Source organism: Vigna angularis, chromosome 9 (assembly GCF_016808095.1).
Source record: "Vigna angularis cultivar LongXiaoDou No.4 chromosome 9, ASM1680809v1, whole genome shotgun sequence".
Lineage (NCBI taxonomy): Eukaryota > Viridiplantae > Streptophyta > Magnoliopsida > Fabales > Fabaceae > Vigna > Vigna angularis.
The window spans coordinates 9,180,132-9,292,907 of NC_068978.1; the positions used below are offsets into that span (position 1 = coordinate 9,180,132).

General features: G+C 32.5%; 5 protein-coding genes across 9 annotated transcripts in view; all 5 read right to left on the reverse strand.

Moving 5' to 3' along the window:
• Window positions 1-11,252: 11,252 nt before the first annotated feature.
• On the reverse strand, window positions 11,253-12,257 carry LOC108346462 (uncharacterized). Its single transcript, XM_017585540.1, has one exon. The coding sequence runs from the start codon at window positions 12,255-12,257 to the stop codon at window positions 11,253-11,255; it is 1,005 nt and encodes a 334-aa protein (XP_017441029.1).
• A 22,653-nt stretch (window positions 12,258-34,910) lies between these two features.
• On the reverse strand, window positions 34,911-42,857 carry LOC108346463 ((+)-neomenthol dehydrogenase-like). Its single transcript, XM_017585541.2, has 6 exons — window positions 42,772-42,857; window positions 42,615-42,678; window positions 42,259-42,505; window positions 35,733-35,807; window positions 35,201-35,377; window positions 34,911-35,017 (listed from the first exon to the last, which is right to left on the reverse strand). The coding sequence occupies exons 2-6, from the start codon at window positions 42,632-42,634 to the stop codon at window positions 34,922-34,924; spliced, it is 615 nt and encodes a 204-aa protein (XP_017441030.1). The 5' UTR covers window positions 42,635-42,678; window positions 42,772-42,857; the 3' UTR covers window positions 34,911-34,921.
• A 16,052-nt stretch (window positions 42,858-58,909) lies between these two features.
• Window positions 58,910-67,255, reverse strand: LOC108347684 (NAD-dependent malic enzyme 59 kDa isoform, mitochondrial). The gene is made up of 19 exons (XM_017587080.2): window positions 66,878-67,255; window positions 66,240-66,336; window positions 65,935-66,053; window positions 65,651-65,818; window positions 63,967-64,095; window positions 63,528-63,588; window positions 62,690-62,793; window positions 62,494-62,577; window positions 62,287-62,393; window positions 62,056-62,158; window positions 61,641-61,748; window positions 61,397-61,462; window positions 61,178-61,250; window positions 60,998-61,084; window positions 60,852-60,906; window positions 60,687-60,758; window positions 60,098-60,160; window positions 59,589-59,703; window positions 58,910-59,360 (listed from the first exon to the last, which is right to left on the reverse strand). Exons 1-19 carry the CDS (start codon window positions 67,007-67,009, stop codon window positions 59,289-59,291), a joined length of 1,815 nt encoding a protein of 604 aa, XP_017442569.1. The 5' UTR covers window positions 67,010-67,255; the 3' UTR covers window positions 58,910-59,288.
• Window positions 67,256-76,510: 9,255 nt separating this feature from the next.
• LOC108347525 (DEAD-box ATP-dependent RNA helicase 13) lies at window positions 76,511-94,156 on the reverse strand. 5 transcript variants are annotated; one of them, XR_008245182.1, is made up of 18 exons: window positions 93,789-94,156; window positions 92,510-92,939; window positions 92,001-92,270; window positions 91,639-91,817; window positions 91,373-91,555; window positions 90,511-90,687; window positions 89,626-90,017; window positions 89,065-89,245; window positions 81,331-81,453; window positions 81,142-81,258; window positions 80,873-80,977; window positions 80,383-80,523; window positions 80,223-80,288; window positions 79,471-79,629; window positions 77,592-77,673; window positions 77,416-77,497; window positions 77,164-77,262; window positions 76,511-76,527 (listed from the first exon to the last, which is right to left on the reverse strand). XR_008245182.1 is itself a non-coding variant. In XM_017586818.2 (17 exons), the coding sequence occupies exons 2-16, from the start codon at window positions 92,685-92,687 to the stop codon at window positions 77,442-77,444; spliced, it is 2,409 nt and encodes an 802-aa protein (XP_017442307.1). In that variant the 5' UTR covers window positions 92,688-92,939; window positions 93,789-94,156; the 3' UTR covers window positions 76,960-77,262; window positions 77,416-77,441. The 5 variants fall into 5 exon arrangements, 4 of the variants coding, with proteins under 4 accessions (XP_017442307.1, XP_017442305.1, XP_017442308.1 ...); XM_017586818.2 differs by lacking the exon at window positions 76,511-76,527 and having other exon boundaries at window positions 76,960-77,262; XM_017586816.2 differs by lacking the exon at window positions 76,511-76,527 and having other exon boundaries at window positions 76,960-77,275.
• Window positions 94,157-108,551: 14,395 nt separating this feature from the next.
• Window positions 108,552-112,776, reverse strand: part of LOC108347526 (DEAD-box ATP-dependent RNA helicase 10) — a 12,201-nt gene continuing 7,976 nt past the window's right edge. Inside the window, exons 8-15 of the mRNA XM_017586821.2 lie at window positions 112,506-112,625; window positions 112,130-112,171; window positions 111,471-111,545; window positions 110,378-110,524; window positions 110,061-110,198; window positions 109,728-109,839; window positions 109,551-109,639; window positions 108,552-109,175 (exon numbers count right to left, since the gene is read on the reverse strand). Of these exons, the coding sequence (XP_017442310.1) occupies window positions 109,056-109,175; window positions 109,551-109,639; window positions 109,728-109,839; window positions 110,061-110,198; window positions 110,378-110,524; window positions 111,471-111,545; window positions 112,130-112,171; window positions 112,506-112,625 (843 nt within the window). The 3' untranslated portion in view covers window positions 108,552-109,055. The remainder of the gene's footprint in view (window positions 109,176-109,550; window positions 109,640-109,727; window positions 109,840-110,060; window positions 110,199-110,377; window positions 110,525-111,470; window positions 111,546-112,129; window positions 112,172-112,505; window positions 112,626-112,776) is intronic.

Genomic DNA, 112,776 nt, shown 5'->3' on the forward strand with positions numbered 1-112,776 from the left:
ATTGAATGACTGTGAAACTGGATTGTAATGTATGTAAACTGTTTTGAGATGTATTGAAATTCTATAATGTCTATGTTGATGCGTTTGGGCTAAGAGACATGTTGAAACAGTGAATGGATGGAAAAATTGGTATTATGTAAGGGTTTTGGGTCACTTGAGAGGAAGTGAGGTAGTGATTTTGGGAAGTAGGGGTTCTAGGCACAATTGGGCTGTGGGGACATCTTAGGCAAGTCATTTGTGACCTGTTAGGATCATAAAACTAGACTAGAACATGTTAGAAGTGGTAAAAATCGAAATTGGGTCCTTAAGTTGTGGAAATTGATGTTCAAAAGACAAAACTTGATCTTAATCACTTTAGAATGGTAGTAGGAATGTTCAGAACCATTTAGATGAGTTTAGTCAAGTATGAAACAAGAATTAAGGGTGTTAGAAGTTAGTAAAAATGGTTAGGAATAGTTGGGTTAGGTGTTGTTCATAATTCTGCAGAAATTCTGCATAATTATGCAGTTTCGCAACTGGTAACCGTTCGGTCTTAACGTTTGGTCGTAATAGCGTCCAGTCTAAGCGTTCGGTCTGAGGTGGAGTTCGACCTTAATGCTCTGTCTTGTTGAGCGTTCGGTCTTAGCGTCTGTCTTAGCGTTCAGTCCGAGGTGGAGTTCGGCCTTAGTGCTCTGTCTTGTTGAACGTTCGATCTTAGCGTCTGTCTTAGCATTCGGTCCGAGGTGGAGTTCGGCCTTAGTGCTCTGTCTTGTTGAGCGTTCGGTCTTAGTGGATGGTCTCAGGTAGCGTTCGGTCTTAGTGGATGGTCTCTTAAGTAGCGTTTGGTCTCAAGTAGCGTTCGTTCTCTTAAAGATAGTTTGGTCTCTTAAGTAGCGTACGGTCTTAGTGGGTGGTCTTGGTAGCGTTCGGTCTTAGTGGATGGTCTCTTAAGTAGCGTTCGGTCTCAGGTAGCATTTGGTCTCTCTTAGTGAGCGGTCCTAAATAGTGTTCGGTCACTCCTCAGTCTTACCATTTATGGGTCGTTCGATCCTATCCTTTTGGAAGTGAGATACCGTTCGGTCTCCACCATTCACAGGGTGTTCGATCTTGCCCATTATGGGTTGCTGTTTTCTGTTCGGCCTATATTCCTATTTATTCTAGTATGCTATGTTACTAAATTGTTCTAGTTGCTTTAAGGGTTTATGTATGCATGAACATGTTGGTGTTAAAGTGGAAAGTATTAGTATTGGACGTAATTCCATGATCCTCAACATGGTGGTGCCCTTTCAATGTGTTTAGAATGATTTGCGTGGTAGCTCAGTCTTGGGGGTTTTCCTGATGCTCCAATGGTCATTCATTCTCAAGTAAAGAGGATTGAACCATGTGGTGAGGAGTAGCAGGAGGTCCTAGTCTTGGGTGCTTCCTGTATGGCCCAAGGTGAGTGATAACGGATTAACCTCGTGACTGTGGTAGGGTGAAACCCATTGGCAATGGCTTTGCAAAGCAGTAGAAGCAACCACGAGTGCATAACTCGCCATAGCTCGGCAATAATTCTAAGTCCAGACGAGTCAAGTTTAAGTGCAACAAGTCATGTTTGTATAGTATAGTATATTCGCCCTTACTTGCATGTTGCCTATGACTGTTATAACATGATTTTTATATTTAGCTCACCCTTGCTTGTGTGTTTGTGTTTGCTTGGGTATGCTTTCTTTTGCAATGATCATCCACTTGGATGTGAGCAGAGATGGATGAGGTGCCTCTAGAGCAGGCTTTGGAGGAAGGCGATGTTGCGGCTTAGTCTCCTTAGGACTCTCTTAGTATTTCTTGTATTTTGAATTACTATTTAGTTGTTAAGGATTTTCCCGGTGATCCCTATCCTTTTGAAACACTCTACTTGCGTTTAAGTTTTAAATTATGTCTCATTCTGGGATGACGGTAAGCTTAACTACTTTGTTTACAGTCTACTCTAATTGTTCTCTTTTATTTAAATGTGTACTTACTATGTTATATGCTTCTATATAATCTGGGTTGTTACATTTATTATTTATTTTATTAAAGATTTCATTATCGATCAAAATATTAAATTATAATTTAGTTAATAGTTCAGAAATTTAATCTAAACAAAAATATTAATTTTTATAAAATTATATACAGAAAAGTCCTATAACTTCATAAATTAAAAAGTTCTGACAAATAAAAAAGACATTGGGCGAACTCTAGAAGGTGAGCTCTAATGGTTTGGGTGTTGGGTGTTGTAGTGAGACCGTTGTGCACCATCTTGATTAGTAGCATCAGAGGTCGCACTCGGCGCTTGGGACTACCAATGAAAGTTGTTTGGGATTTTTGTAGTAGATTGTTTGTCCAAAGGCAATAAATTTTCTAACAAATACATTGACTAGTTTGTAGTACAATGTTATATTCACAGAGATTTAGTAGAATACAGAATGTTTAAATGGATTTGATTTAGATAAAATAGTGTTTGGTTTATGTGATGATAAGCTTGTAAAACACATTTGTTGTAATAAGAAATTGAATAAAGACATGTTGAAACATATTTCATTAAAAAGGTTGGTTTCAATATGATGGATATATGTTGAGGTTAGATTTCACCACTTTGTTCATCTCTTATATCATTCCAGATATTATTTATAAAGTTGCAATTGTTCATATCTTAGAAGTACTCTTAAAAGTAGCTTTAGGTCCATTCCTGACACCTAAAACCTAAGATCATGAAACTTCATTATAATATCTCAATGAATGCTTGAATGAATCATTTGTATTCATATCAATACTTTATAACCAATTAAAACCTTAGATCCATTCTATGTAAAAGTAGGAGGAGACTAAAATCATCTCTCAAAAGTATCTAAAAAATATCTTCCAAAAGTCTTAGATTTATTAGATTTTTTATTATTACTAGGTTCATTGTTATTTTATATTAAGATTTAGGTTTAATGTCTCGGTAGGTCCCTATTTTGGTCCGGAATCTCAAATAGGTCCATTTTCTTATCGGCGTCTCAATTGGGTTCTTGTTTTTGTAAAATTGAAGCAATCAGAGGTTTGCCGTTAAATTGGACAAACGGTTGTTTAAGTTTGGGTTACGTGACATGGTCAGTGTATACATTAATCACACGTGGCATTATCTAAGAGTTTTTATATCTTTGCATGCATTTGGCTACAATATGAGCTCCAGATTTAACTGATAACATAGTCCATGTAATTTAATTTGGACAATGAATGGAAAGTGACAATGTCTTCCAAATATCCATGCTACACTTGCAGCATGAGCCACATCTAGCTGATGAAACAACAGTAGATGAGAAAGACCAGAGGCTTTGAGTGTTTCCAATGCTTGAAGACCCCTCTCTTCATTCCTTGCAGTGAGTATACCACCTTTATTCCTTCTGAAGCTAACTGCCTAACTATCTCTAATCCAATCCCTTTATTTGCTCCTGTCACAACTGCATACCTGATCAACTCAACCACATCCCAAAGGTCAAAGGGACTCAGAAAATGTAAATTTTGAGTACAGCAATATAATTGGTATTTCAAACTTGTGAGAAACAAAGCAAGAATACCTCTCTGTAGCTTCCCCCATATTCAGTTTCAACTCTGAACTGTGGTATGCAGCTTATTACAAACCTGTTATGGTTACCAAGTTGTTATTTATGCATATCTTTGAGCTCTGAATATGAATTCCACAAATTATGGTTTCCTATTCATTACTAAGAATACCAATGTTCAAGCAGGCATGTCTGTAACTTCAATCTTCTACAGTGCTTGTCGATTTTGTCTTGCTTCTTTCCGTGCCAAATGAAAAGGACAAAAAAGTTGAAAATAGATTTCATAGAAAAAGAATAAAATATTTACTATTTGCAAGAAAATATATTCTCTCGAGAACATCGTGAATCTTTATACAAACAATATATAAATTAAAAGAAATATTTAATAATTATAATGTTTTTAAAGTAAAAAATAATTACTGATAAAGTTGTAGTGCATGGGTTTGGAAAAAGTCACTATCCAACTTTAAATATATTTGATCGTAAATTTCTTTTAGTTTTTATGTCAACTTCAATCCGGTTTAATCTATTTTTTAGCGAATTGGATTAGATCAGAGAAATTGAACTAAGGTTTTGGAATTTTTATTTTTTTGAAAATTATAATTTTCAAGTATAAAGTTTAATTAAAAACTAACAGTTTTTTTATCAAATTATATCACATGTAAAATCTCATTTGAATAGTGTTCAACAACTAAAGAAATCACATAATTTGTTATGACAATTATCCTTATACAACTATAATAACAATATTATGTTTAAAAGATCTGCATTATTAAGAGTTACATTACACTCAAACTAAAAGCATAGTAGAGTTTTACCAAAATCACTATACATTGAAATTAAATATCTTACACTACGCTTCAGTACCATTAGCAACCAACACCTGATCAACACACATCTCCCTCTCCCTCTACTTATACCATTAAAGTGATCATCACAAATAAGAAGAAACAAACAAACAAACACACAGAAAAGAAAAAGTAAACTAATGTGCCAGAAGAGCTTTCATAACATTTATGTAGATTATACCACACATAAACATTCATATCAATGAATTCTAACACATGCACTCATAAATACTAATAGACTTGACCATCCGGATATATGTATTGATGTCATACTCTAGTGAGTTCTGCACTTGGTGAAATAACTTGCTCACCTAAGCTACCACACAAGGTTAATCTGTCTATAACATATGACCAAGAATCCAAACCATATACTTGGACCTTCAACTACTTCTCACAACATAACCCCCTTCTCTAGAGGTGGAATGATTATTGAAGTTTCAGGATAACCTCCAAAACGAAATCCCTAAATCAATACATTACACTACTGAACGCTACCATAGAATCTCTTTACGAGATCCATGGAATTACGTCAAACACATATATCATGCAGATAACCAATATCATACTCATCAGAATCACCATATCATGAATGCTCAATATATATCCAACATACTCACATTCGGATTACAATTCATCAAACATCCCCAGTCTAATAATACAGATGCATAAGATACCAAATAAGGTAATTCAAACAAAGAATAAAAAAAACATAGAAACATACAAAGGCTTGAAAACAAGGCGCGCTTAGTGCCTATTTCTGGCACTCAACATCGAGCTCAAGCAAATGTGCTCGCACAATGAGCCTATCCTCTCGCCCAACAAATTTAAAGAAAAGAGGTCCAAACTTGTAACAAAGAAGTAGCGCTCAACGCCACTCAATATCGTTTAGTGCCCAGCAAACGCAGTGTCTACTATTTTCGCAACACTCAGCGACCTATTATGCCCCTCATCGCCACACAAAGAAACGATCAACTCTGATTCTTGATCTATGTACTCTAGCCTTATTTAATTGGACAAATTGGTATCCTTATCCTTGTGATTGTTTGCAAAACATGTTTAAACATTGGATTTGATATCAATTTGCTCAATTGGTCAATGACTCGGTCCATTAGATCAAACAACTTAGCATACTTAAATATCATATTTCAACAAAACCATAAGCTAACCAAGTCTTAAATGACACAAACTTAAACTCTTAACCCCAAACTTACTTTGGAAATAACTCCCATATGATTTCACTATCAAACTCTCGTTACTAAACCTATTTTTAACCAATTACCCTAACCTTTTACCCAATATCCAATAGAAAAACCATCATTTATGCCTTAATATCATTAAGTCAGACCATTAAAACAAGTTAACTATGATAAGAAACTTCATCAGAATTTTCTCATACCAAATAATATTTGAGAAAAGATTAGGAAAAAGGAGTTGAAACTCTGCTTACTCAAACAGAAAAATAGATAGGTCTAAATTGAAGAGATCACTGCAATGATCAATCTTATTGCCTAGATTGTTCAATGAGAAGAATAGAGGACGAAAACTCTTAAGAAAAAGCCAAATAACTCTAAAAAATTTATTTATAGAGAGATGATATATTTTAAAGTTGTAATAGTCATTAATAAAAAAACTATTTATATTAAAACTTTTTAATATTTACTAATTTTAAATCACTACCATTTATAAAATATCATTTTGTAAGTCTTTATATCACTGTTTTAAATAAGTTAATAAATCAAATTATAATAAGTTTATCTAAATTAATTTAAAATATAATAAAAATACCACTAAGTATAAAATATATTTGTGTCTATTAAAACATAAATTTCGCCACATTCATTTTTATAAAATTAATTTATAAGATAATTATAATTTGATATTATATTTATATTTAACCATTTGTACAATGAATTCAATAGATCTGATTAAGATAAACACAATAACATATAAAATAAAGGTTTAATACATTATTTGATTCATAGTTTTAGGTATTTTGTTCAAAGTCATCCTACATTTTTTAAAAATTTAGTAAGACCTCATATTTGTTAAAAATTATTCAAAATGGACATTTTGGCTTATGGCATTAAAAATATAACGGTACAATTGTCTTTGTAACCAAAACTGAATGATGTGTACAGTTCTTGTAATACGTGACACATATGATATATTTAAATGTGTAAATTTTAAAAAATATATATATAATGACGTGGACAAGGTTTAACCGAAAGAAATTAAAAAACATAATTTTTGTTATAGTTATCATAATTCACCTAGAAAATATTTGAAGTAGTGAGCAAAATCGTCTACAAATAAAAAAAAAATAGTGAGAAACTGCGACAATGTGTGTAGGGTGGCACGAGGAGAGGTTTGATAAAGAAAATTATTGATATAATTGCTATCGTTTAAAGAGAAAATTAGGTGAATCTTTTGATAGAAATATGTCTTTTGAAAAACTGATTTTGGATTTAGGAGTCTAATTGGGCATAGGAAATAGTGTAAATTAGATCTCGATGTATTTTTAATTTTGTTAAAAAAACTATTACTTTTAATTAGTTATATAAAATTTAAAATTTAAAATTTGCAACATAATAATGAAATGGTTAACATTATTACTTTTAAAAGAAAAGAAAAAATATGTATATAAACTTATTATTTTCTTTGATTTAAAAGGGATTATGTTTGATTTAATTCAAAATTTTATTATTTGTCAAGTGACTCTTTAAATAATTTGTACTTTTTATTTGATTTTTCTCTAGTGTTACCCTTCAAAATATATTTATAAACACTGATTTTAATATTTTAAAATATATTAAAAAAATCAATATATTAACATCATTATATTTTAAATAGAAAAAAGAAACTAAAATATGATTTCTCATTGTTCATATTCTCACTATAGTTATGGTCATTGTCTGTATTATGTTATAATGGCAGTTGCAGCCATGTTGTAGTTACCTTTCACCGTGGATGGAGGTGTGACCACTCTCATCAAAATGAACTTGTCCTTCTCAAGTTTTCAAACAAAAGCGGCCTTGTCGCTAAGTTTGACAATGATGATTATTAAAATAAGCCCAAACTAAAGAAAAGCTGAGGCCCAATATTCTTTGGCCCAGAAACGTAAAATATCACTTTTCCTAGAAGCTTCTTTCGTCAGAAGGCAGATGAGTCTGAGAATGGATATGCACGAGAGAAAAGAAAGAACGAAAACTCTCTGAGGAGATTCACAAGCGGAGGTGACAGCGAAGCTCGTTCCAATGGCTGTCAGACAGAAACGCAAGAGAAGATTAAAGAGGAAGAGAAGAAAAGCTTGTACTTGGAGATAAGTAAAAGAACGTTTCTTGTATTCTGTAATATATGAATGTGTTGATTATTCAAATGCTTTTCTTCTTCATATTAGAACAAAGTGCTGGAATCCCTGTTTATATAGGGTTCCAGTGAATCAGAAAAATGGGTTAGTTACAACCCATAACAGAAACATAAAAACGTAAAACTAAAAACCCTAAAACATTAAATGTTGCTCTTAGGAGCAATAACTACGAAACAGAAACATTAATAGCCTCCCGTCAAGCTGGATGGTGAATATTCACTAATCCAAGCTTGGGGATGATGGATTTGAAGTGAGTGCGGTGAGGAAATTTGGTGAAAACATCGGCAAGTTGTTCCTCAGATCTAATGGGAAGAAGTCGTAGAAATTTGGCTTGAACTTTTTCACGTACCACGTGACAATCCAACTCGATATGCTTGGTCCGCTCGTGAAAGCTTTGATTGTGAGCAATATGCCTTGTAGAGTTGTTGTCACAATAGAGAACGGCAGTAACAGTGGGTTGAATTTGGAGATCTTCAAGAAGGTAGTGAAGCCATTGCATTTCACAAACAGTGGCAGCTAGGGCACGATACTCTGCTTTAGTAGAGGACCTTGAAACAGTGCTTTGTTTCTTTGACCTCCATGAAACTAGAGAGGTTCCTAAGAAAACACAATAACCAGTAGTGGATCTCCTCGTGTTAGGACAAGTAGCCCAGTCCGAGTCACTAAATCCTTTGATCTGTATGTTAGAATCAGCAGCAAAGAAAAGTCCTTCAGAAGGGCTGGACTTGACATATCTAATGATATGTTGTAAGGCTTGATAATGATAGTTAGTAGGCTCCTGCATAAACTGGCTTAAAAGATTAGCAGTGAAACATAAATCAGGTCTAGTATTAGTGAGATAAAAAAGCTTCCCTATCAGTCTGCGATAAACACTGGGTCATCCATATAATTCTCTGTTTTGTATAAGGAATTGGTGCTACTAAGAAAAGGTGTAGCGCATGGTTTGCTTCCAAGCATTCCTGTTTCTTTAAGGATATCAAGGGCATACTTTCTTTGACAAAGATGTATCCCTTTCTTAGATCTAGCAACCTCAAAACCCAGAAAATATTTGAGTTCCCCAAGGTCTTTTATCTGAAATTGGTGATGTAAGAGAGCCTTTATGTCAGTGATTTCATTCATGGAATTTCCTGTTAAAACAATATCATCAACATACACAAGTAAAGCTGTGAAATCAGTGGGGGTTTTCTTTATAAACAAGGAGTGATCAGATTTGGATTGAGTAGAATTTGCAGAAATAAGAAAAGTGGAGAGTTTGTCAAACCATTGTTTGCTGGCCTGTTTCAGTCCATACAGAGATTTAGTGAGTTTATAGACTTGTCCTTGTGTGTTAGTATTTAAACCAGGTGGAGGATCCATGTAGACATCTTCATTTAAGTCCCCATGTAAGAAAGCATTATCTACATCGAGTTGATGTAGAAACCAATTCTTTGAGGCAGTAAGAGCAAGTAATAGTCTAACAGAAGTGAGTTTAGCAACCGGAGAGAAAGTATCCAAAAAGTCTATCCCTTCCTGTTGGGTATAGACCTTGGCAATAAGACGAGCTTTATACCTTTCCACACTCCCATCAGCTTTGTGTTTTATTTTGTAGACCCACCTACATCCAATGGATTTCTTTCCAGGAGGAAGTTGAGTCAAAAACCAAGTACCATTGTCTTGTAACGCCTTAATTTCCTTTTGCATAGCATCAACCCATTCAGGGTTGTTTCTAGCCTCATTATAGGAATTAGGCTCTTTGCTAGTAGTTATGGCAAGAGTGTATCTCAGATGTCTATCAGATAAGGACTTATAAGATAAAACATCAGTGATAGGATAAGGAGTTTTCATACTATTTTTGATGCACAAAGAAGTAGATGAGGATTGATCAGCTTGGTGTATGTAGTCTTTTAGATATTTAGGGGTTCTCTTAACTCTGTTGGACTTCCTTTGATTGTTTCTCTGTTCTTCAGTGAGATTGGTGTTCTCAGCACTGATATCAGTGTTATCAGCAGGTCTTTGGTCTCCCCTTCTATCCTCAACCAAAGCCTCTTCATAGCTGCAGGGTAAATTATCAAGAAAAGATGTGTTGCCTTCACTGTTACTGGAGTCATTCCTATTTCCTTGCTCATTCTTGTAAGGAAAGATGTCTTCATAAAAAATGACATTTCTGCTAATAGAGATTTCCCTGGTGTTGATGTCAAGAACAATGTAACCTTTTACACCACTTTTATATCCTAAAAATATACATTTTCTAGCTCTAGAGTCTAATTTATTTCTGTTACTTTCTAAAGTAGAAGCAAAACACAAACACCCAAAAACTTTTAAGTCGAGATAAGTGGGAGGATCATTATACAGTACATCATAAGGGGTTTTATTATTAATAATAGGGGAAGACAGTCTATTAATCAGGTATATAGCATAAGACCAGTAAGCATAAGGAATACTAGATTGAAAAATAAGACTACGGGTGACATTCAATATGTGTTGATGTTTGCGCTCCACAATAGAATTTTGTTATGGAGTTTCAACACGGCTAGTTTCATGTTCAATTCCATGAGAATTGTACATGTTGGAACAATTGAACTCAGGACCGTTGTCAGTCCTAATGGTTTTAATAATTTTATTGAACTGAGTTTTAATTTTCATGACAAAGGATTGTAAAAGCTCTCTAGTTTGACCCTTATTGTGCATATGAAAAGCCCAGGTATGTCTACTGCAATCATCAACAATAGTAAGGAAGTATCTATGCCCATGTATAGACGGAATAGAGATAGGACCCCATATGTCACAATGTATAATATCAAAACAATTTTCTGACAAAGAATTAGTTTTAGGAAAAGGTAATATGTGTTGCTTTGCATAATGGCAGATGTCACAAACACTATCAGAAACAGTTTGAATATAAGGGAAAGTCTTGCACATTCTTTCAACAATTTTATGTCCAGCATGGCCCAGCCTATAATGCCATAGATTTATATTTACATGCTCATAAGAAAAGACAAAATTAGGTGCCAGATCTCTTCCAACAGCCTGTAGGTAGTAAAGCCCTCTATACACCTTAGCACATCCAATCAGCTTCAATGTAGAGCTGTCCTGGATCTAACACATCTTAGAGGAAAAGGTTAGTGTGTAGTCTACATCTCTAGTTAAACATTGAACAGATATAAGGTTGAAACTAAAATCAGGTATGTATAAAACATTGAAAATTGTGAAATCTTTTGAAAATTATACAGTTCCTGCATAGTGGGCTGTAACAGTGGAGTTATTAGGCAACTTAATAGATATGGGTTTGATTTTACTGAATGTCATGAACAAATTTTTGTCATGGGTCACATGATCTGTGGCCCCTGTGTCTATAATCCATGAGAACATACCTTGTCTGTCTTCTGCAGTGTTTTTGTTCATTTGACTAATAGTATGAGAAGGGTTGTCACTCTTTTCGAGCATCTGCAGTATTTTCTGCATTTGTTCTGGGGTGAAGGAGCTTTGAGCAATGTTAGTATTATTTTGCTGGTTGGTCTATGATCTTTCAGCAGAAGTAGTGCAGGCACTTACAGACCCCAATTCACTCTGTCCCATACTGTTTTGGTTGTTGCTGTCACTTTTCTTGTACCACGGTGGATATTCATGTTTAGAGTAGCCTTCATCTACTGTGTGATTCATTTTATGGCAGTGGGAACATTGCTTCCCATAGTTAGGATTTCTTCCTTTCCCTCTTCCTTGTCCACGAGGTGTGAATTCACGTCCATGACTCTTCCAACCTTGATCATTCTTCCAATGATTCTGTTTTTCAGTGGTATTTGCCAGAATTTTGATTTCATTTTGGTTGGTGAGTCCAGAGCCATGTTTCTCCTGTCTTTCCTGTTGTATTATGAGAGAAAAGGCACGGTTAATGTTGGGTAAAGGTTCCATTAGCAAAATTTGTGTTCTCATAGTATTGTAGTACTCATTCAGGCCCTTTAGGAAGCATATAACATGTTCCATTTCCCTGTACTTATAAGAGACTTTAGAAAGATCACAACTGCAAGGAATCTTGCAGCTACACCGTGGGATGGATCTAAGAAACTCCAATTCCTCCCATAGAATCTTCAAGTCAGTAAAATACTGACTCACGCTCCTTTCTCCTTGCTTAATAGAATGAATTTCTTGGAGCAAGTCAGAGAATTTAAAATAGTCTCCTTTGGAAAATCTTTCCTTTAATTCTTCCCATAATTCTTGAGCATCTTCCACATATATAACACTTTCTGCAATCTGGGGTGAAAGAGTCTTGATAATCCAAGATAGCACCATCATGTTACTTCTTTCCCAAGAATAAAAAATGGGATCTTCTCTTTGAGGTTTCTTGATCCCTCCATCTATGAACTTTAGCTTGTTCTTGGAGAGAAGAGCTCTTCTCATATTTCTACTCCAAGAAGTGTAATTGGATTCATCAAGAATCTGAGAAATAAGAGAAATGTCTGGGTTTTCTCCTAGGTGGAGATAAAATGGGCTTGAAGGATTGTTGGACTGATCCATGCTTTCCATGATGGCAAGAACAGAAGCACTAACAAAGTAATAAAAGATAGATGCAGCGGAAACAGAGGCAGAACAGGCACAGGACCTGCTCTGGTACCATATTAAAATAAACCCAAACTAAAGAAAAGTTGAGGCCCAATATTCTCTGGCCCAGAAACGTAAAACATCACTTTTCCTAGAAGCTTCTTTCGTTAGAAGGCAAATGAGTCTGAGAATGGATATGCACGAGAGAAAAGAAAGAACGAAAGCTCTCTGAGGAGATTCACAAGCGGATGTGACAGTGAAGCTCGTTCCAATGGCTGTTAGATGGAAACACAAGAGAAGATTAAAGAGGAAGAGAAGAAAAGCTTGTACTTGGAGGTAAGTAAAAGAACGTTTCTTGTATTCTGTAATATATGAATATGTTGATTATTCTTCAAATGCTTTTCTTCTTCATATTAGAACAAAGTGTTGGAATCCCTGTTTATATAGGGTTCCGGTGAATCAGAAAAATGGGTTAGTTACAACCCATAACAGAAACATAAAAACGTAAAACTAAAAACCCTAAAACATTAAATGTTGCTCTTAGGAGAAATAACTACGAAACATAAACATTAATAATGATAATAAAGTGTTGTTAAAAGCTTTAGAAAACCCTGGACGGTTCACACGTTTGGAAGGTTTTGAGTATACTATAAAATAATATTTTTATTTTAAAATTTATTTTTTAAATTCTTTCATATAAAATTATTTATTATACCTTCATAATTAATTTTATTTAATTTTTATATTGTTTTCCAATTTTAATTTATATTTATTATTTATTTTATTAGTGACTTTATTTTCATTAACTATCAAAAGATTAAATAATAATTTAGTTAATAATTATGTAATTTAATCGAAACAAAAAGACCAATTTATAGTAAAACTATATACAGAAAAGCTCTCTGTAACTTCATAAATTGAAAAGTTCTGAAAAATAAAACAAGACATTGGGCGCACTCTAAGAGTAAGCTCCAGTGGTCTTGGTGTTGGGTGTTGCAGTGAGACCATTGTGCACCATCTTGATTAGTAGCATCAGGGGTCTTTGGCACTGGGTGCTTGGGACTACCAATGGAAATTATTTGGGATTTTTGTAGTCAGTCGTATCTAGAATTGACTGTTGATCTCCAAAGGCATTCAACTTTCTAGCAAATACATTGAATAGTTTGTAGTACAAGAAATGTCGTATGATCAGATAGATTTGGTAGAACGCATAATGTTTAAATGATTTGATTTGGATAAAATAGTGTTTGGGTTATATGACATTGTAAAACAAATTTGTTATAATAAATCATTGAATAAAGACATGTTGAAACATATTTGATTAAAAAGGTTGGTTTTACTATGATGGAGATGTGTTGAAGTTAGATTTCACTACTTTGTCTATATCTTGTACTAATCTAGTTATTATTTTTGCAATTGTTTATGTCTTGAGAGTACTCTTAAAGGTAACTTTAAGTCTATGTCTAAGATCATCAAACTTTAGTATAAATCTCAATGAATGCTTGAATGAATCATTTGTATTCATATCAAGACTTTATAACCAGTTAAAACCTTAGATCCATTATGAGCATCTAAAAGTAGGAGGAGACTAAAAACATCTTCCAAAAGCCTTAGATTTATTAGATTTTTTATTATTATTAGGTTCATTATTATTTTATATTAAGATTTATTATAATTTTAGTTAAACATTAAATGAACCTTAGTTCCCATTTGTGATTTACTACAATTGATTAAACTTTTAAATGTTTGTATTAAATCTTGAATTCGGTTGAGACCATTTTGTGTTCTTTTTCGAATTGTCGCCATGAGTAATCACTTTCATTTTGTGTACTTCGGAGACCAATGTCAATTTTTTTTCAAATTTATGATGTTAGACTTCTTTATATACATGTTAGTAAATGAAAAGACATTTTTTCCAAATGGGTAGGGCCTCTGATAAGTGTGAAAATTACTTATTTTTCACACATACTAGATTCCCTTATTTGTCTTTATATCATGTGTTTTGTGTTGAATTCCATGAAAAGATGTAAGATTTGTATATAGTCTTCATAGATATATTTAAGGTTTAATGTTTTGGTAGGTCCTTTTTTTCAGCCAGAATCTCAAATAGGTCCCCTTCTTATTAGTTTTCTCAATTGGGTCCTTATTTTTGAAAAATTGAAACAAATAGAGGCTTGTCGTTAAATTGGACAAACCCCATTTAAGTGGTGTGTACGTGGCATGCTAATTGTCTTTTTTTTAAATGATGTGGCATAGTTTATGTTGTAATAACATAATCTGATGTGAAATTTTATAACTTTTGAATTAAAAAAGTTGAATTAAAAAATTGGGGGAACTTACCCCTTTCTTTGAAAAAAATTGGGGGAACTTACCGCTTTCTTCTTCAAATTAGGGTTCCTTCGTAGGGTTGATGTTTGAAGAGATTTGGGACGAAGATGTTGGGTTCTCTGACTCATGGCTCTCTCGCGGTAGATGGAGGTTCGAAGGATTCGCTCACGGAGGATATTGAACGACGTTGTTCGGATGGGTTGCTGTTGTTTTTTGTTTTGTGATTTTGATTTCTCTTTATAGGTTGGATCGCTATCTCTATCGCGGCGGCCACGGAGGTTGCAGATTGAACTGGGACGCAATTTAGGTTTCGCGAAGGTGCCAGTGTTGATGCATCAATGGAGGACAAGCGAAACTTAGGTTTTCCATGGTTGCTGACTTTGGGTGGCTCGTGATTTGGATTCATGGTGGGAGCAATGGTGATGAACGAAGAAGATGATGATTGTGGAACTAGGTTTCGCAATTAAGAGTCTCTCGTGTCTTTTTGGTTTGCGCATGGTAGTCATGGCTGGTGGTTCTGGTGGCGCGTGTAAGTTGAGACGCGGTGGTGGTGTCCTCACGGCGGCTCATGGTTGAGGCACGACGACCATCAACTTTCTCTTTCACCATTGATGGACGTTTAGTGAACCCTAAACTCTCGAACAAAATCCCTAATTTTCAGAAATAATGTAGTTATGGTTGTGAGAGTGATGAAGATGGGGGTTGAACATGTTAATGGTGGCTGGTGCAAAAAAGAATTGAGGGAGGAGGATGGTGACTGGTGAAAACCCTAATTTTAAAAAACAATTAAGTTCAATTAACTTTTCTTAATTTTTTTTAATTTAAAAAAAAACAAAAATCAACGCTAGACTCAACTAAAATTATCTAAAAATTTGTCACGTCATTTAAAAAATTAACATCAGCATCCACGTCAACATAATTCTAACACCCGTTAGTCCAACTTAACGGCAAAGCTCTATTTTTTCATTTTTTCAAAATTAAGGATCCAATGGAGAAAACAAATAAGTAGGGGTCCTATTTGACCTAAAATAAGGACTTACGGAATCATTAAACCTATATTTAATTATCTCTTTTTGGTTTATTTTGTAGGAAAATGGAAGATTGGAGAAGAATAGAGAGTTGTTACCATAAGTCGCTAACCCAGCCAGTAAGCAGCGCTAACCCAGCTAGTAGAGCAACTCTAGCCCAGCAACGGAGCACCTTTAGCCCACCGAGACATTTCCTGTGGCATAGCAAGTAGAGCACCTCTAGCCCAGTGAGAGGTATCTGTGGCTCAACGAGAATGCACTTTTTGGATAGAATTTTAAAGTGGCGAGAGTGGAAGAAAAAGGGAGTTTTGGGTGTGGGAACACAGCTAAAGCGCAAGGATGTGGTGTGGAGGCACAACTTCACTTCTAGAGCTCAAGGAGACTTCTTGGGGCATGTGAGAACATCCTCTTTTCCCTCTGTGGGTCTTCTTCTTCCATCGTCCATTTTTGTAAGCTTTAAGACTCTCCATGCAAATGGAGAGCCAAACCATCTTGTTTGGGGTAGATGTAGCTATTGAACTCTCTTGTGCCTTATAAATTCTTTGAGTATTATATATATGCATCTTCATATAAATGCTAATTTCTTGCTTCTACTCTTAATGCTTGCGGGAATGGAGACGTTCTTAGCTCGATTTGCGGTTTCGTTAGGTTTTGGAAAAAATCTAGTGAATCCTAGGCTTGAAATAAAAGACCTAGTGGAGACTTGTGTATAGAGATTGAACATGACTTATTAGTTGTCTAAAACCCTAGGTCCTAATGCAGGTTCGCTTGTTGAGTGATCAATAGATTGACGCTTAGTAAGAAAACCTAGACTCTCTCACCTAAGGAATTAGGGTTTGAGTGCTTTAGAAGGTTGACATTAGTATTTGATGGAGATGAGATTTTTCGATGTGTGCAAGAGAGTGAAGCCGGTGAAATCTACCCCTAACATTGCTATTCCATACCATTTCTACCCTTTTTCCACTCCTAACTGTCTCCAATTACTAAAGTCCACCCTTCTTTGTAAATCTTTATTTACTTGCATATAGATGTAAATTCATGAATTATTCGTTAGTCTAGATGAGTTACTAATTGTATAATTAACTAGTATTACACGAGTCTTTTGTAAAAACGATACTTGGTCTTATCGTGGTTATATTACTTGAATGATTCAATGCACTTACCGAAACAGTTAACAATTTTTCGGTGTCGTTGCTAGGGATTTGTTTGTTGTTTAAGCAAATTGTGCTTTTTTTACCGGCTTAAGCCATTTCATTTATTCATTTATTCTTTACTCTTATTTTGCATAGTTACATAGTGTATATACTTTCTGTTATTTTCTCACCTTGTCTTTTCTAGTGTTTCTTATTTTGCATGAGAAGAAGTGAACAAGCTGATAATATACTTTTTGTTCCTGAAATTGAAAGAATAGCTCGGAGGAACAATAGTAGAAGAAGTTGGAAAAACAGGGAAATTAGAGAAGCAACCTCTACTCCTAATCAATCTTTCATCCCTTCATCTGATCAAGAAGGAGGAAATATGGTTGAGAACACTCATGGTGGAGGTGAAGGACAAGCTAGACGCACTTTGACGGATTATGCTACGGTCACAATGCCTCTCCATTTCAATAACATTGCTAGGCCAAGGGTGAATGCCACTAACATGGAGATGAAGCCTACGCTCATTCACTTAGCGCAAAACAAACAGTTCACTGGCTTATCTCATGAAGATCCATATACTCACTTGGCTACATTCATTGAGATATGTAATATTGTGAAGATCCATCAAGTTCCTTCTGTTCTTATTGGGAGGTAATTTCAAAATGTGGTTGAATTCATTTCCCGAAAACAGCCTAACAGTGTGAGAAGATGTGGTTGCCAAGATTCTCAACAAATACTTCCCTTAATCAAAGGTCAACAAGAAGAAGTAGGAAATTTCTTCTTTTCAGCAAGTAGGTGATGAAACTTTGGGTCAAGAATGGGATAGATTCAAGTGTTTGTTGTGGAAAACTCCCACTCATGGGTTTAATGAGCCTACAGTGCTCAATCTATTTTTAGGAGGGCTTAAATCTCACACCAAGTTAATGTTAGATGTCTCAACTAGAGAAAATATCACATGGAAGACACCTAGTGAAGCAAATGAGTTTATCGAAAACATGACCTTAAATGATAATGAAGTGCACAATGAAAGAGCTCAGCCTCAACAAAACGGTGTGCTTCAACTTCAATCTCAAGATGCCTTACAAGCACAAAACAAGATAATGACTCAACAACTTGAAGCCCTCATGAAAAAGCTCTCTCAACTTCCACAAGAGCTTTAAAATGTCTCTCAAGCTCAACATCAACCAGCACAAGGTTGTGAGTTGCATGGTGGAGATCATGCAAATGGGCAATGTGCCATTCAAAGCCAGTCTCAAGAAGAGATCAACTATATGGGGGAATCAAGGTTGCCAATGCAATTACAATCAAGGTTGGAGACCTCACCCAAGCATAGGACGAGTTGGTCAATCAAACAAGCCATCACCTCAAAACTATCAACAACACACCTCTTTGTCACATAGAACTTCAAAGCTTGACGAAACTCTACAACAATTCATGCAAGTGTCTATCTTAAACCACAAGAGTATTTAAACTTCCATTCGTAACTTAGAGATTCAAGTGGGCCAACTAGCTAAAAAGTTGGAGGAAAAAATCTGAGAAACAATTTGTTGCTAACACTAAAGTAAATACCAAGGAGGAACGTAAAGCTATTAGTAAGGAGTAGAAGGGTCTTAGAAGAGAGAAAAGAGAAGACTTAAAAAGCAGTGAAGAGAGTGAGGAAGAAAGTATAGAAGAGAGACAAGAAAAAGAGTGATGAAGAGAGTAAAGATGCGAGAGAAAAGGAGAATGTCGAAGGAGGAGATGCAAAGATGAAAGAGGAAGATAAAAGAAAAGGAATGAGTGTGGAAAAGTCTCTTCCTTACATAAAAGTCTACTCAAGGAAGGATAAGGAGAAATAATTTGGGCGATTCATGGATATATTAAAAAAGTTGGAGATTAATATACCTTCTTCTGAGGCCTTTCAACAAATTCTCTCATATGCTAGATTCATTAAGGAGTTACTTACAAAAAAAGAGAAAGTACATTGAAGAAAAAACTATTGAAGTTCTAGAGGAGGATGACAACAAGCCTATTGTCAACACCCAATTTCGTCCGGATTGACTAAATAATTTTGTTTTATTGTATTCTCCTCATAAAAAGAAAAATATAAAAAATATATATATAAAAAAATAAAAAAATAAAAAAAGACAAAATGAAAAATACTATTTATTTTACTTTTTGCACCCCCAAGTTTTCTTTTAAACACTTAATCCAATGGCCCAAAATAATCTCACTTTTTTTACTTCCTCACCACCCATTTTTTTTTATCACACCCCATTCTCCACATCACCATCCACCTCACCCTCCACATCATCTACCTTTTTCATTTACTTTTTCCACATCATTTCCATATTAATTTTATATATCAACTTTTTTAATTATTCCACTTACATTTTTTAATTATATCTTCTCCATCAACATTTTTTATTATCCATTTTTCTCCACCTTATTTTTCCACTCACTTTTTATATTATTTCTTTCACTTATTTTCCACATTAACTTTTACTATTCACTATATTTTATTTCACCTAATTTCTCCACCAACTTTTTATATTATTTCTTCCACTTAATTTCCACACCTAATTTCTCCACCAACTTTTTATATTATTTCTTTCACTTATTTTCCACATTAACTTTTACTATTCACTATATTTTATTTTACCTACTTTCTCCACCAATTTTTTATATTATTTCTTTCACTTAATTTCCATACCTAATTTCTCCACCACCTTTTTATATTATTTCTTTCACTTAATTTCCACACCTAATTTCTCCACCAACTTTTTATATTATTTTTTTCACTTATTTTCCACATTAACTTTTACTATTCACTATATTTTATTTCACCTAATTTTTCCACAAACTTTTTATATTATTTCTTTCACTTATTTTCCACATTAACTTTTTCTATTCATCTTTTTTTTATTATATTTTATTTCATCTAAATTTTCCACCAACTTATTATATTATTTTTATTCATCAACTTTCTTCATCCTTAACTCTATAAATACCTACATTCTCTTCACTTCACACACACAAAATAATTACATAATATCCATCTCTTCTCTCTCAAAATCTCTTCATTCCATCCCAAAACTCTACTTCATTTTTCTCTCACATTTTACTATTTCCTAATCTCTCTATACATAGTAAATCCCATACCACATTTCTACTATAAAGCCATCTTCTTCATCTTCCATCTATCTTTCTCACAACTTACTACAAGTAAGGTTTTATTTCATCACACAAATCTTCAACAAGGTACACATTTTCTCTTCAACAAGGTACACATTTTGTTTATGTTTTTCACATTTTTGTGTCATATATATTTCAACTCATCTATCCTTCTTAATAAAAAATATGAAACTTTAAAAAACATGTAATAATATAAATATCGGTATGAATACTGGTGCGATCGTACGCATCAGCCTAGTATTCATTACCCAAAATATAAAATAAACAAAAAAAGTCGTATGAGTACTCGTGCGATCGTACGCATCAGCCTAGTGCTCATTACGCAAAAAAAAATAAGGAAAAAGCCATGTGAGTGCTCGTGCGATCGTACGCATCAGCCTAGTGCTCATTACGCAAAAAAATCTAAATATTACATCAAAAAATACCAAAAAATATAAAATCTTCAAAAACCAAAAAATCAACAACAAACAATCTTTCTAGCCAGAACTACGTGATCCTTGATTCTCCATCAAAAGTGGAGATACGTAGGAGCAAGGCCAGTCCTTGTCAGGTTCACTTTCCCAAAAATCCAAATTTATCCAAAATCATTCTCAAACAAATCTCTCAAACTATTTTCAAACAAAATTTTCAAGCAGTTTCGAATGAACTACGGAACCCTGATTTCTCATTCTGAATGGGAATACGTAGGAGCAAGGTCAATCCTTGTCAGGCTCAAAAAACTAAAAAATATTGTTTGTTTCTTTCGAGTTTTATTTTAAGGGAAAGTTAAACATTTTGAAAACCACATCATATTCGCATATTTAATTAAAGGTACTGCCTTAAGGCAGGCGTTGTAGGGTGCTAATACCTTCCCTACACGTAATCGACTCCCGAACCAAGAATCTAGTTCTAATAGACCATGCTTTATCATTTTATGGTTTTTCCGTAGTTTTCCAGAATAAACTATGGTGGCGACTCCAAAATCTCTTTTTTCAAATTTTTATTTATATTTTTCGGATCGTCGTCCCGTCGCGATTTTTTCCGGTTGCGACAGATGGCGACTCCGCTGGGGATTATGAGAGTCAGGCCATTTAATTAGATAAGCGAATTCGATGTGGTTTTTCTTTGTGTTTTTATTCCCTTTTTCCTTATCTATGTTTGATATTTGGAATAATTGCATGTGAGTTTCTTTTACTGTTTCTTTATGTTTGAAATAATTGTTCCTTATATATATTTGATATGTCTACTTATTTGTGTTTATTTTTGTAATTGTTTTGCATTATAATCTCCCTCTACACACATTATGCATATCATGAGTGGGGCCCTATACCCGGGTCTGAGCGCAACTTAGAAATAGAGGAGTTGTGTAGCGGTGTCACTCTGGGATGTACTTCCTGTCTGGCTATCGTGAGAACTCCAGCTAGAGTCTGTTCTCTTCATTTGTGTCTCCACATCTAGTTGATTACTCTGACTGTTGTGGAGAAACAGTGAAAAGAGCCATAGCTCTAGTGGCCTTGATTTAAGCATTAGGGAGCTATCCTTGTGAGTGCATGTATGTGGTCTTAGAACTTTAAGTACCATCCTTCGATTAAGACACGAAAGGGAGATCGTTTTTGTCATTTCTTTTTCATCTTTTCTTTGTATACATCAAATAAATGTACCATAATAAAAAATGTAAAAAATAAAAAATTAAAGCAATAAAAATGTACATGTTCTGATTCATATGTATTTGTTTCGCATTTATCTTGTTATCGAGTTCATGGAATAATTCGCAAGAAAATAAAATAAAAATTTTCAAATAAAAATGCTTTTGAAGCAAAACAAAGGTTTTTTTGGTCCAATCGTTCAATTCAATTTTATCATTGATTTGAAATGTTCATCCGGCTTTCATGATATGAAAATGTTCAAGATCATCGTTTGACCACTGATCCATCGCCCATTTTCGTTCGTAAGAGATGAATCATCGTATAAGGGGCTTTATTCGTAAATGATCGCAAACAATTCTCACCAAAGTAAATAAAAAATAAAAATAGGGGCAATATTTTGTAAATTTTTCTAGTAATTTAAGATGTTTAGAAATAAAACAATCACGATTTATGTTTATGTGCGAACTTGTTTTGTAAAAATGTATCGTTTTTTGGTATTGATTTTATTAAAAAAAAATGAAAAAAGATGTTCCAGTTTTGTTAAAATAATTTGTGAAAATTAGTCAAGGCTGAATTTTGTTTTTCATTAAACCATCTGGAAAATAAATGATGATAATTTGAAATGATTGAAAATATATTCCTTTGTTACTGGAAATTATATCATCTTTTGTAATCCAGTTTAAAAATAAAAAAATGGGGCATATTAAAAAAAATAATAGAAAATATTTCAAATTACTTTGAACAAGGAGATTATTATGATTTTTGCATCTAATTTATAAAAAGAAAAATTTGCAAAGAAAATGTTTTCGAAAAATATTTAGAAAATGAAGCATATTTAGATGAAATTTTGTCAACAAATTTTTAAGTAATTCAATCCATTTTTAGTTATTTCATAAATTCAATAAAGTTCGCACACATTATAGATTGGTTGTTTGTTCTCTAAAGTTTTTAACTCAGGGGAAAATGTTTAAATGTGTAATAAGTTGCCCTGATGAAAAATAAAAAATGTGTTAATAGATTTGCTTGCGGGCCATTTTTGGATTGTTTTCTCAATGATCATCACTTTTCAAGAGTCCATCAAATTTATAGTTTGTTCACCGTGTCAGGGGCATTTTTCTCAGTTTGTACCCCATATTCCTTTGTCATCGTATTTATCATACTGGTTCCCTTTCTTCATGTTTTAGGTGCAGAAACGTTTTTCTATCTTAAACCTTGTTTATCCTGTTGAAGCCCAAATCGTAATCCACTGTCAGTCTTAATCTCCCTGTCTTAACCTAAAAATGTTCAGCCCATCATATGTGCCTAAGCCTAAACATTGTCCAAATCGTTTTTGTTATCGTGTCCGTGTTCTAATCCAGCCATGTCAAGCCTGATTTTTGTTTTTAAACCTCTGTCTGTCTAAGCTTATTTTGGCTCTCATTAACATGTGTTATTCATGGTCATTAAGTGTCAATGTGATTTTCCATTTACACCCATTCCGGTCATGTCAAACGTCTGTTTTGTATCTTAAAGTCGTCAACATTTTGATAATAGGGGCATTGTTCGTGTCTTTGCCTTAATATGGATTCATATTGATTAAGTCTCTCGGCGCGTAAGCTTTTCCAGATTAGGGGCAAATTCGTGTTCATGTCTGTTTATCAAAAAAAAATGTTGAAGCATTTTTAAAATCTTGAACAATTTTATACATGATTATTCATATGTTTTTTCAAATTCAATGATAAATTAATTGTTTTTCTTTCAGACCAATTAAAAACAGAGGAAAATTTTGAGAAGAGTTCCATGAACCCAGATTGCATAATATGTGTAAATTAATTTGTGTATATTTTTGAACATGTACGTAAAACAAAAAAAAAATACATTTAAATTTGCATTACTACAAATAAAGGCCTTCAGGTGGCCGAAACATAAAAACCAAATTACAAAAAAAAATAATAATAAAGAAAGAAAATTACAAAAAATAATGTTTGCAGATCTATGGAGTTCTTGTCTTCTGCCGGTATTCTCGAGTTTTGTAAGATGAAAGTCTGCACAAAACTTATTAGATCTCAAACAACAAAAATATAACAAAAGAAAATACATAATAATAAAGGAAACATTAAACGTACATATTACGGAATTCGTCCAAGTTCGACCACTGATTGTAAAAAACAGACAGAAAATAGAAAAAAACAAAAGCAAATAAAGGATGTTCGGGGTTCGATCAATGCTGATCGTTAATATTACAAACATAAAATAAAGAATAAAAAATTTCAACGAAAAAATTCTCGAGCTGGTTGTGGTGGTCTAAGGGAGAGCTTCGTCGAAGGAGCTCTGGTTCGGAATGTGAGAAGCATGGGTGGAGCGATTTGTCGTTCGTCTCTGTCGTCGTCGATGATGATCGGAACGGGGAACAGGTCCAGCAGCCTCGGCGCTCTCATAATTACCAAGTCGTATTCTTTCGTAAAAGAAAAAAAAACTTTGTGTCAATAATAGAGACGGAAGAGTAAAATTCAAAAAAATAGAGGTGATCAGGTTTCTTACCATACATGTATAGCGACAGTTGTGAAAAGAGAGTGTCAGTGGGGTCTATCTCCGCTTGCCAACGCCTGACCCGATTGCCATGGTTGTTGAACCAGCAGTGCACGTTATATTCGCTGGCATCTCCGAAAGCCCTTAGTCGAGATGTAATCTCGACGACTTGGGCTCTGCTGGGATGTGTGACCCCGTAATTATAGATGTTGGTCATCATCTTGATCTGATCGTCAGTAGGACGCCACCGCGGACTGGTGTACCTCTCTATTTCCATCTCACTCATACTTCCTCTTGAAGTATTCTAAAGCGTAAAAATAAAAAAAAATATAAAGTAAAAAGAACAAAAACATAACAAAAAGCATAACACAAAAGTATTAGATTCTTAGTTCAGTGTTTTTGTTTCCTTTTAGGTTATTTTGTCCGGTCAGTCTTTGTTATTTCAATGTCTAGTCTCATATCTGTTTTACGGTCCTCGCAAAGGTTCCTAAACGGATCTATGTCCATATTGTCCATGTCCAGTTCATACAAATAATTTTCTCTTTTTAAGTTTTCTGTTTTATGGGGTACGTGGCGTTGTTCTACCCGATTGTCTCTGCCATACCTTCAATCGAAGGGAGATTAACGTCTGGTTTCCAGCCTATATACCCCTTAGTTTAAGACAGTGTGTTATTGTTTTTAAAGTTAAGAAAGAAAAATAGAAGGTGAAGAGGAAAGCGAATAAAAGCAAAAAATAAAGAAGCGAGCAGGAAATAAGGAAAAGAAAGCGAAAAGTAAAAAAAAGTAAAGTGCATGAACGTAAAGAGCGAGAAGAATAAAAGACAAAGTAATGAAAAGTGCGAGTAAAGAGGTGAAGATGTAAAATTAGAGCATAACGAAAAGAGAAAGCAGAAAAGAAAAACAGAAAGGGAAGAGGGGATAGAAAGCAGGGAAATCGAAAAGGGAACAAGAAAGAACAGCAAGAACAGAAAGCGTAAAAAAAAACAACAGAGAAAGGGAAGAGGGAAAGAAAGGCAGAGAAAGCGAAAAGGGGAAAGAAGAACAGAAAGCTGAAAGGGGAGGAAGAAAGGAAAAAGCATGAAGGAAAGAAAGAAGGAAAAAGGACTTACCCGGAAGAAGAAGGGCTTGCTTACAGAAGCTCGCCGGAAGACTCAGACGCCTTCGAAGGCACGGAGGTACAGAGCCTCTTCGTAGATTCCAGACGCTCAAGGAAGAGAGAGAAGAGAGAAAGGGAGAGCAAGAGAGAGAGTGGTCAGACTGAAATGTCGGCCTACGCGAAGGAGCGCTCGATTTGTAGCCAAATTTTCCACTGTAGCCACAGTTTCGGTCGTTGCCACCGTCTGGTGTGGGTCCCGGTCTTTCTGATTTCAAAAAAAAAAAAAATTGAAAATCTGAAAACGGGTAGGGTTTTGTTGGGTCAATCCGGCCCAATACAAGATTTCTTAGATGATCCGATTTCACCAAAAAAATAATAAAACAAAATATAAAAAATGTGATAAATAGAAAATTTTCAAAAATAATAAATGGAGTGATGTAAAATTTGAAGTGTTCAAAATTGTTTTTCATGTGCATGATAAAGGACATTTTTCAGGTTCATTGGGCCTCATTGTCAGGTTAACCTTCTTTGAACCCAATTCTTCTGAAGTATAAATTTGAGTGAAGAATTATTTTGGCATATTTGTAATTTCACATCACACCATTTTGTTTGATTTTATTCCTTCTTCTTCTACATTCTGAATAAATCTAAAAAAAAATATTGAAAAAAAGGAACAGTGCTCGAGCCCATTAGGCGCAATGGCCTTCGTGGTTTTCTCTCGAGTCTACTTCTTTTGAAAATATGTCAAAAATATTTTGTTTTCACATTTTTGCTGTTAAATGATGTATCATTCTGAGATTTGTCAAAAAAAAAATTCAAGTTAGATTTCAATTTTTTTAGTGTGATAGTAGGAATAGTTATTGTCGAGCCCATCTGGGCCCATTTTCAGTGTAATGTTTTCCTTAGTTTTGTTTTCTCAAAAAAAAAATAATAATAATAATAAAATAAAAATATTTCCCTCATCATGTTTCATAATGTCAAACTTCTCTTTAAAACAAAATAATAAAAATATTTTCAATTCCTTGTATCGCACTCACATTTGGGTCCGTCCGGCCCGTTAAGTTGAGACTGCCTTGCATTTGGTTCATTTTTTTTTCTTCAGGTCCAAGCTTGACCTAGTTTAATCCAAAAATCTCAAAAAAGTATCAAAGTGCAAATTTTCAACAATGTCTTTAGAGTACAATCTTCCAAGTTGTCATGGTGATTTTCTTTGAATTTGTAGTTAAAAACAAATCTGAGAATGAAAGATGAACAGTTTTTGAGCCCATTAGGCCCCGTTGTCATATGTGGTTTCTCTTGAACCAGTGCATCTGAATTTCTGAAAAAATAAAAAAATGTTTACGAAGATTTTGTGTTTTCAATTCATAATTTCCCTTTCCATTTGTGTGAACAAGTATTTGTGCAAAAAAATAAAAATTGAGGAATTCACACCCTTGTCATGGTTGTAAAAAGAATAGTGTTGGGCCCATTGAGTCTAGTGGTGTTGCAAAATTTTCTTTAGTTCAATCTTGTGAAATCCTCTCATAACAAAAAAATGAAAAAAATGAATTTCTTTTAGCTTGTTCCATAAACTATGAAAAATGAAAAAATGTTTTCTTTGTCATCTTCTTGTGTCAAGTTCAACGGCTCAGGTCATCTGATACATTGGGTCAATGTGCCTGGTAAGTCCAACTATGTTACTTCTCCTCAGGTCTGATCCGATCTGGATTTTCCCGTGTCGCAAAGTAAAAAAAAAAGATCGGTTCAGAGCCCATTGAGTCCAATTGTCCTTCTCTGTAAAAAAAAAATACAAAAAGATTTCTTTCCGTAAATTGCATAATTTTCCTTCAGTAATATATTTGTCAAATAAAAAAAACAGCATAAGTGTGGAAGATACAAATTGTTAACAATGTGTTTTAGTACAGTCTTCCAAATTATCAGCATGATTTTCTTGGAATTTGTTGTCAAAAGAAATTAAGAATTAAAAAAAAAAGCCCAGTTTCCACATTGGCCAAAAATCTCAATTTCTACAATAGCTCATAAAGCCCATTTCCCATACTGGCTTGCAAAGCCCAACTTCCATGCTGACCCGCAGGGCCCAGATTCCACATTGGCTAAGAAATCCCAATTTCCCCAATGGCTCACAAAGCCTATTTTCCATATCGGCCTGCGAAGTCCAGTTTCCAGGTTGGTCTGCAAAGCCCAATTTTCAAAAAAAAAAACAAAAAAAAAAACAACAAAAAAAAACAACAAAAAAAAAATCTGTTTTTCAACTAGTATCATCATTTTCATTTCATATTACTTTTCTTCATGTATAAAAAAAAATACGCAAAAGTTGAGTCAATTATTTTCGATGCAAATCATCCATTTTATGAGATTTCAAAAAAAAATGTAATGGATGTCATAATCTCATGTAGTCAAATGATCAAATCACATATTCTTAAGAGGTATCTGTGTATGCATTGCTTGAAAACATCATCCTTCGACCTCCACCAAACCAGAGATTGACCCAATCATGTTGTTGAGCCCAAATAATAAACACAAAGTTTTACACTGGGGCAGTTTTTCCTTTACCTCCACTAGCGTTCATTTGGGAGATTCCTGAATCCGTTAAGACAAAACAAAAAAAAAAAGTGAAATGACTCTTGTTTAGATCATTTAGCTTTGCCTCCTAATTAATCTTGTGAAAATAAAGCAATCAAAATTTGAAATGATGTATGGCCATCTTTCTTCATCCAAAAAAAAAAAATATATCCTTTGATACCAAATTTGAGCCAATAAGAAATTTCTTTTCAAATTTTACCCAAACAAGGGTTACCATCACAGTAGAAGTCAACTCAAATTGCAAAGGAACATACTTAGTGATCAAATAAAGAGAATTCATCAAAAGTGAAGCAAGAATAGAAAGAATCACAAAGTGATGACAATCAAAGAATGAAGTTTGCAAATTAGCAAGGAAAGTCAAAACAGATTTGACGAATAACTGATACAAGGTGCAGATGGTAACTTTTGTTTCAAATAACCCACAAAAATTTATTTGAGCCTTTATATCATTTCTTTCAACACCCTTTAGCCCAAGCCACATTATAAGCCCAATAAAAGTCCACACGGATTGAATAATGGTTGTTTAAATTTTCATAAAGCTTAATTTTCAGACAAGACAAAATGACTAACAATGCAGTCAAAAAAAATGATGAAAAAATAAATGTCCTCGGATGAAGGGAACTCCCTATTGATCAAAATTATATGAAGCCAATCCTTTCCATATCCATCACAAATTTCTGAACAAATTCATATCCCATTCAAACTCTTCCCCCGAGTCCCAAACTTGGGGCAACTTTGTAAGTTTTTCATAACCTTTTCGCCTGTTCTTCAAAACCAGGGCAACTATGTGAGCTTCATATGTTTCGGCCCGGCCCATTCAAAATATTGGGCAACTTTGTTAATCTCAAATTTTTTCAGCTGAATATTCAAAGCTCATACAAAGACTGGGGCATCCCTTGTTGGGCCTCGCATGATCTTGGTTCGCCCCAAATTTCATAAATCCATTACCACCAAAATTGGGGCAATTTGCAAAGCTCACATGATATTCTCACTCCCTGATTCATGACTTATTCCCTCACAATTCACAGATACATTTGTCCATACCAATACTTTTACCATGCTCCAAACTGGAGCAGCTTTTGGGCATCTACTACCTCACATTGGACTTTGTAGCCGTTTTAAGGAGTAAGAGGCCCAAGTAGCCAATTCGGTACTCTCCAAATCCTTCCACACATTTGTCCCAACCCTTGATATCAGGCATGCATACACTGATGTTTCAAAAGAAAATGTTGAACGCACAAGTTTGAACATTTGACTTTTAGAATTTAACATCCATCGTAAAAATAAAATGAAGGTCTAAATCTTCATAAATTTGATGATTTCAAAGAAAACAAATTGACTCAGAAAAAAAAGTGTGTCATAGTTTCATAATCTTCCAGTAAAACAAAAAAATCACAACTCAACATCATGTACATATTTTCATCAACTTTGATTTTGTCTCCATGTATATTCATCAAATCTCCTTCCTTCAAAAAGACAAAAAAAAAATCATCATCAACATACAACAAAGTTTTCTCCTCAAATTTCAAAATTTACATCAACCATATTTCTCTTACATATCGAGATTTCAAATCCTTGTACAAAAATGCAACACTTTGTTTATTGATTTCAAAACTTTCAAAAAAAAAAAATCATCAGAGTCAATATCATGTACATATTTTCATCAACTTTGAATTTGTTTTCGTGAATATTCATCAAATCTTCTTCCTTCAAAAAAGACAAAAAAAATCAACATGCATCAAAGCTTTCTCCTGTAATTTCTAAATTTACATCAATCATGTTTCTCATTTCAAAAAAAAAAAATGTATGGACACTCATTTCTATCTCTAGAAATAAAAAAATAAAAAAAAATCAAAAAATCAAAAAAAAATCAAAATAAAAAAAAATTTCAACATCTCAAAATTTCAACAAAATCCAAATTTCAAATTCAAAACAATCAAAAAAATTTTACTTTCTGTCATCATTCACTTATCCATAGGGTTACGACACCCTCCACGAGGTTATGACACCTCATTCACTTCCATAGGGTTATGACACCCTCCACGAGGTTATGACACCTCATTCACTTCCATAGGGTTACGACACCCTCCACGAGGTTATGACACCTCATTCACTTCCATAGGTTTACGACACCCTCCACGAGGTTATGACACCTCATTCACATCCACAGGGTTACGACACCCTCCACGAGGTTATGACACCTCATTCACTTCTACAGGGTTACGATCACCCTCCACGAGGTTATGACACCTCATTCACTTCCATAGGGTTATGACACCCTCCACGAGGTTATGACACCTCATTCACTTCCATAGGGTTACGACACCCTCCACGAGGTTATGACACCTCATTCACTTCCATAGGGTTACGACACCCTCCACGAGGTTATGACACCTCATTCACTCATCCATAGGGTTACGACACCCTCCGCGAGGTTACGACACCTCATTCACTTCCACAGGGTTACGACACCCTCCACGAGGTTATGACACCTCATTCACTTCTACAGGGTTACGATCACCCTCCGCGAGGTTATGACACCTCATTCACTTCCATAGGGTTACGACACCCTCCACGAGGTTATGACACCTCATTCACTTCCATAGGGTTACGACACCCTCCACGAGGTTACAACACCTCATTCACTTCCACAGGGTTACGACACCCTCCACGAGGTTATGACACCTCATTCACTTCCATAGGGTTACGACACCCTCCACGAGGTTATGACACCTTATTCACTTCCATAGGGTTACGACACCCTCCACGAGGTTATGACACCTCATTCACTTCCACAGGGTTACGACACCCTCCACAATGTCTACACACCCCAATTCTGTTAGCCTTGTTCATATTTGTTTTAAATTCTCCTCTTGTTCATTGTCCACTTTAAAATCCAGACGAAATTAGTGTTTCTTTCTTTACTTAGCTTTTACTCCAATAATACGAAAATTCAAAATTTTCATATTATTTAGTAAAATCTAAGTAAAGAGGGGCAGTTGTCAACACCCAATTTCGTCCGGATTGACTAAATAATTTTGTTTTATTGTATTCTCCTCATAAAAAGAAAAATATAAAAAATATATATATAAAAAAATAAAAAAATAAAAAAAGACAAAATGAAAAATACTATTTATTTTACTTTTTGCACCCCCAAGTTTTCTTTTAAACACTTAATCCAATGGCCCAAAATAATCTCACTTTTTTTACTTCCTCACCACCCATCTTTTCTTATCACACCCAATTCTCCACATCACCATCCACCTCACCCTCCACATCATCTACCTTTTTCATTTACTTTTTCCACATCATTTCCATATTAATTTTATATATCAACTTTTTTAATTATTCCACTTACATTTTTTAATTATATCTTCTCCATCAACATTTTTTATTATCCATTTTTCTCCACCTTATTTTTCCACCCACTTTTTATATTATTTCTTTCACTTATTTTCCACATTAACTTTTACTATTCACTATATTTTATTTCACCTAATTTCTCCACCAACTTTTTATATTATTTCTTCCACTTAATTTCCACACCTAATTTCTCCACCAACTTTTTATATTATTTCTTTCACTTATTTTCCACATTAACTTTTACTATTCACTATATTTTATTTTACCTACTTTCTCCACCAATTTTTTATATTATTTCTTTCACTTAATTTCCATACCTAATTTCTCCACCACCTTTTTATATTATTTCTTTCACTTAATTTCCACACCTAATTTCTCCACCAACTTTTTATATTATTTTTTTCACTTATTTTCCACATTAACTTTTACTATTCACTATATTTTATTTCACCTAATTTTTCCACAAACTTTTTATATTATTTCTTTCACTTATTTTCCACATTAACTTTTTCTATTCATCTTTTTTTTATTATATTTTATTTCATCTAAATTTTCCACCAACTTATTATATTATTTTTATTCATCAACTTTCTTCATCCTTAACTCTATAAATACCTACATTCTCTTCACTTCACACACACAAAATAATTACATAATATCCATCTCTTCTCTCTCAAAATCTCTTCATTCCATCCCAAAACTCTACTTCATTTTTCTCTCACATTTTACTATTTCCTAATCTCTCTATACATAGTAAATCCCATACCACATTTCTACTATAAAGCCATCTTCTTCATCTTCCATCTATCTTTCTCACAACTTACTACAAGTAAGGTTTTATTTCATCACACAAATCTTCAACAAGGTACACATTTTCTCTTCATTCTATTTATATATGCATTTTGATCATTTTTTTTAGTTTACAAATTTATCTTGTTTTCTATCACAATTTTTCTTTATGCTTTTCACATTTTTGTGTCATATATATTTCAACTCATTTATCCTTCTTAATAAAAAATATGAAACTTTAAAAAACATGTAATAATATAAATATCGGTATGAATACTCGTGCGATCGTACGCATCAGCCTAGTATTCATTACCCAAAATATAAAATAAACAAAAAAAGCCGTATGAGTACTCGTGCGATCGTACGCATCAGCCTAGTGCTCATTACGCAAAAAAAAATAAGGAAAAAGCCATGTGAGTGCTCGTGCGATCGTACGCATCAGCCTAGTGCTCATTACGCAAAAAAATCTAAATATTACATCAAAAAATACCAAAAAATATAAAATCTTCAAAAACCAAAAAATCAACAACAAACAATCTTTCTAGCCAGAACTACGTGATCCTTGATTCTCCATCAAAAGTGGAGATACGTAGGAGCAAGGCCAGTCCTTGTCAGGTTCACTTTCCCAAAAATCCAAATTTATCCAAAATCATTCTCAAACAAATCTCTCAAACTATTTTCAAACAAAATTTTCAAGCAGTTTCGAATGAACTACGGAACCCTGATTTCTCATTCTGAATGGGAATACCTAGGAGCAAGGTCAATCCTTGTCGGGCTCAAAAAACTAAAAAATATTGTTTGTTTCTTTCGAGTTTTATTTTAAGGGAAAGTTAAACATTTTGAAAACCACATCATATTCGCATATTTAATTAAAGGTAATGCCTTAAGGCAGGCGTTGTAGGGTGCTAATACCTTCCCTACACGTAACCGACTCCCGAACCAAGAATCTGGTTCTAATAGACCATGCTTTATCATTTTATGGTTTTTCCGTAGTTTTCCAAAATAAACTATGGTGGCGACTCCAAAATCTCTTTTTTCAAATTTTTATTTATATTTTTCGGATCGTCGTCCCGTCGCGATTTTTTCCGGTTGCGACACCTATGATTATTACTAATTCATTATCTCAATTAAAGAGAAGAAATTGGTTGAAGTGTTGAAGACTAATAAAGGAGCTATAGGTTGGTCAATATTTGATCTGAAGGGGATAAGTCCTTCTTATTGCATGCATATAATATTCATGGAGGAGAATTTCAAGTCAGTGGCCCAACCTCAAAGAAGACTTAACCCTGTGATGAAAGAGGAGGTTAGAAAAGTGATTCTAAAGCTTCTAGAAGCAGGAATTATCTATCCAATATCTGATAGTGCTAGGGTAGTCCAGTGCAAGTGGTTCCTAAGAAGGGTGGCGTGATTTTCGAGTGCAATGAAAGGGGTGAACTTATATCGACAAGAACAACCACTAGATGGAGGATATGCATAGATTATAGGAAGCTAAACAAGGCAAAAAGAAGATATCACTTTCCCCTTCCTTTTATGAATCAAATGTTGGAGAGGCTAGTTGACCAAGCTTTATATTGCTTCCTAGATGGTTATTTAGGGTATGTTTAATACCTATTTTGGTCCCTCGGTTTGTTAGGTTTGTTCAAAGTGATCCTACCTTTTTTTACATGTTCATAGACATCCCATATTTTGTAAAAACGGTTCAAGTTGATCCTTTTTACTTATGGCGTTAAAAACACTAATGGTGTAATTTTCCCCTAGCTAAAACTGAATGACCTATGCAGTTATTGATTATGTGGCACGTTGAGGTCAATTGACTTGGCAATTTTCTATCAGTGACATTTTTGTAAATATCATATCAAAATTAACGCCAAATTTGGTCGTATCTAACGTATACTTCAATTTGGACTTCGGCCCACCCTAGCATTGACGTCAAGTAACATTGATTTTTCTCCCCTCCAATGTCGAATGCCTTTGCAATGTCAGTCACTCTCCCCATCCAACATCAAACATGTTTTAACAAATAAAAGAAATAGTGCAAGACTCATTTGGCCCTTTATTGTTCTTTTGCGCGAGCTTCCATGGTGATCCAGTGACTGTGACGAGTCTATAAGGTGAGTTTGACTTCCTTTCATTCATATTGAATCTATTTGAGTGCCCTAATTTGGCTTCCTTTCATTCACTTAAGAAAAAAAAGACAACATTTAACGTCTTTTACAACATTATAACAAACATTAAATGTTGCTCATTTCTTATTTGAAGTGGCTTTAACTTGACGTTGATGTCATATGATGTTTGACGTTAAGTGACATCGACCTTGAATGTAATCAACATTAAGATTAGGAATCGATATCAATTTATCGTCATCTATTATAATATCAAACTTTTCCTAATGTCATAAGTCGAAAATATCATACATTAAAAATTATTTTGTGTTAAAAAGAATAGTGTCAAATAAATATAAAAAAAATTAAATATCAAAATATCATTATTCATAAATAAAAGAAATTATTTATTTTATATAGGTATCAAGTAAATTATTCATTTCCTTCTTGTTATATCCATGTATAAGATTATTTTAGCTTACGATAATTTATTTAAAATGTTACAATTTTAAATTGAACACGAAAATAAAACAAAAGATAATAAAAGTAATAAAAACAATTAAGAGTATTAATTTCAGTTTGTGGTAGAAAAAATTCATATGTGGATGTAACCTTATTGATTAGATGATAAATCTTTACGCAACTCCCTACTTTTTCTTAAAAGAAATTAATAAGCTTATTATGAATTATGATGTTCAAATCTACCCTAAGCTCATGTGAATGGTTCAAACACTGCACTGTATGAATTTGGAAAAGATAAACAAATATGGATGTATATTATTTTTTATAATTAATATTACTATTTAGATATTTTATGTGAACTAGTATTTTTCACAAAATTTGATGTATATTTATAGTGAAATGATATCTTGCTTTTATATCTAAAAATAAATCTACTTTTATTCCTGAAATATTCAAAAAATATTCTTCACTATTTCATCCACTTTCTCTTCTGTCAGCTTTTCACCATCACTCAACACTCCTCTTACCCATGATTCTTTAGGGAAACTCTGAATTTTACATCATTAAGCAACAACACCTTAAGAAAATTAAAAGTAACAAGATGCAATAATAAACTATCTGTTATAGGAAAGTTTTCAATAAACTCAAGGTTAGATTGCATAACATATGATTTGCTATTCATTAAATATTCAGAAGAGATGAAGTTATTGGCAGAAGAAGTTGTTGCCTACCTCTAACTGCCCCTGAGTGGATGATACATTCACAATTCTTGGCGAGTCAAATAATTGCAGGAGGGGCATAAGGGATTCTACAGTTATTTTAGCGCCATAGTAATTTATTTGCAAGCATTCTTCTGCTAACTCATATGTTTGAGTCACTGCGCTTGTTCCTTCCTCATCTGATATCACCTAAAAATAGTGGTAGCTCAATGACTGTTTGCAAATTCTACAATTACACAAACCTATTTTAAGTCTCTTGTGCATTCAAGAAATCTATTGACTTGTACTAACAATTTGTAGGATAAAAATCATTAACAATGCAAAAGAAGAGCCAAGTCCAAAAATCCTTGACTTTGTGTTGGACTTAACAACAAATGCAAGTTCTTGAGATGGGATGGGATCTACTTTTACCATTTCAATAGTTAACATGGGATGGGATCTAGAATTTCAAATGCTCTAGAAAAGTTGCAAACTTTAGGTCCTTTTACACACTACAACTTTCCATGTCTGTTAATTAGATTTCAGAACACGCTAATATTCTTACCCCACGATTCGCGATGATTGTAGTGAATAAGTCTCTGTCTTTAATTACAATTCCACTGATTCCCGCATTGTTAACCTGCACCGAACAAAAAACTACTATATGTAAAGAATTGATTCTCTTCAAGTCATTAACAAAATTTATCCTAATCAAATGATGACTAGATGTAAAAGGAATCTGTCAAATTGATTCAATGAAATCTCTTTTTAACCTCTGGTGCCTTAACTATCTTGAAAGTATGATTAAAAGTTGTAGATTACGGTCTTGGATGATTTATCCTCAGTAAATAACGCAAGTCCCTAAGATATAACAAGAATTTCTAAAAAATTTCTTAGAATCTCTAGTAAGGAATTCTAAAAAATAGTAAAAAAGAAAGCCATAATATTTTATAAAAAGAAAAGAAAGAAGAGAGAAAACAAAAAGGATAAAGAATGAGAGAAAGAAATGAGTGGGTGAGTTTGTGTCTTTGGAACAAACAAAGTCACACGTTATTTATAGAGTGCGAAACAAACGAAGATTGGCCCAAGGTTCAAATCCAACAAGAAAAAATCCCGAGCCTTACGATTTCCATGAAATGTTCTTACTATGAGGAAATCTTGAGCCTGGTAGGAGTGGTTTTGACCATGAAAAGATTGCAACAGAAAAATTGCAATGTGAATCCATTTCTTTCGAAAGAAGGATGCAACAGAAAAATTGCACGTGAATCCATTTCTTTAAAAAGAGATATTTCAATATAACCAAGGCACAAGTTGCTCTACAATCCCCCACATATTGCAAAAGATGAGAAAGAATATTGAAAGAAAGAAAAGAAGAATTTTCCTAGGTTTTATAAGATGTAATACATCAGAGCTAGTATAACAAGCTATATGAACCAGTTCTAGATCGAGAAACTTAGCACACAATATAGTTGTTATAGCAAGCTATATGAACCAAAAACACTTGACGTGTGTTGGTGGTTTATCAATCACAATATACCCCCACAATCCTTACTGTTACCGTTGTGTTGCGCTTACTAGATCATGCGCGTGTCCGATATTCATGAATGCTCTAGAGATCATGCCAAGATCTCATGCAAGCAGCCTCACTTGACACTCATATACGTGATTTCATCAAGTGTATGCTGCAAATCATACACCACCCGTAAGGGATATGAGAATCATTAAAATTTTGTTTAAACTAAAATTCTTTCACTATATAGAATAATTACAAAGTTAACCTCTTAATAATGCAGTCTCTAGCACTTTCAGACACACCATAGGAATGGACATATTTGATATAAAATCAAATTAGTGGTATCAGAACTAATAAGTGACTTGTTTTTATCCATATGATTGTTATTCATGGGATCTCCAATCACAAAGGTTAGGTTACCATCACTTGTTTGTTTTCTAGTGGCTTAAGTCTCATTCCCCTCGATGTTTCTAAGATCATATTTCTTCCCAAGGGTTTAGTCAAAGGATCTGTTAGATTTCGTTCTGACTTATCACATAGTCAATGGAAATAGTTCCACTCTTTAGAAGCTGCTTCACCAAATTGTGTCGCAATTGTATATGTCTTTCTTTCCATTGTAATTCTTGTTTTTAGCTATAGCTATTGTCGATTGACAATCACAGTGTATTGACACTGATGGGGATGGTTTCATTCCTAATAGAATGTTTGTTAAGAAGTTTTTCAACCACTCAGCCTCAATACCAATCATCTCAAGAGCGACAAACTTAGATTCCATTGTTGATCTTGCAATAATTTTTTTTCTGGTTGATCTCATGTAATCGCACCACCCCCAAGTGTGAATAAATAACCACTAGTGGATTTTGTCTCATATAAATCAGAGATCCAGTTAGCAACATCGTATCCTTTTAGTACAGCGCAAAATCCACTATATTAAATGGCCTAATCCATTGAACCTATTAAGTATATCATAAGCCTAAAAAGTGCATCTCAATGTTCTTGATTTGGACATTGTGTGTACCTACTCAATCTGCCTACTGCATAAGCAATATCAGGTCTAGAAAAGCTCATCAAGTGTAGTAAGCTCCCAATCATCTAGGCATATTGAGGTTGAGATATAGATTTTCCTTTATTTTTCATTAATTTAGAGTTAACATCATAAGGGGTACTCAAAGGTTTGAAGTCATAATACCCAATCTTCTTAACACCTAAAAAGGGTACTCGTAGATTCTAACACCTAAAATTACATTGGCTTCACCCATGTCTTTCATTTCAAAGTTCAATCCTAGAAATAGTTTAGTTATAGCAATAATCTCATTGCATGTACCAAAAATTAACTTGTCATCCATATACAAACATATAATGACACAATCACTATTTTCATATTTAGAGTACACACATTTATTAGCATCATTAGGTGAAAAACCATCACATAGCAATACATTATCAAGTTTTTCATGCCATTGTTTTTGTGCTTGTTTTAACCCATACAAAGATTTTAAAAGTTTACATACTTTATTCTCTTGACCAGGTACAACACAACATTCAAGTTAAGTCACAAATTTCCTCCTTCAAATCACCATTTAAAAAAGTAGTTTTAACATCCATTTGGTATATCACTAACTTATGGATAACTGCTAAGGCTAACAACACTCGAACAGAGGAAATCCTAGTCATAAGAGCAAAGGTGTCAAAGTAATCTATGTTGAGTTTTTAAGTAAAACCTTTTTCTGCTAATCATGCCTTATACTTCTCTATAGATCCATCAGGGTGATATTTTTTTCTTGAAGATCCACTTACAACCAATGAGTTTTTCTCCTTTAGGCAAATCTACTAAGGTCCAAGGATTATTTTTCTAAATTGATTCAATTTCAATCTTATTGGCTTTATCCAACTGTTTTTGCACAGGACCACTAATAGCTTCTACAAAGCTACTTGGATCATTATTAACTAGATAGGTATAGAAATTGTTGTCAAAGGATATTTCCTTCCACATAATGCATCACTATTATTATTATCTACAGGTTGAAACGTCTCACTAACCTTTACAGGAAAAATATGTTCAAAAAACTCAACATTTTTCGTCTCCATTATAGAAGTACTTTCAAGTATATCACTTTTAAGAATTAGAAACCTATAGGCAACAATATGCTTAGCATAGACTAAGAACATGCAATCAAAGGTTTTAGAGATTATTTTCCTTTTTTTGGGATCAAGTAACATCACCTTAGCTAGGCATACCTACACTCTTAGATATTTAAGGTTAGGTTGATAACCTTTCAATAGCTCATAAGGAGTTTTACCAGTTTTCTTATGAGGTATTCTATTTTGTAAAAAACATGCAGTAAGCAAGGCTTCTCCCCAAAGGTTATCAAGTGCATCAAAACTAATAAGCATAGTATTCATCATCTTCTTAACAGTTTTATTTTTTCTCTCAGCTACTCCATTAGACTCGGGTGAATATGGTGGGGTTACTTCATGGATGATACCTTCTTTAGCACAAAAAACATTAAACAATACATATTCACCTCCTCTATCTTATCTAATCTTCTTAATTTTCTTGTTTAATTGTTTCACATCAAAGACTTCATCTTTATGTTTGATTAAATACACTTTAGTGTATATGGAATAATCATTTATAAAAGTTATAAAATAATTTTTACTTCCTCTAGACATGGTTTGTTTTAAATCAGCTAGGTCAATATGAATTAGCCCTAACAATTCAGTTTGACAATTTACAAAATAACATGTTTTCTTGGTTATTTTAGATTCTACACATATATCACATTTACTATTTTGTTTATCATGCATATTAACTAATCCTAGACGTTGTAATTTCATAACATAAGAAGAACTCACATGTCCTAATCTAGCATGTCATATATCATATAGTCAACTATATAAGTAGAAGAAGAAGATTCATTAATATTCTCATAAATGTTAAGTAAAAAGAGACCTTGATAACAACATCCCTTCCACACAAAAACATTATTTTTTGTTATTACAATCTTGTCAAACTCGAATGCACTTTAACCCCCACTTTTCCCAATAGTGCTATAGAGATTAAATTAATTTTGATTGATGGCACATGTAGCACATCACTCAAGGCCAAAGTCTTTCAAGGTGTGAGCTTGAGAAGAACTTTCTCTTTTCCCAAAATAGGAGTGATCTTGGAATCACCGAGGTAGACGTGTACTTCTCCATCCCCTACACTAATGTAATAGTTAAAGGCACTTCTGTTTGCAGATATACCTGGTAGCACTAGAGTTTACCACTCATTTGCTCACATTGGTCATCAGATTTACTTGAGAAACGATCGCAACAATAATGTCATCTCCTTCGGCTATATTTTCCCTAGGAGGATTATCATTTCTTGCTCTGCACCTGCACTGTGGTGCATGATGGCCCGACTTCCTACATATAAAGCAATTTCCTTTCTTCTTAAAGGTGGGGTTAGATTTGTTGGGATGAGATTTTTGAAAATTAATTTGTAATAAGGTTTATGTTCGTACCTTTTTGGAGCAGGTACGTCTTCTACCACGTTTGCTTTTGCAGATAAAGCATTGGCCCTTGCTGCAGCACACTCTTTCTTATCGGTATCGTCAATAATTATGTGAGTGATGAGCTCTGAAAGTGACATCTGCTTGTGTCTGTGTTTCAGTTGTTTCTTGTAATCAGTCCAGGAAGGCGATAATTTCTTGATCAGAAACTCTGAAAAAAATTCATCCGATAGAAGAACGTTCTCCGCTTTGATGTCTTTGAGCAACTTGTGGTACTCATTGATTTACGAATTTATGTCTCTGTCTTCGACCATTTCCCAGCAATATTAATTCCCAATAATGAACCTTTGTCTGACGACATCTTCAGCAGTGTATTTGAGAATCAACGAATTCCAAATGTATTGATCACCTCCTTATAAGAATAGTGCACATCGAACAAATCATTAGATAGTGCACTAAGTAAACTATATTAGCATACCTTGTTTGCATGAACCCAATCTTTAACTTGTTTTTAATTTGGAGGGAGACTAGAGTCAGGTTTTGGAGATGAAAGAGCAAAGGCGACTCCGTACATGTCTAACAAGGTTGACACACGTTTTTGTCAGTATCAGAAATTCTGACCAGAGAAGACTTCGATTTTTGATACATCTGGGAAAGGTTTCATGAAGATCGTCTAAGTTCCGAAAACAATATTCTGATTCTCCAGGATTGAGTTGTTGATGTCATTCATAAGTCCTTAAGATTGTTGTAGAAATGCTGACAAAATCACGAATAAAAATTTCAAATTTCTTGAGGCTTTTAAATCATTGTCCTTAAGGACTTATCTGCAGTGTATTGAACAAGCCCTCTACGATACAATAGGAACTTCTTAGAAATTTCTAAGGATCTCAGAACTAGCAAGGAACTTTAAAAAGAGTAGAAAACAAACCTAGAATATTTTTAGGAAAGAAAAGAAAGAAGAGAGAAAACAAAAAGGATAAAAGAATGAAAGAAAGAAAAGAGTGTGTAAGTTTTTGTCCTTGGAATGAACAAGCCACTCTATTTATAGAGTGAGAGACAAACGAAGATTGACCCAAGGTCCAAAACCAATGGAAAAAAATCTCAAGCCTTGCAGTTTCCATGAAACGTTCTCATTGTGAGGAAATCCCGAGCCTTGTGGGAGTGGTTTTGACCACGAGAAAATTACAACAGAAAAATTACAACGTGAATCCATTTCTTTCGGAAGAAGGATGCAATAGAAAAATTGCATGTGAATCCATTTCTTTCTGAAGAGATTTTGCAATATAACCAAGGCACGAATTACACTATAAAAGTAATGGTTAATGCACACACCAACAATATTGAACAATTTCTATCCAAATCCAATAAATTTGTTTAACAAAGAGTAAAAACAGAAGACTTTGGTTGGAGATGAGATCATCATGAAAATTTAGTAAGAGAAATAATAAGAAATATGCAAAATTCTTAATGAAATAAACTTTAAAAGTCTAACTACACATGAAATTTGTATCCATTTATATATAACAAATTTGTTTTATCTTTAATCAATATAATCTCCAACATACTTCTAAATATTGGTGGAAGTATAATAACAAAAAAAATAGACATGACAAAACAAATCTTGTTAGAATATAGTTTCAGACTTATAATAAAATAACTTTTGTCTTATAATATTAAGTTTTCATTCACTTGTCTTATAATCTTTCATCAACGTAAGATCTCCAACATACTTCTAAATATTGGTGGATGTATAATAACAAGAAAAAAAGAGACACGACAAAACAAAAGTTAGAATATAGTTTCAGACTTATAATAAAATAATTTTTATCTTATAATATTAAGTTTTCATTCACTTGTATTTGTAAATTTAACTTTCTCTCTAGTTTAACTCTAACAAAAGAAATACGCTTTCATACTCACATAACTAACATTCTAAAAATGGATAAATGACAGCAGTAGTAGAATGAGCACACCAAACAAACAAACTTTCACTTTTAACTGAAGCCTAAGCACCGAAGATTTCTGAGACAAACTTTAACATAGAACAAACAAAAGAGAGAAGCATCAAAGTCTGATTTTACCAGAATATCAAGTTTACCAAATTTGGATTTGATAAAATCTGCAAAAGCAGCTACACTTGCAGCATGAGCCACATCTAGCTGATGAAACAACACAAGATGAGAAAGACCAGAGGCTTTGAGTGTTTCCAATGCTTGGATACCCCTCTCTTCATTCCTTGCAGTGAGTACCACCTTTATTCCTTCTGAAGCTAACTGCCTAACTATCTCTAATCCAATTCCTTTATTTGCTCCTGTCACGACTGCATACCTGTTAAATTCAACCACATCCCAAAGGGCAAAAGGACTCAGAAAATGTAAACTTTGAGTGCTGCAATATAATTGGTATTTGAAACTTGTGAGAGAAAAAGCAAGAATACCACTCTGTAGCTTCCCCCATCTTCAGTTTCAACTCTGCACTGTGATATGCAGCTTATTACAAACCTGTTATGGTTACCAAGTTGTTATTTATGCATATCTTTGAGCTCTGAATATGAATTCCACAAATTATGGTTTCCTATTCATTACTAAGAATACCAATGCTCAAGCCGGCATGTCTGTAACTACAATCTTTTACAGTGCTTGTCGATTATGTCTTGCTTCTTTCCATGCCAAATGAAGGACCGAAAAGTTGAAAATAGATTTCGTAGAAAAAGCACCGCCGTGACTCTTTATACAAAAAATATATAAATTAAAAGAAATATTTAATAATTATAATGTTTTTAAAGTAAACAAATAATTACTGATAAAGTTATAGTGCATAGGTTTGGAAAAAGTCACTATCCAACTTAAAATATATTTGAAGAGTCAAGTTAAATTTCTTTGTTTTTTTTAATGTTAACTTCAATCCAATTTAATCTATTTTTGAGCGAATTGGACTTAGATCAGACAAATTGAACTAAGGTTTTGGAATTCCTTTTTTTTTTTTTGAAAATTACAATTTTCAAGTATTAATTTAATTAAAAAATAACATTGTTTTTTTTTCAAATTTTGTGACTTGTAACTTCCCATTTTAATAGCATTCAACAACTAAAAGAATTTTATGATAGTTATCCTTATACAACTATAATGTATACAAGATATGTACTACTAAGAGTTACATTGCATTGAAACTAAAAGTGTAATAGAGTTTTACAAAAATCACTATACACTGAAACTAAATATCCTACTATGCGCTTCAGCACCATCACTAACTAGCACTTGATCAACATAGACATCTTCCTCTGCTCAGATAATTAAGGTGATCATCGCAAATAAGAAGAAACAAACAAACATACAAACAAAGAAGAAATGGTAAGCTAATGTGCCAAAAGAGGTTTCATAACATTTATATAGATTTTAACACACATAAACATCCATATCGATGAATTCTAACACATGCACTCATAAATACTAGACTTGACCATTTGAATACATGTATTGATGTCATACTCTAGCGAGTTCTGCAGTTGATGGTGAAACAACTTGTTCACCCAAGCTATCACATAAGGTTAATCCATCTACCACCTATGGCCAAGAAATCAAACCATAGACTTGAACCTCTAACTACTCCTCACAACGAAATTCCTACATCAATACATTACACTACTAAACACCATCATAGAAACTCTCCATGAGATCCATGGAATTATGCCAAGCACATATATCATGCACATAACCAATATCATAATCACCATATCATGTATGAAATATATACCCAACATACTCACATTCGGATTATAGTCCATCAAACATCACTAGCCTAATAATACACATGCATAGGATACCAAATGACGTAATTTAAACAAAGAATCAGAAAGAAACATACAAAGACTTGAAAACAGGACGCAATTAGCGCCCATTTCTAGCATTCAGCATCAAGCTCAAGCAAACATGCTCGTGCAGCGAGTCTATCCTCTCGCCCAAAAAATTTAGAGAAAAGAGGTTCGGTCCTCCAGTAGAGAAATCATGCTCAGCGCCACTCAATACAACTCAACACCCAACAAAAAGAGAGTCCATTGTTTTCGCAGCGCTCAGCGACCTAGTGTGGCCCTCAACGCGACACCAAAAACCAATAACTCTGATTCTTGATCTATGTGAAGTCCAGCCTTATCCAATTGACCAAATTGGTATCCTTAACCTTGTGATTGTTTGGAAAACATGTTTAAACCTTGGATTGGATATCAATTTGCTCAATTGGTCAATGACTTGGTCCATTAGATCAAACCAATGACTTACCACAATCCAACTACAACTTAGCAAACTTAAATATCATATTTCAACAAAACTAGAAGCTAACCAAGTCTTACATGACACCAACTTGAACTCTTAACCACAAACTAACTCTAGGAACAACTCCCATAGGATTTCACTGTCAAACCCCCACTATTAAACCCATTTTTAACCAATTACCCTAACCTTTTACCCATTTAAATATCCAACAACAAAACCACCATTTATGCCTTAATCACATCACGTCAGACCATCAAAACAAGTGAAATTCAACAATAAACTTCATTAAAATTTTCTCGTAAATAATAAGATTCCAAATATAAAAACTCAAATAATTATACAATAACATAGCAGCATTTCAGCAACAATTCTAGTTAACTAAAAAACATTCCTAACTCTCATAGTTCATCCAAAACCAGTACATTTAGCAAGCAATCATAATAGTATTTCATCACACCAAACTATCAATTTCACATCATTTCAAATATATAACACAAATTATGAACATCATAATGTGGTAGTTAGTTTCCCTCACCTGACAGAAATGCTCTTGCGAACAATAGAAACACAATCATGATACATTGTTAGAACCACTTATCAGCAAAGACTCAAACTAATGACTCAAAAGACACACTCAAGTTGAGTCAGCCCAAATGCAACATATATGAGAAAAGACTAAAAAAAGGGTTAAAACTCAGCTTATTCATGCTGGGTCTATCTAGGAGAAGATTCACCGGGGAGACACAAACACCAATAACATATGAGTCCAACCATATAAGGGATTGACACCACTCTCTACCCAAAACCTTAAGGCAATGAGTAATGGGTCTTTCATCTTTATATAGTGCTCTACTTTCTCATTTCTATCCATGGAACTTAGACTCACACTTGGATTCCCAATAATCTTTCCCTCAAGGTTGAGTCTCTTCCACAAAGGTACACTTCTCCTCCAGTGGAAGCATTCTTAACCAACCACAACCACGAGTAGCCATTTCCAACCATCGTTAATCTCCTCCAGTGGAAGCATTCTTAACCAACCACAACCACGAGTAGCCATTTCCAACCGTCGTTAATCTTAACGCGACTTGCTTACCTGAATACACTTTGCTAGGAAGACTTTCGGTATAGGAACCATCATACTTGTCTGAGTCGGTCACCAAGACAAACCATTGGCTCTGATACCACAATTGGGTCTATCAAGGAGGAGGTTCACTAGGGAGACACAAACACCAATAACATATGAGTCCAACCATATAAGAGATTGACACCACTCTCTACCCAAAACTTTAAGGCAATGGGTTAATGGATCTTTCATCTTTATATAGTGTTCTACTTTCTCATTTCTATCCAATGTGGGACTTAAACTCACACTTGGATTCCCAATAATTCAAACGGAGAAACTGATAAGTCTAAATTAAAAAACTCGCCACAAGGACCAATCTTACGATCTCGGTTCTTCAATAAAATAATAAAGGACGAAAACTCAAAAATGATATTTTTTAAAACTATGAAATTCGTTAATAACAAAACTATTTATATTAAAACATTTTAATATTCATTAATTTTAAATTACTATCACTTATAAAATATCATTTTCTAAGTCTTTACATCACTATTTTAAGTAAATTAATAAATCAAATTATAATAAATTTATCCAAATTAATTTAATATATAATAAAAATAACACAAGTATAAAATATTATTTTGTTAAAAAAAACTATTACTTTTAATTAGTTACATTAACTTTAAATATTATTTTAGTTTTATATTTGCAACATAATAATGAAATGGTAAATATTATTACTTTTAAAAGAAAAGAAAAAAAAATATGTGTAGAACTTATTATTTTATTTTATTTGAAAGTGGTTCTGTTTGATTTAAATCAAAATTTTATTATGTCTGACATAAAAAATGTTAAAATTAAAATTAATCGCAAATATAATTAAAAATAAATAAAAAATAAGTGAAGTTTATATTTTTTAAAATAAATAAAAGAATCCCACTTTATTTATAAATTAAATTTTTTATTATAATATTTATTTTTCATATTAATAATAAGGATTGAGTTAATTTCACATCTTATAAACTTTTACATTCATTTGATATTTAGTATTTTATCTTTGGCTTAATACCATTATTGGTCCCAATTTTGGTTGGATATGTTCGAAATAGTCCTAATTTTTTTTTTCTGTTCAATGTAGTGCTAGAGATCGTAATTGTGTTCAATTTAGTCCTTTTTGCAAACATCATTTAAATCGTTTACGGTCAAATGTTCAGCACTGCAATTAGAGCGTGAAATGATCATGTATTGGCTAACGTGGAATCCTTAAGGGTGGTGAGGTGGATTTATGATATCGAGAACACACTGAAAGCTTTGAAAACACAATTTCAGAAACAAGAACAAAGCTCCTAAAAGAAATTCCCAAATCAGAAATCCCAATTTCAAGATCGAAAAACCTAAATTCCCAATTCTCAATTTCAGAAACCATAACTATTTTGCCACCACCTGCAGGGGAAGAACAGAGAAAACCCAATTCAAAAAGGCGATGTCGCTGCTGCCCTCGCCATCTTCATGCACTCAGAATCGCGAGCTCTTCACACAGAAACTGAAACCCCAATATCAGAATCGAAAACAAGAACAAAAAACCCCAAAACCAAAAAAAAACGAAAAAGGAGAAGAGGAAGGGAGCCTACATCCTTGCGCCACAAACGAAAACGGAGAGAAGGAGAGTTTTCTGAAATTGTCGAACTAAAATAGGGGGAAGAGGAAGAAGAAAAATGTCTCCTTGCGCGACGAAGGAGCCCTACCCAGATCACACCTTCACAGTGTTGTTGCCTCCTTCGAACAAACAGGGTCACAAGCTCTTCACTAAGGGCCTAAAGCCACTCTACGAGTTACAAGCCCAGATTCTCGCTACTACAAAGCCACGAACAACAAAAGCTCTCTCCCCCATCTGAGTTTTGATTTGAGAAGAGTAATTCCAATATTTCGGGTTCGTCAAATTAGTCTGAGCTCATGATTCATAACTTAACAAAAGGAAAATAACTAGGATTTAGGAAACTAAATTTTAGGGCTTAATCCTAATATATTAATTAGGATTAGAATTTAATAAATAATTAAAAATTTAAAAAAATGTTATTTACTAAAGGAAACCTTATGCCATGTGACATAAATCTACCTCATTATGCCTGAAACAGTCCACATCAGCTAAAAGCATGACATCTCATACACTAATTGTAGTGTTGGAACATCAGCTAAAAGCATGACATCTCATACACTTTGTAGTGTTGGAGATTTTGTCATTAACGATTTAAACGACGTTTGCAAAAAGGACTAAATTGTGAAAACAAATTACGATCTTTAGGATTACATTAAACAGAAAAAAAAATTGGGATCATTTCAAACATAGCCAACCAAAATTGGGACCAATAATGGTATTAAGCCTTTATCTTTTAATTATTTTCTTATAAATATAAAAATTTATTTTTTAATAATTATTTTACTCCAAAATTATATTGTCAAGTGACTCTTTAAATAATTTGTACTTTTTGTTAGATTTTTCTGAATGGTTACACTTCAAAATATATTTATAATCACTGATTTTAATATTTTAAAATATATTAAAAAATTCAATATAGTAACATCATTATATTTTAAATAGACAAAAAAACTAAAATAATATCATTTCTGATCGTTCATATTCTCACTATGTTATATTAACGGTTGCAGCCATGTAGTGACCTTACAGTGGATGGAGGTGTCAGCACTCTAATCAAGTTGAACTTCTCATCATAGTTTTTTAGTAAAAGCGGCCTTGTTGCTAAGTTTGAGAATGACGATGATAAAATGTTGTTAAAACACATTTGGAAGGTTTTAAGTAAACTTAAAAATAATATTTTTATTATTAAATTTATTTTTGAAATTCTTTCCTATAAAATTATTTATTAAACTGTTGTAATTAATTTTTATATTTTTTTTAGTTTTAATTTATATTTATTATTTATTTTATTAGAAATTATATTTATGTTAAATCCTACTTTAGTTAATTGTTTTGTAATTTAATTTAAATAAAAATTTTAATTATTTGTGAAAATAAGTAAAAAAAAACTTTCAAAATTCATAAATTAAAGAATTTTAAAAATTAAACGAAACAATAAAAATACATTTATAATCGTAATACAAATTTAACAAATTGAATAAAAATAACATTACAAAATTTAACAAAAATGAAATAAAAATATTGGTATATAGAAGTATTATGATATTAATCAAATCTCTTAAATTCATTTAAAAAAATGTAACTTTAGAATAAAAAGAAATAGAAAAAGACAAAGAGTAAAATTAATAGAAGAAAAGACACAGAAATAAAAAGAAAAATCAAAATCAAAATTGAATGAAATCTAAAAAATAACTTTAGAATAGAAAGAAACAAAAAAGACAGAGTAAAATTAATAGACAAACATCACATAAAAATAAAAGAAAAAATAAAAATAAAAATTAATTATAAAAATATAAAAAAATATATTTTTAGTTTTTTCTTAAATAAAATTATAATTTATAGAAAAAAATTTAACTCTTAAAATATCATTTTTAATATTAATAAAGATTAACCGATACTCTAAATAATTTAACTAAAATTTATTAATTAATTTAATAGGCATATATTAATATTAAAACAAATTAAAAAAAGTTCTTAAACATAATTTTATAATTAATAAAGATATATTAGTAAAAAAATTGAAACTTTTTTAACATAATTTTATAATTAATTTAACAAAAATATTAATATTATAAAAAATATTTTAATTTTTTTAAATATTTAAAACGAGTGTTTTACTTGGCTTAAAGGCTTTAAACATGGACACTTGAAACACTAAAAGTCATCATTGAAATATATTATAAGAAAAGTATGGGGTGTATGTAGTAATTATGAGAGTGCAGGTAATAATTATAAAATTATAATTTAAAAATACATTCTGAATAAAATTTGAAAATCTATAAAAAAATGCAGTTTAAATAGAAATACATTTCAATTATGCAGTTGTAGAACGGAAAATAGATTTTGAATTATAAATCCTGTGGTCCAAAATAAATTTTTATATTCTTATGACACGGAGATGAACGACTCGGATCGGGTCTGGATAGTGTCTATTCACAACCTGCGTAGATATCGGTTTCAAAAAAATTCGTAGATATTTTAAAACATGCGGGTACCCGTATAACACAATTATATGATCATCACCGATATTTCATTCACAAACACACAAACACAAACATGTATGAGGTAAGCTACCAATAAAACAATCAAAACAACAAGATACATACATACTGATTATATCAATTATAATCAAATACACAACAAGATACATATCTTTTGATTATACCAAACATAATCAAACACACAACAAGATACATACCTTCTTATTATATCAATCATAATCAAACACCACATACATAGTAGTAATAACAATAGGATTTCTAATCCTTTAACATGAACAATTCAATCATGAATTACTCAATCCCCGATCCTTGAACTTCGATCATCGATCCTTGATCTCTAACCCTTGATATCATCACTAATATCTCACACATAGACTCTTGGTCTATCTATTCATTATCACTCTTGCTAACTACTTACTATAACCATTATAGTAACACAATTATCAACATAACATAACCTGAACCATCTCAAGTACCATGATCATCATCATAGATACACCACCATCATGACTATTCCAGTCATGAAGAACACCATGAGCATCACCGTACCATAACATCATAGTCGAAAGAGTCCATCTCACTCTTGTACCCTACCTCACCGACTATAGCCGCTCCTACAATCCACCTATAGCCTCCTCTACAGGACATTTATAGCCTCCCCTACAAATCATCTCCTTCCAATGCACACAAGACAATAGGAAGCACTTATCCGCAGATAGAATCAGGATTTACGAGGTACAATAAGTAGACTTATCATCCACTCTCATGCTCATCAATCACATACTCAGGTACATCCCAACACTAACTCATGCTTCACTTTCAACCACAAGTCAAACTGACCCTAAACATAACCATTAATCTCAATCGCTAATTATCATCATGTTTCACAACTCCTCAGGCTTTATTCACGTCCACTATTCATCAAATTCGCCATTTTTCACCAAAATGCACTGTGATAATCGATTATCACTTAAGATAATCGATTATCTCAGTGAAACTTACCCAGAAACATCATGCAGGAAGGGATAATCGATTATCATCCAGATAATCGATTATTCCCAAAATTTCACTCAAAACCACCGCGCAGATAATCGATTATAACTAATGATAATCGATTATTGTCGAATCGAAACACATCAAGGACATGATTCAAGCATTCAAACATGCATACATCAACCCTAGATCACATGGAAACATAATTAACACATCATATATGCATTCAAGCATCACATACCCATGTAAACATACTCAAACACATATAATACATCACTTGAATCATCCAGATCCAATCATTGACATGTTATACCCCCATAATAGGGTGCAAAAGAGTTTTCGATAAAAACACCAAATAGGATTTTCAATCAGCCAAACTAAGCATAATTCTCACAAATGAGAACCAAGAATATGAAAATTCTCCAAAATAGAGATGTTGATGTGAGACTATTTTCTCCCAAACTAGACTTCTGATTGACGATCCGAATGATCAGAATGAAGAACCATACATCTGGAATCGAATGTCCAAAAATCAGCTTGATCCAATGATAAACAAATTTACAACGACGAAAACACTAGTGCAGGTTTTAGAAATTCTCCAAAACAGAGCTGCTAATGAGAGGTTGTTTTCTCCCAAACTAGACCTCCGATTGACAATCCTAACATTCAGAATGAAAAACCATAAGTCTGGAACCCACTTTCCAGAAATCAGCCCGATCCAACAATGAACGACTTCACAATGACGAAAACACCAATGTAGGTTTTATGTTATGCGGGAATGACTTTTTCTCTTCCTTTCTCTCTCACTTAGTTTTTCCCTCTCTTCAAATGACTCTAATGTGCCCTACTAATTTGACCCATCTCCACTAAAACAAAGTGAGACATAATGGTCCATATTATTTGGCATATTCTCCACATAGAAAGGAAACCAAATAACCTAACACTTACAACATATATTTGCATGGAAACCCCTAAGCATCATAACTTTGTTCTCCCTAAGCATTAAAGTCTTTGTTGGGATAACCCAACAAAACATACATAATACATTCAAAGAGAAAACTCATCACAAATATTACATAAACTTTATGCTCATTCATACACAAACTCTTACCTAACAATAACCACAAATAATCATAATCATATACACATGTATAAAAATAAGGATTACCAATCAGGATAATCAAGAACACATATAACATACAACCATAAACAAACAAAGGTAAGATTTTCCATACCTTGGCCAATCATAAGGTTTTATCTACAATCCTACAACACCATCAATCTTCCTTTACACTAAGAGTTTCTCGTTTCTCTCTCTCTCTTCTTCTCCCAAAACCCAATGTCCTCTCTTCCTCTGTTTTCTCTCTTTGATTTAGAGTTTCTAGGGTTTCTAAACACCAAACCACCCCTTAATTAATTTCTACACCAATTAAATAAAGGTAAAAGACCCTTTTGCCCCTAGGAAAAAATATAAAAATAAAGAAACAACATAACAATTACGTTCTAACAAAATATACACTCAAGAACATTAATTTCCAAACAAAAACCCAAAGTCTCAAAAGTAATTTATTTTTAAATCCTTTATTTTCCTGGATCTTATATTTGTTCCCACCATTTAGGATGATCATCGCAAACAAGAAGGTGACAAACAAATAGATAAACACAAAAGCAAGGGTAAGCTAGTGATAAAAAGAATTCAACATGGTATATTAAGATATCATTATATATCACATTTCAGACAAAGTTAATCAAACATCCTAGTCATGCCATAAACATAGACTTGATCATCCGAATATGGTATAAATGTCAAGCCATGGCGAGTTTTGCACTTATGTGGTGGAGCAGCTGACCCACTCAAAGATATCACACAACGTTAGTCCATTAAAATGTCCTTTAACAAAAAGAGAAAGGCCTCCAGAACCTAAAACACCTCTAATCTAACCTTGGTTACCCTTTACACATATTTAACTGATTCCTATGACCTCCTAGGCATTATGAATGATCCAAAAACATGTTTCTAACTCAAAGTAGTTACCCCAAACCAACTTGACAACTCTAGACTATTTAATCTCACATACTCTTTTTAATCTATAAATTAACAACCTAGGGGTCTAAACCAGTCATAAATGATCCAACTACAACCCCAAAACCTTTACTTCAGCCCAGACCTACTACATTGAAACTTCACTAGTCAAAACGCCCTTAACTGAACAAACATTATACAATTACACACTTTAATTGCAGCAATTCAATTCTACTTTATATTTCTCCTGTTTCAAAGTCCAAACAAGTTATAAGTGACTCTAGGACAGACCTGAAAACCCATTCAACATTTACTTCAAACTCTCACCCATCCAAACGCCTTTTTAGACCAAAACAACCCATGACTCAACTTACTTCTTATTTCTCCCATCATACCAAATGTATAGCATAAACATTCACACCAACAACCATTCACAAAACTAAATCCAATCCAAAACAGAATCATATCAGGCATTCAAGCATAATACCACCAATTAAACTCATCAAACACAATGAACAATTGAACAAATATCTCAATAACAATTAAACCATCCTATTATACAAATACCCACAAATCATACTTGGAAATTAAAATTTAAGAATGAACACTAGCTTCCCTTACCTTTTAGAAGACTAACCGCTTTAGAGAACCTTATTCAGCTCACACAGCTCAAGGAGTTCTATTTGTACCTACAAACAACAAAAACACGATCAAGGTATATCATTAGTACCAATGATCAACAGAGTCTTAAAAAAGACTCGAACATTACATGAAAAATCAGTGGGGCCCACATGTAACAAAACAAAGAAAAGGTCAGAGAAAAGTGGTCAAACTTAATTAACTCATATAGAGAAACTAGTCGATCTGAAATGAAGAGTTCGCCACCAAAATCACTCTTACGGTCTCAATTCTTCAATTAGATGAGCAGAGAAGAAGAACTCCTAGAAAGAAGTCAAAGAACTCTAGAAAAGTGGTTTCTAGAGACATAGTATATTTTAAAATAATAAAATTCGTTTATAACAAATCCATTTATATTAAAATCTTTTATTATTAAATTAATTGAGTCTCACTATTTTTAATCCACTACCACTTTTAAAATACCATTTTCAAGGTCTTCACATTCTCCCGAACAAGAAAAAGAAATTTCCTCGAAAATTCTCTCATCAGGTAGAAAGAAAAGCTTGATCTCTTTACTTTCTCTATCACAACCACTTAACTTGACTAAGATACTACTCACCAACAACCTTACTAATACAAAAACCTTGTCTTTATGCTAAAATGTTCTAATGTTTAATAGTGTAGATTGATCTAGCCACTACTCTCAAAACAACTTCTCAACCTCTAAACCTTAGCTTTTAAGGATCCTTCTTTCTGATAATCAACCAAATTTGTATCTGTTAAACTGAAATCACTACCCATTTGTCTTCCATTACGTCTTGTAAATTCCTTCTAAAACTTTAACTAGCCTTGACTTCATATTGAAACCTAACTAATATCACCTCACATTCTCTTGCTTCCTCTATGAAACACCATACAATTGACTTGATCACTCACGACTTCTAATTTACTACCAATTGTTAACACATTTGATCACCCTTAAACACAACCATTCTGATGACTTCACATTTCTTTATTGATCTCCACCCTCGAGTAACATAGTTTCCAACTATGTTATTCCATTATCAAAGTAAACACTTCCTCACTTCAAGATTAACACTATAGCTTGAAACCATAGCTTACTTCATCTCCTTCTTCTACTGACCCACTTTCTTGATTCAGCATTTATTAATACCCTCTCACTTCAAAGTTGACACTGCAGCTTGAAATCATATGCTCACTCCATCTTCTTTGTCTATTGTTCAAAAATTCCTCGTCTTAAGCTTTAAATGATCACTAACCACACTTAACTTCTTCATAGAAACAACATCAGTTGGTTTAAATGATCTTAAAATAATATTATTTAAAAATAATATATATTTATTAATAACAAAAATTGTTTGTATTATAATATAAAAAAATTTCTTCCATAGAAATTTTTTTCTTAATCAACTTAAATTATGATAGACATTTCTAAAAATTACTTTACAAATTAGTTAATTTATAAAATAAATAAATAATTACTTCTTTTAATTTGTATCCTTAATATATTTTATCCATAATTAAAAATTTTTATTAATGTATTTTTAATATATTTATTATTAAAAATAACTTATATTTAAAGTATTAATTATTTTTCTATGTTATTTCTTTCATTCTTAATTTTATCTTTTCATAATTTTTAATTACTTGGTCATTTAATAAGTTATTAATGATTAACTTATACTCAAAGTATTAATTCTCTTTTCATACTATTTTTTAATTATTAATTTTATCCTTTATGATTTTTAATTACTTTGTCATATAATAAAATTAAATTTACAAAAAATATATTTTAGTTTTATGTCTTAAAATAGTATTATTTAAAAAATTAATATAAATTTATTAATAATTGTCATACAAAAAACATTTCAGTAATAGTTTTATCTTAAAAAAGTTATCAATAAAAGAATATTTATTATTATTATATTAAATTATTATATAAATATTTTTATTGATGAATATTCTTTATAATTTTATTATATAAAAACTAAATTCATATTATTTAGTAAAATAAAATAGCATGAGTTATGAATACATATAATTTCGTAAAATGTTTATATAATAGTTAAGTATGTGTTTAGTCCTAAAGCTGAACGCAAAATTCAAATTAGTTTCTGCTTAAATTTTGATACATTTTGTTCTCCTAGTTCTTTCAATTCAAAGGTGTTAAGTTTTTTTTATATGTGAAGTTTTTTTCATATGTGAAATTATCTTTATAAGAGACATTTGAGCTAGAATGCGTGAAACGGTATAAACAATTCAAACACCAACTTGAAAAACCACTTACATGTAAAAAAAAAATAATAAAATTGAGTTAGAATGACTATATTTATTCGTTTTAAAAGTTTGAGAATCAAAATAAATCAAATTTTAATACAAGAATAAATTATAATTATTAAAGACTAAAAAAATATTTAATTCTTTAAATAATTATATTTGATTCTTTAAATAATTATATTTGCCACAAAATAAATTAAAAGATTGTATTAATAGATCATTTCAAAGGTTTAGTTAAAAAATCACACTTCTTAATATATAAACTTTGTTTTATATTCACTGAATTTGTTTTTTACTCCAACTTCAAATTGTTAAAGCTTGTGACTTTAATAATTAATAAAACCAAAATAAAAAGTAAAAGTTAATAAATTAATTATATTTAAATATATTATTAATATATTTATATTATTATTAGATAAGTCTAAATATATATATATATATATATATATATATTCTAATTATTATATTATAGACAAGTTTAACGATTAACATAATATAAAAAACATTAAATAAAAATAACTTATATTTAAGGTATTAAACTTTTTTTTATACTATTTTTTTCATTTTTAATTCTATCATTTTGTGATTTTTAATTGCTAGATCATTTAATAAATAAAATTTAGAAAAAATATATTTTACTTTTATTTCTTAAAAGAAAAAATTTAAATAATATATTTATTAATAATACAAATTGTTTATACTATAATGTAAAATAGATTATAATGTAATAATTTTGCCTTAAACAAATTACATTTATCTTTTTTATTTTAATTTATAATATAAATATTCTTATTTACTTTTCATATTTTTAGTATGTACATAGAAATTGGCATAAATTTTTAAATAATTATATGTGTAACAAAATAGATTAAAATATTGTACTTAATAGTTATTTTAAAGGTTTAAATTAGATATTTGTAAAAACAAAATCATATTTCTTAATATTATAATTTTTTTATATTCTCTGAATTCACTTTTTACAATTTTTAACTTAAAAATGTAGAGTTTAAGACTTTAGTATGATCAAAAGAAAAAGTAAAAAGAAATAAACTAATTGTTTTAAAATATACAACTAATGTATTTATATGGTCATTACTTGAGTCTACAAATATATATTACACATACATTGATCAGACGAGTCTAGCTATACACACTAGACAAATATAGCAAAAAACATTATATGAGTTTAATAATATACTCATTAGACGAGTTTGTACATATATTGATTAGACAAGTATAACAAAAACTATTAGATAAGTCTAACAATACACAATAAAGTAGTTTGTCCATACATTAATTAAATGAGTATAACAAAAAACATTAGATGGGGTATTTCATACATTGATTAAACGACTCTAAGCGCACACTAATTATTAGGCGAGTATAAACAAATATTAAACGAGTTTGTCGATGCACTAATTAGACAAGTTTAACCGTATACATTAGATGAATTTATCCACACAATTACTAAACAAGTATAGCAAAAAATATTAGATGAGTTATTCCACACATTGATTAGACGGGTCTAGGAATATTCGTTAGACGAATATATTCAGACACTAATTAAACAAGTTTAACAACAAACATTAAACAAGTTTGTCCACACATTGATAAGAAAAGTCTGGCAATATACATTGCATAAATATGTTTCTCCATACCTAAATTATATGAGTCTATTAATACACATTAGACAAGTTTTTCCATTCACTAGTTAAACAAGTCTTAAAATATAATTAAATGAGTTTGCAGATATATTGGTTGGACGACTATGTCCACACACTAATTAAATTATTCTAGCAACAAACACTATACGAGTATATCTATACACTGATTAGACAAGTCTAACAGTATACATTAGAAAAAGTTTCTTTATACACAAATTAGATGAGTTTATTAATACACATTAGACGAGTTTGTCCACTCACTAATTAGACGAGTCTTGCAATACACATTACACGAGTTTGAATACACACTTATTAGGCGAGTATAACAATACATATTATACGAGTGTACTCATATACTGATTAAATAAGTTTAACAATACATATTAGGTAAGTATATCGATGTATTGACTAGACGAGTCTAGCAATACACATCATATGAGTATTTCCATATACTAATTAGAAAAATATAACAAATAAATTACACGAGATTGTTCATACAATAATTATATGAGTATAACAAAAAATATTAGACAAATCATTTCATACACTGATTAGACGATTATAACAAAAATTATTAAATAAGTCTGGAAATACATTGATTAGATGAGCAAAGCAAAAAACATTAGACAAGATTGTCAATATATTGATTAAAGGAGTCTAACAATACACATTAGACGAGTCATTCATATATTTATTAGACAATTTTAGCAATATACATTAGACAAGCCTTTTGACACATAAATTAGACTATTCTATTAATAAACACTGAAAAAGTTTGTTCATTTACTGCTTAGATGAATCTTGCAATACACATTAGATGAGTTTATTCATATATTGATTATATGAGTATAGAAAAAAAAACATTACACAAGTCTAGCAATACACATTAGACGAGTTTGTCCATATACTGATTAAATGCATATTACAAAAAATATCATGAGTCATTCCATACATTGATTAGATGAATCTAAGAATACACATTAGACGAATATGTTCATACACTGATCAGATGAGTCTTATAACACACATTAGACAAGTTTGTTCATACATTAATTACACCAGTCTAACCATATACGTTGAACGAGTCTATTCATACATATACTAGATGAATTTATTAATACATATTAGACGACTATATCCATTCTATAATTAAAAGAGTCTTACAATATACATACACAAGTTTGTCTATATATTAATTAGACGAGTCTAACAAAACACATTAAAAGAATATGTCCATATACTGATTAGATGAGTTTAAAGATACATATTACATAAATGTGTCTATATATTAATTAGACAAGTCTAACAATACATATTAAACGAATTTATACACTAGATGAGTTTAACAATTCACATTACATCATTATATTAATGCACTAATTTATATTTTTCACGAGTCAACTCTACATATTTTTGTATATCCTTTATACTTTTAAAGAATTTACTTTATTTTTACACATGTTTTATCCTTTACTTTTTTACAAAGTATATTATTTATATTTTTATAAACATATTAGCTTTTTAAACCTATAAATTATTTTTAAAATTAATTATATTCAAAACTTAATTATAAACTTAAAAATATTTATTATTATTTTCTCAATCTCTAATTCTCTTTTAGTAAAAACACAATCAAACATCGAGACATAGAGAGACGAACTAAAACAATTATTGTACAAAAGATGTTACATTAGTGTCAAGAAAGAAACCATCCACCGAAGCAGTCATCAAAATTACACACACTAATATAACTATTAAAAATGTCTCCAACATAAAATCTATAACACATACTGAACTTTGTAAAGTTAAATTTCAATACTTGTACAACAATTCATGGCAGAAACTAATGAAGACATATTTCCTCTTTTCGCTACTTGTCATCCAATACTCAAGGGCTGCTAGTAATAAGCATGAACTAAGAACATAGCATAACATTAAAAAGCCACAGATAGAAAAGGCTTGGCTGCAGCACTCTGAGACATGAATTGCAAAAGTCCTCCAAAAAATTACACATACTGATGGGAAATCATTTCTCGTGAACAAGAGGAGAATACACAGGATACCACATATTACTTCGGACGTACTCCACGGTCTCATCCTGCAACAATAATCACCAGTTAGAAATGCCGCCAATGCTTGTTAAAAAATTTCATTGTTCAGATCTCGATACATGCTAGGCTGGTAGGATGTAAAACTTATAGGTATAATCCATTAGGATTTGTTTCCAAACAGTTGTTTTTCTTCAAAACAGCTGAAATTGAAGGAAGAAAAAAAGAACTTTTCCAGACATGCTCTTGTATATCGTAAAGGATGAAACTTTTCATACTTTTGACATATGGGAAAGTTCTCTGGGCCCCACATCACCATGTCCTTCTGCCAGTTCTTCTTCAACTGCTGCTCGAAGGACAGCAGCCCCAACCTCGGCTGTAACATCTCGTATGCTGCATCAAGCAAGTTGCATTAATAGTGAAGGTCATCATATCAGTTCATGAGACTTTTTTTAGCTTCAAAACAAACAACCAAATCAACCAGATCATTTATTCTTATAACAAAAAAATGTATATCTTTTAAACATTGTTACTGTTAGAAGCTTTTATATTTAGGAAATGAGTGGGAAAACCTTTGACGAGAGAAATGTGTATCAACACTTATATATATTGCTAGATATTGGTGCCAAACTCGGCATCTGAATCCTAGATAATAGTATTCACCAGATCACAGTTTTAAGTTATAAAAAATTTACAATTTAATTTGTTTTGGTCATTACAAAAGGCAATAGGAAAAACAAAGCCAGAAGAAAATGAAATGCAAAAGATAGAAAATAAGGAATAACACCTGTCAACAGATGGGTATAAAACTCCGTTTGAGATATCTTCCTCAGCCATGTATGAAGCAAGGCTGTAAGGATATCAGTATGTCAGTAATTTATTTAAAACAAGCATCAACTGACATCTCTACAGAGCTGGGAAAATTAAAAAAGATGCAATTTTATCAGATGGAAATAGTGATATATAATTTTCGTCATATTCTCATCATACAAGTCACAAAAGATATATAAGTCACAATCCAAGAATTCATGAAGACAATGTGGGACTTTCCAAAAGAAACGCACTAAAGAAAAATAGTACTTCAAAACCAATGGTAAATACATGTGATTACCAAGTAGTAAACATGTTTATTTTTTTCTGGACAAGAACATAAAGAATGAATATCAAAAAAATGAAATGTAGAAAACAGGAAATATGTTGAGCAACACATAAGACAAGGACAAACAGTTCAATGATTATAGCAACCTAGTGAATTCTATTATGCTATGACTACAAATGTCAGAACACATGTTATTTTTGCCAAATTTCCACGGGTGCTAGCACCAATAGCTTTTGGTTAACAAAAAAAGAAACAATTCTCCAAATTAAAATCATACCATTCAGCAGCTGCCTGCAACATTCCATCTGTTATAAGGTGAGAACCTGACAAAAGAGTTCCCAAACCAATTCTGAAAGAAAATGGTTAAACTAGAAGTTACACCAGTAATTCAACTGACAGGTATAATGCACGAAAATATACAAGCCAAGTAGATCTACCCTACCCTGGGAATAGGTACATGTTGTTTGCTTGATTTACATGGCCCACTTTTCCGTTACCTGCACAAGATTTAAATCAATAAATTATGCAACACTCGAGGAATATCGGAACTATACAAGTTACTTCTAAATCAAAGAAAGTGATAATTACCAAGATCTACATTTTCGAAAGGGCTTCCACTGGCAAACACTATATTTTCCCCAGCATGCTTGAATGCATCAATAGCAGTGCACTCAGCTGTCCACATAATACATAGAAAAAATAGTCAATGAAAACACATAAACATTATTAAGGAATTATGAGTGCTTAATGAGCCTTGTACAAACAAACCATTCATGGTAGGGTTAGACATGGCAAAGATAGCAGGTTTTGTTGAAACAGATTCTCTCATTGCCTTAAGCACCTGAGTCGAATCTCAACCATTAATATTAAGAAATTCAATAGCAGAAAAGCTCATACAGTACTGAAGATGTCCACTATATATATTTATTTAATATTCCTTATTGAGGGATGTGATATGATAGAAGTTAGATTGTAGAAGGTAATTACCTCATCATTGAAAATGCCACCAACACCAGATAAACCAAGGAGAACATGTGGCTTAATCTTCTTGACCTAAATATCAATAGGTTTAAGAATTAAAGGATGTACAAGAAAGTATGCATAATCTTTAAAATTAGCATTAATAAAGTGAAGAGGTTTAATCCTTCTATATCAAAATAACTCTTTTCAGTGTTGTAAAGTAGATCCTTGAGCCAAACAAATTTTCCTACATGAATCCTGTAACATTTACCACTTCAATTATGCTAGAACCCTCAGTAAGCCCCTCTAACTCTCTTGGATTTTTAGCAAATGGAGCTGCAGCTGGATCTAGATTGTTCCTGTCAGTTGTGACTAGACCCTGCATACAAAAAATGGCAATGTTATCAGACTAAACCTAAGTTTTTATGAAATAAACTAAACCTCCTCCTCCTACATACTAATATGAAATAGTAGCATAACAATTATATATGCACACTACTAGTAATTCTTTTCTTATGCCATCAACATTGATTGCAAAGACAAATCAAGACAAAGAATATGATAAAAAAAAATATGCTTAGATTGAATGAGTTCATTCAGAGTCACATCTGAAAGGGAATGGATAAGTCAAAACAATTATGTGACTTGCAGGACTAACAATGCTAGTAAAGTTCATGAAAGCATACGTCTTTATCGATCAAATAGAATAGGCTTTTGGCAGCTAAATCACTGCACCCAGATATCTTTGCAACTGCCTTGATGGCCATTTTTAGAACCCCAAGCCCAGCACTGCAATCCAGGCAAAAAAAGATGTTGATGCAGAAAGTAGCTATAATGAAGGAGTGTAATAGACAACAATCAACAAAAGAAAATGGAAAATATGATGTTCGTCATAATCAATTTTGCTAGTGAATTACCTCCCAGCTCCAACCACAACTATCTTTTGGTTCACAAAGTCAGTCAATGGTCGACCTTGGGCTCTTACAGTTCCCAATAATCCAGCAAGTGCAACTCCAGCAGTCCCCTATAGGACATGAAGTAAATATGAACTTTCAGTAGATTCTTAAACAGTGCACTGTTAGGTTACACGTTCAACATTTTGTACATTAACATTACTTTCTCACCTGTATATCATCATTAAACATGCAAAACCTTTTCTGATATCTTTCCAGGGTTTCAAAAGCCCACTTCATTTGGAAGTCCTCAAACTGACATAATTAAAACAAAAATCTAATTACAAAATTGATAAAAGAATGTGCTAGAATAAATACAGACAAACACATATCAGTGGGGAAAGGAGAAAAAATTTAACAGACCTACCTGCACAATAGCCTTGGGCCATCGAGCGTGAACCGCTTCCATGAATTCATCTACAATTGATAGATACTCTTCACCTTCCAACCTTGGTTGACGTAGTCCTAAATCTGCCATGTAAAAATGTTAAAAAAAGTCAATTCCTTCTGATATCAACAATATGATATATTTGAATACTGATAAGAAAAAAAAGATAAATTAGAATGCTAGCTGTTGGCCCAAACCTTCCATTGTGAGAAAAAAATTACAATTCAATGATAAAATATTCAAGAACACATCCCAAAGCTCAAAACATAAAAAGTTGTATCTAATTGATTGGTTCCTTTCCAGTGTTGAAGTTAGAGACAACTTAATGGCAGAAATGGCTATGTCCTATGGCAATTTATTCTTTTATAATTGTTTCAATTTTTGGATAAGCTTTTGCATAATCAGAGTTTTAGTGGAGCCAAAACTCTGAATTTTCATAGCTAGCCTGGGTGAGATGAGCACATATGTGCAAGGTGAAGAGCAAGGTAGCTTAATTCTGAAGATTCTAAAGCTTCCAAAGTTTCTATTCTAGTTATTGTCGATGGAAGGTGATGATTGATGAGTCTGAATCTTTCACACTTGTTTGGCAATTTTAAAGCCTTGATGCCTATGATATGAAACTGTATTCCACGTAGTGTATTAATCCTGATTTTGGATATGGAAGCTTAAAAAGTCATGGTTCTAAATGAAAAAAATAAATATTTGGTCCTCCCATTATGATATTTCTGGCTCCATCTTTGTCCCCAAATAAATTAATGACAAAAGTAAAAGCTATAAATAAGTAGTCAAAAGATTGAAAAGAACAGAGTTTACTCACAAAGGCGGTCTTCAAGTAGCTTTTGATTGTTGGTGCCAACGTCCAACATAACTGGAAGTATCTGCAGTTGGAAAAACATGAGTTAACAATAGAGAATTTATCAATTGTTATTAATGATCCTACATTAAAAGAATCAAAAGACATATCATTCTACATTAATGATTCTAATGAAGTCAGAACATCATGAACACATTGTCATGTAATTTATAGATGTCACATGTAACTACAAACGATAAAATTGCCCGCACTAACGAAATTGTATCTATCCTAGCATAATTATCCTGTTCACTGCTTAAGTGTTAAGAAAGATCTTAGCCCAAGCCTAGGCCACCAGCATAAGATCCATGAGTGACGATCAGATGTATATCAGCTAACAATGAAACAAAAACAGCAAGAAATTGGAATGAAAGTAGTTTGAGAGAGAAAAGAAGAAGCATACTCTTTGTGGGTTGATACCAGCGGCAGCAACATACACATCAAGTTTACCTATGGGAATTCCGATTCCCTGAACTCCAAGGTCGCCTAAGCCAAGAATTCGACTTCCATCTGTTAAGACAATCATGTCTACCTGCAACAGGAGCAAGAAAATGATAACCAAACATAATGAATGAACAATTGCAAGCCAATTTTGTCACTTAATGAACCAAAACACATCACACCAAAGTCGTGGCAAGAGTTTTATTTGGCTAACAAATAGATAAGTTGGCTGATATCTTATATATTTGTTTAGGCTTTAGGAAAATGTTTGGAAAAACTAAACTTTGAACTGGCTGATAAGCAAAAAATAATATTAAAAAAAAAACATTAATTACTTGGCCATAACCTGAAATTTGATAACCATGAGTTTTCAAATAATTATCATTTTTCAAATTTTAGTTCATTTCAAATAATTTAACATCTTAAAAGTTAATATAATGTATTTTTAATGTTATTCTCATTTTTAAATATTTTCATTTAAGAAAATGAGATAATTAAATGGATTTATATTATAACTGTGATGATCTTATATTATAAAAATTATATTCCATCATGATTAGTGAGAATGTTAAGGATTTTTGCACATTTGCACATAAGAAGGATAGAATAGAATTTTAATAAGATAACGAACATAAAAATTAAAAGAAAAATAAAATAAATTAGGAAATTTAAGCTTAAATGCTACATAAAGTAGTGTTTAAAAAATGGTTCTGACTAATGCAATAAGCTCCTTTAGCAAACAACTCCACCTTATCCAAATAAGCTTATAATAAGGTCAAATAGATGGTAAGTTATTTGTCTTGCCAAACACACGGTAATTGGTAACCACAATTAGAGATATAAGACCAAAACTTTTGAAAATTCAATACAAACTTAAAAATCAATATCAATTTTAATTATTAAAGAGTCTCCCTTTCAATAAAAGAAAAAAAAAAGCCAAATACTACAACCTCCCCTAACTTTTTCCAGATGTTTCACAAACATATCCTCAAGTTAGAACCTTCAAGTAAAGAGTATTAATTACACAATGAGTTTCTTCTGTGGAAGTCCCCTCTTGTTCTTTGAGATCTATGGTCTTTGGCCACATCAATTAAGTGTCAATTTGTTCTCATTTTTCTATTACTACACCAGCTTTCCATAAGAGGAAATATTTGTGAAAATTTTAAAAGAAAGTATGAGAACCTTTATGTTATAGAAAAAACAAAAATCATCAATGACAAACTAAACAAAAATACCTTTTGATAAATTAATCTGGATCCATACAAACTGTAAAAAGAAAACCATATTTCATTTTTGGATAAATTAATCTGATCAATACAAACTGAAACAAGAAACATATGTTGCACTATATAATTACCGTTCCTTTCCCATGATTCCAAATTTTAACTTAAAACATAACTGATAGTTTTCTTATGCTGAACTACAATAGAATAGAATATCAATTCCGAGCCAACTGAATATCTGTTTATCACTCAAGGAATGGAGATTGACTAACTCAGCGTTAAGAGTAAGACAATTCAAGGAGATCTTTCATTTTCAAAATGTCACAATGTGATTAATTAGAAGGGAAGAATATAAGGTAAATGGCTATTTCCAATAATGGACAAAAGGAAAATGGTACTGAACTTCAAAAATTAATGCAATACCTCGTGAGCTGGCCAGTTATAAATCATAGACATCATCTCCCCTTTATCTTTGGCACTAAAGTACATCCCCCGTGGACGTCTAAATAACCCCGAATAATTTTGACACACTAATCCAACTGTTGGAGTATATATTATTGGAGCAAACTCTTTAATATTATCAATAAGAACCTGAAAAAAAAATGTAATATAGCAACGCATGAATCACATAACAGAAATTTGATCATATTCTTTCATAAAAAAAAAGCTCAAAAACACAAAAAAGCAAACATCATGGTCTAACTCACTCTGTAGTACAAAGTCTCGTTCCTGTCGTGCAGTCTATTTAATATCCTCCATTTTGCCAAGGAAACAACTTTATCTGATTGCCCCTGAGTATTATTCTCCAAAGATCGGAATGAATTCACTGGAAAACAAATATAACAATCCAATATTACCAAACAATAAAATAAAACAAGGCAAAAAGCGTGAGAACCCAAACACACTACTCTAGCGAACTAAGTTTTCAGAAGTTAGGCAAAGTGACTAGTTCTACAACTAAAACACCCCCATACCAATGGATAGATATAAGAAAAGTAGTTGTCAAACTTACTAAAGCGATCATATTGCTGCTCAAAGGATATAACACGTGGAGGAAGGAGGCCCCGAAGCCCCAATCTATCCCTTTCAGTCAAAGGAAACCCAGTATCCTGCATTCCCAGCATTAAAAAGGAGCAAAAACAAAAAAGGTTCACAGATTCAGGATCCAGAAGAAGACCGTGAAAGAAGGTTTCATGACCAAGTTGAAATCATCCAAAAGATTTTGTAAACAAAGAAAAAGACCCGTGAGAAGCCCCATTTTTGTCAAGCGTTCAACTCAACCAAACTCCAGTGACATACCATGGAGAATATCAATGACACCAAACAGAATTAGCTTCCATCATTCTTCCCTCCTATTATTATTTTTTTCTCTTTTGCTTGGAAGAAAAACCAAAAAAAAAAATCATATAACCATGACAAGCACATAAATCAACACTCTAACTTTTCGAATAATAGCAGCAAAAACAAAAAATTCCGGCTTTCAAGCACCAGTTTACAAACTGCGAGAACCTTCTGAAACTAAAAAAATTTACAAAAAAAAAACGAAAGCTAAACACTTTCTGCTAAATTAAAGTGAATTAGAAACTCTCAAGATTGAGACACAGGTAGAAAAAGCGAAGCTAAAGTGTTGTGATGCGAATTATGAGAAACCTTGTTGAACCAAGGATCGTGGAGTATGTCAGCACCGCGTTTGTGGACAATGCACGGACCGGGAATCGCGGCGGAGAACCGCCGCGATCGGGCGATGTTGGAAGCGGCGGCGAATCGGGCGAGTTTCCACATCCTCCTTTGTTTTTGTCTGTATGTGGAAAATTCACCACTGTGAGCGTGTCTTCAAAGTGGAGCTTAAATTTGTCGAGAAAAATCAAACACGTCTATAACTATGCTATGCTATTGACATTTTGTAAGGTAGAACCACATTTTCCCGAGAAAATTAAACTGTGAGAAAGCGGTAATTAGTGTTGAAATGAAGAGTCCCAAGCATTTATAGTGGAACCAGGTGCTGTCTGCTGACTTCAGTAGATGAATTCAGCTTCCGCTTCAATCAGCTCAATTTTTCCTTTTTCATGTTAAAATAACTCGCTTTATATTAGAAATAAAATCAATATTTAATTAAGTTTTAATTAATCTCAACTTGATCGTATATTAAGATCTATTCTTATAAATATTTAAATACAGATCTAATAGTATAAATGAGATGAAAGATAAATATTTTATCATTTACATATAAAATTTAAATGTATAAAAAATTAATTATTTAAATTTCAGAAAAAATTATTATTTCTGTAAAAAAAAACTATTTTTCTTTCTTCTCTTTGTCATTATTTCTCTGGTTGATTATGGGAAGCTTTACACGTATGGATTTAGGATCTTGCATGAGGGTATTTTAGACTAAATATCTCTCAATAGGATTATAAGGGATCATATATTATTTATTAGAGTTTTTTTTTTTACAAGTTTAGTGTGTAAGTAGTAAAATTGAAAGCATTGATCAAACAAGTATTATGATTTTGATATAACTTGTGATGTATCGTAAACATAAATTACTTTTAAGGAGTAAATATTATGGTGATATTATTATGTTGAGTATTTAATTTGAAATTTGAGAAAAAGATATTATTATGTGTATCGTATGAACCCGTTTCAAGTTTTTATAGAAAATTTTCACATTAACTGAATATATTATCAATAACATTCAATTTTTTAAATTAAATAAAAATAAGATGAGTACATATATAGTCGTTTTATCATCGTCTCGTGCCCATCCCATACACCTTTTATTATATTACTTTTATTTAAAATTATTAAAAACACATTTAATTTATTTAAGTAATGTAGGAATCTTGTATTAACTTTTTCATTTTCTAATTTATTTTAAGACACACAATTGGTCATCTATATTCTTTTTCTTACAATCATTTAATATTTATCTAATTGTTATTTTATATTTTTATTTGGTATTTATATAATGAATTTTTTTAGATTAAGAAAAACTAAATATATCATTATTACATTAAACATTTAATAATATTATATTTACTCTATCGTGTTTTTTATTTTAATAAAAAAATCTTTAATTAATATTTAAAATAATAAATAAATATGCAGCAAGGCCTTCTTACAAAAAATTTATATGAATTAAATATGAGATAAAAGTGACCTATTCCTGTGGGTTGATATTTTATGCGCACTTGAAGTCAAATTGAGAATGAGAGTATGAGCATGGGGCACACACGCTTCTCACGTACCAACCAACCTCCGTATAATATTTAATTATTTATGAGGCACGATGCTTTCATTTTTTTTTTTTATTCTCAAATTGTGTTAGTTCTAATGATATTGATTCTGAAAATTTCAGTTGATATTATTAGAAACGTCATGTCATTGATCGAGACTAAAATTTTTAAAAATATATTTCTAGAATTTAAAATAAAAAACATTATACGTTTCTTTATATTAAGATTAAAATATTTCTAGAAATTAAAAAAAAAACTATAGAATATTTATAAAGGTTAAAAAATAAATATTTACAAAGTTATAAAAACAAAATAATATATAATATCTATATGTTACTCAAAAAGTAATTTATAACTATTAAATATTTTAAACATCTTATTTAATCCACTATGTTACCATGTCCCCCTCTTGCTTTCTTCAATTTGCAATGACACTATTTAACATATTCATATAAATTCATTTTCTTAAAGTTTTTATTTATTAAATGTAATATTAATCTTTTATGAAAATTTAGATTTATATTTCATTATTGTTGTATTTTTAAGTAGTCCTTCTATGAAAGATCCGTCATTTATTTATTATATTTTGTGATGTTATGGTAAAAAACAAAGTGGTGACCCACTTTTAAACCTTCAAATATTTGCTTTTTGTCCACTTGGAAGAGATATTCGATTTGTTAATTTCCAAAGGATGAAGTTAAGAATATGCCATTTCCACCTTACATGGCCCCCAACAATATGAACTTGTTGGAATAGATGTCACCCATAAAATTATGCAACAAAATAACATATTTAAGTGACAGAATAATAAACAATTTTTTAGTTACATAATTAAGAGAATTGAAATCAAAGAATTTGATTCCATATATGAGAGCAGTGGGTGGAAATCAATTCATCCGTTGGAACAAAATCCACAACTTTCATTCTCTTGGAAGGGCATCGATTCCTCTTATTACACCGCGTAATCTTTTCTTTCTAACATAATACAAATAATATTCATATAAAAACTTCATATAATACTACTTTTCTGTTAATTTTATTTAATTATAGTTTATTACATCACATTGTAATAATATATAAAGAATTTGTATCACAAGGGTAAAAACAGAGGTACAGAGAGAATGATAACAGGTTCATATGTATATTTTTATCGAAGTCGAATTAATCCGACTCATTTAAACTCGGTTCATGCGAGTTGAACTTGTAGTAGGTCGGGCTTACCAATTCACTTACCTAATTTTATTTTATTAAAATTTAATTTTAATTTTATAAAAAAATATTTATTATTTTATTTTTGTTTGAAAAAATTATTTAAGTTTCTTATTTTAAAAATTAATTAAACAGTCATTAGAAGTTAAATTTGGAAATGAAATTTGTTTAGATTTGAATTATAGAAAGTTTATAATTTTTTTATTTAAAAAAATTGTAATTAAGTGAGTCAGTGAGCCAATCTGTTTACTCACTGTGATAGATCGCTAATAAATGAATTGGATTGGACTGATTCACTAAATGACCAACCCATGGTGGGTCAAACCAGATACCCATTTTGATCGTTCTAAATAATATTCATATAAAAACTTCATATAATAATACTACTTTTCTTGTTAATTTTATTTAATTATTATTTATATGATAGTCAAAAAATGTTTTTACAACAGACATATGAATGATGACAAAAACAGAGGTACTGAAAGAATGATAAGAGGTTCATACAATAATATTGCATGATCTACAAGTCAAGTTTTTATTAACATAAAAATTAATAGCACCTATTTCTTGAAAAGTTGTGAAAACCTTTAATAGGTTTTGTCCTTAAATTATGATGTTATTTTGATTTTTTTTTATTTTAAAGTTTGATTATGTTAAGTCTTTATTTTATTATTAAGAAATAAATAGTTATTTTCGCACAACGTCTTAATTGGTAACGTAATTTATTGTTTTTCACGTCAAAAAAACAGCTAATATCGTTGGATGGGAAGAACTCATACATTTTTTTAAGTATTAAAACATAATAGAATCAAAGTTTAATATAAAGAAAAACTAAAACTGTGTTATAGTTTGAATTAAAAAACTAGTCCTTTTATTTTTTTTTTAAGACATAACATTAAAGCAATCTCAAATATAGAGCACATGGTTTTGAAATTAACTCTGAAATTGTTGTGTAATAAATAAGATATTCCCAGTGGCGGAAGGCATTTTGTGAATAAGGAAAAACGCAGCATTGTCATAAATGGAGTTAGTGACCCTCCTTCTCCTTTCTTACCAACAATAACCTTCTACCCTCATGTTGGAATTACTTCTATTTCAGATCATAAAGTACAACCTAAATTTGTTAACAGCAAACTTTAACAATTTCTTTTCTCCCCTGAACCTGGTTTCGAGCCAGCTCAATTTTAAAACAATGGTGGATCTAAGTGTAAGGACATGTAATTATATATAAATATAGAGGTATATATATTAAATAAGAAAGAAAAGAAATTAAATTAAGGGGAGGCTTTTTCCTTTATTTTATTAATGTATAAATCATATCAATTTTATCAAACTCTGCACATTTTCTTCAAAGCCACATTCTCTCTCTAAAACTTCATCCCTAACTTTCTCTGCTTTTCCTCTACCAAATCTTGAAATTGAACCGGTGTATTGTCATTTAGGTGGTGATTCTGCATTCCCGGAGTCGAGAGCTTCGACTTGAGCCGATCGGTTTCGCGTTCTATAGCTGGGTACTATAGCTGCGGGTCTTTGAGTTGAGCAAAGAAGTTTCAAGGTAAGGGGAGCTAGATACTTTTCTATGGGTTGTATGAACAATACATGTGCTGAAATATGTAATATTCTGTTGTTTGATGAACAAGTTTGTGTTTAGAGTGACCTGGTTTTGTATGGATCTGTATGAGTGAATGTGGAACTCAAAATTTGGGGAAAATGGCTAGAAATGGTACTCTGGAGTTTGGTTGCAATTCTGCATAACTCTGCAGAACGCGATAGATAGCATTCGGCCATGCCTTGATTTGGTACCATACGGTTAGGTGTTGATTTGGTACCGTTCGGTTAGGTGTTGATTTGGTATCGTTCGGTTAGGTGTTGATTTGGTACCGTTTGGTCAGGTGTTGATCTGGTACCGTTCCGTTAGGTGTTGATATGGTACCGTTCGGTCAGGGTTGATTTGGTACCGTTCGGTTAGGTGTTGATTCGATACTGTTTGGTCAGGTGTTGATTTGGTACCGTTCGATCAGGTGTTGATCTGGTACCGTTCGGTCAGGGTTGATTTGGAACCGTTCGGTTAGGTGTTGATCTGGTACCGTTCAGTTAGGTGTTGAGTTGGTACCGTTCGGTCAGGGTTGATTTGGCACCGTTCGGTTAGGTGTTGATCTGGTACCGTTCGGTCAGGGTTGATTTGCTATCGTTCGGTTAGGTGTTGATTTGGTACCGTTTGGTTAGGTGTTGAGTTGGTACCGTTCGATCATGGTTGATTTGGTACCGTTCGGTTAGGTGTTGATCTGGTACCGTTCGGTTAGGTGTTGATTTGGTACCGTTCGGTCAGGGTTGATTTGGTACCGTTCGGTTAGGTGTTGATCTCGTACCGTTCGGTTAGGTGTTGAGTTGGTACCGTTTGGTCAAGGTTGATTTGGTACCGTTCAGATAGGTGTTGATCTGGTACCATTCGGTTAGGTGTTGATTTGGTACCGTTCGATCAAGGTTGATTTGGTACCGTTCAGTTAGGTGTTGATTTGGTACCGTTCGGTTAGGTGTTGATCTGGTACCGTTCGGTTAGGTGTTGATTTGGTACCGTTCGGTCAGGTGTTGATTTGGTATCGTTCGGTCAGGTGTTGATCTGGTACCGTTCGGTTAGGTGTTGATCTGGTATCGTTCGGTTTTGATCTGGTACCGTTCAGTTAGGTGTTGATCTGGTACCATTCGGTTAGGTATTGAGTTGGTACCATTCGGTCAGGGTTGATTTGGTATCGTTCGGTTAGGTGTTGATCTCGTACCGTTCGGTTAGGTGTTGATTTGGTACCGTTCGGTCAGGTGTTGATTTGGTACCGTTCTGTCAGGTGTTGATTTGGTACCGTTCGGTCAGGTGTTGATCTGGTACCGTTCGGTCAGGTGTTGATCTGGTACCGTTCGGTCAGGTGTTGATCTGGTATCGTTCGGTCAGGTGTTGATCTGGTACCGTTCGGTCAGGTGTTGATCTGGTACCGTTCGGTCAGGTGTTGATCTGGTACCGTTCGGTCAGGTGTTGATCTGGTACCGTTCGGTCAGGTGTTGATCTGGTACCGTTCGATCAGGTGTTGATCTGGTACCGTTCGGTCAGGTGTTGATCTGGTACCGTTCGGTCAGGTGTTGATCTTGTACCGTTCAGTCAGGTGTTGATTTTGTACCGTTCGGTCATGTGTTGATTTGGTAGCGTTCGGTCTTGATGGTGCTCGGTCTTGATACTGCTCGGTCTTAGTGGTACGTGGTCTAAATAGCGTTCGGCCAAAGCTCTCAATGCTTGGCCAAAGTTCATAGTGTTCGGTTCGAGCCTCTTTTGCTCTTGTTTTGGGTTGAATTAAGTGTGTGGGATGATTGCAACGCATAGTATGATGTGATAATGTGATTAGATTACAAGTATGTGAGTATGTGAAACATGTTTGGTGGTTAAAAATATGTATTTGTACGAGTATGGTTGATGGACGTATTTCCATGGATTTTAAAGGGAGGTCACATGGTGGTGCCCTATAGTGTTGGACGTAATTCCATGATCTTTCAGGAGAAAATTCATGGTGGTGCCCTAGTAATGTTTAGAATGAATTGCATGGTAGCTCAGTCTTGGGGTTTTCCTGACGCTCCAATGGTCTTTCATTCTCAAGTAGAGAGGATTGATTCATGTGGTGAGGAGTAGCAGGAGGTCCTAGTCTTGGGTGCTTCAAGTATGACCTAAGGTGAGTGATAACGGACTAACCTCGTGTGTGTGGTAGGGTGAAACCCATTGGCAATGACTTTGCAAAGCAGTAGAGGCCACCACGAGTGCATAACCCACCATAGCTCGGCAATCATTCTAGTCCGGACGAGTCAAGTTTAAGTGCAACAAGTCATGTGTGTGTAGTGTACTATATTTGTCTTTATTTGCATGTTGCTTGTGACTGTTATAACATGATTTTATATCTAGCTCACCCTTGCTTGCTTGTGTTTGTGCATGTTGTATGTGTTTCCTTTTGCGATGATCATCCACTTGGGTGGGAGCAGATGGAGAGGAGGATACTTTGGAAACAGCTCTTGATGGGGACGGCAATGTTGCAGCTTAGATTTGCTAGCTTTTATTTCCATGAACTCATATTATTTTGAAGAACTTTAGTGCATTTAAAGTTTTAAATTCTGTAATTTTCAGGGAGAAACTCTAATACTGTAGTTTTCAATTCCACACTATTTTAAGGATGACTGAAATCCTAATTACTCTTGACTGTTTTCCTATATTATGCATGATGACATCTTTATTATATGTATGTCTTTTCTATATATTTTGGAACATCACACTAAATATAATTAAATCTTATAAAATTAATTTTTAAAACAAGATTTCTATTTACTTATATATTATCTAAGTAACACAGATGTATTGATACAAACATTGGACACCACTCAGACAGAAACACTTCTATATATATAATCTTCAAATAGGGTATCAGAACATAAATATATATTTCATCATTATGAATTATTTAAGTTAAGAGTTAAATATATTTGTAGTTTCTAAACTTTAATGCGAAAATGAAAATTGTCATGAAATTTTGACATATTTTGGTTTTTTCAAATTTTAAAAATAAATGGTAGAGACTTTTTAACTTAATTACACCAAATTATTTTTATGTGTGAAAAATATTTTCAAATAACATTGAAATGAGAATCTTTAAATGGTATAAACAGTGGAATAAACAACTAAAATGTTACTATAAAATACCACGTAAAAAAAAGTAAAAAGAAAATAGCATAATTGAGTTAAAAAGGAAATATACATTCATTTTTAAAGTTTGAGAAATAAAATATATCAAAGTTTTAAATAATGGAAAATTTCAATTTTGTTTCAAATTTAAAGACTTAAAAACATATTTAAATATTAATTTAACAATCAATATTTATATACTTAAATGCATCTATAAATAATATTAATCAAATATAATAATCTAAACATATAATAAAAATAACCTAAACTATTTATCTAATATAAAAAAATAAATAGAAATCATATAAGATTTATTTTTATTTATATAATCATAATAAAAATTTATGTATAAGTTTATGAATTTTTAAAAAATCATTATATTTGTCATTATTAATATTGTGTTGGAACCATTTTAAAACTATGTCAATGAAAAAATAAATGTGTTTTAAACTTGACACTTCACATATAAGTGTGGTATGAATGTTTGATACATGTCAAACACTGTAATACTATGAGATATGTCCGAATTTCATAATCTTATATAGTTGATACGATATGTCCAACACAACCTCTCATTTTAAGGCATAATAAGTCACTTATATATAGTATATAATTTTAATTAAATTTGTCTAACGCAGTCAAACAAGAACAGTTCCGATTATAAATGTTTCAAAAGACGTATATGGTAGAAGTAAACATCCAACTAACACTGGCAATTGGGTTCGTAGGGCTTCACAACAGCTTAGTAATGGCGTTGTAATAAATTTTGATAGATAAACTTTTCAATAAGGGAAAGAAAAAGAAACTTTCTTAAAACGGTATATCTTAAAATCAGTTATTTCTTTTTAAAAAAAAAATTTATTGTGATAAGTATAAATTAACTTTACTTTTAATTTTAAAAAAAAATCCCTTGATGATTTCATATCAAAATCAACAAAAGTGAGAAGCTAAAATGAATTGGACCACTGAACTAATTATCTAAATGAAATGTGTTACAAAATTAATGTATACACTATCTTAAATATTAAATTCATAATTGAATATATATTTTGTAAGATCCAAAACTAATGAAGGATTTCTAAGTATCTTTTGTTCGGGTGTGTAAAAGAAAAAATACCCTTAACATTCATCTCATTCTGTGTTTTGTTATTGGTCCTACCTTGTTTTCTTCCACGCATTTTGATGGAAGTTCTGCTCTTTGTAATAACTTTGCAATTGTGCAATTTAAAAATGACTTTTAAATGTCACAATCTAGAAGTTCTTTTAATTAAAAAAATGATTTATAAACTACGCATTTTGAAAGACATTGTTAAATTATATATTCTGGGAGTTTGTTTATATAAAAATGATTCTCGTATTATATAATTTAGTTTATTTATAAAAGTGAATTCTAAATTATGTAATTTATAAATATATTTTTTTTATAAAATAGAAGGTCAAACCCATTTTCATAAAGAAATCTCCCTTTTGCTCTCGTGGTGCTGGTCATATTGAAAGTGGATTGAAGGTGTACAAAATATAATAATAGTTAAAATCATTATGCTATTAGTCATATATGTTTAATATGAAATGTTTATAAAGAAAGGATTTCCGTATCCTCTATTCAATCAAAATGCTGAAATTCGTCCACTGATCCCACCTCATCATCATTTATTTATTTTGTCCTTACTTTTACCCTAAATCATCATAGGGCAACTCAATTCGTTTTAAAAAGAAGGGTTTATTAAATACAAATTTTTTTAATGCAAACAAGTAACACCCTTTTTGTCTAAAAGAATAGTATAGGTTAATCTTCACAGGACAACTTCCAAAATATAATTACGATTTAGATCATGTTGCATATTTTGTAAAACTTGCATAATAAATAAGAGCACATAACATGAAGCAGCAATTGGTGCCCTGGAGGATTCAATGGAAGAAGCACTTGAGAATCTTCTTTGGGCTCATGATGAAAAACTAGGGGAATGATTTGAGGGTTGGTAAAGCTATAATTTCACCTTTGTAGGGGTTTTTAATGCCTACAATTTCCGATCAGAACTGCCAATGTAGTCTCTTCAAGGCTCTAAAGATGCCATTACCTTATAATGATAGAGTACATTTTCAGGATGAAAGTGTTCCACATGTTCCCTCTTTCAACCTACTTGAACCTAAAATAGATCATCAGGCTATAACTAAAAGGCTACTGGAGAGATTACTTATTTCAAGAACGAGACTTCGTGAGGGAAAAGGCATAAAATTTTGTCCATGTTTTAAGAAAAAAAGGTAAGCATAACCTTTCTTGAAAAATATCTGTAAAATTATACCAGAATAAACATTTTTTTCAAGCCTAAAATGCAGAATTTTTAAATTAATTTATATTTTATTTTTCTTTAAAAAGTAATATTTATTATTTAAATCTATGTCATGTTTTAGAGTCTATGATATGACACATTATTTTACAACTGATCTAATATGGAATGAACACTATCATATTTGTAAGCTGCCTACAAATTTGACCTGTGCAATATCTTTCTTTTTCAGTAATCCAGTAATCTAAAAAACTAAAGCAACTTTAACAAATAAAAGAAGCTTTCACTTGTGTATGCTGGTTTACATGAAACCTAAAATAAGTTGAATTAAAAAAACTGTTATTTCCAAATTATTGTCTTGACGTTTCAGCTGTCTTACACGTACATGCATCTTAATTTTAGTGTGAACATGAAATATTTGTCTATTTGATTGGCAAGGAAAGAGAAGCTAAATATGCAACTTGCTAGTCTTTCTCCCTGGCCAAAATTACTTACCTAGATTTGTTGTTCAAAATATTCAGCATTTGCTTAATGAAGAGTAAACACTTTAGGCCAAATTCCGAGCTATGTTAACCCTCCGAAGGTCCCAAGACTCTGTGCCAGCAATCTAGTCAGAGACGAAAATGGGTTTCCATTGAATAATATAAACTCAATCACATCACAGGATCACATTCACTACGCGATACAGGATATTGTACTAAATATATTCAACAACTTATGAAAATTTTGGTTAGTGCAAAATTTTACCTAATGGCTCTGTTATGTATACAATTCTATTCATCCCCGTATTTTAGCTTTTTCTTCTGCTTTCTACGCTGATCACGCAAACCTGGAACAACATGCCAGAATTTTTAGTTTTTTCCCTACCGTGAAGCATTAATAACTACTTTGGTAAGGAAAAGACATTCAAGATTAAAACTCACGTTTTTTCTCCTCTTTTCGCTTTCTTTTTAAATTCTCTATATTTCTCTGTTTTCCGGCCAACTCCTTAATATCCATTCGCACCTGCGAGGAAAAAGGGTGATGAGTAAAATTTCAATCAAGTCACAAGATAGTTGGATTTGAAGATCTGTTTTAGGCTTAGTAATTAACTCTAGTCCATGTTTTGTCAGTTACAAGTTGGTGTGATGCCTTTAAATTTTAATGAAGTTACTGTTTATGCTAAGAATCAGATGTGTGATTTTGTTTTAGGCAAGCTAATTACCAAGGAAAAGGTCGGAAGTTTGACCCAATGCCAAAAAAATAAAACTGGAAGCCAATTAAATTGAATTAAGTAGGGATTACTCTTCGCCTATTTTGCACATGGCAACCAAATCGCAATGTCATGACACACAACACGGATGCAAAATTTGTTTACTGACCAAGTACTATCTAGTGTCAGCATCCAAATGCGTGCCAGGGCAGTTACCTTCAAATTCACTATTGTGAAAGAGCAGGAAATAAATAAAAAATAAAAAGAGAGAAATAATTAGTCTCCCTATTGTTTTTGCAGCCTCCAATACTGGAATACACATTTTAGAAACTCTAGTTTTGCAGTACCTTGAGCGTGAAGAAGGAAGTAGAAGAATCGCTCATCATCACTCATATTCACAAGGTTTCTTGTATTCATATTTAGTTTAAGCTCTCTTTACGAGGGGCATGAAGTTATTTGGTTACTGATGATGTTTTAACCTTGATTGAATTATTCTATATACATTTTCCCTTGTTTTGGCTATCAATTGTTATGCTTCATGTTAAGCTAGGAATAGTGAGATATGAGTATGCTTGCATTTGGTGCCAGGAATGAAGTTAATCTAGGGATAGATAGCTGTGTGGTAAGGTATTTTATTAATTTCAATTGGATTTATAAACTTGTGTTGTTAATTTGACAAAGGGAATTAGGCTTGTTAACATACTTTTGGACTTCACAGGTAGTTTCACCAAAGGAAGCGGTTCATAGCATAGTCAAGCGTAATTCAAATAGTAATTTATCTATTATGAAGTCTTGGATCATAATCAACTAATCAAGTGAAATAGGACCCTATTGTTTTTATCCTTATTAACGCCTTCTTATTGTTTGCTTAAATTCCTAAATGAAAATTTCCAAAAAGATGTAATCTTTTAAAATTGCATTTTTATGATTTGAGCTTCCTTCATACCAAACATAAAAGTCTGTAGATAGTTGTTCAACTTAAGAAGCGGTACTTAAACATAATACTTAAGGAAAATACTTACTACTAATAATTTTACTATACACAACTTTATACAGTTACCAATTTCCACATATTAACAAGGGGCAAAAGGATAAACAAAACGAACAAAAACATTAGCTCAATCTTAAAGTAAGCTGAACATTATATTACTACAATACATAAATTCCAGACATTTCTGACCCAAGAAGCTAGAGTCCACTCTTTCAAATCATTAAACTATTTTAATGATTTGGGTACGAAGCAAATGTTTGAAGGTTTGGAAGGGAGGGTGGGAAAGGTTGTGGGTTCAACTCCTACTAACAAAATCTTACAACTAGCATTTGCTGTAAAAAAAAAATAGTCAAATCAAATTGTGTGTGCATCTACCATGCTTCCTAGAATTAACCACTTCAGTAAATAGCATTTCTTATATCCAAGAGTATGAAAAAAAGCCAAATGTAGACAAGGGAGAAGGGATAAAAAATACAATTTTCACAATAAAGACAAGAATCTTGAAATTTAGACATCAGGCAAGCAAATCTTATTTGATGTCAGAATTTCATCATCCACAACACAACTCAATGCAGAAAACAATTGTTAGAGTATGAAAATTGTTAAAATATTAGTCTACCTCTTCACCACCACTTCGAAGAGCTTGAAGTGCATCCATGCAATCTTGACCAATCACAACCAATTTTCCCTTTTTGCCTAGACTAGAACCCTGGTGATCACTTAATTTTTGCCTTGCTAACTGTTGCAATTGCTCCTGCATGAGGGGTGTGACACCAGACTGGGAAGAGAGTATTACATTAGAGTCTTATCCTAAATCCTTCAAGGTAAAAGTTGAAAGGAAAAGAAACTATGGAAAAACATGTTCAAAATAATATCTAAACAATTTTGAAATATTAAGGCATACATGACAATTATCAGTGAACACGCCAACCTTAGGCATTATCCGATTTTAAAGTGCCCACAATCCTTTTTCATTCTAAAATAATATTAAACCTATACAGGTTGAATACAGAGAGATAAGGTAACAAGTGGACTGGTATTTAGAATATAATTATAATTTTTTAAGACACTGGAACGTATATGGGCCACATCCTAGTAGCATGGTAGAAGTTTTTATTTAAGTCCTTGGATAAATAGCATCTTCCAACCAATTTGCAACTTCAGCCATATTACCAGAAGCAGCCCAATCCAACTTTTAGGATAAGTTGAACTAAAACATATGATCAAATGCATTATAAAATTTTAAAATCAATATCCTCATGCTCACTACCTCCTGCCTTCCCGTTGCACCAGCCGGGCAATCACTATTACTCCTAAAGTAACATAAAAAAGCAAGTGCATAGTGAAATAAAAACAAAATAAGAATAATACCCCTGCTAAATACCGATGTGAAAATGATTTTGATTGTAATGGGCGAGAAATCAGCATTTTGAGCTCCTGAAATTTGTGAGATTTATAAAGCATTAAATAATTTGGAACACGTGGGGATAACAACTATACATAATTTCAATTTTTTAGGTGAGTTTCAAACCTCCTGCAATTTCTTCAATTGTCTAGAGCTGGCCTTTATTTCCTTATGTTTGTTCACTTGCTCCTCTTCACTGTCATAATTTTCAGTAATTAATTCAACTGAGCTAGCATTCCGATCAAACCAGTTTTTCTCAGCCTTTACCTACAATAAGAAAAATATAGGCAAGGATAAAATCCATAACAATGAAAAATAGACAAGGATAAGATAACCTAATAAATCTACAACTATACTCATCATAAACTCAATATAGAGGGAAAGTAAAAATGGAGGTAACGAAGAAAAACATAAATTTAACTGTTTAGCCAGGAAAAGTAATGACATGTAGGAAAATATGCCAGAGGGTAATTGAATTCAAAATCAATTTCAATCATATACACAAAAACGAAAAATTCAAAGGTGACTTGACTTAATTTGTTCAAGTAACTAACAGGAGTTGCATGAATAAAGTCCAAAAACTAATCAGCATGAATTTAGGTGAGAATCAGTATACCTGGGAATCCTTCCTTGTTATCTTGTCTATTTGTCGTGCAAGAGACAGTCTTTTTAGGACCTCTGGCATGTAAGAGTTCTCTAAAGGAAACCGCTGAAAGTTATCCTGTACATATATGACCGAGACCGTGAAACAGCATGAATTACTGACTTATTTCATGTAAAGGATATGTAAATTTATTTCATTTTCTTCAAAATCATTTCTTATCTAATTTTCATGAACTGTTTAGTGCCTCTACTATAGATGCTTGAATTTAAACCAAAAGGCACCTTAGAAAATGATTTGCACAGTGAAGCAAACTTGGACGTATCTTTTGGTGATATTAAAGCAATGCTACAACCTTCGGCGGAAGCTCTGGCTGTTCTTCCACTTCTATGAACATAAACCTAAAAATAAGAAACACGTTTGAGATATCACATATATAAATATAAGAATCAAAGAAACAAGGTATTGCATACCTCTGCTGAATGTGGAAGCTGATAATGGACAACAGTTCTAACACCAGGAATATCAAGACCCCTGGCAGCAACATCTGTAGCAACAAGTATGCCATTTTCATTTTCCCGAAAGCGATCAATGGCCTACATTAAACAAGCATGCAGACAACAACAAAATCGTGAGGGAAATAAAATGCAATTCAATTAAACGGATAAATTACTCAATAATAAGATAATTAATTTCATCACAATTTCAAGGATCCAAGTGTCATGCCCCATGAAAGGAGAGACAAAGTAGACCCACACAATGCTCATATGGATGGATAATACACAGTCAAGATACAATAACTAGGCTCAATTTATTTGTAGAAAAAAAAAGGAAAATAAGTCAAAGAGCATTAGTTGATTAAATCCTCAAAACAAGAATATGGACTTAGGATCTTATAGTTTATTTTCTTTAATTACTCACTATCAAAGATTTCTTTCAAAATCATATGAACATATAAAAAGCTCTGAAGCCAAGTCTTTTCATCAGAAACCTTACTTTAAGGAGAATCACATCATGCAATTAATTGGAGCAATTGCAGTTGGATATTCTGTTTTTGTTTCACTTCAGTATTTTTGGGATTCCTAAATAATTTTGAGAATACACTATAAATAATTCTTCATGCTCTTCTCTTATGGTATCAAGGGCAGGTTCTTCGTAGAAAAAAACTATCACAGTTAATGGACGTACAACCCCAGAAAATATTGAACAGTCTGTCATTCATGTTGAAATGTATTATGCATATGTTACTGTGTAGCTACTGTGTAGCCCAACTTTGATGGTTGGGATTAATTCCCACCTACTACATACTCTATTTATAGAGTATCACACATTGTAATAAATCATCAAAGAAATAAAAACTACTTATGTAGTTATTTAACATGGTATCAAGAGCGGGACAAAATCTGGCTTCTGTCATCTCCGTCACCATCGCCGCCGTCAACGCCGCCGTCACCGCCGCCGTCGCCACCGCCACCGCCGCTGTCCACCGTCGCCTTTCCTCCGGCGAAGTCAAGGGTTAGGTTCGCCCTGAGAAGCGCGACCCAACCCTGGTGGTCGCCGTCTCATTCGTCGCCGCACGCTCCCACACGCGCCACCTTTCTCCGGCGACTCTCAGGCGCGTGCATCTCACGCGCCACCCTCCCGGTGTCAGAGCGACACCGCGTCTCCACCAGTCGTCTCGCCTGAGCTCCCTGAGCGTGTTTAGGCACTTCGTTTTGTGTTCTGGTGTTTTTGTTCAAGACCTAGGGTTTTTCTCCCTAAAGCTATTTGTCTCTGTTTCAGTTTTTTTTTTTTTCAGATCTGGAATGGCTTCTTCTGGAATTAATTCTTCCTTCTCTGCAACTCCTATCATTACATCTGCAAAGTTGAATTGGAAAAATTATTTGTCATGGTCTTCTGCGGTGGAATTATGGTTTCTTGGTCAAGGACACCATAATCACCTTGAACAAGATGCATCTATGGTCTCGGAGGAAGAAAAACCCCAATGGCAGAAACTAGACTTCCAGTTATGTGCTGTGTTGTGGCAATCGGTTGAACAAGAAGTTCTAGATATAATGAGACCTTACAAGACTTGTTTCTCTTTTTGGAAAAGAGCTCAAGATATACAAAGACTTTTTGATGCAACCGAAAAAGTATCCTCTCTCAAACAAATCAATCACGATATGATTTCTCATATAGCAAAGGCTAGAGCTGCAGTAGAAGAATTAAAAACATTCTTCGTAGCTGATTCATTAGAAAGTATTAACAAAAGACTTGACAAGTATTACATGGTCTTAATCCTTAGAAGTTTGCACTCTGATTTTGATCATGTCCGTGATCAAGTTTTAGCAGGAGATCAAATCCCGTCAATGGATAATTTGGTTACTCGACTCCTTCGAGTACCTACTTTAGTGAAAGAAGGGAATTCAACTGATGTTATTGAAACTGCAGCAATGGTAGTTCCACAAGGAAGAGGAAGAGGTAGGAGTACTCGAGGAGGTCGTGGAGGTCGAAGTGGGCGTGTGCAATGCTCATACTGTAAGAAAATTGGCCATACCCAGGAAAGATGTTATTCTTTACATGGTTTTCCTGATAAAACTGTGCAGGTGTTTAGATCTGATAATCCAGAATCTAAAATTTCCGACGAAGAATATCGAGAATTTTTGAGGTACAAATCTGAAAAATCTACCAATCTTGATCAATCATCCTTAATGTCAACGGCATGCATTTCTCAAACTAGAGAAAGTCAAAATTCATGGATACTTGATTCAGGTGCTTCAGATCATCTCTCTGGTAACCTTCCTTCATTTTACTCCATTTCCTCTCAAAAAATTCCTAATTTAATTACTGTTGCCAATGGATCCAAAGTAGCATCTCAAGGAATTGGCAAAGTTTCATTATCTCCTTCCTTAAATTTAAATTCTGTTTTGTACATTCCTCATTGTCCTTATAATTTAATCTCTTTAAGTCAATTGACTCGTTCACTAAATTGTTCCGTAACTTTTACTGCAAATTCCTTTGTTATACAGGAACATGGAACGGGACGTCTGATTGGGGAAGGACGTGAGTCACGGGGACTTTATTATCTAAAGCCTAGTTCATCTGTTTCCTGTCTTTCAACTTTATCTCCTAAACTTTTGCATGATCGTTTAGGTCACCCAAGTTTGTCTAAATTAAAAATGATGGTTTCAAATCTTAAAAACATTAGTGTCTTAGATTGTGAGTCTTGTCAGTTAGGGAAACACGTTCGATCTTCCTATCCAAAGACATCTGAGACACGATGTAATTCTGCTTTTTCCACTATTCACTCTGATATTTGGGGACCAAGTCGTGTTACTTCCTTTGGTTTTAACTATTTTGTTACCTTTATTGATGAGTTCTCTAGATGTACCTGGGTTTATCTAATGAAAGAGAGATCTGAACTTTTAGACATATTTATGTCCTTTTTTAATGAAATTCAGAACCAATTTGGAAAGACAATTAAAATTCTCAGGAGTGATAATGCCAAAGAATATTTTTCTAGTAAACTCTCATCTTTTTTATCATCTCAAGGAATCTTACATAGGTCAACATGTCCTCATACTCCACAACAAAATGGTATAGCTGAAAGAAAGAATAGACATCTCATTGAAACTGCACGTTCCCTGATGTTAAATACTAATGTTCCTATTCATCATTGGGGGGATGCTGTCCTCACTGCCTGTGTTTTGATAAATAGGATGCCTTCTTCTTCTATTGATAATAAGATTCCTTACTCCATAATTTTTCCACACGATCCTCTATATCATGTCTCTCCACGTGTGTTTGGGAGTACCTGTTTTGTTCATAATGTCTCTCCTGGTCTTGATAAACTTTCTCCAAAGTCTATTAAGTGTGTCTTTTTAGGATATTCTCGTCTTCAAAAAGGATATAAATGTTATTCTCCCTCAACAAAAAGATACTATATGTCTTCTGATGTCACATTTTTTGAAGATACACCCTTCTTCACGTCCTCTAAGCAAGAATGTTCATCTGTTCAAAACATGCTTCCTATCCCATCATGTGATCCCTTAGTCATTCCTACTTCTCCAGTTCCCAATCACACTCAAAATGCAGATGACATTATTCAACCACCTCCTCCCTTGCCTGAAGATCCTCGAGACTCAGCTCCTTCTTCACCAGATTCCCAGACCATGGATCCTTCACCCTCTGTTGAATCTGATCAGGCTTGGCCTATTGCTCTTCGGAAAGGTATTCGATCAACTCGTAATCCTTATCCTGTTTATAACTTTTTAAGTTACCATCGTTTGTCTCCTACCTATTTCTCCTTTGTTTCATCTCTTTCTAACATCAAAGTTCCTAATAATGTTCGTGAGGCACTTGATCACCCTGGATGGCGACAAGCCATGATTGATGAAATGCAGGCACTTGACAATAGTGGTACTTGGGAACTTGTATCTCTTCCTCCTGGTAAGAAACCTGTGGGATGTAGATGGGTTTATGCTATTAAAGTTGGTCCTACTGGTGCAATTGATCGGCTAAAAGCTCGTCTAGTAGCAAAGGGATATACTCAGATTTATGGTCTCGATTATTGTGATACATTTTCTCCTGTAGCCAAAATCAGTAGTGTTCGTCTTTTTCTTGCCATGGCTGCCATTCGACAGTGGCCACTTCATCAACTGGACATTAAAAATGCCTTTCTTCATGGTGATCTGGAAGAGGAGATATACATGGAGCAACCTCCTGGATTTCGTCGTGCTGCTCAGGGGGAGTCTAATTTAGTTTGTAAATTACGTCGTTCACTTTATGGTTTGAAACAATCACCTCGAGCTTGGTTTGGTAAATTTAGTCGTGTTGTGCAACAATTTGGATTGACACGATGTGAAGCCGATCATTCAGTATTTTATGGGCATTCTACTCCTAACAAATGTGTTTATCTTATGGTCTATGTTGACGATATTGTGATTACAGGAAATGATGTTGCGAGAATTGCTCAATTAAAAGATCACTTGTTCAACCACTTCCAAACCAAAGACCTAGGTCGGTTGAAATACTTCCTTGGTATTGAAGTGGCACAATCAAAAGAAGGAGTCGTCATTTCACAAAGAAAATATGCCCTTGATATTTTGGAGGAAACAGGTCTTACAGATTGCAAGCCTATTGATAGTCCTATGGACTCAAATCAAAAGTTAATGAGAGACCATGGTGAACTTTTCTCAGATCCAGAAAGATACAGAAGGTTGGTGGGAAAACTAATATATCTTACTATAACAAGACCTGACCTTTCCTATCCAGTGGGAGTTGTGAGCCAATTTATGCAAAATCCACATATTGATCATTGGAATGCTGTAATACGCATCCTTAGATATGTAAAAGGGAATCCAGGACAAGGAGTGTTATATGAAAATAAGGGAAGTTCTGAGGTAGAAGGATATTGTGATGCAGATTGGGCTGGTTGTCCAAATGATCGGAGATCTACCACAGGATATTGTATACTCCTTGGAGGCAATCTTGTATCTTGGAAAAGCAAGAAACAAAGTGTTATTGCTCGATCTAGTGCAGAAGCAGAATATCGTTCTATGGCCTTGGCTACCTGTGAACTCATGTGGATCAAACAATTCCTTCAGGAATTAAAATTCTGTGAAAATAAGACTATGAAGTTGTATTGTGACAATCAAGCAGCTCTTCACATTGCCTCCAATCCAGTGTTTCACGAAAGAACAAAACACATAGAAGTTGATTGTCATTTCATCAGAGAAAAGCTATTGTCCAAGGATCTCATTACAGAATTTGTCAGTTCTAATGAACAACTTGCAGATATTTTGACTAAGTCTTTAAGAGGGCCCAGAATTCAGTTTATATGTTCCAAGCTTGGTGCATATGATCTATATGCTCCAGCTTGAGGGGGAGTGTTGAAATGTATTATGCATATGTTACTGTGTAGCTACTGTGTAGCCCAACTTTGATGGTTGGGATTAATTCCCACCTACTACATACTCTATTTATAGAGTATCACACATTGTAATAAATCATCAAAGAAATAAAAACTACTTATGTAGTTATTTAACAATTCATAAGCCAAATAGGTACCCAATATCCATGACACTTGCTCTTACCTTTTTTCCTGTGCAATGATGTTTAATAGGAATAGGATTAACACAAACGAACTTCAGCAAGAGGCCTCACATTGATCATTATATTGATGTTTGTTATGTGTTGTACTACTTCAGAATCTATTGAAATTTGTAACAATTGTTTAAGATGGCTTATGAAATAATTGATATTAAAGGGATTTTGGGGATAGAGGAAGAAGACAGAAGAAATGAAAATAAAACACTAAACTGATTTTAACCTAGATGCATTTCACTACGATAAATGCAAATAAAATCAGAGGTGACCCCAGGCAAGTGACAAAGTTGTGCTTTGGTCATGGATTTAAATCCAGACATCCCCTTTGCTGTATGCAAGAGTACCACTGCATACAATGACCCTACAACATAGTGAGGAGCCTTCTAGCTGAGGGGTATATTAGTTTTTCCCATACACTAATAAAATACAGAGCATTAATCCTTGTTTATGCTTCTTAGTTAAATTGTAATCTAAATTAATTATGCAAACAAATCTTGATAAGGAAACACATTAACCAATCCTAAAAAAAAGAAAAAGAGGAAATAGAACTAACCCTAGTGAATGATCTAACATATTATAAGACATTTTTATATATTCTCCAGAATAATATTGAGGTTTTATCACCCCTTGGCATGTCATGTCCTACGTTAGAAGGGCTTTCAGTGGTACTAAAACCTTGCTATCAAGGAGGCCAAACTACGTGACAGCGAGAATAGTTTGGAGTCCTTCGGTACATTTAGTTGGAGTGGAATATGCACCCTTATTTGAAGATACCTTGCTGCTTATCAACTTTAAAGGAGACCAGATGGTTTCTGACCTCTTTACCGATGTGCAAATGGTTTTTATTGAAGGAAGTTTCAATTTCTGATGAGTATAACGATTCACGAATGGTTTGACATCTGTTCATTCTTTTAATGGTATGTATAGTGCAAAAAATTAAAAATAAAATACAACTCTATTGCAGATGCAACTTTCAACCAATGATAAAATAGAACATTGCATTCTATTGAGAAACAGAATTGTACCTGATGACTCAAAGATTATGTATGCTGCTAAGAATTCAAGAGCACAACTCTATTGCAGATGCAACATTCAACGAACAACAAAAAATAACTTTTCATTCTATCAAGAAATAGAATGCAACCTGATGACTAAAAGCTGATCTATACTATCTAGACGACCTTGATGCATAGAACTTAGGTAGAATGGCAGGGATATGGGAGAAGATAGCCCAATCTTACAAGGAATATTTTGGCCATATTCCTATGCAATGTGAGGAGGGTTGCCTAAGGTTTAAAAAGAGAAACTGTCACATTCCAACTCAATGTGGGACATCTAAACACAGCCCTCTTACCCAAGCCTAGACACTGGGTGCTCTAACATTAAGACTGGAATCATATTATGAACCAACCAAGCTTGAACTATTAGGTTAAGACACAAATAATTGTATATTATAATTCTATCATGCTGTAGAGCTTCTATTGTTTGAAGAATGAACAACAATAAAGGATCAACTTCTGGACAATCACAAAGGTTCTAATACCATATTAGAAACTAACCAAGACTAACTCAAGAACGAAAGCTAGATCTAGGAGGTAGGATTGCTCAAGTCTTTCAAGGAGTATTTTGGCTGTATGCCAAACCAATGTGGAGAAGATCATCAAATCTTATAACAAATATTTTGATTGCATTCTAAATCAATGAGGTTAATCTCAACACACCTCCTCTTATTCCTAGAATTTGGACATGTATGACATGATATTAGCAAAAATGAGAATCTGCAAATGACCCCATATCAGAACCAGATAGGCTCTAAGCTAGATCTATGAGGTACGATTGCTCAAGTCTTTCAAGGAGTATTTTGGCTGTATGCCAAACCAATGTGGAGAAGATCATCAAATCTTATAACAAATATTTTGATTGCATTCTAAATCAATGAGGTTAATCTCAACACACCCTCCTCTTATTCCTAGAATTTGGACATGTATGACATGATATTAGCAAAAATGAGAATCTGCAAATGACCCCATATCAAAACCAGATAGGCTCTAATACCGACCATCCCATAAACTATTTGGATGATGAGAATGGTTTAATATTACACTTAACAGGACACATACCTTCAATCGTGCTCGCTGCTGCATTTGAGCATGAAGAGTCCAAACATCGATTCCAAGAATCCGTAATATGGAAGAAATATGACGTAAAGCTGCAATTGACGTGCAGAAAACTATGGTGCGACCTTGTCCATGGACAGTCAAAATATAATACAAATATGCATCTTTATCTTCTTCTCTGCATCTGTAAGAAACAATTAATACCGATCATCAAACAAAAACTGACATTTCATGTCATAGTAAACTTTACTTTTTGACTTTATCATGAATAATAAGGTTTAGCAAAAATGCTCAACAAGAGACTTTGGAATTTAGAAAAAATGCTCAATGATAAAGTAAAACTTTATTTGCACAAGGAGGAAAAAATAGCATGTGGCCCACCAGGTTATTAATCCAACACAAGAATAGGCATAAAATAACAGCACCAAATTCAATAGCAAATTCAGGCTGATGAAAAAAAAATAGCAAATTCAATAAAAAAATTATTTTATTATGTCACTAAAATAATATGTATTCTAAATAACTCAAGTTCTAGTTCTAGAGTTTAGATATGAGTCTACATACTCAATAAATGACTCCTCAAGCTTAGCTGCTAATATAGATGGATTAGTAAGATCAATAATTGCAGCATTGGATCTCATTCCTGCACGCTCAGAAAGAGTTTCGATAGAATTCAATCCATCTGTTGATGATTGCTTTTTTTGACCTGAGCCACGTTTTAGCTTCTTGCGAAAATCAGCAGACAGTGCAACAGTAGCTGAAAAAACAAGTGTTTGCCTTTTCTTTCTTTGATAACTAGAAACTGTAACACAACCTTTTTGTACATTTTTAGAATTATCTTCAGTACAGATGTTGGACATGGGAAGCATATCAATTATAGACTGCAACTCCTTAAAATGACCACTTTGTACCATCCGATCGGCCTCATCAAGCACAAAGAAAGAGAGTGAATGTAACTGCAAATAAACATGGTTAACATCACAAATGACTTTCAATCAATACAATATGAAGTACATTAATACAATTTTTTTTATCAGATTGCATCAATCCTGCAGCAGTCATGTATCAATAATGAAACAGGCATTTGTAAAAATGATATCAAACAACAACCAGCATGCAAAAATTGTCATCAAACAGTATAACTTTTAGCTAGGAAAGAGCAACATACTACTCCTGCAATGATCTAGGTAATACATACAGGCATGCTTAATCATGGCTTGTAAGGATAAAAAAATTGTGCAAGAGCCTATTACTTAGGGGCTCTTTGTATTCTTTTGAATTCATTGTTTTTCTATTTAATCGTGCAGATAAGTATTTTACAGTTTTCTAAAGTACTTTTCCGCTTGTCAAGTATATAATGCATTATTATTCATCAAAACAATTATTTGATTCACACAAATACAAATGCAGTGATACTCTAACTTCTCAATGCATGGCAGTGGCAGTTACCTCAACTAGATGTTTTTCTCCAGTTGACATAAGTTCCCATAACCTCCCTGGAGTTCCGACAACAATCTCAGGCTTTGCTTTTAAAAGTCTCTCCTGCTTTTCTGCTAAAATCCCCCCAACTATAGGGGTCACCCTAACATTAATATACTTCGCAACAGCTTTCAGATGATCAGTGACCTGAAAAAACAATTAAAAAATGAGCAAGCCATTGTCAAGGGATCGGTATACTATATATCCTTATCTTATCATGATTTGCTTCCCTATTTAATTGGGATTAGTGAACATATTGTAAGTAACTTGGGTTTTATGAACATAGTAAACAGAACAATACATTGTAACTTAGTTTGGTTACTATATTTCCTTATCTTTTCATCGGTGGCACTTAATTAAGCTTTTAAACATTTGAAATCCAATATACCAGAACTTTTGGATGACCCACATTTTAATATAACTAAGAAAATCTCCCACCAGTTACTACCAGTGTTCTTAACGTCTACGTCAGTATTCTTTGATTGAATCCAAATTCCAGATTACACAAATACCAGTTGCCAGCGACCAGGAGGCTCCATTTTGTTATATTCCATTAGATAACTATGACCCACCAACCCTAATAAAAGTTTTATAGTAAGGATTGCTATTAGTAAATCCCATCTGAGTTACTCCTTCTAACGGACATAGAAAATGCTAAGTTAAACCATATCAGAGTGTTAGTAAGTTTGTAACTACTACAAAACTACAAACCCAACATAAAACTTCTCACTTCTCCCCTTATTAGTCCTATAAAACAAATATATAAACTTCACTGCAACAATCAAGTATTTTTTTGACAATTATGAAAAGTTGAGAAAAGCCTTGCAATTACCTGAAGTGCAAGTTCTCTAGTTGGAGCAATAATGAGAGCCCTCAAAACTCCTTTAGGAGAATACTTTCCAGGTTCTTCAACCATGTTTGCATCCTTTTCTCTCTCCTCCAAAATGCGTTGCAAAATGGGCAAACCAAACGCTAATGTTTTACCAGATCCGGTCTCTGCAGCCCCAACAACATCCTATCAAATGTACACAGAAGAATTTTAATAAATTTAATTGGATCGAAACCAAAACAGCACCCTGAAGAATAGCTTCAAACAACCTTCCCTTGATGAGCAGCAGCTGGAATGCAAGCCTTCTGTATTGGTGTTGGTTCCTTGAAGCCAAGCTTGCATATTGCTTTCATTAGGAGAGGGTGAAGCCTCAACTCACTCCATGCATAAAATTCAGCTTCATCATTGTCCTCTTCACCTTTACCATCTTCAACATTAGCATCTAAACCTAGAAGCAGATATAACCATTAGCAAAATGCATCTTTCTTGTCTTCAATTTATAACATTGCACAAGCAATTCCAATTTCAGTAATCTACAAACACGCATTCAACCATTCTAACACATACACGTACACACACATACATAGAATTTCAAATTAATTGATTAATTTGAAATTAAACAAGAAATTACCAGCATCTGGTTGCTCAACTTTCGAGCCATCCGTAGCCTCCTTCTTTTTCGTCTTCTTCTTCTTCTTTTTTTTCTTCTCTTTAGCCTTCACACTCTCGTCCAACTCAGCTTCGACCTCGTCACTACTAGCACCATCACCTCCATCTTGCTGTTGTTTCTTCACATCTTCATTCTGTATAGACTTCTTCTTCGTCTTCCTCTTGCCATCTTCAGGCTCAGGAATATTCAAACCATACTCCGCCTCATCAATCTCCTCGAGCGAAAGAAAACCTGCACAACGAAAAAACACGAACAAAATAAAACAAGCAGAAAATCGCAAACCTACAACGAACACTGTTCTTACAAGGACACCAATGTAAACAAACTAAACATTCCACTGAATCAGCTAGAATACAAATGCTTAAATCTCAAGCTTATTTAATAAATCCACACATTAAATTTAAAAAAGTAAAAAAGAAAAACGATAATTTGAGAAGTGAAATGGAAGGTGATTGCTTATGAGAGCAAACCTCCTTCGAGTTCGTTGGTGCCAATGAACAAGGAGAAAGCGTCATCGTCATCGTTTTGAGGAAGAGAAGAGTTCCACGGAAGTGAGTTGAGTCGTTCGAGTTCAGGATCACCTTTTGCCAGGTTGCGCTTCCGCTTCAGCTTCTTCAGAGAAGAGGTTGCTACCGTTGCTGCTTCCATGGCCAAGGACTAGGGGTGGGCAAACTGTCCTATAGTGTACTGCACTGAACTAAAAAATAGTTCAGAGTAACTGAACTGAACAGTTATAGTGCAGTGCGGTTGAACTATTTTTATAGTGCAGTATACTGCTCACGGTCTAGCCAATTCTTTCAACACATCAAGAGTTTCCCTTCCTTTCAAGCTCGGTTCTTTCTCCAATACTGAAGCCTGCTCCTCCAGTGTTTCAGCGCTGAGCTCTGCTGAGTGCTGCCGCTAACAAAGATGGGGATAGGTGAGATACTTGAAAATTTAACTCAACCAAATACTTAAAAAGGAAATTTAACGAAAACCCAATATTAACAGATAAAGTAAGTATAATGCCAAGGACAAAACGTAGATAGAAATCCCTTAGTGCTTTTGGTGTTCTCTGATCAAAATTAAAGTTTCAATTTAGTAATTGGCATAATATATGTTTGGGTTGAAGATCAACACAGTTACTGAAGTATTTAAATGTTTTCCTTAAAACACCAATAGTTTCATTCCAATTTACCAATCAATAAATCAATACAAAGATAGCATTTCTATCTTTTTTCCTTAGATTTTAACAATATTCTCCATAAATGACTAAAACTACAGATCATGGGATCCAATCCTCGTACAACACAGATATAAAAACAAGGAAGGAGAGAGGGATTTGAATAAAATTTGTTGTTTGCTTCAAAGGTTTAGAGGGAAGGGAAAATGAGGACCTCAAATACCTCCTCTCCAATTAAGAGTTCTCTTCTCAAAACAAGATGCTTTTATTTTTTCCAGTTCCTCTCCTCACTTGAAACAAAAATAGACTCTGCGACCACAATTTAGAACCTTAATCTTCAAAGAGTTCCTAAATCTTAACAACCTAGAATCACAAAAAAAAAAACCAATTTTTCAACAGCAAACATTAAGGAAACAGCACAAATGGATCCATACACTGCAACATATCACAACTTACCACACGAACAGCAAAAAAAACAAAAGAACCCCAGTTTCTCCCACTCCACACAAGTAAAACAACAGATACACCCGTCAAAATTCCATCAAAAGAGGTACCACCTTTTCCACGGAAAAGGGAGAGGGACATACCAAAACAAAGAAATGGCAGCATTTCAGCTTGTGCGGTGCTATACGTAGCAATGCCACAACTCAATTACAGACGGCTGCGAGCCTTCGATAGCGGCGAACCTTCCACGATGGTGGTAGAGCCTTTGACAGTTCGGCAACGGCAGAATACGGAAAAGCCTTCGATAGCGGTGAGTCTTCAACGGCGACGAACCTCCGACGGCTACGAGCCTTCAACGGCGGCAAGCTTTCAACCGGGCGCGAGTTGAGAAAGCATGTAAGAGGCGGGGAGAAAATTGAGATAAATTATAGTTTAGAGCTTTTAAATGAACTGTGCCTAGCCCTACCAACGACACCGCCGCGTTCTCTGTTTTTCGTAAGTGCGTTTATTTCTCTTCGGTGAACAAAGCCACTGTGCATCAAGCAAAGTTGGGCCCTATATCTGGTTTTGGTCTTTATTGGGCTTTAATTCGTTGGCTACTATTTACACTTCCCTCGCAGAATGGGATGTATTGGTATAAAATGTGAGTGTAAATAGTAACACCCTCCACTATCTCTACCTACCATTTCACTGTTTTTTTTTACGTCATATTTTTGTTTCCAGACAGTTTTTCCCTGCATTTCCATAAATTTCTTCTTGCAATCCCACAAATTTTTATATCTCAAATTGTGTGCAATTCATAATATTGATTTTGTATTTTGAATTATATAATCTAAATTTTATTCCTTTATTTTATATTCTGAAACATATAATCTAAAAGGTTTAATTGCTTGCATTGTCCCTAGTTTGGCTGCAACGTGTCAAAGTAGTCCATTCTTTTAAAAAAATTTCAATTACGTACAAACTTGGTTTAAAAGTGTCAATTTCGTCCAAACTTATGTAAAATTTGCTTCAATCAAGTCCCTTCCATTAAATTCACCAAAACGGACGTCAATTTTTTAGTTCTCTCTCATCTGCTCCTCTGCTTCTCTGCTCTGCTCCTCTGCTTCTCTGCTCTGCTCCTCTGGACATTATAAAATAATATAATGATAATATAAAATATAAAATAATACATTAAGCAATTATTAGAAAATTTGAAGATGAATATTATTTTGTTGAAGATGTACTGACACGTTGATATGTTATTTTGTTAACAAATTGCGGCAGTAAAATAGATTTGATTAAATTGTTTTGATTCTTTATACATAATTACTTTAATATTTTTTTAAACTTCATCAAATACAATTCAATTTAAAATGAATATTACTTTTATTTTAAAATAAAATATTAAATTCGTGATAAAAATTATATTTCGCACAATATTTACAAACTATATTTATCATAAAAAAAATAAATACATGACAGTAAAATATTGCCACTTATATTATTATCTATGAATAAAAAACTAAATTAGTTAACTCATGGCTACAGTTATATCTTTCACGCAAAATATAAAAACTTTAAATTGTACATATTTACAAAAACATAGGTATTGATATCATCTTTCTCATTTATGAAAAAATCACACAAGATACAAAAATAATAATTACTCTCCAACCAAAACATTTAAAAACTCTAAAACTAAACATACTCTAATGCATATATGATTTAATAAATTTAACATAATTAGAAGTTTGTATTTTAAAAATCTAAAAAACTATCCATATAATTCATCTTGACTTCCTCTAATCATACAATCAGATGAATAAAATCATTCTACTTTTCCTATTTTGAATATTAAAAAATTATTCATATACTTATTAAATTTATTTCAATTAATATAAAGTTATTCACTTTAATAATTTTATATGTAATCATGTGTTTAAATAGTAAATAAAATATTTTTAATTAAATGCATTTTTTTCAAATATCGTTAAAATTAATTTATACACTTAATAATTTTACTTATATATCTTTATTCAAACAGTATAAAATACTACTTTCAATCACACATATTTTCTATAAACCAACGTGTCAGTACATCTTCAACAAAATAATATTCATCTTCAAATTTTCTAATAATTGCTTAATGTATTATTTTATATTTTATATTATCATTATATTATTTTATAATGTCCAGAGGAGCAGAGCAGAGAAGCAGAGGAGCAGAGGAGAGAGAACTAAAAAATTAACGTCCGTTTTGGTGAATTTAACGGAAGGGACTTGATTGAAGCAAATTTTACATACGTTTGGACGAAATTGACACTTTTAAACCAAGTTTGTACGTAATTGAAATTTTTTTAAAAGAATGGACTACTTTGACACGTTGCAGCCAAACTAGGGACAATGCAAGCAATTAAACCAATCTAAAATATAACCTTTTGTATTTCAGAATATATAATCTGAAAATGAAATAATTATATTTTGGGTTGTATAATTAAAAAAAAATATTGATTTAATAGTGCGTTTTGTCAATTATTCAAATTTTTTATATTTTTTATTGAATATGATTTCTATATTTTTAAAAGAAGATTTGATGTGATATTTTTTTCACTATATTAACATTAATGTCATTTAGAGAATAATGAGGTAATATTTTTGTTTTTTAAGGATTGAAATATGTTTAGATTTGGTCTACAAAAGAAACATCTTGATCCTCTTTTTATATCGTAAATTCGAGATATATTATTTTACTCATGATAAAATCTAAAATGTGTCATAGAAAGATCTTTTTGGACGGAATGCCTCTTATACTCAAATTAGATGTGTACATAAATGCTAAAGTAAATATATAATAATTACTTCATAAAAAGTACTATTTTTATTAGTTTTAGAGATTTTTACTTACTTAGACCCAGATTATCTAGATTGACTTTAGAATTTTGCTAATTTATCTTCTGTAATTTTTTTATAAGTCGTATTAATCTTTTTCTAAGAATCCAATATGATCGAAGTATATCATATTACTATGATCAAAGATATTCACAATGATATGATCTCCTCTTGGATTGACTATATCACTTTGGTCATATATCGCACAATTTTCTAATATTCTAACAATTACTCTTCTTTACAAGTTTATTATCCAATGTCAAGTACAAAATGAAAAAAAAAACATTAACTTACAAAAAGATATTTGCTAAAAAAGTACATAAGACCATATTGAATAAAAAAGTATTAATATAAATATAAGAACTAAAAATGCTAAAAAATATTTAAAAAAAAAAAACTGTTCAAGACATATAAACCATGTACGTGGTTGTCTCTTGTAATCAACCTTCACCATTGCACGTGCACCTCTTGTTTGTTGCTGATAAAGACAATTGCAAATAATCAGTTTTTCTTTCTCTGAAATAGAATAAAATTTAGAAAAGAAACATTTTGTGTTGTACAAGAAGTGATTTTTTATACATTTGGCTAAAAAAGTAGAACAAGAAAAAGAAATGATGATTCATGGATCAATAATTTGGAACAAGAATGAAAGTGAGAGTGATAATGTCCATACCCATATGTCTGATTAATGAGTGTATGTACTAAAGAGCAACATGCAGAGATATATATTTATTCTCATTCATACCTTCTTCACACAGTGCTTGTCTGTGGTTAAGAAAATGTTCATTGCATATGTTTAATCAATACTCAATTAATAGCCTCCAAATTAATGGAATCAGATCATATTGATGCAAAAACCAGAAAACAGATTTGGCCTCAAGACAAGTTGTTCTCCATGTCAGTTTCACACTCTGCAACATATGCATGTTCATTTCCCTAGCTTCTATTTCTCTAGCATGCCTCTTCTGACATTATACTGTTCCTTTTGAAATAAGACCAAACATTCAACACTTATATTAAAATGCAGTTAAATGTATGTTTTTCAACTTCTCATCAATTTCTGTGCAAAAGAAAATGTTAAAGATGTTTCAAATAATTTATATTCATTGGATGTTGCAATCTATTACCATCTTCACATATATAATAGGTTGTACTTTCCTAAAAAAGTCTCAACTCATGAGACTACATCCGTTATTTGCTTTTTAGAAAAAAATATTATTACTTTTAAATTTCTGGTAATTGATAGTTTTTTTTAACGTTATTATTAAAATTAATAATATAAGTATAATAATTGAGGTAACAATATTTTTGAAAATGATAATAAATATATTTTTAAGTATGTAATTCAATTACCTAATAAATAAGATGATTATATAAAGTTTTTAACAAAAATGTAATATAGTATATGAATCTTGATTTATTTTTTCTACCTCTCTTACAGAATTACTACCTTGTCGTTTACAAAATATTAGTGGAAGAATATAATATATATTTTTTGTTTTATATTATATGATAAAATGTGTTTTTAATTAATGTAAAAGGTAAGAACCTAGAAAATAGAGTATTAGAGTTGGTAGGTGTTTTAAAATAATGAAATTAATTATTTTATTTTAAAATAATTCAATAATATAAATAGAATTTTTTAAACTCGTTTCATTACTTAAAATACATTATATCTCTCTAAAGTTCTTTCTCTTAATCTCCTCTCACATTTCTCTAAGATTTCTCATCTCGTGATCATGTGTTTGATGATCAGGAAGTTTCTATGAGTTATCTACACATCTATCCGATCAATTTTTGTCATAGATCAAGTAAGTTTCGACTCACTTTTCGTCTTTTATTCTTAATTTGATATTAGAAGAAGAGATTGTTGTTGCATGTGTAGTCTTGCTTCTTCTACTTGTTCTTAGTTATTCCAAGGCCCTAATGACTCTTTCCGTTTTCAATTCGGTGATTGTAGAATTTCCTTACGTTCTAAGGTATCGAGGAGACGTTCCTAGAGTTGATAGTTCCTTGTGAGGTAAGGGAAGCTAGAACTTGCTTATATTATGTTTGTCGTGCTAAAATAGTATATATGAGAATAGTATGATGAATTGAATGCATTTGTGATAGTAGTGTAGTACTCTTTATACAAGGTTAATCTGTACCGCATCGTAGGCTATAGTGGAAGCACCTAGACTAAGACCTCCTATTACTCTCCACATGCATCAAACATCTTTATTTGAGAATGTATGACCATTAGAGTGTCAGAAAAACCCCCAAGATTGAGCTACCTGCATTAATTCTAATAACACTTGAACCACACCAAGAAGTTCCAACATGGAACCAACTTTCCAAACCTTGAAATCATTTGAAACCATATACATATTCATTCACTTTAACATTTGCAATACCAACATATAACATCATTGATCATACTTCCAAGAACCATAAACAACCCAACAAGTTATCAAAAATCACTTAAAACAACATAATAGGAACATACAGGGTGACGTTGTTGCCCTAGCTTATATTTTATGGCACTCAGCACCAGGAGGCTGGCGCTCAACGCCTGGCCCTTGGAATGGGGCGCACAACGTCCTATTTGGGTGTTGAAGCGCTATCAGTAAAACTATACACTTTTTGGATCACTTCACACACTTTTCCCACAATTGTGAATGGTTTCCTAAGACCTTTTAAACATTGAAGATCTTCTGGAATCACCACGCTAACTCAAATTGACTCATTGAAACCAAAATCACTCCTCTAAGATAAACTCAACACTACACCTCCTAACATCCATGTCAGTCCACCAACTGCATAAACCAATCTAAAAACACTTGATAGCACACCTCATATTACTCACAACCCTTCTATTTCAATTTCTCACTGTGTAAAACCTCAAAATTTGACCAAAAACACCTAAGAACTCACACTAAGATGACCTTAACAGTTCTACACCAGATTTTTCTCATTTAAAAGCCTAGACAAGTCATAATAGGTCTAGTAGCAGACCTCTAATTAACTTCCCAAAAGAATTTACATTCATTGCTTCAAAATCCTACTAAACCTCTTTTTTACAATAAAAACACTCCAAAATCATCCTAATGAACTACCTCTTTGTTCCATATTAGTTTTCAGTCAAAGAACACTTCTAACAAGTCTCAAATAACCATATAATAGTACTAAACAAGTTACTTCCTCACTCTTACACCTATCTCTCAAGCTCACTCATTAAAACCTTTATTTTTGACCTTAAAACATAAGAAATTGACTCTTCCTTACTTCAAACACTTTAAATTCGATCAGTTTCAAACCATAATATCACTTCATCACACACAATCATGACAAGATAGAACATCAATTTCACATCATTTCAAATTATACACACATCATACTACCAAATATCATTATTTAAACTGTGAGTTGAAACCCATTTGGCAAGAGCTTTGCAAAGCAGTAGAGGTCATCATAAGTGCATAACTCGCCATAACTCAACATTCATTCTAAGTATGGATAGTCCAGTCTAGGTCATTGTATGTTAAGATGTTTGACTTGAATTATATTACAATTGATCCTTGTATGAAATGTGTTAAGTATATATGAATTGTCTATGAATCTAGCTTACCCTTTTCTCTGTGACTGTGTGTATGTTATTTGATTTTTTCTTGGCTATGATCATTTGGTGGGTGTGAGTAGAGGATGATGAGACTACTCTTGAGTAGATGTTCAATGGAGCAGTTGCATATGTTTAATTTTTATAGTTAGCTATTATGTTCATATTTTTAGTTAATCCGTTTGTATATAAAGTTTCATTTTATGATTATTTTTGAATTACTGTAAATCTTACTTTATATTTCTGTCTATATCTAATTATTATATTAGATATGTGATCACTAGTAAAAAATAATATTTTTGAGATTTTATAGAGTTTTAATGTCACTAGTAAAAAATGTTGATTCTGTCACGTCATATACGCTTCGGTCATGCGAAAACCAAAGCATAAGATAATATATACCTCGGTCACAACTAAACTCGTGGTGGAACTAAGTTATTGCTTCGGTTAACATGAGAACCAGTGCCTATAACACTGCTCAGTACCTCTCCTGCTACTCTGCTACACCTGTGCTGCTACTCTGCTACGCCTCTGCTACTCAGTCTAAAAAGTCAAGCTCCTTATTGCCTCAGTTTGTTGGGAAACCGGTGCCTAAACCACTCCTTATTGCCTCAGTTTGTTGGGAAACCGGTGCCTAAACCACTCCTTATTGCCTCAGTTTGTTGAGAAACTGGTGCCTAAACCACCCCCTACGCCTTCATCTCGCACGACCATTCCTCTTCCATTTCACTTTTCTTTCTTCTTAAAGCTGCAAGCAGAACACATCAACCACCAGATCTGGGTTTGCGCTCCCGATCTCTATGCTTCTCCTACGAACCTGGAAGTATTTCGCCGGAGGATCTCGCCAGAGGATCTTCAGCCCACGGTGAAGATCTGCGTCGACGGACTGGATTCTTCGTTGGTGGCGGTGAAGCTATCGGCGACAGCGAAGCTGAGGCTGTTGGCGAAGAACAGAGCGGACGCAGGAGTAGCGGTGCCCAGTCTGGTTCCGTTGCTCCGGTGCAGCGATCCATGGACGCAGGAGCACGCGGTCACGGCATTGTCACAAGAGGATCTTCAGCCCACGGTGAAGATCTGCATCGACGGACTGCGGCAGAACAACCAGATCTGCGTACACGGCAGTGAAGTCGTTGGTGGAGCTAGTGGCGGAGGAAGGGAGCGGGATGGTGGACAAGGCAAGCGGTGGTGGTGTGTCAATGGTGGCGGCGGTGATAGTGGTGGTGGTGGTGGTCAGATTAGGGTTTTTCTAATGTTGATCGTAGCTGCTTTGGGTTTTGCATTTGGTTTCAGTAGAGTTTTGCATCAGTAGAGTTTTGCATTTTGTTGAATTGAATCTGAGAATGATCTTTTGAATCTGAGATTTTGTTTTGATTTGTTTTACTTGCTTCCTTTGTACGTTTGTTTGGTCTGGTTTTGAATCTGAGCATGATCAACTTCATTGGAGGTGCTGTTAACTTTGTCAAGGAGACCGACCTCGAGGCACCAAAATTAAAATTATATGACTGGCTAAAGAAAAAGGAAAAAAAATAAAAAAAAGACCCTACTGCCTCGGTTCAGCCTCCAACCGAGGCAGTAGAGCGAGAGGAACAATTTCGATTCTAATAACCGAGGCCGAATCGTACCATTTTTTGTCTCGTTTCAAAACCGAGGCATAAAGTCTACCACTTTTTACCTCGCCTGAATATGCCTCGGTTCAGGAACCGGTGCCTATCAGCGAAAATAACCGGTGCCATTTCCTTTAACTGTACTAGTGTGTTTTAGTTTTTATAATTCCTTTGAAACCTTAATTGAAAATTAAAACTTTTAATTCTTAATATTATATTATATGATATTAATCAACTATTTAGACATTGATGAATAATCGTTTTTACTTGATAAATACTAATATTAGAATATAACATTGGTATACAAAATAGTTCTTTAAGATTAATAAGATGAATACTTTTCATATATATTAAAATAATACTTCAAATTTTATAAAGATAAAAAAATACTGAGTCAAAATCAGATTTAGTTAATTCTAGATAGAAATACATTTAACTCTTATATATAATAATTATTATTGTTACATAATAAAAATATACACGTATTTGTTTACTTTTAGACGAGTGAAAGTTTTAAAATAAAATATATCATGAATAAATTATTTTTTATATTACTTTTCAATATAAAGGATAGAAAAAATAAAAGAAATTTTTTTATACTACCTTATATAGTTTTCAATATACTATTATCAGTATAATAATTTTATTAGTTTTTTTCTTTGAAAATAAAATCATTTTTTTATATATCAAAAATTAAATTTTATTACAATCTTATAAAGTTATTTAAATAAAATTTCAAAATAATATAAAAATAATCCATTGAAATAATAATAATAAGATTCTAAATAATAAATATATATTAAAAATATATAGTGTTAAAAATTAAATTATTGAACAGAAATGTAAAAATAAATTAAAATGGTAAACAATGATTGCTTATAATATATTGCAATAAAAAATATAAAAGTAAACTATTTGTTAATTACATTATTTATATGAAAAAAAGTAAATATATCATTTAAAAATAAACACCTCAAACTAATTTTTATCATCTTTATATAAAATATATTTGCAATAATAAATAAAAATAAGAAAGTATTTGAGATTTCAAAAGTAGTCTTAATAAATAAAATAAGATAATATTTAAAAAATCATTATTCACCATCAAACTATAACCCCATTCCTTTCTGGTTAAAATGCTCAATCCAAACAAACGATTGAAATTAATTTTTATAAAAAAAAATTAAAAATTATTTATAATTTTCATATTTGAGAATCAAGATTTTATAAAATTAAAAAAGGTAATGTGATATATTCATAAAAAAAATCTTAATTATTTATCCCATTAAACAGTTTAGGGAGAAGCCTAACATTTTTGTCATACAAAACATTATATTTAAAAAGAATTCATACAAAAAATCATAAGTTTGGTTTGTCACAAATATATATTTTACAAGAGTATATATATATATATATATATATATATATATATATATATATATATGTATATTTATATGTATATATTTATATGTATATATTTATATTTATATGTATATATTTATATGTATATGCGTGTTTAAATTAGTGCAATTTGTAATCTTTAAGTCTATCTAATATTTTAAATTTGGATTTCATCTAAATATATTTTCTATATATTATTTTGTTAAAGTACTTTTAAATATTTATTAGATGAATTTTCATCTTGATAATTAATGGTTTTCTATCAATACTTTGGCAATGATGAGTGAGAACTTAAAAAGGGATAAAAAGAAACTCCATTAAGCATAACACTACAAAACAAAAATTTGATAAATAGTTTCAGTATTAGTCTTCAATCAAGATTACAAGGATTATTAACCATATAGAAAACATAAATTTTAAGATTAAAATTTAAGATTATTCTGCTAAATTAATTGATATTGAACATAATTGAGAGATGATATGAAAAACCTATTTCTTCTCACTTAATTAGAAATATTCTATTAGGCATGTAAAATGAAGAGCAGCTATTAGTTCACATCAGAAATACACTGACAATAATTTAAGCTACACCTCTGATTATAAATCTACCATAATCTACCACAAAAATCAAATTAACACTAATAATGACAAAAATCGAATTAACATACAACAATCTATTATTAAGAAGAGACAATTCAAAAAATATATAAGGATAGGTGATTTTATAAAGACAAACTATAGAATATATTTTATAAAATTAAATTAGTCTTATAATTCATTTTTTTAAAATATAATACTAAAATTATCTAAAACCTTTTCTAATCAGATTTATTGTTTGTAAAATCCATTATGTCATCCTTTATCATTTAATATATATAAATGTAAAATGGTACATTGAAAATTCTATATAAACTAAAAATAGAATAAAACTTACAATATATAAATCAATACAAACTTTATTTTATAAATTAATTTATAAAATTGAATTATATTTAAAATTCATTCTTAATAATAATATCTTTACAAATGACATTATGATTACACTTTTCCTTTAATTTTTTCCAAAATATCGTAAATGTTTCTAGAACACTGTAAAGCCAAGTAGTCAAATTAATACAACCTAGAAGCTGCTACACTTGGTTAGAAAAACCACTTGTTAGGACCTATACATAGATTGTTAAGTTTAACATTTCTCTAAGATCTAAGCCTATTTTTCACATTAAGTACCACAAAACAAACATCTACATGTCTTTCACATCACTGTTCTATGCAGATGACAACTTTTCTCACATCAAATTGCTAAGAAAAACTTCTGTCACATCATACCTAATTAAGAATTAAAAAGACTAAACTCTATCTTTTTAAAATAAGAAAACCATAGTATTCAAACCTTAAAAAGTGTTAACTTTATTTAAAACAAAGAATCAAACCTTAAAACACATTAACTTTGTTTAGAAGAAACATGTATCTAATCAAAGAGTTACCCATCACCTGGTGTCTTCTTTGAGGAATGTTGAGAAAGAAAGGTATATTAATTTTGTTAAGTTACTACAATGGTAGATTAACTTGGATCTACTGCAATTTTTAGCTGACTCAGTATCGAGTAGACACAAGATATGAAAAATCAGAGGTTCAACACAGTGACAAACTAAACCTCTTAACAATTTTGTTCCTATTATGCAGTGTTTGTAAATGTCCCCCATCATCATTTTTTTTGTCGTTAGCCAAAATATAGTTTGGTTATAAAAGACTTAGGAGACAACTATATATTCATCCACCTACTTAATTATGCCCTTATATTGGTTATGGTACATTGAAAAATGTAAAACTTCCTCTATTATTTCCTTAGCTTTGCATGGAATCTCGTCTATGCCACTGACATAAATATTAACGTCAAGCGAACGTGAAATTTAAAAAAGGACCACATCGGACAGTGATAACTTTCTGCGTTTCGTTAAAATTAAAACCCAAAAAGATGTTCTTTAGGTTTCGGGAAGAGCACCATATCTTCTTGTCACAGAGAAAACATAGATACTTTAACTCAATTTTATACTATTCCAATTAATCACTATCTAATGCTAAGATTAAATATTAATCTCAAACAATTAGACTTTGTCAAAAAGTTTAGTTTTTCATTGTTAGAATATTGGTACTTCAACTTAAGAGCATAAAGCAATAAGATTGATTTCTACTTGAATTAACCCTTATGCTTGATAAAGAATGTTAGAAACAAACTACCCTTCTGTTTTTGATTTTGTATATGCTTGTTGTGATACAGATTTCAGATCTAGCCAAAAAATTCAGTGTCACATGCTACCTTTATGTGGGTTGGAATAGTTTCTAGTAAAATGTATTTTTCATTTTTCACCATGTTTAGCTAATAAATTACAGAGTTCAAACCAGTTGAAATTGCAGAAGACTCTTATGTCAGAAGGAACAAAGGGAGATATTTGGAGACAAAGGGTTATGTGCACAACATTAAGGCATCAGTCACAAGAGGAAACACCTAGTTAAGGTTCCATTCCTGTGGGACATAAACCCAATGGCACATATATAGTGTCTCCTTTTCTATTTCTGATGAAAACTTCTAGATATTCATAACAAGGAAATAAAATATCTTTGTGAAGAAACACATTTTCATATACTTGTCAGAATAGTGGCTCTTTTTATCTTAAATGTTATCTTTGTCTATAATCATTTTATCATTTAAGGCTCATATATAATCTATTTAACCCAAAACTTGTTTGTAAATAATAGTAAATATAATCTTAACAGCTTATAATGAATTTTTCTTTCCAAACAATTTAATTAGCTCATAAATAACAATGATTGTTGACACTCCAAACAAGGACTAGGTTTAAGAATAGTGTGTAACTAACCTCTATGAAAAATGCTGTCAAAGATCAGATGCACAGAGTGATGAAAAAGACCCTACAACACAACTTGTACACAGAACAAATTTCTAAAATCTTACACGTAGTGGAATTCAGAATCTTTTAGTCCGTTCTAATTCTACTTGCATGTGATATTGATAAGTTTAATATTCAGTTTTGTTGAAAATTTTATGCGCAGCTTAATACATCATCAGTGCATTAGACACCTCTAGCATTCTCTACTTAAGATTTTTATTAAAACAAATCAAAATTCTTTCAAAGTCTATAAATCTCTTTCTATCCAAGGTCCAGCTTTTGTTTTGTAAGTTCTTCCTCTTTTGAAGTAGGACATAAAAATGAGGAGTGGGGCCCAAGAAGCAAACAGATTCAGAGAAAAAATGGCTCTTGCTTCGATGCCTAAAGTGATGACTGAAAACAATTTCAGTTATGTCTGTATGTTGTGCATGTAAGTTAAAGCTAGAACCTTTATTTTTATTAACTAATGATGGCTTGTTGGTGTCATTAAAATGGTTTGAATCCAAATTGAGCCCACACTTCTAGCACCCCAATTCAATGATTTTGGTCCTAGCTCTCTTTAAAAGCTCAGCACAATTCATTTTTTACTCTAATTTACTTTTCTTTGTGTTCTTCCACTGGTTTTCCGCAACCAACCCTCTCTTAGTCCCTCTTCTTCCCTTAGACTTCCCTCAACCAAAACAAAATGAACAAACTCAATCTATTACTTAGTAAATGTAAGAGTTTCTCAAGGCGTCTAGGAAGGTCTTCATCATATAATAGCCTAAGGTCCAAGTTTGTGAAGGAAGATTCATGGAAAGTGCATGACATGCAAGAAGATGAACATTGTGAAACTGTACTTGTTGGCAGCACAAGAAAACAGTATGTGATCAGCTCTAAGTATCTGAATAACCCTCTTCTGAAAGCTCTAATCAACAAGTCAAATCAAGAGGGCAACGATAAAAGTATTTTGATTATCAACTGTGAGGTGGTTCTCTTTGATCATCTGTTATGGATGCTAGAAAATGAGGATCCAATGTTTGGTTCTGACTCTTTGGAGGAATTGGCTGATCTCTATGTGTTTTAAAGGTTTTGATCCTTAAAGTTTTAGTTGCATGCAGAACTCTAATGTATGTAAGTGTATGTTGTGTTTGTGTTTGCATTCTGCAAGAGTCTAGTTTTCTTGAGAGTCAATTTTGTTTCCTTTGGTTCATGACTTCTATGGTCCTTCAACTGTTCTGTAATTTCATATCTGATTTCTGTTCTAACTTAGTGTTTTCAAGTGTCATGTGTTTGATTAATGCAATAAAACTGTTGTTTAGGTAAGTGATGTAGATGCATGACTCTAAGGGAGAGGGTATCTAACACTGTAAGAACTAAATCACAGCTAGTTTTGTATGACAGCTAGAAATTTTTTATTGAAGGTCAAAATAGAAAGATTAAAAGAATTAGAACTAATAATTGGAAGAGTTATGATGTTTTATTTTTTAAAGTTCTTAATAGAAATCAGTTAAGACTGTAAATGCACTCACAACACATTTAGAATCTTTCCTTAATTATTTATTAGAATTAAAATAAATACAGTTTTCATCTTTCTTGAATCCTGATGGAATCAGATTTATCACTTTTTTTTCAATGGAAGGAAAAAAGGTGAACAGTTAACAAAAAATTAAAGATGGAGTTAGACTAGGAAGGATGTTATAAATATATGATAATTTGTTACTAAATAAATCATTTATAAAAATGAATGATGTAGGTTTTTGTAATCATTTTTTTTATGTTTAGACTTTGTAAAATATATATATATATATAAAAAATACTTTCCAAAGCTGACCATATCAACACATAACTAACACTCCCATAGAACACAGTATAGCAAACTTAGATACCATAAAGATGATTCCATGGAATTGCGGTTTAAAATTAGATTCATGTTTTCTCAGAAAAGATAAAAGCCAGTTTCACATCATGTCACCAACTTTATGAGTAATAAATGACTAAATATGTTCACAACTATATTTATGAGTAAAAAATGAGTGAATATGTTCACAACTATTGTTTCACTGTTCCATTTATCCTTTTCCGATATGTACATTTTTGTCCCTGATCATATTTTGTTGTGTCCTTTATATTTAACAAATCAAACAAGACCCAAAATTTAATTCAATTACTACCCTTTTTGTTGGATCCTTTTGTCATACAGAAAATATTATATAGGATAAATAAAACTTGAAGTACAAGAAAGCATTATTTTTTGTCCTTCTAGTCTTAAATGTAAAACTTTCACTACAATTTAACTTTACTGACAAAAGAAACCCTTCTCTTTTAAGTTCCATATTTGTGCATCCAGAATGAAGATTTTATATTTTAAAATTACATTTTTATAATAAAAATATAAATTGGTATTGCTGAAGTGCAGAGAGAAAATATAAACACCGGCATGTGTGGAAACGATAAAGTCACACAAACACAAAATCACAATGTGCCTGTTCAATTTGATAATATACATATACGTTTGTAAAAGTAAATATCCTGCAAGGGTAAAAATGTAAACAAAGATCACCGCTTCAAAAGAAAATTTATTACAGACTTCATACTGAACTACATTCCCAAACTCCACGCAATTACTGTAAAAATTAAAATGTACTCTTAATTCAAACAAATCAAGATGAGTTACTCCTTAATCCCACACAATTACAATATGAAACCTATCAGCTTACAAAGTTTTTGTTGTGTGTCTCCAAGTTGAAAGAAAAGCCAAGGTACTAATCTCTTAAAATACACGAGGGCATATGAATTAATATTACTTTATATCGATTCTTGATGATTTCATGTTGAATTGAAACAGACATCTAGTACTAAAAAAATTGAAATAAATATCACTACGAAGTTGTTTATAATCAATCCATGGAAAAACATTTTTTAGTAACAAAATTTGCCCAAAATTGAATTACACAAGTTGCATGACCACTCAGTCTATCCTCAAATTTCCATGGCTTCATCTGATTCATTCATCTGCCCCTTAATACACTCACAGTCAGTTATATGACTTCATCTTCTAAACTTTTTGGATGATTTTCCATCCTTGAGACCCAAGTACTTGTCGATATCTTCCCCATCATTATATTCCTCACCTCTCCGTTTCTTCTTCCCTCCAGCCTCCTTCATTTTCTACACAACCAAACATACAAACATTTAAGTATTGTCTACTATAGTATTTAAAATCACATAAACATTAGCTGATGACTAATCCTTCATCATATTTAATCCCAGGAGGAGTAATGTCTATACAAACTCAAGTCATATAAAACAAGTTTCTTCCGTTTGTTGTAAGATGAGATTAGAACCTATGACCTAATGCATTATTACCCATACAGTTTTTTTTACCACAATCCATAGTTCTCGGAAAATAAATAATACCTGAAAACTGTAAACAATAAAAACTAGATTCAACTCATTGAAATATCTCCCATTAATTTTGTTATGCTTCTAAAAGAAGAAATAGACAAAATAATTTAAATATAACAGCTTAATACAAAATTTTACCGTGGCAGCTAATCTTTTTGCTTCACTAACACGTTCTTCCAAAAGGAGAACTTCCTCTTCTTGTGCAGGGTACTCAGGTAGCTTTTTGCCTGAAATACACACGTATTTCTCAAAGTGAGAAACTTTTTTCCCTTTAAAAGTTAAAGCTAAGATGGCTTATCTATATACTCTACTCACCTATAAGCTTCTCTATTTGAATGTACCACTCCAGTTCATACTGATTTACAAGGGAAATGGCAACTCCAGAGCGTCCTGCTCGAGCAGTTCTTCCCACGCGATGTATATAATCCTGTAGCTAACAAGGTCAGGAATCCAGGGAATATAAAAGTGAAAATTCCCAAATCGTTGATCTAGACTCTAGGTCTTGTGTTAATTTAGATGCATCATGTATTACCACGAAAACAAATTATAATAATTACAGGAAACCTGTGAACTTTTGATTTAGTATATATTTATAAATATAATAGAACATGTTAGAAAAGAACAAAGGAAATACATAACACGCCTTACTTTGGAATTTGTGGGAATATCATAGTTAATCACCATATCTACAGTGGGAATATCCAGTCCTCTGCTAGCCACATCAGTACAAAGGAGAATATTGCACTCCCCAGATTTGAACTTGTTCAAAGCTCCAAGTCTCTTTGGCTGTCAACATTATTAGAATAAAAATTAATATGCTTGATTGGCTCCCACGTAAATAATGAAAATATATGGCAGAGAGGGTCCTTTATTCCATCCTACCATCCCCTACCAATACCAAGGAAAGAATAGTTGACAACAAATTACAACAACAAATTATATCAGGAGATACGTAGTACAATTACCTGGCTCATATGACCATTAATAGGTATCGCTTTTAAACCAAGATTCCTAAGGATCAATGCTAGAAGTCGAGTTGAATCACAGGTACGAGTGAACACCATTGATGTACTTCCAGTCATTTCAGTGAGGATATATACTAGGTAGCAGTCCTACGAGAGAAACACAATTACTTAACAGAATCATCATATGCAAAAAATTATAATAGACATGTTTCATGAAACCCAAAACATATGAATTTATAATAATTTCATTCCAAATAGCTAAATTATCATAAGTGTTCATACAAACATTGTACTCCCTAAAATAGTAGTATTATACGGTATTAGATTAAATAAAATACTTTCACTCAGCTAAATCAGAAGAATGAGAAGAATTAATTTACAGTTGGAGTTCATCACAAGAAACAGACTTCTTTTGGAGGAAAATAATGACAATATCAGATTTGTAGTTAGCAGTCGTCCACTCATGAAATTTATTTTCTAATATATCTTGTGTTAATAGCCTTTACCATCTCCTTCGGACCAAGAAGATTTGAGTGCTAAGAAAATTAATGTACAATTGCTGGCATTTCTTGCTTTTAAAATCCAAGATGTTGCTGAATAAGGGAGAATGGGAAGAATTAATTTACAGTTGGAGTTTGTCGCAAGCAACAGACTTTATTGAAGGAAAACAATGACAATATCAGATTTGTACTTCGTGCTCATCCATCCATGAAGTTTCGTTTGTAATATATCTTTAGTTAGTAACCTTTACAGTATCCATTGGACCAAGTGATGATTGTTAAGGAAATTAATGTACAATTGATATGGTCATTTCTTTTTTCCAAGATGTTGCTGAACAAGGGAGTGGGAAGAATTAATTTACAGTTAAGTTTGTTGCAAGCAACAAACCTTTTTTTAAGGAAACAATGATAATGTTGGATTTGTAGTTAGTGGTCTTCTACTCATGAAATTTCTTTAGTAAGATATCTTTAGTTAGTAGCCTTTACAGTCTCCATTGGACAAAGAAGTGATGAGTGTTAAAAAAGTTAATGTACAATTGGCCATGTCTTGTTATTAAAATCCAAGATGTTACTGAATAAGGGAGAAGAGAAACCTTGTGTTTAGCGGGCAAGAATCGATACTGCTGCTTCAATGTGTCAACAGTGGAATATTTAGACGCTGCTTCAATCTAAAATGAAATAAACAAATTGAGTAACATCAGAACAGAAGAATTTATATATACAAGTAAAATAAGTAACAAATAGTCCTCTCGTTTGAGAGATGATTAAATATATTGCCTTTACTTCTAATTTTTAACTTACACAGTCCCTTAAGAGAATAAATAAGCTATGTTTGATAGTCTGTTTTAAAGTAAATGAATCTCTAAGCAATGGTGAGAAACTTTGGATGAGTCTCCCACTGAGCTTATCTTGAAAACCCTATTGTCGATTTTAAGAGCTTTAAAACATCAAAGAAGTTTCATTACTTTCGACTTTGGAAGTTGGAACTTTAACAAATATCTTAGATACATCTCTTGCAATTCAAAATTAAGGGACTAAACCTAGATATCGCTGGTACTGTAAATGGAAGAGGGAAACTTGAGCCTAGGTAGTTTGTTTATGTTAAAATGGATTAAGTGAAAGATACCATCGTCTAAATTGAAGGGTGCATATTTGTTCAAAATAGATAACAGGGCATGGTAATTTAAGCATCTCTCAAAATGTAGAATGTAATTTAGCCAATGGATAAACATTTGAATTATGACAATTGTACCTTCACAGGATTCCTTAAACAAACTCTCTGGAGCTTCTGGACCTGCAACAGTGAGTGCAACTTGATCTATTAGCTACGTAAATATAGAACCACGTGAGAAGTCAGCAATCAAGTATCTACAGCATATAAGTAACAGAAACCAATTTTTTCATTCAATCTGCACCATAATATATTGAAGAACATGCATGAAAAATTATGTTCCGAACAAACAATAATAAATTTGTGATTTATCCTAAAATAACAAGAAAAATGCTTTTGATAATCTATAAAAAGATTCTATACCAACAATCAGAATTTATGTTAAATTCCAATAAACTCTCCCCAATGACCAGCCTCAAAAAATAGGGTTCCATATCTCATAATATAAAATAAATACCTTCTTAGTCATTGTAGCAGAAAACAGAAACGTTCTACGCTCACGAGGAATCATTTGTAAAATCTCATTAAGTGATTCCTCAAAGTCCTCGTTCAACAACCTATCTGCCTCATCTAAGACCTGCTCAAAATATAGAGTAAACATGTTAGTCGAAGCACATGTATGGCATGGAAATGTAGACAAGAGTCTCCTCATGAAAATAGAAGGTATGCCCCTCTTTCTCTTTGCTTGTTTTTTGAACTATGACATAACCATAAAAAACATTCACCGA

What these genes read in the sequence shown, in the direction of transcription:
- LOC108347525 (XM_017586818.2), bottom strand. Translation starts at nt 92,687, where the DNA reads ATGGAAGCAGCAACGGTAGCAACCTCTTCTCTGAAGAAGCTGAAGCGG. An exon ending in AGCTTCCACATTCAGCAGAG is followed by an intron (nt 81,259 to 81,330) that starts GTATGCAATACC and finishes TCTTATTTTTAG; the next exon opens with GTTTATGTTCATAGAAGTGG. An exon ending in GCGAAAAGAGGAGAAAAAAC is followed by an intron (nt 77,498 to 77,591) that starts GTGAGTTTTAAT and finishes ATGTTGTTCCAG; the next exon opens with GTTTGCGTGATCAGCGTAGA.
- LOC108346462 (XM_017585540.1), bottom strand. Translation starts at nt 12,257, where the DNA reads ATGGAAAGCATGGATCAGTCCAACAATCCTTCAAGCCCATTTTATCTC.
- LOC108346463 (XM_017585541.2), bottom strand. Translation starts at nt 42,634, where the DNA reads ATGGGGGAAGCTACAGAGTG. An exon ending in TTGGTAAACTTGATATTCTG is followed by an intron (nt 35,808 to 42,258) that starts GTAAAATCAGAC and finishes TGTTCGGTGCAG; the next exon opens with GTTAACAATGCGGGAATCAG. An exon ending in CCACTCAGGGGCAGTTAGAG is followed by an intron (nt 35,018 to 35,200) that starts GTAGGCAACAAC and finishes TGTAAAATTCAG; the next exon opens with AGTTTCCCTAAAGAATCATG.
- LOC108347684 (XM_017587080.2), bottom strand. Translation starts at nt 67,009, where the DNA reads ATGTGGAAACTCGCCCGATTCGCCGCCGCTTCCAACATCGCCCGATCG. An exon ending in GTTGTGGTTGGAGCTGGGAG is followed by an intron (nt 62,159 to 62,286) that starts GTAATTCACTAG and finishes CCTGGATTGCAG; the next exon opens with TGCTGGGCTTGGGGTTCTAA. An exon ending in TTATACCCATCTGTTGACAG is followed by an intron (nt 59,704 to 60,097) that starts GTGTTATTCCTT and finishes TGCTTGATGCAG; the next exon opens with CATACGAGATGTTACAGCCG.